This window comes from Apteryx mantelli, chromosome 15 (assembly GCF_036417845.1).
Source record: "Apteryx mantelli isolate bAptMan1 chromosome 15, bAptMan1.hap1, whole genome shotgun sequence".
Classification (NCBI taxonomy): domain Eukaryota; kingdom Metazoa; phylum Chordata; class Aves; order Apterygiformes; family Apterygidae; genus Apteryx; species Apteryx mantelli.
Window position 1 is genome coordinate 9802297 of NC_089992.1, and position 137989 is coordinate 9940285.

At 48.5% G+C, this 137989-nt stretch overlaps 7 protein-coding genes across 12 annotated transcripts in view; 3 read left to right on the plus strand and 4 right to left on the minus strand.

The window, feature by feature from the left end:
- RHCG (Rh family C glycoprotein) overlaps window positions 1-11613 on the minus strand; it is an 11811-nt gene extending 198 nt beyond the window's left edge. The window contains exons 1-9 of one of the 2 annotated variants that reach the window (XR_010885692.1): window positions 11403-11558; window positions 6890-7076; window positions 6173-6323; window positions 4286-4433; window positions 3724-3890; window positions 2881-3002; window positions 2383-2519; window positions 1699-1823; window positions 752-825 (exon numbers count right to left, since the gene is read on the minus strand). Coding sequence is in view for 1 of the 2 variants with exons in the window: in XM_067305437.1 (XP_067161538.1) it covers window positions 752-825; window positions 1699-1823; window positions 2383-2519; window positions 2865-3002; window positions 3724-3890; window positions 4286-4433; window positions 6173-6323; window positions 6890-7076; window positions 11403-11613 (1338 nt within the window). In the remaining variant the exon portion in view is untranslated. Of the gene's footprint in view, window positions 1-751; window positions 826-1698; window positions 1824-2382; window positions 2520-2864; window positions 3003-3723; window positions 3891-4285; window positions 4434-6172; window positions 6324-6889; window positions 7077-11402 lie in introns of both variants that reach the window. The other variant, XM_067305437.1, reaches the window with a different exon arrangement.
- Window positions 11614-23379: 11766 nt separating this feature from the next.
- Window positions 23380-41875, plus strand: TICRR (TOPBP1 interacting checkpoint and replication regulator). Of its 3 annotated transcripts, none has more exons than XM_067305559.1 (22): window positions 23380-24033; window positions 24613-24898; window positions 25499-25740; window positions 25995-26238; window positions 26757-26889; window positions 27664-27806; window positions 28594-28806; window positions 29766-29914; window positions 30743-30837; window positions 31185-31278; window positions 31448-31527; window positions 31843-32085; window positions 32701-32797; window positions 33052-33124; window positions 33978-34118; window positions 34657-34747; window positions 35264-35325; window positions 35874-36029; window positions 36775-36932; window positions 37168-39454; window positions 40964-41074; window positions 41434-41875. In XM_067305559.1, the coding sequence occupies exons 1-22, from the start codon at window positions 23380-23382 to the stop codon at window positions 41550-41552; spliced, it is 5871 nt and encodes a 1956-aa protein (XP_067161660.1). In that variant the 3' UTR covers window positions 41553-41875. The 3 variants fall into 3 exon arrangements, with proteins under 3 accessions (XP_067161660.1, XP_067161661.1, XP_067161662.1); XM_067305560.1 differs by having other exon boundaries at window positions 35877-36029; XM_067305561.1 differs by lacking the exon at window positions 40964-41074.
- A 1830-nt stretch (window positions 41876-43705) lies between these two features.
- KIF7 (kinesin family member 7) lies at window positions 43706-56588 on the minus strand. The gene is made up of 18 exons (XM_067305483.1): window positions 56285-56588; window positions 53610-53810; window positions 52787-53204; window positions 51449-51980; window positions 50726-50863; window positions 50345-50572; window positions 49727-49926; window positions 49273-49382; window positions 48817-48972; window positions 48018-48220; window positions 47706-47903; window positions 47303-47428; window positions 46612-46788; window positions 46056-46271; window positions 45562-45768; window positions 44998-45196; window positions 44719-44868; window positions 43706-44537 (listed from the first exon to the last, which is right to left on the minus strand). Exons 1-18 carry the CDS (start codon window positions 56586-56588, stop codon window positions 44152-44154), a joined length of 4149 nt encoding a protein of 1382 aa, XP_067161584.1. The 3' UTR covers window positions 43706-44151.
- Window positions 56589-58204: 1616 nt separating this feature from the next.
- LOC106497382 (ras-related and estrogen-regulated growth inhibitor-like protein) lies at window positions 58205-62301 on the plus strand. 2 transcript variants are annotated; one of them, XM_013958314.2, is made up of 4 exons: window positions 58205-58362; window positions 58845-58898; window positions 59422-59498; window positions 60532-62301. In XM_013958314.2, exons 1-4 carry the CDS (start codon window positions 58224-58226, stop codon window positions 60955-60957), a joined length of 696 nt encoding a protein of 231 aa, XP_013813768.2. In that variant the 5' UTR covers window positions 58205-58223; the 3' UTR covers window positions 60958-62301. The 2 variants fall into 2 exon arrangements, with proteins under 2 accessions (XP_013813768.2, XP_067161639.1); XM_067305538.1 differs by lacking the exon at window positions 58845-58898.
- Window positions 62302-62680: 379 nt separating this feature from the next.
- PLIN1 (perilipin 1) lies at window positions 62681-73272 on the minus strand. The gene is made up of 9 exons (XM_013958302.2): window positions 73265-73272; window positions 72324-72382; window positions 70592-70790; window positions 69573-69655; window positions 68894-69146; window positions 68091-68317; window positions 66495-66650; window positions 65127-65360; window positions 62681-64389 (listed from the first exon to the last, which is right to left on the minus strand). The coding sequence occupies exons 2-9, from the start codon at window positions 72366-72368 to the stop codon at window positions 64018-64020; spliced, it is 1569 nt and encodes a 522-aa protein (XP_013813756.2). The 5' UTR covers window positions 72369-72382; window positions 73265-73272; the 3' UTR covers window positions 62681-64017.
- A 3220-nt stretch (window positions 73273-76492) lies between these two features.
- PEX11A (peroxisomal biogenesis factor 11 alpha) lies at window positions 76493-83240 on the minus strand. Of its 2 annotated transcripts, XM_067305726.1 has the most exons (4): window positions 83102-83240; window positions 82091-82206; window positions 80071-80489; window positions 76493-76733 (listed from the first exon to the last, which is right to left on the minus strand). In XM_067305726.1, the coding sequence occupies exons 1-4, from the start codon at window positions 83155-83157 to the stop codon at window positions 76656-76658; spliced, it is 669 nt and encodes a 222-aa protein (XP_067161827.1). In that variant the 5' UTR covers window positions 83158-83240; the 3' UTR covers window positions 76493-76655. The 2 variants fall into 2 exon arrangements, with proteins under 2 accessions (XP_067161827.1, XP_067161826.1); XM_067305725.1 differs by lacking the exon at window positions 76493-76733 and having other exon boundaries at window positions 78759-80489.
- A 1060-nt stretch (window positions 83241-84300) lies between these two features.
- Window positions 84301-97661, plus strand: WDR93 (WD repeat domain 93). Its single transcript, XM_067305789.1, has 16 exons — window positions 84301-84564; window positions 85348-85543; window positions 86202-86266; window positions 87119-87197; window positions 88066-88193; window positions 88748-88786; window positions 89847-89934; window positions 90626-90803; window positions 91001-91071; window positions 91502-91588; window positions 92237-92368; window positions 93025-93241; window positions 93936-93996; window positions 94760-94916; window positions 95380-95560; window positions 97117-97661. Exons 1-16 carry the CDS (start codon window positions 84301-84303, stop codon window positions 97235-97237), a joined length of 2064 nt encoding a protein of 687 aa, XP_067161890.1. The 3' UTR covers window positions 97238-97661.
- The last annotated feature ends 40328 nt before the right edge of the window (window positions 97662-137989 follow it).

Sequence of the window (137989 nt, forward strand, 5' to 3'; positions counted from 1 at the left end):
GCGGCGGCGGCGCCCGCCGTGAGCCGCGCTGCCCCCCGCGCCACCCTGGGCTCAGCGCGGCCCTGCCCGGCCCTGCCCGCGCGCTCCCCTCGTGCCGCGGGCAACAGCGCCATCTTGTGCGCGCCCGCCGCTCCGGCGCGGCTCCGCGCCCGGCCTGGGGCGCCGCCGGCCCCGACCCACACCCCCGCCCCACCGATTCGGACCCGCCCCCTGCCTTGGCGCCGCCGACCCCGACCCACACCCCCGCCTCCACCCCACCGATTCTGACCCACACCCCCGCCTCCGCCCCACCGACCCCGACCCACATCCCTGCCTCAGGACCACCGACCCCCGCCCACACCTCCACCTCAGCCCCACCGATTCAGACCCACACCCCTGCCTCCACCCTGCCAACCCTGACCCACACCTCCGCCCCACCAATTCTGACCCTCACCCCCGCCTCCACCCCACCGATTCTGACCCACACCCCTGTCTCAGTGCCACCAACCCAACCCCACACCCCCACCTCAGCCCCACCGATTCTGACCCACACCCCCGCCTCCGCTGAACCCACCCCAACCCACTCCCCCACTGCAGCCCCACTGATTCCAACCCCATCCCCCACCTCAGCCCCACCAGCCCCAAGCCCTCCACCTCAGCCCCACCAGCCCTGACTCCAAGCCCTTTGCCTCAGCCCCGCCAACCACAACCCCAAACGCCTGGTCCCGCTTTGTCCCCGGGACCGGGAGGGTCCCTTATCCCCATGGCTCACCTCCCAGTAGATGTCATCCTCAAAGCAGGTCTCGTCTGCGGGATCGCCCCAGATCGGCAGCTTCAGGATGCCTCCTGGAAGCACCAAAGCAGGCCGTGAGGCAGGGGGGCATAAGCCCCCCGGGGGTGTGGGGCAGGGCTCCCTCCCCGTTGTAAGGAAGTGACCCTGAATTAGTATCCAGGACCCTTTGCTTGGGGCCTTCCCTGGTCTCCTCTCCCTGCCAGCCAGACGGGTCCAATTTCTCCATCTTGTTCTAGCAGGGGGACTCTCAAAGGAGCACGTCTGCATCATGCAGTACCAGGAGGACGACTGTGTGGGGGAGTAGGTGTTTCCTCTCCTATTAGCCATGAACTCCATGCGACTACTGACAGCGGGTGAGTGGGCCCTAAACAGAGACCTGCTGCTTGCTCACAACCCTGAGCTATCCCAGAAGAGGCCGTCCTGATCGGGAAGGTGGGAAGGAGGCAAGACAGGGTTTCTGCCATGCTCCAGCTGCCCACAAAGCGGCAGCAATGACATGTTGGATGGGAGAAGATGGCCAGAGTCCACCAGTCCAGACAGCAAAGGGAACAAAACGAGTGCTATCACGTTGCTTAGTACTGGACTAACGCAAGCTCCAACCCCATCTCCCTGCAAGCAGAAACCAAGGCTGTGATCTGACCCCCACTAATCCGCCTTTTCTCTAAACCCATGCGAGTTTCCTGGGATTCAAAAGTCCCCCTTTGCTGCCTAGTTCCCTCTACCCCTGTGGGCTTTGGGACAGTCCTATCTGCAGGTTATCACAAGTGATGTGAGCAAGCTTGGGGTTGCTGTTTCTGCCAGGAGGGTGCAGCCCTCACAGCATAAGTAGGAAGGATCCATCCGGTCAAAGGGAGGAGCACATGAATGCCCAATTCAGCCACAGGCTGAACTCAACCCTCCTCTCTCCATGCTCCCCTCCTGCTTACCCACAAGGGCCCCCCCAGCGAAAGCCATGACCAAAGATACAACAATGCCAGCTGCCTGGAAACCTCCTTGGACACTGGGTGACCAGGTCTTGTAGCTGCCAGTGAAGTCAAAGGCCTTGATAAACCTGCAGAGGACAGAAATGATGGGGATTGCTTCCGGCAGGAGACCTTCCCCAGATGGAGGAAAGCTATGCTGAGTCAGGCTGGAGAAGTGTGTGCCCTGCTCACTCAGAGCTCCCTCTTCTGCAGAGAACTAGAAGAATGTCGCAATGGCAGAAAACACTGCTCACTTCCTCCTCCTCTACTCCCCCCCCCCCCCCCGCATGAAGCTTTAACTAGGAGGAGCAGCCCAAAATATAAACATTTCAGACCTTCAGCCTTTACCTGACCCTCAAAACAATGCAGAGATAGAAAGAGGAACCTTTCTCCCATCCATTGTGCCCCAGAACAATGCCAAGGATTGGGATTATGGCTCATCTTTTGAAGACACCAGAGAAGTGTCAGCTACAAGAGATTAGTCTCTCACAATTCAGCAAGCCCAAATTAGCAAGTCCACTGCATGTTCTTGAGGGGAGAAAGGGACAATTCTGGACACAAAGCAAAAGCTATTAATTGATGCTGTCTTCCAGCCCAAGGAGCCCCAGGTAAAATCTATTGTTATGGAAGAGTCTCAAGCTGTCTTACCCTTCCTTTCCATACACATCCTCTGTGGCTGCAGCTGCAGTGATGGCTCCCACAATGCCCCCAATAAGGCCTGGCATGCCATGGAGGTTGTGGATGCCACATGTGTCCTGGATGTGCAACCTGGACTCCAAAACAGGCTGAGGGGAAGGGAAGTAGAGAGAGATCACGAACATGAGCACAGTCTGGAAAGGAATTAGTTCCTTCCATGGAGCACTGGGATCAGCAGGGAAGGAAGAGTGATATTATGGGTTCCATTCAAGAACTAAAGGCTTGCAGACAATGACTGAGCCAAGCTTAAGGTGAAATGAAAACATCCTCCAAACAGTCTCCTATTGGGGCCTTCCTGAGAATTTTGAGGCAGTAAATGGAGTCAAATGCGTCTCCATAAGGGACAGTGGAAAGCAGGAACCATCAAAGGGAAATGAATCCATTCCTGGTCTCCTTAGCAGGACCAGGGCTGCAATCCCCCACACAGCACTCACCGTGAGGTAGACATACCCCACTGTGGACACGATGCCACAGATGAACCCAACAATGAGGGAGCCATATGGAGTCAGCATCATCTCCGCACTTGTGCCCACAGCCACGCCACCAGCCAGTGTTGCATTCTGGATGTGAACCTGCAGAAGTAACCGTCCTGTCTTATTATCTCAGAGAGATCCCAATTGCTCAGGGATGGTGCAGATGGTAAAGCAGGAGAATCAGCTCTGAAAATACTTCCAGAGGAAATATCAGGGCCCATTTTCCTGCTTGCTGGAGAAAAACAAGAGAAGAAGAACAGGCAGCCTCTGTTGCAGCACAGCAGCACATAGACTCCCACTCCCCATACCACACACACTCCTTGCATCCACAAATCTGGGTGGGGAGTTGTGATGAGATGGAAATTGTCTCACCCGTGTGTCACGCAGGCTCTGCTGTCACACAGTTGCGCACCCACACACATAACATGTACAAGTCAGCCCCCTGATTGCTTACAAGCTGCCGCACAGGCCCTGCTTGGCTTGCTGGAGAATGCTGCCAAACACAGCTCTGCAACATGCCCATCAGAAGCTTTCTTGGCACAGCACGTTGATGTGTGTATGGCCCTGCTGTGCCTTAGGTCCACCATGTGCAGAGCATCACCCAGTTCTTTCCCCTGCATGCCTTGAGCACCACAGGATTCGCTACCTGCCTGCTTATTTCGAATAGCCTCTGGTTTTCTGGCTGGGGGCTGCTTGCACCATCATGCCCTGAAATGCAGTACCTTTTCAGCAAATCAAAAGTGTCAATCCCTTTCTGGTCCCTTGATCAACCTAGTGACAAGTCCTCTGGGCAGCACAAGGCTCTTTGCTCCCAGCTTACCATGTCAAGCTTGCCTTTCTTCTGCAGCATGCTGGAGAAGGCCATTGTAGTGAGGACACAAGCAGCCAGTGAGCAGTACGTGTTAATGGCAGCTCGGTGCTGGGCATCCCCATGTTCAGAAATGGCTGAGTTAAAACTTGGCCAGTACATCCACAGATACAGGGTACCTGATGCGATGGTGAGGTGGGGACAAAGAACAGAAAGGGAAAAGAAAGAATACAGGGATTGAAAAATCCCTAAAAGGAAGATCTTTCTTTGCACAGAGAAGTTAAATCCATGGGTTCACGAGTCTTGCTGCCCCAGCACTGTTCCCCCCGCAGCATCAGGAGATGCTGGCAGAGGAGGGAAACCAAAACGCTTACTTGTTTTCCCAGGCACCATCTCAACCCAAGCCCTGATGAAGGGCGCTGGGTAGCTCTGAATTGTCAAAAAGTGGGATATAGTGTTCCTCAGTACCAGGCCCTAGTTTCAGTCCGGTTTCCCCAGAGACATAGGAGGGACCAGCTCACTGTAGCTGAGCAGTACACAAATACCAACTCCACTGAGGCTGAGGTTGACTCACCGATCATAGCGAAGAGGTCGGAGTGGTACACAGAGCCCTGCTTGTCCTTACTCTGCTCCAGGTTGGGTCTGTACAGGATGCGTGTCACGGTCAGGCCAAAGTAGGCCCCAAAGGTGTGAATGGTCATGGAGCCACCTGCATCTTTAACCTACAGCCATGGAAAAACAGAAGTTCCCTTCTGGAATCTCCACTTATTCTGGAAAAGAGATCTGGTTTGCATCATGCCCAGCTTGTCTGCCCAATTTCCAGCCTGCACTTGGTCATGGGGAGAGAGGGACAAAAATGCTCCAGTCCTGCTGTTTATTCTGCTCTTTTGGTCCTGTGTATGGCCATGCCATTCCTCTCAGCTCCCCCTTGGAAGGCATCAAGGCAGAAGAGAATTTCTGACCTGTCCCAATGACAAGTGGGTTGCAACAATATCCTTAAAACAAACCAGGATTAACCTTCTTCCATCACCAGCGGATGAAATAGGCGCAGGACTGAGCATTAAATACAGAATAGTTTATCCCTTTCACCTCAGGATTCTTATACAAATATTAAAAAGCCACAAGTATTACAAGCAGAAACAGACAGGAGTAAGATCTAGTCCCTGAAGCACTTCCCCTTGAACACTGGTGGTGCTTGTTGTGAATGCAGACTTCCTGCTGGCTTGTGAGGGATTGAATCAAGAGTCCTTGCTGTCCCTGAGTGCTCTGGCAGTGGGGAATGGGCTCAGTATGGTGGCACTAGGCCATCTTTGATAAAGCACACCAATAACCTCTCTCCAAATCTTTGTCCTCCTCTCCTCCTCTGCCTTATTGCCTCAAACATTTGTGGTTGTGGTTGCATTACTTTTCTACTTTTCTATCTGCCTCAGGACTCCTGCAGCTGCTGCAGTTTTCTCTCGTTAGCTGCATTTGCCCAGAGCTGGTGTCAGAAGCATCACCTACAGAGACGGGGTAAGAAGCAGCCACACAAGACAGAAAGAGCCGAACCTCTGTGCATGGCTGCTGTCTGGACTCATTTACATGATGTAATGAGGCTGGAGGGAATCACAGAGGGTATTTCAAAGGCACACAGTCAAGATAATCATCATGCTGTCAGACGAGAATTCCCCTTTTCACATCACTGCTGATAAGCATCGGCGAAGGATCCCAGCCTCATGTTTCAAACTACCAGGCTAGTGGCTCCCCAAGAGTTCCTTTTCCCCAGTGTGAGAGTTACTCCAGGGTCCCCATTGCTCAGGCTCTCAGCTTTACCTCCTACTTTCTCTCTGGTTCTACAAGTGTGTTTTCATCCCTCACACCAGGAAAATGAAATTCCGACTGGCAGTTAGAAATAAATAAAGCTCTATTTCTTCCAAGGCTTCGCCATCATTTCCCTCATGCCAGGTTGGCTCCCACGTGTGCTCAGGTCTTCTGGGAGCCTCTTTGCTTTCCAGACCCCCAAATCCTCTCTCAGACCGCAGGAACCCTGCCTCTGTCAGCAGACATCCCATCCACTTTGTCATCTGGTTTCCTTCTACAAAGCCCATATTCCAGCAGGGGAAGCAGCCAAGAGGGAAATCTCTGACAGACATAAAGAGAATGACTGGCCCTTTGCGTCAAGACTCCTTGGCTGCCTTGGGAGCCTTAGTAGAGGGACCCAGGGCTCTTGACTCATCAGGCTTGTATGTAAAACCCTGGGAAATCTCCTTTCTCAGGGAAAGGAGGGGTCAGACCACAGGGGAGTGGCTCCTGCCATCCCCCTCCTTTCTAATGCTTTTACTTTTTCTGCCTAAATTATTGCATTTCAAATGCTTATGAAAGCAATGGCTTGGTGGAGCCATAGCAAAGGGAGACATTTTGAAGAAACATGCAGGGAGGAAGAAACAGAACCAAGTTGGTGCTGCCTAAAGGAAAGCCTTACATGAAGCAGGTTGAGGAGGATGTACTCATTCACTGCAAAGAGCGTGACTTGAAACAAAGTCATGACGAGGAGCTGTATGGGGCTAGTTTTGCCCAGGATGGCCCCAAAGGCAATGCACACAGAGCCCACACAGAAATCAGCATTGATCAGACTGAAAGAGAGAAAGGAAAATTATGGTTTAATAAGGAAGTACTATCCCATAACTCACCCTTACCCACCCCAGCTCTAGAGAATCCCAGCCCAGGACAAATAGGTGATTAGGAGCCAGCCCTGGATTTCCCACTGACCTTCCTCACATCCTGACATATTGTCCAATTAAGGTGCTTTCTCCCAAATTATTTGAACACTAAAATGCAGGATCATGTAAGTTCTTAGGACTGGGGTCCCTGGTGCTTGGCTTGGGGAGTAAGAGATGACTCTCATCTCACATTTTGAATTGAACAGTACCTCCATAATAGCAGCCACCTTTGGGGTAAAAGGTGGAAAGCGGCTGAAGGTATGCAGAACCCCACTCTGCTGCATTGGTGGAGGGAAATCGGGCCAAAGAGCTTTCCTTATGCAACATGCTCTTTAGGGTCCACGGAAGGAAGACAACAGTTTCAGGACTGTCTTTTGCATATAACACAGGGACAGGCGCTCCCAGCTGCTTGGCTCCCATCCCAGCTTGCCCACTGCCCAGCCCAGAGGTGGCACCCCAGAGCCCATGTCTCTCCTTACTTCTCCACTCCAATGAGGATCTTTCCAGTCTTGAAAGAGTGGAACCAGCCTTGCATCAGGAGAGCCCACTGGATCCCAAAGGCAGCGAGGAGGAAATTGAAACCCACAGCTCCGAATCCATAACGCTTGAGGAACATCATGAGGAAGCCAAAGCCCACAAAGATCATCACATGGACGTCCTGGAAAGCTGTGCCGAGGGAAGGAATCATCAGCTCTGCAGGGGAAGGTAGGGCCGCAAATGCCATTTGAATTCAGCAGTGCAGAGAAACTAAGTATGTCAATGACAGTGGGGAAGAAATTCAAGGGAAAAATATGTGTGTTTTTCACATGCCCCCTCATTTCTAAGTCTGAAGACTGCTCAGCTTTTGGAAACTGGCTTTTGGTTAAAAAGTTCAGTCTTGAAAGCCAAAAATGTTTACTAAAAGCAGTTTGCAAGGGAAGACTGGAGAGTCTAAAGGAGTGTGCAAAGGAAAATATTTTTCGATTCAAATTGTTTTTTTCCCCTGTTTTTTCAAAAACTGAGAAAATACAAGTAAAATGAATAGTGTCCTGGTTTTGTTAAAAGCACATGAATGGTCATTTTGAGTAGGCCCATCATGCCAAGCATCCTGGCCCTGTTGATAGCTTGGAGCAAATATTTAGGGAAGAGTATAGTAACAATGGAAACTTACTTTTTTTTTTTTTAAATTAAACAGTAAACTGTAATTTTTCTGACCATCAGCCTCTGCAGGCCAATCCACAGCACAGTGCTTGTAACCATTGCTTCTTCCAGCTGTCAGAGCTAACCTTACTGAGAGAAGTGGTGACTGTTGGAATTTATAGTGATAGCTATGCAACTGTTTCTGGCTTGTTCCCTTGAACTGATCTAAGGGGTCTCCCTTTGACATAGGAAGTAGCATGTGGAAAGATGAGCTCTGAGCGGTGCTGGAACAGAGGCGCGCTCTCCCTCTCCTGTTGTAGTGGAGACCCTCGCTTCACTGAAGTCAGTGGCAAAATATGCCTGACACCAGGATCTCACTTTCTGAGAGTTTCACTGCTTAATTGTTCCCTTCAGTCTGGAGCAAGAGTCAGCCCCACCAGAGATATCCAGTTCTTCCAAGAGTGCTCATACCTGCTAACTCTTGTCCCTGAGATGCCCTTCCCTGGGGGAAACTGTACCTGTGGGACTGTGAGCCTCTTGAGAGAAATTCTTGGTGCAATAAACCTGGTTTACTTTTTAATGTTGCATTGTTTCTTTCAGATAAGCATCACTTTGCAATTAAGTGAGCTGAAAAGCTGCATAATTACAAATTAAATCATGCATACCCTCACACTGGAGACTGCTCTGCCCATGAAAAGAGCAGGACACCCGAGACTGGGTTCCCCTGCCAGGAGACACCCACCAGCAAACCAACACTGTAGAAGAGGTGAACAAAGCACATACAGAGCTACATCAGCAATTTCTGCATTATGCAGTGCACAGAACACTATAGCCTCTATAGCCAGCAAAGACTGTGTGCCTCAGGTATAAGGTATAAGGTCAGAGCCAAAGAAATTTAGTAACTGAGAATCTGCTCTACCGCTAACCTGTGCTGGCCCTTTAGCGTGCAGGGAGCCCAGCAGGCCTGGATCAGCTCCTGCAGGGACAATGGGACTGTATCCATTGCTTCCACTGAGGGCTGGATGAGGATTTGGGTGAGATGTAACTCTGCAGAAGTCTTAGCTTCTGTCCATTGGTACTTTCCAAGATCTTGCAACTTGTATAAGGACAAGCATTTGGACAGGCTCCAGCAGTGTAGTGCCAAGTTGCAGAGACAGGTTAATTTTCTTGTTTCTAAAAATGCTCCCCACCCCTATGAAATTCCTTGCAAAAGAGCAAGGAGACAAGACCTGCAGCTGACACTGTTCAGCAGAGATCACTTCAAGTGCACTTCTCTGCATGTCCTAAGAACCAGTCTTCGTAACTCTGATTTTACCATGCAATCACACACACTTTCCCTTTGCAGCTGTATTTATTTTCACCACCTCTCTTCTCAAGGATAAGCAGCAAAATACACAGCTAGAATGATCTGCTGCCATTTGCATTATATATTCCTGCTGAATCCTTCTGAAAGCAGAAATATGTAGGTCAAAATTAAGGTTGCAGACTGTGCATCCTCCAAAAACACAGAGGATCCTGATTGTGTATTACACCCTGTACAAACACAGAAGGAAGAGCAGGTCTTTCCTCAAACTGCATGCAGTCTAAAGCCTTGCTTTTGTTTTCCCTTGAGAAGAATAACATGTTTTTGTGACTCACAAGTAGCCCAGGCGCTTCTAAGCCCTAAAGTTTTTGTGACCTTGCTTTTGAGGGAAGGCAATTGCCATTGCTATCAAGGAGAAGTGTTTGGGCTTTGGGAATACTACCTGTACCGAAGAATCTCATTTCTTTCCCCTAGAGAGCAGATGATTCACCCATTATGGAATATCAACACGTTATTCAAAACTAAAAGAAATTGTAGTGCTGACTGGAGGTGAACTGGCAGTCGTGGAAATGGGCGCCACTAATACAACTGCACGCAGGCTTCCTCCTGCTTGGATTTCCTAATCACCTCTGGGCTTGGAGGACTCTTCAGTTTGTCATGCCTTTCCCACTGCAACATCTTTGCCATTGCAAACAGATCCTGCAGTCACAGAAACATTAAGGCAAATGATCCGTATGTGTTTAACCATCTCAGTCTCTTCTAAGCAGAGCTGGAAGGACACAAAGATCAAAATGCCAGGGCTCTGTCATCTTGCCACATTTGACCATCTTTGCAGAGAAAGAGAGAGAGAGAGAGAGAGAATGAGAGACAGAAAGAGAGTATTTCTGATTAGATAATGGGGAAAAAACAGCTCTGCTTTTGGGCACATGAGCCCTTCCTCAGGTCTGAAATAGAAACAGAATTCAAAGTTAAACTGAGAACAGTTGCTCTGAAGTTGATTTAATTATGTGAATCTGTTAAGCCATTTGAGGGAGAATATTTAGTGCTGTGGAGCAAAGCTGGGTTATGAGCATAAGAGAGATATAACATTGCTAGCTCCTACAAGCTCCTTGGCCTAAAAACTCGCCTCCCTGATGTCCTCCCAGCATTACGATGACAACAGCACTTGTGCACCGCTGCTGCTTCACACAGACCTGTGTGGGGTTAGTCCAAAGGGCAGGATCTTGACAAAGAGCTCAGGGGAGTCATGGCCTTAGACTAACCAGAATGCCAGCTGAACGACTGAACGACTGGTTTTTGTAAGCAAATCCTTCTCTGAAATAGCTAATCCTCAGCAGGTACAGGTTTCTATAGCTCCTTTGATTTAGATGGTGTTTTTAATGTTTTAAATAGATCCATGACTCAGGCCTGTTGCTTCCTTGGAAACAATTGCCTACAGAAGCAGAGTGTTTCCAACAGTTGACAAAGAAGATGACCAACACTGGAGATCAAATCCAGCCAGACACACTGCCTGGTCAAAAAGGCTTTAAGCACCTGAAAAACCCCTACTGCAATATGATGCAGTGACTGAAGAGCCCTGGGAACCTGGCAGGTCAGGAGATCTCCAGCATCAAAATGGCAGTAACTAAAGGGTAATTTACTAGTGAGGGGGAGGACATAGGAAGGGGAGGAAGATGTCACAGAATTTAGACAGCCGTTCCTCTGTATGCACAGAAAAGCTTGCTCAGATCCAGAGCCAAGGGAGGAGGCAGCAAGCCGAAATTTGAAAGGTGCTGAGAACACGTCAGCCCTATTCCTGGAAAAAAGACGTCATTTACTGGTATCACAGTACCCTGTTGACAGTGCCCCAAGAGCACCAGGAAGCCACAAGGCTTTTCTCTTGCTCTTTGCTAAGTCTCAGACCAGCCCCAAGGCAAGAGCCTGATTCTCCAGGTGGAGACATCACCTCCGACAGGCTGTGTCCCAAGTCAGATATATCTGGGGAAGACAAAAGAAGCGCTTGGCAAGGGCTTGTCCTTCTAAAACTTCCCCTTCACCTTCTCCCAAATCCATACATAGAGCTGTGGGGCAATGAAGCCATTTTCTGGGTAGTGGATACATGCTGAGCTTGTTGTAGCAGAGGTCAGACAGCAACTCACAGTCCTGTAACATGGCCCAGGGCTCTTCCTTCCCTTTCTCCTCAAGAGTTCTGCTGAGAGCCATTCTAGGGGTGTTCATTCATGTAATATGGAAGATCTAAGCCCGTCTCTCACTGCCATTTCTGAGGCCTGCCCTTACTTCCCCTTCTTGCAGGGACGGCAGTCTCGGGAGCTTGTCGAGGAGCCCAGCTCCACCCCGGAGCTAGCAGGCACCTCTCCAAATTACAGCCCTCACCCGCAAAGAACAAGGTCCTGGGAAGACCTTAAGGACCACAGCCAAATAGCAGAGAGATGGGTTGGTCCAGCAGGAGGGACCCTGCAACTGGGGCTGGGATGGTGGGGAGGGTGGTGCTGGGAGCAGCATTTGCAGATACATGCAGTGTTGAGGGATGGGGCCAGCCAACACTCAGACTAGGGTTCCCAAATACTCACATGGGTATCGGAAGTAGAAATCATTCTCTATGTCACTGGTCACATTCATCTCTTGCTTCTCTTCCTCCCAGTGTGCATCAGCTTCAGGACCAAAGCGCACAAAGACCCCAAAAAGGATGATCATGGCCACCTCCCAGAGGAGGCAGACAAGCGGGAGGCGCCAGCGCATGTACGTGTTCTTTGCCATCCCCTGGTGCCTCGGCCGCTCCATCCACAGAGATCCCTGGGGGGCCGGCAGAACGTGTGAGCCCGCATCCCCCGCGCCCGCGGAAGGCAGGCGACATATATAAGTATGAGAGTGCAAGGTGGGGCCCAGGGAGGTGCCTCTAGCAGGATCACGTTTCAGAGTGCGGGAGGTTCAACAGACTTGCTCTCACCCTCCTTCCTCCCCAGGAGGAGGGACAGGTCTCCAGCACCTTTCCTCTGAGCTACTCCAAACACCTCTGAGCCCTGCCTCTGAGGGTGACTGCAAGAGGTGTGAGGCTGGTGCCCAGCAGGGAGTGGAGAGTCCAGGCATCCTGACTCCTGCTCTCCCCTGCCCCACACCCCTTCCTTTCCCCTTTCAGGATCAGGACTGGACCCAGGCGTCCTGACCCTCAGCACCTGCTGCCCTGAGCACCCTCCCTTCCTACAGGACACAGTGAGGCTGGTGGCCTGCTTCCCTCATCATGGGTCTGGCTCTGCATATGCCCTTTCCCAGCCAGTACCAAGGATGAAGGCAGAGCACCCCTCACCCTCGCCCAGGCATCAGCCGCCGCACTGTCCCCTCACAGGTCCCTCCTGTCTCGTGGAGCAGAACAGCAGCCCAAGGAGGCCTTTCTCCCTATGGGCAGGGAAGGGTGGTGAGACCTTCCTCCTTGCTTTCTGGCATGCATCTGGACAATCAATCACACCTTGTAAGCTAGGGAGAAGGTAAATGGGGCTGGGCCTGCCACCCCGTGCGGGGCAACTCCCAGAGCCTCTTGGGCAACACCAAACTATTACAGGGGCTCGTTTCCTCCAATGAGCCTCTGCCAGGCTCTGGGTGTGGAGTTGGGGAGATGCAGCCCTGACAGAGCTGGGGGCTGCCCAGGGGCTGCCCGCTCCCTTTTCACTGCCCTGTCGACAGCTCTGTCCGACCAAGGGCAAATCGGCTGAGCTCAGGGTCCAAATTCCCTTTAAATGATCAGGAGAAAATGAATTGTGGGGCCTCCCCATATCCTTGTCAAGGCAGCCTGAATCACTGGGGTGGGCATGGGTATTGCAGTATATGTTGGGGAAAGAAGTTTGCGGCACTGTTCCAGGAGGAAGAGGAATATAAATGCTTTAAACCAATGCCAGGATCAGGTAGACATGCAATGGCCCTGCCAAGGCTGCCATATATTTACAGGGATATAGAACTGACATATATCCCTTCATTTCCCAGATTGTTTTACCCAGCACATCATCCTGGCAAGACAAGCTGAACTGGGACTAGCACAAGCTCTATGAACCAGGGCAGTAGCTCTGGATGATGCCAGAGATGGGGTTGGAGACCTCAGTGCCCTGCAGCCTCCAGATGGCTCAGCTTCTCCAAGCACCCTTGGAGAAAGCACTGTTGCCCAGCAGGGCTCAGCTCAGCTTGGCCATGTCCCCTCCTCACAGCTGATATCTTTCGGCCCCTCCAGCATGTTCACTGCATCTGCACTGCACTCCAGTGCTGCATGGAAAAGAGGGGAAACACGAGGAAGGTGAATGGAAAAAGATAGATTTTTCCATTCCACGTGAAAGAGCACAAGACATTTCTGGTGTGGGACTTCCTTTAGTGTTACATTAATAAGCATAAACACAACACTCCATTTTTTCATTGTTTTGACAGTGCTTCAAGCCTCAGCAGAACCATGTGCTCTTTTCCCAAAGATTGAGGCAAGTCCTTCAAGCAGATCACAGTTCCTTCCTGCAGCTGAAGGTCCCAGAGGTGCCTGTCAGTAGATGAAAGACTGCAACCCAGGCAAGCTGCCCAAATTTGCTGATGGCATCTAACTGTGGCCTGCAGGCTCAGCAAACGGTATTGATTTCCATGTTAATAAGGCAATAATTTGAGTTTATCTTTATTTCTTGTTTGCTTTCTTCTCAAAATGACAGATGGCAGAAAAATGTGGTGGATAGTCTTGGAGACAGTGATGGCAACACAAAATCATTCTCAAATCTCATTTGAGAGGTTTGGGCCCCATGCAGGCAGCAGGGCAGAGGTATCTTTGGAAAGAGTTGAGGAAATGCAACTCAGAAGCAAAGAGCACCTCTTATTGGCAGAGGAATCAGCTAGCAAATTAAGATGCACCATGGAGGGTTAACTGGGAGTAAGACAGCAAGTAAGCCCTGATGCTGCCCAGCAGCTGAGCTATATGGCAAATTCATTACAGACCAAGGCAGCATCTGAAATGAACCTTCTTTGCAGGGGATGAGGGAAAATATGTTATACATTGAAAAGGACTAAGCAATATCTTGAAACATGATCTGCTGGGCCAACATCAGTCCCAATAACTCAGTCTGGTATGCCAGGCTGGTTCCTTTAGCCAGCCTGTGGGAGAGCACTGGGACACAGGCTCCTTCCTCCAGCCCCAGGGAACTGCTGAGAGGTTGGAGCCAGAATTCGGTACTGCACTTGTCTCTGCAAGGGACTGGACTGGCACTGCTCCCCTCCCATCTACAGAGAGGCTGAGAAAAAGGGAACCCATGGCTGAGGACTAGAGCTGGCCAGTTCAGCACTTCAGCACAGTGTTCCTGCAGCTTGAAAGGGCTGGCTGAACTCCCTTTTCCAGGCTCTGGCCCTGTGCTTGTCACCAGAACAGTGTTAGGGACATGGGTGCAGGCAGTAGCTCCAAACCCCAGTGTGTGACCTGACTCTTACGCTGTGTGTCTGCACACCATGTTCCTGCCTGTCTGTTAGGGCTCACTGTGCATTGGCTGTCTTTGATGATCTCCATAGGTCTCCATACCCTGAGGGTCCGTACCATCATGCCTATTATACTGAGGGACCTGCTGCTTCCTGCACCAACAGGCCTCTGTCTGCCCAGCCCTCTTTGGACCTGCACAAACAGAGCCTCAGTCTGCTTCAGCAGGACCTGGGTCACTTAGCGGGGACGCACTGCCCTCGCACACCCAAAGGGCGCCTGCCTCACCTGAAACAAGAGCAGAGTTCATTCTCCTGAGGATCAGCAGTCCCTCCGGGGATGCTGTTCAGAGGCCTCCCACTATGTTTTTGGGTCTCCCATTACACATGGATTCTGCAGGGCGTGCTCAGCCATACAGACCAGGAGGCCAGAAAGAAGCTGAAATCTCTAAACAATACCTGAGCCCTAATCACAAGAAGCACTGTTGACAGTTGTATGTTCTCCTGCCAGCTACGTGGGAGGACCAGTCTTCAGCCCTGGCCTAGAGCAACTCTTAGAAGTTTCAAGTGGAGGAAACACAGAGGCACAAAGGAGTATTTTATAACGTAAGGGAACTTTCTAATGCCTGGCAGCATAGCCATCAGTAATTACTCTGTGTGATTGCCCTTTAGCAGAAGAAACCAAACTGCAGTTCTTTCCAATCAGGGGTCTCATTGAACTAGCAGTAAACCCAGAAAAGCAGCTTGCTAAGCCCTCTCCCTGCAGAGACGGGACTGTGCTGCACAGTCTGGGAACGAGGGAGCTCCCGCAGTCCTGACGGTCCTGCGCATGGGCCTTCCCGTGCTGCAGCAGCTCTGTTCACTGACCTCCTTCCCACCTGCTCTACCCCCTGCCTCTCTCCCCTGTGTCTGAGCACAGCGCTCCCATTATGGAAGCAGAGGGCAAATGATAATAGCCTTTCCACTGGCCTGATAGTCTCACCTTGTTGCACTGCCTCGCATTGCCCCTCCTTATCAACCTGCAGATCGGCACTTTGCTGCTGCAGTCTGATCAGAGCCGGCATGCTCTGCTGGCTGCCCTGCATACAGGGGCTGAATCCTTATTCACTCTCACCTGCCAACAGTGTGACAGCCTGGACTGGCTTCTCGCAAGCCTCCTTTGCAGGGTCTGGTCAATACAAGAAAGGCTGAGGCAGACAGCACTCTTAGCCACCGGCTACTGGAGAGACTTGGGAATGCAACCCTGAAAGGGGACAGTGCAGGGTACATGCAGCATAGAGTCCTCTTGAACTTATATACCGCTTAAAGAGGCAAACTGATGGAGCTGGCCCCAGTGGGTTACTCTCATGATAACCTCTTGAGGAGAGGAACCTTACTGAGGTTCCTTTCTGCATGGCAGCCATACAGCTCGCCCTGCCTGACTGGCCGTCATTGGCAACAACTGCAGGAAGTGTTGCTTCCTTACGCTGCCCCAGGAGCAAAGCAAGTGAACAAGGGCTCCCCTAAGGTAGTGTGGTCACACTAGAGTCTGCGTTAGGCAGACCTAGGGGGCTATTAGGAGTGTTAAGCTCTACAGGGAGTCTCCTGCCAGCCCAGCAGTGCCTGGCCCCTGCCCAACCTGTGCGCCCTCTGATCACAGGTGCCTCTGCAGCTTTGCAGGTAGAGGGTTTCCTAGAGTGGGTTAGACCAAGTCCTTTGTGTCCATCCTGTAAGGTACCTAACTGCACCATATGATGTATGGGGTAGATTTCACACCCCAGTCACAAGTGCCAAGCTGCTTAAAAGTTCTGTTGGAAACTCCATGCCAGTGTGAGCCAGTGCATGGCCTAGCAGAGGGACTGCTTGCCTACATCACCACTGAATTTGGCCCATCATGTCCTGTGCCCATTAGTGTGGCAGCTAAGCACTAGATCCGTAGCAAGCTGTCCATCTACTTGTAATGCCAGATCTAGGTCCCCACTCTGCACCACTGGCTCCCAGTGGCAGAGGTGGCTGGAGCTGGGGCTGTGGAGGGAGAGCTACTGCTGCAGGCAATCCCCTGCTCTCTGGCAGGGCAGTGTGCCCAACACATACACTTTGCATCCTCTCTTAGAAATTAGGACCCTTGAGCCTCAGTGTGCACATCCCCACGAGTGTGTAGGTGTCAATAAACTTATATGGGAGGCAGCACTGCCTTCATTGTACCCTGCTAAGCCTGTAAGCAGATGGTTGCAGTTTAGTTTCAAAGTAATACCCCAGGTATGGTTATCAGAAATGACTCAGGGAGGCTCCTCCAGCCCCCACCTGCCCTAGGTCCCCTGAGAAAATCAGCTGGATGACTCAGGAAGGAGAGGGAAAGGTTTATTTGCCCTTCTGCTCTGGAGACATGGGACTGGGCTGGCACTGGTCAGGTCTTAGGTGCCTCGGGAGGGCTCTGGGTAAGAGTTGTACTGTACTGGCCCTAGCTGGGTCTCTCCCAGTTTCTCACTTTTACGAGCACTAAAAATATTTTAGAGATGCAATAACAAAATCCAAAGCGCTCAGAAATCCCTCCCTCTTGCCTGGAGGCTTCACCCTGGAAAGGAGGGAATGGGGGCTCCTTGGTTCACTGCGAACTGTCTCAGCAGATCTTATCACCATGAATGCTGGGGCAAAGGGACGTACTGGCTCCGAGAGGTGACCCCAGACAGACCATGCTTGCTGTGGAGGGAACATGGCAGGACATGTGCTGGTACGTCCTACAGGTATGCTGACAGATTGCAGGCTTTGTGGCCTTGCAAGCTCAAAGGAGATACCCAGGCATCTGAGCAGGGACAGAGGGATGTTATCTTTGGCTTGCAGTGTCTGGGGATAATTTTCTGCTTATAGAACTGACGTGGGGCTGTGTGGAGCAGTCAGCAAAGGAGAGCAAGCTGGGGCCTGGAGGCATACTGGGAAGGGCAGAGCTGGAAGTACAGTCTACAGGAAGGAAACCTGCTGCAGCATTGCAGGCCCTGGCCCTGACAGTCCCTACCTGCTTAACGTCACCTTTACCTGATTTATCTCCTGGCCACTCCAAGGATTCACTGGAATGAGGAGAATGGGGTGAAACCAGCCAGTATTGGAACTTCGCCAAGGGGGAACAAAAGAGCAAATGGGGAGGGACATGGGATTAGTCTAGCCCACATGCAGCAGTGGAGCACCCTGGATTTATACCAGAGCTTGCACTGGCCTGCCTAGCTCACTGGGAGCAGAACGGAAGCAGGTCAAATTCTCTTCTATTAAGATGGAACTGAAGGACAACCAAAGAATTTGCCTCATTTGCAGACAATCGCAATGTCTGACTGACTGCTTCATCCCTAAGAGGCATCAGTGACCTAGCAGGTCACGCTACAGCCAAGTCAAAGGCCTGGTTCTTGATGTTCGAGAAGCACAGACAACGTTCCCACCCTCGATCCACTTCCCTTCCTGCAGCTCTCTCCCTTTTCAGAGTACTGTTTGGAGAAATGTTAGAGTCCTTTGCGCAGTCTGGCTTGCTCTTCTGAGATTATGGGGCAAACCAGCAGCAGCCACTGCCACCAGCCATGGTGCATACAGCAGCACTGGAGGGAGATGATATGGGGAGACCCAGAAGGTTTCATGCTGCATAAGGAAGTCTCTGGGCCTTGTCCAGCTGTCAAAGGTGACTTGTTTCTTCCATAGGTCCTTGAGGAGTGTCCTGAAAGCAAAGTATCTGAGTCAACTCAAAACAAATTTTTTTTGCTGGCTCAGCAGAACAGAAAACAAACCTTCCACTGGAGCTGAACAAAGTGTTGGTACAATGAGAGATCAAGCGTTTCATTTAGGTTTGGGGTTTCTGAGCCCTTTTCTGAAATGAGAGCTTGCCACTAAATATCACTCAAAGAGAAATATTGGAAAAAGGTCAAAACAAAGCAAGACTTTTCTAAGTTCAGAAAAATATTTTGGGGGTCAAAGTGCCAACCAAATGTGAGCCCAATTTACAATTTTCTTTCTTCTGTGCCCTTCCCCTCCTCCCATGAAACTGCATTTACCAGCAAGTAAATGATTGTCCAAAGAGAACCTAGCTGCCTCTGTTTGAAAGAGGAAAAGTCAGTGTCCTTGGGGAGCAGGGTCAGAGAGGATGAATGTTGCAGTGTACAGCGCAAGCAGAAGACAGTGTGAAAAGTATGAGCAACTCAGGTTGACACACCAGAAAAACAAGCAGGTCACCAGGGCTCAGTCAATATCTTTGATGGCTTCCTGAGAGCTGGATCAGTTTTGAGAACAAATACACTGGAGCAGGCAGGACAGGACCAGGAGCTTGAACAGACAGAGTGGAGGAAGAGAGAGATCTCACACTCAGGATAGCAGTGAGGAGAGGAGAGGAGAGGAGAGGAGAGGAGAGGAGAGGAGAGGAGAGGAGAGGAGAGGAGAGGAGAGATTGCTAACAGCATTTTGAACAGAATGACAGGAGGAAAATGCCAGTCAGGAAAACCAGACAAGGGAAGGTGCAGGCACCAAGTATGCAAAGGTCCATCCCAGAGGTCTGCCAGAAGCAGCAGGAACTGGTGCCCCAGCTCCCGGGGCACGTCAGGCTGGGGCAGGTTTGGGAGAGCCTCAGCTGGGGCTCTGCCTTCCTCAGCAGAGAGCCCTGGTGCCAGCATGGCAGGGCAGTGGCATGAGCAGAGCTGTCGACTCCCACATTCCCAGGCAGTAATTCCCAGAGCTGGGCCAGAGGGTTGCAGAAAGAGCAGCTCCCAGTGACACTTTGCTGGGAAATTCCTCTGTGCCCTGAGTCTGTTTTCTGTTCCCAGGCAGTCCCTGATAAGGCAGGTTTTGGTTACACTCCGCTAAGTGTCCTCCACAGGCTGCTGGGACAGGGTGCAGGCTGCAAGCTGCTGGATGGATGCCAGCTGCAGGAGCACAAATGGCTTAGCTCTTCTTGAGGGCTTGTACACTTGAGGGATTTATTGACAAGGAGCAGGGGCTAGAGCAATACCTCAGCCAGGACAGAGGGGCCCAGGGCAGCTGAAGGACCTGTGGCTCAGCCTGCCAGAAGTGGTTGTCTTCAAGCCTCACTGAGAGCCCCCAGGCTGGGCTGAGCCAAGGCTCTGCCCCACACAGACCCTTTTGTGCAGTGCTACTGCATAGATGAGGCTGCTCCTGGAGTTTCTCCATGGCTCCTGGCTGGTGTGACATACCACCAGTGAAAGGAGCAGCATTTTGTCTGGAAAGACCAATAAATGGCTTCAGAGTGTGTGGTTGATGGCACCTGCCTGAGCTTTGATTCCTTCTAGCTGTCAACCCTACAGCCTCTATTCTTCCTCCAGCTCAGCAAGTCTTTGGCCAGGACCGAGCTCTCCATTGATATTCACCCCAACATGAAACGGGACTGGGGCTGCAGCACTGTCTCCAGCCACGACAAAGACTGGACACAGATGGGGTTTCATTTCTCTCTTATTCATAGATCAGGAGGGAAGAGGGCAAGTATACCCAGAGGGATCTCACCAGAATGACTTGAATGATATGATGTTGATTGTGACATGTTGTTTACCTGGGGGGACTATAGGAGCCAGGATCAGAAATCAGCACATGAGGAAAGTTAGCATATGCAGGAGTAGAGTCAGGACATGATCTTCTCCCCTTGTTGCTTCCTCCCATTTCCACCAAGGAGTAACCTGCAGCACAGAGAGAAGCAGTGATGCAATGAGAGCCCATTTTTTCAGGCCTAGCACCTCAGGCAGTTATTTACACCATAACAAAGTGTGCAAGGCACCAATCTGATTTGCAGTATTTTATACCCTCCTTGCAGGGTGTGGAGCACAAGGAAGAATCCGGTCCAGCAAAAGAGTGGCAGAAATGGGACTGAACTGAGATGCCTTCATTCATGGTCCTTTGCTGAGGTTGGGCCTTTTGCATTGACCCCACACCTACACATCCACACTGTGTAAGATCTAACAGTTTATAGTTTGGTTATAAACACAGTCCAGTCCCTCCTGTCATACCAGGGCTCCCTGAAGAGTCAGTGTCCTTCAGACCACAGACTCCCCACCACCCTTTTAGCCAGGGAGACCTGCTGTCCTTCTGTTGCTCTTGGGTGGCAAGTTTCTCCTACGCACTTGAGTGGATCAGCCCCTATTTCTAGCCCATTAAATCTGTTTGCGTTCACAGTCTCTAATAAATCTGAATGGCCACTTTATTACCTACTTGTCTTTGTTGCTTTATAAATACGACTGGCTGCTGGTGACACTAGTTTAAGCTGGGGCATTCAAGCTCGGGAGAGAAGGGTGGTGTAGGTTTCTGGGTGGCTCTGGTCTGCAGGGCTTCCTCCTCCCTGTCACATCTCCTGTTTTCTCAGTGTGATCCATCAACATTTGGTTCACGCCCCGACTGCTAAATACCCACATGGTAAGATGTGCTCTAAGACCTGCAAGTGGGCCATGCCTAGTAGGCAAGTTAGCTGCAGAAAACACATGTTTTTTCTGTCCTCACCCCGACTTCAGCCCCCTGTGCATGCACCCCAACCCTACACCTTTTCATCCAGCCCTGATTCCAGAAACTCTACCCTCTCCTTTGAGACTGATCTCCATTCCCTCCCCACACCCCCCAAGTGTCTCCATTCACCCAGCTTTTGGCTGGCCCAAGCTACCCCATCTGCTGAGTGTTTTGTTTCTTCCAGCTCCAGCTAGCACTGCCCCTGCTCTGGTTTCTTCAACTGGTAGCTGTGCTTCCCGCTCTGCTCTCTCTCCGACCCCCCTGAGAGCCCTGTTCTTCTGCTCTCTTGCCATGCTCCCTTCCTGGGTCCTGGCATCAAGGTCGCACTTTCTCTTACCTCATTTTCTCAGCTGCCTCAGGCCAGCAGGAGATGTGCTGAATTCAAAAGGAGGTTATGTAAAGAAAGGTCCATCAGGACATTACATGTAAGAAGGGGGCACAACATCTGGCTCAAGCAGTCCCTGAACAACAGACTGCTGGGGTGGGAAGCTAAACTTGGGCAAGCATCTCTTCTCAAGAACCGCAACTCTCAGAACTACGATCCTGAGCTAGACAGATGGTTGTGTTGCCCCATCATGGACCTCATGTTGGCCTCAGTATTCTCTGGGGTGACTCAAACATGAGGAAAAGTTCGGGAGTGGCATCTCTGCCCAGGAATGCCCTGTACCAGCCTAGGTCTGTAGGACTTTCAGGGTAGCTGGGCAGGGATCCTGCCATTCCCAGTCCCTTGTCCCCTCCGCTTGATGCCAGTGGGGAGGAGAGCTGCTCAGCCAGCCTACCAACAGTCAGCATCCTCTGTGCAGCTCCAGCTGGTAAACAGGATGGAAGCTGCAGAGGACCAGTTTTTGGACCAGTATTGACCTCTAGTGGCAAGCAGAACCTGAATTTGTGAGCTGTCGGCATATCTCAGCATCATGCTCCAGTTCCAGAGCACAGAGTCAGCTTGAGTCCAGCCTGGCCAGCACAAACCCAGAGCTACGGATCCCTCTCAGACCCACGGTGCCCACTGCTGGGCTGCTCCAGGCCTCTGTGCCTTGTGCCTTAACCTGCCTGTGGAGGAAGGGAATTGGTTCGGCCATATGATGATTTTTGGTACGTAACTCCTAGGACTGGGGCTGCTGGTCACCATGAATTGCATCATCTAGGAGAAGGTGACTGTTCTCAGCCCCTCAAGAGTGTCTACAGGAATACAGGCACATCTAAACAAAACGAGGAGAAGCTGCTTCTCTGTTATGTAAAGAAACCCAGAATCCTGCTGGCAGAAGAAACATACTGACATGAATGATATGTAATAAAGAGCAGCAGACACAAGGTATATGACTCTGCAATCAGATAAGCCCTGGCTTAAGGCATTGTTCTTAAAACAAGAAGCAGCCACAAGCTTCAAAAGCAACCTGAAACCAGAAGAGATAATTACTGAGAAACATCTAATAGGATGTCATATAGTAATCTCACCTGCTGGGGAATTGAGGTCACATCTCCCCAGACTTTCATTCCAGGGAGCGCATTTTAATATCTCATTATGGTAGCTTTGGTATGTTTTATTTGCTTTTATTTTTTAAAAAGGACATTGCCTCTGTCGCAAGATAGTTGTGACAGTCTTTGTATCCCTGCCTTGTTATCATCTGAACTGACTCCCAGCTTTAATCATCCAAAAAGCATGTACATGGTCCTCCCCCCAAATTCTTGTGACTTCAGAAAGTTTTCCAGTATCACTTCTTTTTATGTGGCTCCTAGAGGGTCACCTTTTTCAAGTCTGTCCACCAAAACCTGAAAGATGTGCAATAAAACCATGAGCAGTCACAGGATGCAGAAGCAAGGAACGTCCACACGCTGGAGCACTGTAAGGTCCAAGGAGCGTTTTCAAGGGGGTCCACGCCAGTGAGCAGAGGGGCATCTCAACGTCACTCGGAGGGGCAGGACCGGTACCAGCCACAGATCACTTACGGCTGAAAGAAGACGGCTTCTGACCGCTGTAGGTGTTTGATTCTGAAATGGGTTTTCATTGGAAATGAAAGTTTTAGGTAGTTCCAGGCCAGCGCTCAGCAAGGGGGCGATCAGGGTCGCACAGGCAGCGCCGGAGCCGCCATCGCCCTTCCTGGGCCTGCCCCACCACCGCGCTCGGAGACCCCAACTGACACGCTGATGTCACGGTGATGACATCAGCGCGGCATCACGCCCTCAAAGCCCAGGGAGGGCGAGGCAAGGAAATGACATCACTGCCACACTCACTCTCCCCCTTCCGCCTTTAAATTTTAAATTCGCAGCGGCGGCCAATCGGCTCGCTCCTGCCGATGGCCCCGCCCCCCGCGCGCGTCATGGCCGTTCGTCAATAGAATGACGCGCTCCCCTCCCACCGGGGGCCGACCAATTAGCGAAGAGCGCCTCCCCGAACGCCAGCGCCGCCCCGCCCTTTTGCCAGGGCTTTCCCCTCCGGGCGCCAGCGCGGGCGCCGCGGCGGGCCAATGGGGAGCGGCGCGGGAGGGGGCGGGCCGCGAGGCGCCAGCCAATGAGGGCGCGAGGAGGCGAGCGCGCCAGCAGTTGGACCGGGCGGGCGGCGATGGCAGCGGGCGCGCTCTGAGCGGCGCGCGGGGCCCACGGGCCGGGCGCGTGGCGGCGGCGGCGGCGGCGGGGCGCCGCGCCGCTGTGAGGCGGCCGTTGGCGGCGGGCGCCATGGCGTGCTCCCACAGCGTGGTGTTCCTGCTGGACACGGCCAGCCTGGCGCGGCGGGAGCGGCTGCAGCTCGGCGCCCTGCGGCTCCTCAACCACCTGGGCTGCCGCGTCGGCCTGCCCCGCCTCCGCTGGGCCTTCAGGTTCTTCGACTCGCTGGGGGGCCGCGGCGGGGCCTCGCGCGGCGGCGGCTTCCGCCCGCCGGGGCCCCGCGCCTGGGCCCGCTTCGAGGAGGAGCTGGCGGCGCGGCTCGGGGCGCGGGGGCCCGGCGCCGCCCTGCCCGGCCCGGCGCCCCGCGCCGCCCTCACCCACAGCGGCCTCAAGGAGACGCTCCTCGACTACCAGTGGGACCGCCCCGAGATCGCCTCCCCCGCCAAGCCCCTCCGCAGGAGCCGCAGGACGGGGCTGGCTGCCGCCGAGCCCCCCGAGAGCCTGCCGCCCCCCGAGGGCTTCGTGAACGCCATCTTCCTCTTCTCCCCCTGCCCTCACTCCCGGAGGGAGCTGCGGCAGTTCGTGTCCGGCAGCGACGCCCCTTCCCCTTGCGAGCCGCCCACGCCTCAGGAGCTGGCGGAGAAGCTCCTGCCCAAGGGAGTCCAGGAGCTGATTGCAGACCAGAAAATCACGCTGTACTGGGTGGACACTGCCGAGTGGTCTAAGGTAACTGGAGGATGCCGCATGCCTTTGTATTGCCAGTGATAATGGACCACCTTCCTCGATTGCTTCCCATTTAAGAAGGGAGAGCGTGCGGCTTTATGCTGTAATCTTTGAGTGGAAGGAAGAGAGGTCAGGTCTCTGATAACTGCCAAGTAATGCTGTTTAGCAAGAGGCCAAAAACCTGGTTAGTAGTTATCCCTGTGGAGATTAAGATACATCAGCAACTGAGTGGCTGCAAAGTGTTTATTGATGGGTTGTCTTGTGATTTCAGTTAGGTGGGAGTTATAGCTGTTCAGGACTGTGAATAAGCAGTCTGACAGTTCAGCTGTCTAGATACTAAATTCAGGAAACTCTGCTCGAAGATACTGCCTACCTCTTGATTCAATGGGCGTAGTATTTTCCTTCTTGTGTTCCTAGGAGGGCTAGTTTAGTCCATAAAAAAACTTGGAAAATGCTTTGAAATATAGTGTATGCATTTCTTATGCCAGTTACTATAAAAGCCTGTAATCTATATTAATTGTCTGGATAGACATCTTCTTGCTGCCAAAATTAACTTGACACCTGTCTGTTGCTTTATTGCAGCTGCTTGAATCTCCAGATCATGTTGGATACTGGACAATGTTTGAACTGATCCACCAGACGGGAGGCACCATTTTGTCATCTGAGATCTTAATGCAATGTTTGAGTCACCACAGAGCAGGTCTTGCTCATTGCTTTCTTGGAGATTCCAGTTCCTCTATGCCACAGTTCATGCCATGGACCACGCTTCTGCCCTTGGACTCCACCTTGAACTTCTTGTTTTCGAAGCCCTCTGCACTGCAAGCAGTATTCCCCCAGCAAGAAGGGATGTTGTTTCTCAGCGTTCACGGTAATAAAAAGGGGTACTTAGGCATGCCTAGAAATACCTCTGATCTCTCATGCAGGATCCTTGATGTGTTTTCCTTCTGAACAGTATGTATAGAGATAACTTGAGATATTTAAGAGCCTGAGTGTATATTTAAAAAAAAAAAAAAAAAGTCCTGAATGTGCTCCAGCGCCTTTTGATAGGACAGCTATTGGCCCATATTCCTGATTTGGTCTCTTCAGTTTTCCATTTTTCCCAGGAGCCTGGATGTATGAACAGTTCTTTGTTGGTCCCATCTTCGTGTACACTATTTTTCTCTACACGCTTTGTCTCAGCTACTTTAATTTGCTTAAATTAAGCAAGTAAATGAAAAGCACCTTCAAAAGAGATCAGATCATCTTTAAAGGAAGATGCAATGCATGTTGTCTCTTTCTTTAGTAGTCCCTTGATGCACTCAGCTCCTTTATGAGAGCTTGGGGAGGTCCATTATAGAATACATTTACTGTAGAGCTATTCCCAGTTTAATCTCAAATTTATTTTTCTTGCATTGAAGTTGTCTCTTCATCTGGATGAAAACTGTTTTGCACATAATAGAATTTTTGTTTTATTTTTGACCTTGCACAGGAGAAGAGAAGCAGGAAAGCTGTGTGGTGATCCTGGAACCCCTAGCCATGAGCCAAAGACAACCACAGCATCCAGTCAATATCTTCCTGAAAGGTACCTTGACAGGTTGGAATTTGATGCAAGCTGGCAACTTTCTAGCAGAGAGCTGGATATTGCGAAGCTCCCAGGTTGAACAAGCAGAACAAAACAGATCACTGTTTCATCAGCTTTTAAGGACTCTAGTGACTGAAGAACTACACATGGTAAATCTTTCTGTTTGCCCTGAACCAATACCTATTCTGAAATGGGCTGTTACCAAAAAAGATGACAGTCTTGTGTGTCATATTGTGAAGACAGTAATAGTGGTGTTTGTTGCACTGCAAATTGCTCATTTGGGTCTAAGTTCAGAACTGTTTTTAGAAAATCAAGTAAGTTTATAACCTATTTGTAAACTGTGTACTACCTGAGGCCTCTGGGTATTACTAGGTAATACAAACATCCCTTTCTTTTTATGTAGGTTGCTGAGGTGTCTCTATCCAAAACTTCGTGCCCCTGCACTGCTGTTTTATCACCACTTTCCGAGAGTACTGCAGTTCTGATTATATTCTGTTCTGAGAAGGCAGCTGAAGTTCAGCGATGCAACCTTGAAGGAACTGTAGTGCAGAGCTCTTCCCAAGACCACACCCTTCACCTCCCAGATATTGTTAATAGCGTGCTGAGCAAAACTGACACATCAGTGGAAGAGTCTCTGGCTAGTCCTGGTAGGCATTGGGAAATACAAAACATATCTCCTCTTAATTATCTGTAGATCTGATTTGGGGCAGAGGGCACTAAAGCTACTGATTTCTTCAGTGATGAGTGATCTTGGTGCTTGTTTGTTTTGTCTTCTATAGCTCAGACTTTGTTTTGTGATGCAGAGATCTGCAGTGGTGTATCTTTCTGTTTCAGTGACAGAGCATTGGTTTCCGTTAACCTTTTTAGGTAAAGCACAGCTACTTGTGCTTGGTGACCAGCTTTTAGAATGGGTTTTCCCAGAATGTGCCACACAGGCCATCCCTGGCCAGCAAGACTTTTGGGTGTGGCTGCAGAGACACTAATCTTTGCTGGCCTACTTTGCATTATAGAATCTTGCAAGTCTCCCAGCCTGATGTTTTGGCTATTAAATTGCCCTCTGTAACCATAGTTCTGGAGTTCTCTGCTTTAGAGTCTCAGTGAAGGCCAAAGCTTCTGCCATTTCATGTAGCTTCATTCCGATTTATTTATTTATTTCTCTGTTCAGGAGAAACTCCTGTGCCAGAGTGGGTCCAGCAGGAACTGTCCCGTACAGGATGCTGGCATCCTTCAGTACTTGAAGCATGGTATCCTTCGTCAAATATTTGTGGAGCAAGTTCCAATCTGATGGAGTCATTCAGGTATTTTTCTGAAACATGTCTCTGAGTAATTAATGGTCAGGGATTTCTGCTTCCTGTTTAGGGAGCCTGGCTGCATGTTACATAGAGTTATAGAACGGAATGGTTCTCTTTGTGCTTTTATTTCTGTGCTCAGCTTAATATATACACTGAGATATAATGAAGCAAAAGCATATGACCAGGAAAAAAAAAAAAAAAAAGGAAACAGGATGCCTAGGTAGCAGTCTGTTTGGACTGAAGTGTTGACCATTTCAGGAGTCGTATGTGGCCTAAAATTACCTAAGGTATTAAGACAAGTGGCAGACTTCGCCTCTTCTTGTTAGATAAGATCCACTGTGAGATGTCGAAGGTAGTTATCTCAGTTGGTACTTAGTGGGAACGAATTATCAAGCTCTTTGAAGAAAGCGGGCTTAGTGTCTAAAAACCCTAATGCAGGATAGCTTAGTCTGCATGAATTTGCTTGTGCACGTTCTTGGCATTGGTCAGCGGCATATCTGTTGTACATAAAGAACTCTTATACTTGTTTCTGATTTGATGATCATTGAGAGGTGTGTGTGTGTGTGGTGGTTTTTTTTTTTTTTTTGTGGGGGGGGGGGAAGGGGGTTTCTTGAGCAAGATTTTTGTGGAGCAGGGATCTGGAAGAATGCTAGCATGTGTTACTTTCCCTAAAGAGTTGGACTAGCAACTAGAAAAACCTGTTACTGTGCAGTGAGAACAGGGGATATGCCTCCTATTTCATCTTTTTTGGTATCTGTATTGAATTACTTTGTCATATAGGTTACTGCAAGTTAATTCTACTAATGAGAAGGATGATGCCTACCAATCTGAAGCGGAACTTTCAGAAAGTCTATCTGAGATGTACCAGAGGAAATCCAGTGAAGTATCTGCCACAGCTGGACCAGGAAATAACAAAAAAAGACGTATGTGTAATTTGGGAGTATGTGCACACTACCATTTAAAGATGATAGAGATTTCTCAACAAGTTGTGTTAACACACAAACCCTAAAGATCTGTCCTCTCTTGAACAATGGCATACTTCCATGTTTTTTGTTGGGGTGTGTGTGTGTGTGTGTGTGTGTGTGTGTTTTTGTTTTGTTTTTCTAATTTAGAGACCTCATAATTAACACATTAATCCTGTCCTTTGGTACAACACAAATTACTCCTTAAGCAATTCAAGGCTACAGAATGGTTAACAAAACTGTTAGAAAGCAGTGTGCAGAGCTCTGCAGTTTCATTAGTTATTGAAGTAGGGACCCCTACTTCAACTACTAAGTATTACAATGTCTCTGTTCTGTTCTAATTTGGAAAAATTGAACACCTTCTCTTTTTCTAGGAAGAGTTTCATCACTGCATTTCAGTACACTAACCAAAGTTGCATATATCCTGATCTAATGTATTGCTAAATTTTACTCTGAGTTTGTTATTTCTATTCCCGTGACACAAGATTATGTCCTGTTCATGCAACTTCCCTTCCTGTGCAGAACAAGGGTTATCACCCACCTTGTACTTAGAGAAGTACCTATGTGCTGTGCTCCCTGTACATCTATTTCACAGAGAAATAGAAGCCTTTCGACCATACTTCCAGCTAGAAGGTTACTGTCCTTACTTGCTAGCAACATAAGAATCAATCAGTATTATGTTCTCTCTCGGCTGGAGTTCTTGCTCCAGCGTGTCTGATAGTAGAAATCCCTTTTTGTGGCATTGCAGGTGGGCTTCCCCGAACTCCAGTCAGGCAGAAGATGAAGACCATGTCCCGCTCCCTGCAGATGCTGAATGTAGCAAGACTGAATGTAAAGGCTCAGAAGTTTCAACCTGATGGTGCGCCACCAACAGTGAATGAGAAGGTCCCACAGAAGCTTTCAGCCAAAAGATTGGATGAAAAGCTGGAAGAAAAGGAAAAGGCATTCAAAATATCAATAGGTTTGTGTTATCAGTTCTGATATCTGTAGGCAGTTATATGGGATCTTTATGGAAGGGAGAGTGAAGGAAAATAGTGGAGTACTAGGAGCTATGGAGCAAACAGATGTTTTGATTTCTGTGTCTTCAGGTTGGCACAGAATGATAATTACTTTTTTTTTTTTTTTCCCCCCTTCTGGTTAGTCTTTGTAAAGATTTAGTGTTATAATTGCTCAGGGGGTTAGTATTCGTGCCCCACTCCCATATGAAAGGAGCAATAAGGAACTGTTTTTTACTAAAGGAAATAAAGGGCAGCAGCCATCAAGGTGTAAGTGGAATGTAGTCCTCTTATTAATAGAACAAAAATAAAGGGACTTTCTTGACCATGTTTCTGAGCCAAACAATATCTGTGAAGATACTTCTGGTGCTGGTCTGTTTCTGTCCTCTGAGATTCTGGAGAAGATATGCTACTGCTGTAAGTGGGAGTGGTTATGGACTTCAGTCTCAGTGCCAGTATATAGGTTTTTATTTTCATGGTCTGGAAATGAAGTTTACCCATTGTTACACTATACAAGAGGTTAGACTTGTAGTCTAGACTTCATCAGAAATAAGACTCTGGCTATAGAAAGAAAATCTGTGGTAGAAAGTTTTCCTGTGCTAGCTGTTCTTTATTCTGACCTCTAGGGTCAGGAATTTCCTTGCTGCTTTCTGGGACTGGTGTGCCAAGGAGCAGGATGTTGCAGTAACCTGAAATCTTGCTCTGATCTGTTTAGGCCAAAGCTTATCACTTGCCATGGGTCTGCACCTGGGACTGCTCTTGTTAGTGTTCTGTGCTCTGGATGTCTCTCTGCTGTAGCAAAGTTGTGTTGCTTTTTTTCTTTCCTAATGACCTCCTTTTCCCCTGCTTTAGCTAGAATGAGTGTTGTTTCAGTAAGCTGTGGTGAACTGGCATTTAGTTAACTTGTAACGTTTCCCTGTTACAGACTTCAAAACTGAAGAGGAGCTGCTGTCCCATTTAATTGCAAGCTACCAGAAGGCTGTTGCGGAGGGAGTTATTTCATTTATGTGTGCCCAGAGTTTGATCACAGCCATTAAAAGGTTCCTGAAAATACAAGATGCCAAAGAGAGAGAGGTAGGGAAGAGCATGTGAGCATGAAAATCGTATGTACAGTATTTACACTTGTAGGGGTGTTCATGATCTGACTAAAACTGCATGGCAAGGTTACTACTGAACTGGAAGTCAAAACTCTTGCTATTTCAGATTACCTTTATTTCATCTTACTGTGAAGTTTTATACGAGATGTATATGACTAAAAACTTCTAAGCTATGTTATCAGAGCTCTCACAATAGTGAAGAACTTCAGATAGTTGTAAAGAATTTAAGAAAATGTGGTTCAATTATCAGTTTACGCCTTTGCTAAAAGCTGCAATAGATTTTTTTTTTTCTAATATCAGCCTCACTTTGAATTTGAATTTCACTTCTTTCAAAGCTAGTATTCTAAATAATGTGTTCTTAAAAAAACATATCTTAAAAAGCTGTGTTTCTGGCTTTGCTTTACATAGTTAGCCTACATCCATTACTTCCCCAGAAAAGAGAGAGAGCGCTGAAGGGTTTTCTTACTTTAAGTTAAGAAATAGTTTTAAGTATTGTAACTTGCTTACTTAAAAACCAAAATTGATTAACTAGTGACTAATTGAAGAAAATACTGTGCAAGACAGATCCATAGTTACTTAAAATGTCCTGAAGCTGCAAGCAGGCCTATGACCTTTTTTCTGATTTCAAGCTATACATTCTTCTGTTGTCTTGCCTCAACACAACTTTGCTACTGAAAGTAGAAGAGAGAATTTCTTTAAGAAGAGGGAAAAATGGAGCTATATCCAAGAGAACTGAGCAAGTGAGGAAAAGAACCTGCCCTGTGGAGAGGGAGCACACTTGAAGTCTTTGTGATTGTGTCTGCAGGTGGCCTGTGTGGAAAGAGTCAGAAGCCATCTCCTGAAGACCAGCAAAACTCTCAGACAACAGCATGGCTCAGAGAAGGAAACCAAAGTCAGAGAGTATGAGACACATTATCTACTGCAGCTTCTAAGATACCATGGAGTTGGTTAGCAATTTTTACTGGTGGATTTTGTACAAATGGAAAGGTATTTACATAGGTAAAACTTCCAGGGAGAATCTGTGGTCACAGTAAAAACATCTCTTTAAATGCACATATGCGCTATTTGAGAGACATCACAGTCTTTATCTGAAGTGAGATGTCTCCCCTGCCACCAAAAGCAAATACTAACCAAATCTATGCTATCAAAAGGAGCCATGCTTACTGCTTTTTGAGTAAGTCTTTTGAGGTAAATAAGCTGTTTCCACCACAAAAAAGGGTGACAAATGACTACTTGTTTTCACTTAGGTGCCGACTTCAGGTATTTTTGCGTTTAGAGTTGTGTCTTCAGTGCCCTTCACTACAAAGCAACACTGATGAAATGGAGCAGCTTTTAGAGGAGGCAAGTAAATTATAGACCTGGTTGTGTTTCTGGATGAGACCAAGAATGTAGACCTGGAACGTGTAGTTTTCCCTGCTTTTACTGTAACACTTTGTATTCTGTGCTAAAGAATCTGGTGTTGCGGCTGTCACAGCTTAATCCATTTTCCCACCTGATTTTTCTCTTCCAGATGACAGAGATGCTGCGTATTTTGTGCCTGACTGAAGACCCAGGATACCTTACAAAGTTTCTAGAGGAAATATTAGCATTGTAAGTTCTATAGGGTGACTAAGTATTATTGGGGACTGTAGTTGTGGCTGGATATCTTTTATGAATAAACAACAATCTACAGGTTTGACTTTGATTTTGACAAGTTTGGATGCATTTTGCTTGTTACGCTTTTATCTTGATTGAAGAGAAGGTGGCTGTTCAGCAAGTAAAGAAAAAACACAGTTAACTTTTTCAGTGTAGGGTTTTTTGTTTTTTTTGTTTTTGTTTGAAGCTTAGGAACAAAGATTTAGTTCAAAACTTTGACAGAGTTTTACGGTGGATTCTATTTGACGTGGGTTCTCTCTGATACTCTAGTTATATGGAGTCTATACCGAAGACCCTTGGAGATCTTTACTACAGTCTAGGTACTCAAATACCCCCAAAGCTGGCATCTGTTCTGCCTTCAGACTTCTTCAGTGATGACTCAGTGACTCTGGATAGCAAGTCTCCAGCCCTTCCACACTCTCTATCATCTGCCCTGACTCCCAGCACTGGTTGCCCACGCACTGAGAGTGATCAGTTGGAGGAGCTGCGCACCCGATCTGCCAAAAAAAGAAGGTAACAATTCCAAATAGAAAAGCAGCTTGTTGCAGCCTGATTTGGGGCTGAGGAGCTATCTAAACTATAGCCCCATCATTCTGGTATCTGTTTGTGGATAGCTAGGTGGGGCAAGCTGATATTTGCTGATAGCACTGTGTGTCTGAGGGAATGCTAAGGGCTCCCATTTTTCGTTTTAACTCCCTGTTGCTGATTATCTGCAAGTGTGACCTTGATTCTGTATGTGTATTTTCTGCACAAGTAGAGTTCATGATCACCTTCCGTAAGAGAAGGGTGTTGTACTGTGCAGTGAATGACCAGAAATCATTAAAGTTAAGACTGCAGTTAATTGTAGGACTCTATACTGAGAACCTATGTTCATTTTAACAAATTAACAAATAAGTCTTAATACCTGTCTTGAAGTTGTAGTTTCAGCTATTTATGTTACGACATTGAAAGATGGTTTGCAATATAAATAAGGTACCAACACAAAGAACTTGCAATCTGAATATGGGTAAAGACTTCCCATTTCTAGAGTCAAACCCCAGTTTAAGGTGTCATGTAAGTTAAAGTAAGAGTTGATAACTACACTTCTGGTTTTTTTTTGTTTGTTTTTTTTTTTTTTAATTTCTAAAGGAATAATGTATTAGCCAGGCACAGGAGCATGACAGAAGCACCGCAGAACTTGCGTCAAATTGAGATTCCCAAGATAGCCAAGAATCCCATCAGAAAGGTAAAGCTTTCCCAGAAGGATTGTGTGGGTTGCTCCCGCAGGGATGTAGCAACATTGAGACTTGAGTGTGAAATCTTGCTCTGTATTCACTCAGTAGGTATACCCTATATCAGCTGTATGGAGGCCAAAATCATTTTGGAAAACCTGAAAATTAACTAATGAGTAAATATGTGGTTTGGAGCTTACTGTTTGCATTCATTCATAGTTGTTGTAACCTTAAACTGCCAGTGAGTCTAACTTCTCTTTTGTTTCAGGAGAACTCTCGTTCTTGCCTTGCTACTGAGAAACCCCAACAAATGCCTTTGTTGCAGAAAGAAGCAGTGCAAGGTACATTGACTTCTAGCTTTTCCATGGAAAGGTGCGTCTTCAGCACATGTTGTTCTCTCTGTAAATTTTAGTAAGCCGTGATGAAATCACGCTGAGGCATGCTGGGAATCTGCAGGAAGCTTTGCAAAATTCTGCAAAAGCCTTGAGGGAGAAAAAATAAGAGTGGCAGTGCAGTGTGTGCACTCACACATGCAGAAAACTTAACTCACTTATCCTGAAGAGGAAACCTTTCAGTTCTTCCTTGAATCTTGGAATTATTTCCATCTTCTCTGTCCCAGGAAAAAAAAAATGAGGACAGGAGTTTACTCCTAAACAGGGCATCTTTTTGTGTTCAGTAGCCCCTAGAGCTGCCCACCCCTCTGAGAGAATCAGAAGCTAATACATTCTGCTTAGGCATCTGATAACCCTGCAGGCAGATTTAGGTGAACAGCCTTACGTCTGGAAACAGGATGTCTCTTTTCTTAAAACGCTTCATAAAATTCAATCTCACACCCATTCCCAGAGCCCACACGTGCTTCAGTTGAGGTTTTGTGGCCCATTCCATGTTGTTCTATCTTGCAAATTCACTGGCTGTTTTCTCCATCATAACATCTGTCAGTAGTCTGTTTCTGGAAAGTATGAAAAGTGCAAATTCATAAAACAAGTCCAGGATGGATTTTGAGGAGGGCATGGATGGTGATAGTATCCAGTAACAGAAAAACAAATTTATTTTTTTTTTCAATGCTTTTCTGGCCTCTGAAAAGTTGTTTCCTTATACTGGTACATGGTGTTCCTATCTCCTAGTGCCCTTTTTTTTTTTTTTTTTTAATTCTCCCTTTATATGATCACTTTTTTGCTTTGTCTCACCTCTTAGAGGTTACGAAGGTAAGGAGGAACCTTTTCAATGAAGATGTACTTTCACCAAGAAAAAGGTCCATGAAGAAGATGCCTAGAAGTCAGTCAGTATCTGCTGTGGAAGGCCTAAGATACAAATGCACTGATGAAGGTGCTAAAGGTAGGACATGGGTTGCACATGTAGAATTGCCAGGGAAGAGCTTTTGCCAAAATTCCCATTCTTGCATCCTCACTTCTGTGAAACAACTAATTGCACTGTGCTTTTAATGAAGGAGAAAATACTTCAGGTGAGTGCTGTAATGTTTGGATAGTGAATAGGATGGTATTGAAACCCAAACCTATCTTTTACTGAATTCTATACACCTCAAAAAAAAAAAAAAGGTTAAAATTCCTTGGTTTAAAGGATCTGTGAATGAAAGATGAAGAATGAAAGTTATCAGAGTAGGTTAACTACATCTGCCAATATTTATTAATAGTCCCTATTTTTATATTGGAGGGGTGGGGAGGAGTGTAGATATTAAACTCTTAAATGCCTATCAGATGGTAGCTTATGAGTGCAGGAAGACCAATGCACAATGGTTCTCTGTTGGCTGTCATTCTTAAACTGAAGCCTATAGGAAACTGTATTTCTTTATTCATCCTAACTGCTTTATAGTTGTGCTCTGGGTGTTGAATCTCTTGCTTGACTTGTTTTTCAGATCATCGCAAGCTATTGACCAAGAGAGTTGCAGAGACACCACTACATAAACAGATCTCCAGAAGACTACTACATAAACAGATCAAGGGCCGGTGAGTGAGCTGTTTCTGAATTTCTTCAGTAAGTGCTGCACATTTAACAAGTGGCTGTGAAGCAGGGTTCTGCTTTGTAGTCAAACGTCACCTTCACCTAACGTAGCAAGAGAACTGGTAGAGATTTTTAAGTTCCATTGTCTGAGTGGGGAGAAATACTGCTTGCTTCATCATGTAAGTTGGGGTACTCTCATTCCTGCAGCAAATTGCTATTTAGGTTTCGTTGTTGCTTTCAGGGCTTCCAGAGAAAAGGCCTGTGCTGTAACTTGTGGAGTCCAAGCTGAAATTTAGCATTTGCTTCCATGTGAGACTGTTGGCTATACTACAGCTAGAAAGGCTCCTATGCCTAATCAAGCATTAGTGGGTGGGGAAGTGCCTCCTAATTGCTCATTCCAAGTAGCCTGCAGAGCAATGTTCTGTTGTAGAATATAGCACTGCTTTTCAGTTTTCATGATAAGTTCTCTTTCCACAAATGTGAACAATGCGCTGAGTCTAAAACGTTTGCTGTTTCTCAAGGTCGTCTGATCCAGGTTCTGACACTGGTGTTGTAGAAGAATCTCCAGAGAAGACCATATGTGGTAAGTGCTGATTTTGATAACGGCTTTTGCTGTGATGTAGCTCTCAAGAGCATGCTTCAGCTAAGATAATCCATAAGTAGTCACTAGAAAAGTATTCTGCTATCTTATTGGTGGAGCACAGACACCTCTGGTAGAACCACTTTCTGCTCACTGCTTTTGCAACCCTTTATTGTAGAGTTTAAAAAAGAAAGGCAGTTAACTCCTGTAACTGAAAATGCACAAGGGACTTCAAGGGTGAACAAGTATCTTTTCTAGTATTCCTTTCCATCTAATTGCTAGAGGGATGAGAGTAATTGTGACTTAGAGGGGACCATGATTTTGAAAGAGATTTGCATGCATTAGCATTCCAAATCTCCAAGGAAGTTGAAGAGTTGTTGGGTTTTTTGTTCTTCTCCCTCCACCCTTCATATCTGCTTCTTTATGTGAGACTTAATTGTATTCACCAAAGTTTCTTCTTGGAGTGTGTGCTTGTCAGTTAAGAACCATTTCTGAAGATATCCTTGTTGAGGGAGAAAGAAGGCCCAGTCTCTGATATTCTTACCTTACAGAAGCAGGCTTAAGAAGAAGTCCACGCATCAAACAACTGTTGTTGAATAGGACCCACTCTGGCATTTTCTATTCCGCTGCACAGCCCTGCTCACAAAATAAGCAGCAAGTCCATCCAGGACAAGAAGAGGAGAGCCGTACTCAGAAAGATGTAGCAGGTACTGAATGGGATTTGAGCAGGCTAATATTGTTGATCTGAAAAGCTGGCATGGATACCTCTAAGTTTGATTTGATTTGGCTCTGCAAGAAACTCTTAAGAGGCTTAGAGCTGTCAGGTAATGTCTTCTGTAGACAGAGAATTGTCCCAGTTAATTATTTTTGAATTGGGAATTTGAATATAAGAGAAAGAAACAGCTGCTGTTCTATGATGTATATACACTGCCAACTTCAAAACCAGTCAGGCCCATCAAACAGAATACCACTGATTGTCAGTCTGCATTCCCTAAATGCGGTGAAGTGCCTGTTAGAATATAGGAGAGAAATCCTAAAGCTACTTTCAGCCTCCTCTGTGGCAGCATAAAGCAAAGACTGATGGGATCGTCTTTGTTGGCTTTCTCTCAGTAGGGTTATCAGCTATAAAAGGTGACACTTAGTTCTTTATGTTATACCTACTAGGATCCTTAGTCATGAACCAGAACTCTTATGCTGTGAGCTATAAATAGAATAAGGCTGGGCTATTTTTATACCTTTTCTTTTTCTCTAGAGCACTCTGTCTACAGACTATATTAGTTTTTAGATTGAGAAATAACAATAATTCTGGTGCAGCTTTAAAATTTGGCTAGAAAAGAACATGCTAGGACTATAGGTTTTGTACATTACCTGTCCATACATCTGAAGTGATTGAGACAATTGTTTGTGTCGGGTTACTTGGTGTTAGTTCAATTGTACTGTTCCATTTTATAGGCATTAAGGTGCATTCTGAAAGTCCCACTGTCCAGACTCCCAAGAGGTTTTTCTTTGGAGCAGTCATTGACACGTGTAGTCCTGTAATGAAGCATTCACCTGGGAGGAGGAGAACAAGAAAAGATTCCTTAAACTTAGAGGAGCCGATTGCCTGTCAGGTAGAAACACTTGCTTCCTCTTTTTTTTTCCTTTTTTTCCTTCTTCCCACACCCTTTTTCTATTCATGCTTAATCAGATCTATACATCATAAACTTAGGGTTAAATTATGTAGAATCTCTAACCAAACAGTTACTGTGTTTTTTAAATCTCAAGAAAAAAATATCAAGAGGGATAGATAAATAGTGCTGGAACAGAACAAGCATGATTTTTCTCTCACTGTTTTTTCCCCTGCAGACTCCTAAAAAAACACCTCATAAGGCTGCCCAGAAACCATTGAATTCTGCCAGTAAACTACCAAGGAGATCACCTCGCAATCTCCACAGGACACCAGAGAAGTCGGAGAGGACTCCTGGCAAAAGTCCAGCTGCTAGGCAAACTGCAGCTAAGTGCTTGGGAAAGTACTTTTCTCATCCTAAACAAAGGGTCATGTCACCATCTGTGTTAATGGAAAGTAAGAGGGTTCACTTACTGCAAGTAACTTGTGAGGATTTTTCTCCAATAAAAAGATTTTCCCCTTCTCACAAAGAGGTTGGCTTACAAACACCAGAAAAGGAGGGGTTGAAAATGCTCAGTGCTTCATCATTGCCTCTGAAAGATTCAAATCAAAATGCTTCTTCCACATCTGCCTTCCAAGAAAGATCTTTTACAGACCTTCAAACTCCAGGATGCTCCTTTAGATCCATCTCAAAATCAGCATCTCCAGTTGGTGCTCGGAGGCAAATCCTCCCAGAGGAAAAACAGATGCAGTCAGAATCGGCTCCTCTAGCAATGGAAAGTACTCCCAGAAAACTTGAAGACTCAGGCTCAAAACTACATACCAGCCCCTTGAGGGCAGAAATTTCACAGGTCACTGTGAGGGCAGACCCTCCCTTCAATTCTCCTCTCTGTGCAAATTCCACAAACACTCTGGCAAACAGCTCTCCTTCCCACACACAAACTGGGGAGTTTGACTGGGAACTTAACACACCTAAAGCATCTCTTCTGAAATTGCCTGGCATCACTGGCACTTCCTTGAGGTCCCCACTCCACGCACCTGAGCAGTCCAAATGTGAACCAAATTTTGGAGGAGAGAACCTCATCTTCATGTGTGCAACACCTTCCAGAAATAAGGATAATCAATATGATAATGACAGTGGTAGCTCTTCTGTAGAAAGTGTCCAGCTTTGTAATACCCAAATTCCTGAAAATACCTCTGTATCAGAGAAAAATAAACAAATGCATATATTACCTCAAAATCCTTCTCCAAGAAAGGACCAGAAAAGCTTGGAAAAGCATTTCTCTCCTAAGCCCTGTGCTGGAGGGCAGGTACATGTATTGAATGCTGAGATAGAGCGTGAGCAGTTGGTTAAGGAGGGTAACACCTGTGAATCCTTCCTTAGTGATTCTCAAACAAGCAATGATGACTTGGAACCAAGAACTGTAAGAGAAGGATATACAGGACTGAAAGCTCCAAGTCTTAAGAGACGCTCCAGATCAGTCCTGAATGCTTTGCCTGCCGTGCCGAAGTCTGCTTCTGCCTATTCTTTGCGCTGCACTGCAGACAGGAGGCAGCGGGAGGCTGCAGCACGCCTGGGAAATCCTGAAATTCCAGCCAAGTTCTCTACTCCTAAAAGCCATTGCAAACTGCCTTCTGAGAGCCCTCCAACTTACGAAGTTGAACTTGAAATGCAAGCCTCAGGACTGCCCAAGCTTCGCTTTAAGAAAATCGGGTCTTGCTCAGCACTGGAAGTTCAGTCTGAAGCAAATGCCAGCAAACCCAAGGGAGGAGAAAGTCCCTTTGGTGATCTTGCTGTGACCTGGTGTAGCAAACACCCAGAAAAGCTAGCAGCTGCCTGTGTTTCACCCTCTTGCTTTCGCTCTTTCCATAGTACGCCTGGGAAAGGTGGAGGACAGACCTACATATGCCAGTCGTACACCCCAACAAATTGTGCCTCTAACACCACATCCCCATCCCCCTTGGAAGCAGGAGTTCCCTGTACACCGTCTCCAAAGCAGAAAGGGAAGACTACCCCCGATGCTATCAAGGATTGGCCTCGGAGGAAGAGAGCAGCCAGCAGTACTGCTAATGCTAGCTGTGCTCAAAGTGAGAAAAATGCAGATGAAACAAAGAGAACGTCAACAGATGGAGAGGGGGAGATGAAGATCTTGGAGCATTGCAGCAGCAAAGTGACAAATACCCTTGGGGAATTTGAACTGGAAGGGGTTTGCAGGCTCCAGGATCAGCCATCTCCTAGTGACTCTGAACCCAGAACTGATGAGAATACTGCCTTCGGCACTTTTGACCTGAAATCTCGGAAGCGGGTCTTTACATATCTATCGCCAGAAAAGGAGGAGAAGCGTGAGGCTAAGAGATCTTGTACTAGTATGTTCAACTTGGATCTCATTGGCTCTTCTCAAGACAAGAGCAAGGAAAGCAAATCAAGGGCAGACATTGAGCTTCCTGACAAACCCAGAGCATGTTCACTTATAACTCCTGTGCGACGTGGTTGCGTAGGGGATGATAACGTCTTCCTTTTGTCAGGTAATTAAGTGGCATGAGTGACATTCCATTGAAATTCAGAGATGCCTTAAAAATGTGGGATAGGCAGGAAACAAGAACGCAACTGGTTTTTGTCTGACTATCTGAGGGAGAAAGAGATGGAGGGGAAGAGTGGGCTGTAAATGACATGCAAGGTAATTCTGCCCTATTATAGTGGAGAAGTAGGCAGGTTACAGATCACATATGAGGAATTCAGCTATTGGCATGTTAACAATTGTGGGGTGATCAGAGAAAAATGAAAGAGCAGGAGCTGGGAGAAATTTTCTTTAAGAGTTTGGGCTTGGTTGAGAAAGGATCACTGTTGCATCCAATGGCTAACTTGAAGCGAATGGATATGAAAAATCAAGTGGGAAAAAAAGTGCTGCAAGGCAACTAGGATGCATGGGCTGGAATGCGAACTGTTGCTTGAGGGAAGCTTCTATCACAATACATTTTGAGATTAGACTAGGCAATGAATCTGCATTTGTCTGATGCTGTTAACTATTTCTGCCCAGTGTCTGTTCAATGCTATACCCAACTGTATGAAGTTTAGAGCTTGGTGCTCTCAGGCTGGAACTTCATCCATAGGATCAACTCCTGTAGTTTGTATATATTGGTGTTCCAGTCCTCTTATTTGCCAACACAGTAGTGCCAATTCAACATGTAAATCAGAAGTGCAACAGTACAGAAGTGTTTGCCTTGCTAGCCATGATGTTGTATCAGTAGGCATTGAAGTTTAAATCTTTTTTTTTTTTTTTTTTTTTTCCTCTCTCTGCGGGTGCTGACAGTTCAGTTGGCCCCTGGTGAAACAGGCTGTCTCAGCTCTGTAAGCAAGGCCTTGTTGATTCCAAATACTTAATTCAGTCTTGTTTTAGAAACAAAAATTTACAGCAGAGTAGTTCTAGCCTATAAGGTGTAAAAATAACTATGAGGGTAAAGGCAGATGCTGCTGTCTTATGAGTAGCACACGGCCTGAAGCATTAAGTTTCAAAGTGTCTGTATCTTCTTACATGCCAAGGTTCATCTACAGAGGCAGTGTCCTACTAGAACAACTGGTGTCACTGGAGAAAAATGGGCAAACTTTCAAGCAACATCAGTCCATATTCAGGATGTGAAATAGTAGTAGTGTTTAGCTGTAAACTGGTCTTGTAAGAGACTTCTGCACCTACAAACCTTGGGTTTTTTGTATTTCTATACCATCATGGTTATAACAATGATTTTCCTCCTAGACACTGAGTTCACTGAAAAGTAATGATATATTTATTAAAAAATGAAGTGTTTTTCTGCTAAACCTCTTAGTAAAATTAAATGTGCTGAGAGCTAATTCCAGACTGCCATTTACATCCCTTGGTGCCAAAAAAGCCACTATACCAGCTTGGATTTTGTTTCAGATAAATTCAGAGTATCATTTGTGTTAATGGAAGCTTAAAGGTAGAATAAGGGCTGTGTATGAGACTTACCTGAAAGCAATGAGTTGTCAGTTTGCTGCAGTATCTTACTGTGCTTCTCCAGGCTCAACTCCACCAGTGAAAAGTGCGCTCTCTGCCAGCAGCCTTCTAGCACTGACCCAGTCTCCACTGCTGTGCCAGGGGCAGACACCGTCTTGGAGAAAATGTGCTCAAGGTAACCACCTGCGCTGTGAGGAAAGGCTGGGCTCGAGCAGACTACCTCGGTTTGCTTTCTGTATGCCTGTATCTAAATGAGAATGAAAGAGCACTGTCCTAGGCATCGGCCTTTGTGCAGAAAGGCCCTGCGTGTATTTGCAGCTTTCATATTCAGTGTCACTATCTCGCATGCCTTCAGGATACTTGGTCTGCACTGGGAAGTTCAGAAGGGAGGAGAGGTAACGCTGAAGAGTAGAATAGGCTACCATGTAGTGCAGTTTACAACTTCTGTTGCTTCCAGTTGATATTGGATTTCTTAGAGTCACTAAGCAGTACATTTGGCAAATCATGGCTTTAATTTATTCTTTGTGTTTGTAGAAGAGGAATCGGATGCCTTCCAAGATATTCCCAGCCAGGAGTTGTCTCCATTCAACAGTGTGGCTTCTAAGAGGCGTCCCCTTAGCAGGACTTACTCACGGAAAAAGCTGCTTAGCTGAGGCTGGAAGCCAGGACGGAATACTATGGGAAGCTTCCTATCATTTCAGCTGTACAACATGACTTTTAACAAGGACAAGGATATTTGATGCTGTCCTGGAGCTGTCTGCATTGGTGAGAAGCAGGAGGCAAGCATGTGACAGTGGGTATAGGGACCACTCTAAAAGTTTTTAACTTCAGTTGGAGCGTCTCTCCATCCATTCAAAACCTAGCTCAGTCTCCTGCATGTGATAGCTAGGTTTTGCAGTGAAGGTTCAGCTCCACTAGGTAAGGAGAACTGTCATGTTCTACACCTGTCTTGTAAAATAAAATGACCTGAATTTTGTTTTGTGTCACTTGGTCAGAAATCTGGCTCCAGCCCAAGTAGTGGGCCAGGGATTATGGCTGCAGGAAGGGTGCTGAAGGTGAATGCGTACAAAACTGGCTGCATGTTCCTGCTGTTTATCTTGCTCTGACACTAACTGGATCCCTCTGTGAGCTGTATCCAGCTTGGCAGCTTAGCAGAAAAATAACAAAAAAAGCAGACTAATTCTTTGACAGGTTAATGAGCTCAAATTGCTGAGAAATAGCTGTCAAATGCCAGAAAAGATTACGGAGAAGCGGAGAGACCACCTAGCTGGCAACAGGGAAGATGTGGAGGGGGAGGCTGACCTCCTTTCCCTCTCTCACTCCTTTTTTTAAGATGGACCAATCTAACCATTTACAGATACTCCTGCCCTGCCCACTGGAAGCAGAACTGGATCTGGAACTGCTGGCTGAGTAGATCCAGTACCAGTGCAACTGTGGCTGGTAGAGTAACTTTGTTGCCCTTCTCTTCTGCAAGCTTGTAATGAGCCAGAGAGGACTCTGGGGAAATTTCCTTGAGAGGTAAAAATTCTTATGGAATAACTGGAGATGACAGTTCAAAGACTTCTCTCCCTTCCCCAGCTTCATCACTGGTGAGATAGTGACTAATCATCTGTGAGATGTGGGGTTAGAATGAGAGCACCTGAAGACAGCAGGAGCTGTGATTCAGTGACTAAAATGTAGCCTACGAAGGGCTGAAAGCATGTGATATCTTGCAGCCCAAAGCTCTCGCAGAGGGCTGGGTTTTTCCTTTAGGAGAGATCTGTCTGTGCACAGCAGGGAAGTCATCCCACTGTGTCCACTGAACATACACAAAGTGAAGAGCTACAAAGATAGCGTGAGGTCCTCCTAAAGCCAGGCATAACAGTTCAAAAGTAGCTCATTAAATGATTTTAAGGCTTTTCTGCAGAGAGGTGTAGCAAAAGTAGGCTTCAGCACTGTTGAAGCCATTCCACACAGTGTTGAATGGAACTTGTTTCCTGGAAACTCTAGTTTTCAAGAAGACTGCCCAATACCTTTGGCCAAGAAAGGATGTATGGTGTGCTTAGGGTTGTTTTGCTGGGGGGAGAGCTGCACCTTTTGGAAGGATGGGGATTGATAGACAAGCATGGGGCTCAAAGATGACTATTTCTGAGAGAGTAGGAGGGATTCCTTTTTTTTTTTTTTTCTGCTGCTGAAGGTCTTCATTTTCAACAATAAAAAATAAAGGCCCCTAGCTTAAATATCTTGCACCTTAAACACACCTAGAGCCTGCAGTAATGTGACTAAGTTCCCTTTTAAAAGAAGAGGACAAGAAATACCCCTACAGGTAAGATTAGGTAGGAATCACCTTCCAATTTTCCTCCTACTGCAGCTATTGGCTTTTAAGGTAGCATGTGTTACTGTTGAAATAGTAGTTGTGGTAGCTGTGTTCCTCACTTCAGGCTGAAGTAGTGGCTGACTGGAAGTACTCCTAAGGCTAAGAAAACACTGCTCCAGAGCAGCTCATTGCTTGGAGCAGAAGATGGTACTGAACTAGGCTTGTTTTTATCTGGGATATTTCAGATAATTATGCCGTTGTCTAGAGGTGTTTTTGCTGAAGCACCTTACATGGCGTTTGACTCTGCAGGTAAACAGAGAAATGCTTAATTCATGAATCCTAAAGGTATTTGTCAAGACAATTACTCTGGGCACTTCTAAAACACATGTATTTAGACATTAAGGCAACAAAGTAACTGTGAACAGCTGGGTTCACCTACAATGAGGTTTAGATAAATGTCTTTCCTGAAGTGTTGAATTAGTGACCGCAGGAGCCTCTGACAAGTGCCTGCTTTGTAAAATTCCTTCTGCTTTATTAGAAAAGTTACAGTAGAAGTGTTTTTAAAAAAGTTGCTATAAAAATCTATTTACAAGTTCTCCAGAACTGCAGAGTGTCTCCCTCTGAGTCTGCTAGGGATGAGCAATCTCCACAAGCAGAGGTTTCCAAACTGTAAACAGGTTTTGAGTGTTAGCTCCAAAGCTGGCCTCTATCTCCCACTTCCCAGTGTTTAAGCTGCTGAAGAGGCAGGAGGAAAGATGGCCAGTCAGCACTCTGGAGTCTGTCCCACACCTTATTTCCCTTATGGTGAAAAGCCCTACTTTTTTTTTTTCTCAGGCCTCTGAAATACAACAGGTTTGTGGCCGGGTTGGCTCAGGGGAGTAGAAAGGCACTTAAGCCCACATCAGCAGTATCTACTCCTTCCTGCCCTGTGCCACAGAAGTGTTCCAGGCTTATGTCTAGAGGGGATTTTTCCTAACGTCTATCATTGCTGGGTGGTAAGGCACGGGGGTGGCATTCAGGCTGGCTCTGCGCAGCTCCCTGCGGGACTTGGAGGCAGAAGTGAGGTTCCGTGGCAGGTGCACCTCATGGGACTGCCCCCCTCTGAGCAAGTGCTCTGCGTCCCTCTGCCGAAGGTCCATGGGGTTGTCGTTGGGCAGGGAAGAACGCCGCCATGTCGATGGCAAAGGGGCATGGACCAGATCTCTGCTGTCATCCCTGACCCGATGGCTTTCTTCAGCAACAGCTTGGGGCAAGTGCTGTTCCCCAAGGCTGGATTCTTCACAGATGCCAAGTGCAGGAGGAGGTCTCTCCCCAGCCCCGTGAATGTTTCTCTCCATCCCTGCTGGGAAAGATGCTGCAGTGAGCTGAACATCAGGATCACTTTAGTTTTCTCATCAAAATCAATACCTGTAAAGCGCTTGCTCAGTGCCAGCACTGAACCACTCCAGCACTGCTCCTGGGTGCTGGCAGCTTGCCTCTAATTCGCTAGGAATGGCAAAGCCCAAGACTGGGGCCTCCCTTACCTTTGGTTTGTCCTGGATGGAGGTTCATGTTACTCAGCCTCTGGTTTAGCTCCTGGTTTGCCCACATATATCGGCTCAGCTCCTTTTCCAGCACCTGAATCCTCCCCTCATACTGCATCTTGCTGCTGGCCAGCTCCTCATCCATGTGCTCTACAAGGAGAAACAGTGCTATTTCAAGCCACAGAGCCCTACAAAAGCTGAAGAAGAGCTAGCATGGGCCCAAGAACATGCTAGGCAGCAGCTGATGAAAGCAGTGCTGCAGCTGCTTGTTGCTGTTACCGCGGCTCTGCTGGAGCAGTAATTGCATGTTCTGCTCATGCTCCTTCTGCTGCAGGGTGAGCTGGCGGTCCATCTCCAGGCGCTGGCGCTCCACGGCCACCTCCAGCCAGTACACCAGCTGCTGCTGCTCTTCCAGCTGCATCTCCAGCTCTGAAAAGGCGATATGCTGCCTGTGCTGATCCTCACGCAGTGTCACCACCTGTCCAGGGCCCAAGAACAAAGATCTCTCAACCCCTTCAGAGCCTGAGGAGCCTTCCTGCCCCACCCAGCCTGACCAAGTTAGGTTTTTTTGGTACCATGTGTGAAGAAGGGTAGTATTTCTAGGCTGTCACAGCTACCTCAAGGAAGCAAACAATACATGGCTGCACTGCTGTGGCAGAGCCACCACAGGGATCAGTGCATCCTGGTACCAGCACCTAAGCCCTATTCCAGGTGTTGGGACAGGTGGGCTAGCTTTGCAGGGCAGAAGCACAGTGGGAGGGAGACAGAAGGCCCAAGACTGAGGAAAACGGTTTGGTCAGATGCAACAGCTCCCTCCAGCGCCAAATGCAGTCTGATTCCCACCTTGTCGAAGTACTTGCAAAGCAGAGCTCGGGTCTCAGAGGAGGAGAGGTAGCTCAGCTTGGCCATGAGGTTCATCTCACACTGCGACAGCAGGCTGGCTGAGGCCCGCAGGACTCGCTGCCTGCACGTGATGGACTCATTCTTGTACTCAATGGCAGCATCCAGAGCCTCAATAGCCTCATCCAGCTGGAACAAGATCCGTTCTTCCTGCCAAGGCAGAACTGCAATTACCATCTGAGGTTGGGGTTAGTGTGCAGGATAGGGAACAGCATCCATGTGGGACCAAAGTGTTCACGCCCTCCCTACCCCACTCTCACCTAGCATCCCACCTCCTTTTTCAACGTGTAGCCCCAACATTACCAGCAGAAAGCTGGGATATGCACAGTTGAGGGACCTGTGGGAGCATCTGCTAATGGCCCCATGACCAAATCTTTACCCTACTTCTCCTATTTTGCACTCTTGCAAGCAGAGCAGCCCTGCCAAAGAATGGGTACCTCTGGGGACAGCAGGGTGCCCTGGCGCAGCTTGTTGTCTAGCTCCAACCTCTGTTTGAGCAGCTGGTCCTTCTCCTGGCGCAGGCTGTTTATCTCCTGGCGGATCTGTTGCTGGTCGTGGGCACTGCCATGGCGCAGCAGTCCGTTCTTCTCTGTCAGCTCCTTTTCCAAGTGCTCCAGGCGGCTGGACATGCGTACTATGTCATCTGTCAGGGCCTGCAGCAGAAGATGCTTGAGAGAACCTGCTCTAAAGGAAAGCCAGGCCTCCCAACCCCTTTCCTCCCCCTTCACAGGTCAAGTCATAACCCTCCACTGCCACACACAGAGAGGCCTTGGCTTATCAAACCACTAGCTCAGAGGCACAGCACAAGCAGGTTCTCTGGTGGTAGAGGCAGATGGATTTCCTACCTACTTCCCAATGACACTACCTCATCCTGGCCTGCAGCTCTCTGCCAGACCCAGAATGGCACCTAGTCATCCCCTCACAGGCCCTTTCCTCTCCCACCTCTCTGCTGGGAGTCAAGCAAGGGGCAGAGGTGTCACACTCTCCTCCCACCTGGCTGGAACGCAGGCGTTTGCTCTCCAGGCCATTCTTCTCCTGCAGCAAGGCCTCCTTTTTGGCCACAATAGCTTCCCGTTTCCTCAGCTCATCCTCCAGCTCATCCAGGGCCCGGCGCTGCTCAAGGACTTTATCCATTTCCATGTCCAGCCACTTTTTCTGTTCCTCAATTTTCTGATGGAGGAGAGGAAAAGGGCATGTGCATGTGAGCGGACAGCACTAGCAATCTGAGAACTACTAGACTAGGGAGCAAGGGGGCTGAGCTCAGACCTAGAATCTTGGTTCCATCTCTGCCAACCTATATGGCCCAGTCTCCATTGGTTTTATCCTCCCAGCTCCTCCAAGAGGCAGAGCTGAGCTGGATCCCCAGCTGTCAAGGAGGCCTAGGGAGCCATATCTCCCACAATCCCTGTACCAACAGACAAGATTGCACAGGTTCTCTACTAATGCTTAGACTTAAGAAGGATCCTGGCCATGGAGGTAAGGGATGATCTCTAAGTACTTTGCTGCCGGACACAAATGACATTAGGCACTGTCCTCCTTAAGGACAGGACAGGCTAGGGACTGAGCATGCCACAGCACATCTCAAGCTAAGGCACCCACTTCCAGGTGTCCCTTGTCAGCCTGTAGCATGGCACAGCAGTCCCCTTTGAAGGGGAAGGGCAAGCCAGGCCTACTGTGCCTGTACCTGCTGCTGCTCCAGGCTGATCACAGAGCCGTTGCTGCCGCTTCGCCGCTTCCTCTGGAAAGCTGCGATTTCCTCGGTTTTGATGCGCAGAATCTTCTGGTGCTGCTCATGCTTCAGTTCCAGTTCCTGCATGGAGAGGAGCAACTGTCAGCCTTTGAGAGACTGGAAGCTGTTTGCTCCAGAGCCAGGGACTGCGGGCTGGTGGACAGGTTATGCTCCCAAGCTAGCTCTTTAAATACTCTTAAAAACTGTAGTACCCACCATACTCTCCCCAGCCTGATGCTCTCTTGGACAGTTGGAGGCACCATCAGAACTACCCTTGCCTGTCCAGTGGCTTGCAGAGCCCACCCGTCATCTTCATCTCAAATACAGTTCTATCAAAACTGCTCCTGCCAGCTCCTACCTTGACTCGGTGCTGCCGTTTATTCATCTCCGTCTCCAGCCGCCGTTTCTGCTCGCTCTCTTCTCGCAGCCGTTTCTGCAGCTGGCCCTGCTGCCGCCGCATCAGCTGAATGTTCCTCTCCAGCTCCTGCACTCGCTTCTCACTCTGGGTTGAAAGTGACACCAGCCTCTCCGTTGCCTGCTTCTTCTTGCTTAGAACCTGCCAGGTGAGAGCTACCCTTAGGCTCGGCAGCTTGCCCACACCCTTTGTGGAGAGTGCCCCAACCCACCAGGCCCTGGTGGGCAAAGCCAGACGGCCTCTGTTCACACTGACCTGTGCCTTGCTCTGGGCAGCTGCCAGGCGTGTGCGATACTCTTCCAGTTTGCGCTTCTCCCCAGGGTCCCATGGCTCTTTGCCCTCCAACTCCTGGAGGTGCTTCTGGCTGTCGCTCAGCTCTGCCCGCACCTGCTCTGCCTCCTGCTCCAGCTCGCTGATCTTCTGGCAGTACTGCTTGTTCAGAGTCTGGGCGTCCTTGCCTGCAACATACACGTCTCCACGCTGACACCCAGGCCGTTCTCTGGCCGCCAGGGTCCCATGGAAGGGCTGCATCTGCCCCTGGCTGCGGCATCGCTGCCCTGCGATCTGGCTGGCACAGCTGCCATATGGGTGTGAGCTGGTGCAGCCTGCGTGCACAGGCGAGGAACTGCTTCCCTTCCTGACTGACTGAATGGGTGAACTTCTTCCCTGAAGAAGTTCCTCATTAGTGCCCCAGACACAGCACCAGACCTTTACTTCCTTGGCCTTGCAGGTCTGCTCTGTCTCATCAAACTTTTTTGGCAGGTGGCTATAGAGACTGGGTGCAGAGACTTCTAGCCCTCCCTCTCTCAGCTCCCCAGTGCTCTCCTTGCCCTCAGCTACTCTGGGGAAGGCATTTGGGGAGAAACTACTATGAAAGGTCCCAGTCAGCCAGAGGACAGAGAAACAGCACTTCGCTGCCTACAGGAGAACAACTGAACACAGACAACATGGAGACAAAGGTGAGTGTGGGAATGGAGACCAAGGATCCCAACCAGGAGGAGATTCACAGGGAACAGGTGCATATTCCCCAACTGCCTCGCCAGCAGCTCTGCACCTGTCTTAATGAGCTCCGTGATCAGCTCCTCCTTCATACGGATGTTGATTGCCAGCTCTCGTATCTTCTGCTGTGCTTGCACCAGCCTCCACTCAGAGTCCTTCCCTGGAAGGCGTTCCCGCAGACTGACCAACTGCTCCCGCCTCCTGCAGGCCTCTGCAACACAGATCCCCAGGTAAGGATGCTCCCCTCTTAGCAGCCATGTGACAGAAGGACAATCAGAACTCAGATCTGTAACTAAAACTGGCACAGCATCGCCCAGTCACCTCCAGCTTCCACCAAACCATGCAGCTCTTGCGAGATCCCAGCAGGCTAACTTTCTCCACAAGCAAAGCAGCTGGACTCTCATCTGCTCCATTTTGTCCTCTGGTTCAGCCAGGCCCTCCTATCAAAAGTACTTAGCAAAACACTGCCAGCCCTAGGAAGCCTGCCCAACAACCTACAGTTTCTACTTGCCTTTGGGCAGCTCTGACTGCTCCTCCTGAATCAGCTGGGTATTGCCTCCACTCGGCTCCTCGCCCAACTTGATGCAGATCTCCTTCTTGCTCCAGCTTTGGATCCCATTTCTAGAAAGAGCAGCAAATTAATCATTTGGGTCTGAGCACTACTAGAGCTGTTTCCAGTAAGGACTCTCATGATCCACAGAGTAAGACAGGGCTTCAGAGGGAGATGGAAACAGCAGGAATGAAGTTCAGGAATGAAGCTAACTAGCTCCTTGGTAAGCAGTCAGCTGTCTCAACAGAATTACTGACCCCAGAGATGGCATTTGCTTCAACATCCTACATGAGGGCTGAGATGCAGAGGTGGGAGACTGAGCTCAGCTCTGCAGCACAGCCATCTCCAAACAGTGCTGGGCCAGGGCCTTATGACTGCAGTGGCAACGCACAGTGCTGCAACAGCCTCAACTCACCGACGCCGATACAGGGACCGTTTCTGTTCCCACTCTTCCTCCTCTTCTGAGGACAGCTGTGCCAGGTTCTCTGAGGCCTGGCTGAACTCCCTCCTCAGCACCACATCTTTGATCTCTGGGTTGCCAGTCAGATGCTGCACGGGGCTCGGACAACAGACTGCTAGGTCCTCTTCCTGGCAGGAGGGATTGCTGTCAAGCTGCTGGGGTAGAGAATCAGACAGAGATGAAACATGCTGCATGAGAGCCCATGTTAGAAGCTGACTCTCAGCTGGGCATTGCAACCAAGAGCAACAAAGCAGAGTTCAGTGTATTTTCAGGGGAACTGCAGTGTTCCCACACCTAGCTGGAAGTCCTCCTGTCTTCTGCTGCTCAGAAGCTGAGCAAAAGTCTGGAACTAGCTGGTAGGATTAAAGTAAAGGCCTCAGTTTCAAAGCTGGCTGCTTTTGCCAGAGATGTGAATCTTTCCTGATGTGAACTGAGCATAGTCCTCTGGACTACACTTTTGACAAGGTTAATGTGCAGGGGTGGGAAAAGCCAGCTCCTAAGGTGAAGGGACTCAGAGTGAAAAGGCAGCACCTGCTAAATGGAGGCATTCACAGCAAAGATTTGCACTCTCACCTTCCTACAAAGGCCTCTTCCACTCTGCTCAGCAAGAAGGAGACCGGAGGGAACCATGCTGAGGCCATGGGACTGTGCAGCATCCAGAGGGGCCGTGTGAGGTCTCTGGGTGACAGTCACCAAATGGAGGTTTTCCAGCAGTTCTGGCACACACAGACTTGGCATTGCCATCTCCAAGCGCACATGCAGCTCTGAGATCTTATCCTGCTGTTCCTGCAGTTTGTCACTCTAGGAGGCAACAAGAAAAATGGGATCACAAACATGTCAATCCCAAATCTGCTGCACAGGAGCCCAGAGGCCAGGCTGTAGTCACCCCTGTTGTCTGAGGCAAAGGGGAAGAGTGGGGCAGGTCTCTTCTAAGAAAGTAGAGCCCAGAAATACCTGTCGTTTATACTGCTCCATGGCATCCTCCAGGGCAGCCAGGAAATCACGGTTCTCCTCCTCCAGGCGCTCCACTTGCTTCTGCAGTTTGGCCACATGCTCATCTTTGACGGACTCACACCCCTTCTCAGTGTTCACCTGCCCCCAAAATACAAGAAATTAGTATCTGCCTTTGTCCTTCCCTCCCTGCCCTGGTCTCTACAGAGGCACGGCAGCTCTGCAGACACAGCTCTGCAAAGATTTTGCTTCTGAAATAAACATCAGAGTGAAAGCTGAATCCATCCTGTCTCTGCTTTCCAGGAGGATCGTGTCTTTCTGCCTCCCTTTGGCCTCTGGACCAGGTTGCCCTGAGCCAGGTTTTCCTCCACTCCCTCTCCTGACCCTTCCACAGTGCCAGGCAGTGGCTGTTGCTCTCTGCTCCAAGGCTGCTGTATTCAGTGGCAGGTCAGGTGAACACCACCTCCTCCCCTCCTCAGAGCTACTGCAGCCTCTTCATTTTCCCCAAATGGCTATAGGGGCTCATGCCAGACCACTGGAGTGCTTCATGGAAAAAATCTTCTGTCTTTTCCTATACTAATATAGGGCCTCCTTTGCTGTCCTCACTGGGCACCTCCGTAACTCTGCTCTCCCTCTCAGGCAACAAACAGACTTTGGCGGTTGTGCTGTGCTTTATCAGGAGGCTATGCCCACACCCAAGCACAGAGCTAACACCCCAATCGTTACCTGGGCTTTTGCCAGCTTTGAGCCTTGTCCCTCAAGGCTCTGGTCCTCCGCAGAGGTGCTCTCGATGCCGCTATCCAGCCCAGCTGAGGTGAGCTCGCTCCTCTCACTTTCCACGGCACACAGCCACTCCTTAACCCGCAGGATCTGTTCCATGGTGAGGTTGCTGTCCTCCTGCAGCTCCATCAGCAGCCGATATGCAGCATCCGTGCACGTCCGGTAGTGAGCACACTCTGCCAGCAGGCGAGCCGTGGGGTCTTGCGAGCCCTGTTTGGTGGTGTCCGAGCGGTTGATGATGCGGGTCTCTGAGCGGTGCCGTTGCTCCAGTGCCTTCTGCAAGTTCTTTATCTGCAGATGAAGCTCTTCGACATGCTCCGTTTCCTTGCGGCAGTTCACCACGGCCTTGTTCTGGATGTTCTGAGCTCGGCTGGCATAATTCAGTGTGTTGAGGCTCTCATCAAAGTCAGAGGAGGAAGGGCTGACACAGGCTATCATGACAGTCTGGGCATTCCCCCCCAGGGAATCTTTTAGGATCCTAAGCAGAAGCACAGACACAGGCAATTAAAAGGGTTGAAATGCAGAATAATGCAGGAAACAGAGGGGTATCACCTACCTATCCATTTACAAGGTTAAACGCAATGAAAATGATATTGTCTCTCTCTAATCAGTTCAGCACCAGTGAAGTGATCCGAATGATTAAGCAGAGGAATAACATTTGCACCATGGCACATTTCCTTCTGGGAAATTCCCGAGGCTCTGGGCTACCTGATTCTGCGATCACTGCTAGGTGCATGCCACAAGGCAGCCTACTGTAGATTGCAAAGGACATCTGTTTAAGCTAAAAACTAACTGCAGGCCAGCTCATTATAAGCAAACCATCCAAGAAGTCTACTGGAAGCACTTTCTAGTCACTGCTAAGCAGGAATGGGCAGAATAACCCACACTGACATGCAATCTCAGCTTCAGTAGCATGAATCATCCAAGCCTTGTCTTCTGCAGCACTGGAACAAGCTAGTCTTCATTTTTATCCTGGCCTCATTGTTTCTCCAGCTTCTCTACAGAAAAACCCACATATAGGGTGGACTTTTAAGATGCTGTGAGGCACAGGGGGTCAACTGACCTCTTGCAATCAAGCAGACAGTCCGAGAGCCCCGGTGTGAGAGCACAAGGGACAACTCACCCACCAGACTTCTCTCAGGTAGATTAGGGGACTGCCAGGCTGAGCATGGGAGAAGACTTTCAGCAGGCCAGAAAGGCAGAGAGAAGCCTCATGTCCCTCCTGTTGGGCCATGCACCCACGAGAGGTGTGCAGAGCGTTGGGGTCCCGGTCCCATCCTGTACCTGGTAATTTTGGAGTCCCTGTAAGGAATATGGCTGCACTTCCTCCGAGGGTCTCCCAAGGCACTGATCACGTTGCCCAAGGCCAGCAGACCACTGTTGATCTGGATGCTCTCTTTCAGCCTCTCCCCCGTGTTTCCAGTCTTCACAATTCGCTCTGAGCCCGCAAGGTCCACAAAGTGAAACTTGGAGACCAGCACTTGGCCCGAGGCAGGGACTGAGGCGCGATCATGGAGGGTGAGGCGAGTAAGGCGGCCAGCCCCACGCCGCTGCTCCATGGTCACCGTGAAGATGGTGTGCGAGCGGCTTGACTGTGCGTTGATGTGGGTAGCTCCCGTGTGCTTGGCTGTGTTACCCATCTCCAGCAGGCTCAAGACCTCGTCCAGCCCTTCCACTTCTGACTCTTTCACACCGCAGAGCACTGCAATGGCAAACGCAGCTGTCACTGCAAGGGATGGGCTGCCCAAGGAAATCCGCACAAAGGAGCAGCAGAGCCTGCGGTCTGGAACAGCCCCAGAGCGCACTGAAGCAGCTCGCTCCTGCGAACCTTCTCGCACCATAAACCACAGTTCTCAGCAGCACACAAAGGCTGAGGCTCGGAGTCTGAGGGGGTCCCTTGCAGCCCCTCTCGTGCAGCCTGGTGCCACTGCTCTATTCATATTGTGCCGTGCAAATACAGGCTCTTCAGACAGAGCAGGGCTATGCATAGCAAGCTGCTGCAGGAGAGATGTGGAGGAGAAGACCTGGCTCCACCTTACAGGGAAACATATGCCAAAATGGCCTTGCAAATGGGAAGAAAAGGGAGTCCAAGAACAGACACACATACCAATGTTCCCCTTGTCATCCTCCCGGATCTGGATGTCTTTGCTGGCTGTATCCACCTGCAGCAAGTCCCGAAACTCCTCCTTATACACTTCCAGGTAGGACACTCTGACCGTGTAGTCAATCAGGTCATTCTCATCGATGAGCCTGAAGGTCTCAGCCATGGCTCGTGGGATGATGCCCTGCTCATCTTCATTGATGGAGGCTGGCAAAGAGATACGTGTACACAGTCACTGGATGCACTGAGGGCCAGTGCCAGATGGGGACCAAGTCACAACGCAGGAGCCAGGCTGCAGGACACACTTCGTGTAGACAGGAGCAGCCTCACAGCTTCCCCACAGCTCAGCACTAGAAGCCCGGATTAAACTTCCCTGTGAATGTTTTTAAGCCACAGGGCCTTGGGGCAAATCCTATCCCACTGCTCCCTTCCACAGCAGTGGTGCATTCAAGCAACACTGCATGTCTACAGTGCTCCTTGAGAAGAAAAAGGTGTATTAAGGGATCAGCAGGTAACAAACACCATGCCTGAAGCTAGAACATGCTTTCCTTTGAAGCCAGCACTACTCCACAAACTCTCCTAGCACAGACAATTTTTTTGTGCTTGTGGACTGTCTTTATCTGGCCACAGCACTCTGGAACTTGAGTTTAAAATTGTTTTATTTTTTTCATTAACAACCATGTAAAAGGACAATCCCCAAATCTGGTGCAATGATAACCCTAACTGGGAAACTAAAAATAGAGATAAATTTGAAAGTATGGAAACAATTCAGGATTTTCAAATTATGCAGTTAACTAAGGCTGACCAAAACATTTACAGTACGTGCTCAGTAAGATATCTACACAGTCAATAATAACATTAAAATGGCACTTAGAGGAGAAAGCATTTCCTCTTTCCTCCCTTCCTTCATGTAACCAAGTGGGATTAAACCCCCAAGCCTCTTTCTCCTGTTAAAGAATTTTAAAAATCAAAGCTGAAAGAAAGAAGCCAGTCAAAGGCAGCGGTGCTCTAGGGAAATCATCGCCACTGTTTCCAGACCAAACTCAGTCTTCTCGCTTGTCTTTCAGTGGTAAAGAACAAGACTCATATGCTGTGCCTCTCAAGCAAGGTGTTCTCCCTGGGGGGCAGGAACATGCGAGACAGGATCCCCAACGGACACCAACACAGGGGGCCTACAGTGCTTGTGGCTTTGCTGTTCAGGTGTTGAGGGGTGTCTCACCACCGCTTTGCCCAAGGTGTGGTTACAGCCACATGACTGGTGGGGCTGGTGGCGCTGGTGAGGTTGGTGACATTGGCGGGGGGTGAGGTGCTAGGTGGATGGAAGGGGACGGTGAGGTTGGCAGGGATTGGGGAGTGGTAGGGGATGGCGACATTGGCAGGGATGGTGGTGTTGGTGGGGATGGCAGCACTGGTGAGGATGGTGACACTGGCAGGGTTGGTGATGGTGGCAGGGATGGGATGGCAGGGATTGGGGGGATGGTCAGGGATGGTGGCATTGGCGAAGATGGCGGCATGTGTGGGGATGGGGACAGCAGGGGTCGGAAGATGGTAGGGGGTGACAGAGTTGGCAGAGATGGTGACGGCAGGGATTGGGGGATGGCAGCACTGGCAGGGAGGGAGATGGCAGGGGCTGGGGGACAACAGGGGATGGTGGCATTAGTGGGGACGAGGACGGCAGGAGCTGGGGGACACCAGGGGACGGTGGCGTTGGCAGGGGTGGAGATGGCAGAGCTTGGGAGATGCCAGGGGATGGTGGCGTTGGTGGGGACGATGGCGGGGGCCGGGGGCCGGTGGCATTGGCGGGGTGGAGATGGCAGGGGCCAGGGGACGGCAGCGTTGGCGGGGACGAGGACAGCGGGGGCTGGGGGACACCAGGGGACAGCAGCGTTGGCAGGGACGAGGACGGCAGGGGTCGGGGGATGCCAGGGCACAGTGGCGTTGGTGGGGATGAGGATGGCAGGGGTTGAGGGACACCAGGGGATGGTGGCGTTGGCAGAAGCAGAGATGGCAGGGGTCGGGGGATGCCGGGGGCTGGCAGCGTTGGCGGGGACAAGGACGGCGGGGGCCGGGGGACACCAGGGGATGGTGGCATTGGTGGGGACGAGGATGGCGGGGGCCGGGGGACACCGGAGGATGGTGGCATTGGCAGGGACAGAGATGGCAGGGGCCGGGGGACACCAGGGGACAGCGGTGTTGGCAAGGACGCGGGGGCCGGGGAACACCAGGGGATGGTGGCGTTGGCGGGGACGAGGACGGCAGGGGTTGGGGGCCGGTGGCGTTGGCGGGGACGAGGACACGGGGGCCAGGGGAGGCCGGGGGCGGCGGCGTTGGCGGGGACGAGGACGGCAGGGGTTGGGGGCCGGCGGCGTTGGCGGGGACGAGGACGCGGGGGCCGGGGGACACCAGGGGACGGCGGCGTTGGCGGGGACGAGGACGCGGTGGCCGGGGGAGGCCGGGGGATGGTGGCGTTGGCGGGGACGAGGACGCGGGGGCCGGGGGAGGCCGGGGGCGGCGGCGTTGGCGGGGACGAGGACGCGGGGGCCGGGGGACACCAGGGGACGGCGGCGTTGGCGGGGACGAGGACGCGGGGGCCGGGGGAGGCCGGGGGCGGCGGCGCTGGCGGGCGCGGCGGCGGCGGCGGCGGCGGCGGCAGGGGCCGGGCGCGGGGCGGCGGCGCTCACCGACGCTGGCCTCGCCGATGGTGTAGGTCTTGCCGGAGCCGGTCTGGCCGTAGGCGAAGACGGTGGCGTTGAAGCCGCGGAAGAAGGCGCGCAGCAGCGGCTGCACGCAGGCCCGGTACACGGCCGCCTGCCCCGCGCCCTCGGGCAGCACCGCGGCGAAGCGGAAGCGGCGGCGGTGGCCCAGCGCCACCTCGCCCGTGGCGGCGTCGCCGCGCAGGCAGGGCCGGTGCCCGCGCAGCACCTCCTTGGGCAGCAGCGGCCGCACGCGCACCGCCACGCGCACCGCCGCCCCCTCCGGGCCCATGGCGGCCCCGGCCCCCACAGACACGGCCGCGGCCCCGGCCCCGGCCCCGGCGCGCCGCGATGGCGTCAGGCGGCTCCGCCCCGGCCCGGCTCGGCCCGGCCCCGCCGCCCCGGCCCGGCCCGGCCCGGCCCGGGCGCGGCCCCGCCGTTGCTGGGGAACGGCCCGTGCGGCCCGCGGCTGCCTCCACCCGGCCGGGCCCCCGGGGGGAACAGCACGGCCCGGCCCGGCCCCCCGGGGCATCAGGGGACCCCCAGCCCCGTCACCCCCGAGTGTCAGGGGACCCCCAGCCCCGTCACCCCCGGGTGTCAGGGGATGCACCGGGCCCCGTCACCCCCGGGGCATCAGGGGACCCCCAGCCCCGTCACCCCCGGGTGTCAGGGGATGCACCGGGCCCCGTCACCCCCGGGTGTCAGGGGACCCCCAGCCCCGTCACCCCCAAGTGTCAGGGGATGCACCGGGCCCCGTCACCCCCGGGTGTCAGGGGACCCCCAACCCCATCACCCCCGGGTGTCAGGGGATGCACCGGGCCCCGTCACCCCTGGGTGTCAGGGGACCCCCAGCCCCGTCACCCCCGAGTGTCAGGGGATGCACCGGGCCCCGTCACCCCTGGGTGTCAGGGGACCCCCAGCCCCGTCACCCCCGGGTGTCAGGGGATGCACCGGGCCCCGTCACCCCCGGGGCATCAGGGGACCCCCAGCCCTGTCACCCTCGGGTGCCAGGGGACCCCCAGCCCCGCCGTGCCACCCTCTGAGGCTTTAGGGGACCGCAGCCAGCCCTGCCACCGCGGGGCCTCGAGGACACAGCCGTTCCCGCCTCCAGCTGGGCAGGGAGCAGCGCGGAGGCCGAGCCGGCACCCGTGTCCCCAGGGCACCCTGCGGGATCCCCTGCCGGCACGAGGGAACCTCTCCGGCTGCTCCTGGCTGGGCTCCGAGGCCTGCTTTGGTGACACAAGCTGCCTCCTTCAGAGCATGCTGCAGTCCCAGTGCTGGGGCAGCCGTGGCCAAGTGACTGGATCACAAGTGAAATGAGCGTGATGGTCTCAACTTGCAGGTCTTGGTCTCCCTTGCAGAACCATTGGGCATGATGGCCAAAATCAGGGGCCCTGCCCACAGGAGAGAGCGGCTGGGGAGTAAGGAAGGACACAACTCGTGGGATGGGAGAGCAGGGTGGACTAGTGAGACCATGCTGCAAATCAGGGCCAAGGTGTGCGGAGAGGAGAAGACAACCCATGCATTTCTCATTCGATGCTCCATCGCGCAGAGGCAGCTGTGCGGTGGCTCCGGGGACAGGACAGGGGCTGCACGGTCCCGCCGAGGGACAATGTGCCTCACATGCAGGCGCTGGCTGCCTTCGGGGACAGGCTTTGCAGAGCAGCTGCTGCCGACAGCCCGTCCCTCCCAAGCTGCCCCCGCCCGTGCTCGGGGTGGCAGGGCCGGGGCCGGGGGCTGACGTTTGGGCTGATCTGATTGATAACAAAGTTTTTAATCTTCCAGCCTGCAGCTCCTGCTGCGTCACCCCTGCGGCTGCCGGGAATGGTATGGTCCTCACGGATCCCCCGGGCAGCGTGGGAAGCGGTCGCTCCACTGCTCCGCGGAGGGCCGCTGGGACCGCCAGCGAGGGACAGCCCCGCTAGACATGGGCCTGCGGCTCCCGCTGCGCAGGAGTGCCAGCTTCACCCCAGACCACCCTGCCCTCCTGGAGGTGCCTGGCCCCGCTGCCCTGAAAATGGAAGCAAACGTGCTCGTGATGGGAGCGGACAACGTGGGGAAGTCAGGTAAGAAGCAAGCGGTAGCCGAGAGCGGAAAGTTTGCAGGCAGGAACTTTCCATTTCACCCGCAGAAAAAGACTTGAAAACGCCATAGCAGAGTTTGGAGTGAGCTGCAGAGAGCGATGCTGCTGCGATCTGAGCACACGGGTGAGGTAGAGCTGGGTTTGTCGGGCGCAGCTGGGATTCGAGGTGGGGAAGCTGAGCACAGCCTTTCGGGCAGCAGGATGGTGTCTGGGGAAAGGGTTTTCCAGCGAGACGCAGTCCGCTGATGTGCTGGTCTGTGCTCTGCCCCTGCTCTGTTTGCAGAGCTGCTGATGTCTGGAAGGAAACGTGAGGGAGAAAATCCAGAGGTCATTCCTGTCAGTGGGAGTCTACAGGGGACATGATGCCCGACTGCAGTCAGGGTCTGAGCTAACTTTGCTCGGGACCAAAATAAAGGTCCTTAATGCTTAGGGTTGTTTTTATGACTCTTATTCTCCTTTTTGCAGCTTTGACTGTGCGTTTCCTCACCAGGCGTTTTATCGGGGAATACGGAGACATGGGTGAGTGCCAGACCGAGGGCAGTCCTGTTAGCTTACCGCTAGGGACTGGGAAGTCAGCAAGTAAGCCTGATTCTGGCTACAGGATTTGGTTGTTTCCCATCCACCCCTCTGTTTCCCTAGGGCCTTCACCGGCCCCCAGGAGGTTTCATGGTTGTGTTTGTTCCAAGGCCTATTTTTTGACCTCAGAAATGTTTCTTTACGGTGCAAAACGTTCAGGTTGGGGGGAACTGATGGCACAGTTGTGCATGGACTGAATGCTGGGGCAGAGATGAATATCTGGGCAGTTTGGGATGCTTACGGTAGAGGTAATTCTGCCCTGGAGACCAACACACTTTGCATGGTTGTTACTCTGCATAAGGAGCCCTTAGACCTTGCCTGTGGAGTGCAATCTCCACATAGACAGGACAGGCAATGTCATCAGAGTGGACGTGACAGGCTTGTCCCCTGGAGAAAAAGGCCTGGCTTGAGGGAACTGTCTCTTGAGCCTATGAAGACAACATCCTTCATTCTCGTTTTTTGGCAGAATTCATCTACAGCCACAACCTGACCGTGGACGGCCGAGAGATTCTCTTCCACATCTGGGACGTCCCGTGTTCACAGGTGAGAGGGCTCCCCTCGTGTTACATGGTTCCACCCCAAGGAGAAAAGCCCACCCTTTACTAAAAAAATACAAATGGAGTCATGGACTGGAAGCACCAGCTGAGCAAAGCTCTTGCTTCAGACTCACTCAGCAGATGATTTGTAGGCAACTGAACCCTTCTTGCCTGCGGAGTAAAGGGCAGCGACGTTGTTCGCAATCTAGCAAGAGTCATCATAGCCTGCAGTTTTCTGACTGAGAAGGACAGTGGGGGCTGAAGCAGTAATTTTGTCTGCCTGGATTGAGCTCAAGACTTCCTTAACAAAGTGGAAGCGCCGCACTGAGAACCTCACACTATTATCACCTACAGCCTGCAGCACTTCCACACCTGTGTGATAGTGTGAGGACAATAACTCTGACTCCAGTGCCCCCAATCTTGTCACCTTGATGAGGTCTGTTAGGTATTGCTCTGCCTTCCTCTGTGCTCCTGGTTCTCGTTGTCCTGTGTTGCTGCTGCTCACCAGCCATTCCTGTCCTGATAGGCTCCCTCTTCTTTTTCCCGTCTGTTTAATAACATGGGGGTGCTGGACCTGCACCAGCGAAAGGGGTTAGAGCCCTATAGCTGTTCCTGGACCTGCTTGCTGAGCTGGAGAGCAGGAGTTGCTGTTTGGTGCCTCCTTGAACTTGGGACTGTAGAGCACTGCAAGATCCCTGCATCCTGCCTGCTTGCAGGCGGGCTTGGGAGGAGGGCGCTGGATAAATAAACCTTTCCTTTTGCATTTCCTTGCAGTCTGACCTGTGGTGCTGGCTCAGTCTCTGGCAAGCAAGTCTGCCCTGTGGTGATAGAAACTGGACTGTATGCCCTCCATTTGCTGGTTCTTGTAGTTCCGGCTGGTAAACCCTGAACTTGGCTGAGAAGGGCAGTATTTTTGTTTCTATCCTAGCCCTGTGGGCCAGGGAACTTTTCCAGCACTAACATCCTCTTTGGCAATTCACTGGGAGTTGTTTCTGTGTTTAACCCCACTGTTTTGCTCCTGTCCCTTTTCTTTTCCCCAGGACCAGGCAGATCAGGGCTCCTCAGAAGAAAAGCGAATCCAGTGGGCAGACAGCTTTGTCCTGGTCTACAGCATCTGTGACCGTGCCAGCTTCAACATCCTGCCCCTCAAAGTCCAGTTCATCAAGGCGGCCAAGGAGGGTCTGAGCCAGGAGAAGGTGCCCATCGTCATCGTGGGCAACAAACGGGACCTGCACCACCAAAGGGTGGTGTCCAGCGAGGAGGGCCGGCTCCTGGCCCTCTCTTTGGACTGTGGTTTCTATGAGGTCTCGGCTGCCGAGGCCTATCATGGGGCCCTCATGGTCTTCCACGGACTGGCTGAGCGTATCCCTGACACCAGACTGGCACTGAAAAAGGGTACCAGGATCCGTGGCATTGTCAAGAGCATGTCGGCTGTGTTTGCCCGTAAAAGAACAGACTCTCTCTGAGCTACAGCAAGTGCGTTGCTTCTCTGTGTGCTGCCAGCTGGACTTACGCAGTATCTGGCTGGATTGAGCCTCCTCCCTGGGTGCCTGTGGAGACGGGTGTACCTTTGATAAGTACGAAGCTTTCCTTGATTACATACCAACATCAGGATCTAGGTTTGCAGCCATATATGGCCAGTGCAGCCGAGGGCTATAGGGCCTTTCTGTAGCAATGGGGATAAGACCCCCCCAGTAGGCCTGGGCTCCGTTGTATGTCATGGGAAGCTATGAATCCCCCAGCCCTGCCCCTGTGCTCACTGTTGAGGTGCCTCCTTGGTCAGGATTCAGCTGCGTTTTCCTAGTCATGTCTGACATGTCATTATTTAGCACATGGTCTCTGCAGGCCCCCATGAGGCTCTTGGCTCAATGGTGGGAAACACTTTGGGGCAGAATCTCTCCTCTTTGCTATACAAGGTTTTTAGGTGCTTCATACTTTCTCCTTTATTCCTCCAGCGCTGGAAATCAGGTCATTTTGCTGCTACTCCAGGCAGCATTGGAGCTTCCTCAGTGTCTTCTATGGGAAGCTGCCTCGACTGTTGGTGAGCACAGAGGATGCACCACTTCTGTCTGGTAGCACTGCCTTGTTCCCCTGCTCTTATGCTGGGTCCTGGCAGTGCTCCTTCTGCAGGATTCCTGTTACTTCTATCTGTGATACTCGTCAGGGTCCCCTAGTCTGTAATCCTTGATCTGTTCTCACTTTTCCGTTGATTCTCACACCAAACTAGCTGGCAAGATGGGGATTTCTCCGTAGAACGCCTGCCGGTGCTGAGCTGGCTGTGGAATAACCAGCAGTTCCCACGTGTGCGTAGCAGTGTCCGAGTCTCTCCAATCCTGCGTTATCGACTGACCCTGAAGGACCTCAGCAAGGATCCATTGGTCTCCGGTCCCGTCTGCCTTTTCTCCGGGATTCCAAGCAGTGCTGTGCTTTTGAACTGTGAGTCCCCCTGCCAACGGTCCTCCCTCCCACAGCCTTTCAGTGATTGCAGATGTTTCCCTTGTTCAAATGGTTTATAGACTGTGCATGGGAAAATCAGTTCTGTGGCTCATTCCCAGGATGTGGTATTGTGTAGTGCATCTTATAAACCCAGTCCTTCTGTAAAAGCCATGCCTGTCCATCCCTGGAGATGAAAGGAGGCTGGGAGAAGGGACATTGGGCTCAACCCTGAACCTGCCACTGCAGGAAGGCATTTCCCTGCCTCTCCCCCAAACCCTTCACCACTGCCTTGCAAGGCCCCTGGTGTGCCTGGGAATGCTGCCTGTAGGAAGAGGGTTTGTGTGTGTGTGATGAAGACAGTGATTTCTCTATTAATGTCCCACTGTAAATAGAATAAATCTTTTGGGGCAGAAAGCCCCTGGCTCTTCATGGCTGTGAATTTGCGCTCAAGGCATGGGAAGACATCTGTGTTGTGTTGGGCACTACCTGAGCACCACAAACAGCAGAGACTTCTGTACCTGGCTCTCTTCTCTAGGTGTTTCCAGCCCCTTTAGGGCTCCCGGTGTAGACCCAGCTAACAGACCTCTGCAGGGACATTCAGGATCCCACTGTCCCAGCGTTAACAACTTGACAGTGAGGTTTCCTATCCCCCCTCCCTCAGCCCTGGCTCTCACTCTGCTCTGCTCTTGCCTTTTAGTGCCCATGCAGCCACCCAGGCTCATTCACACAAAGAAAATGAGCAAACTGCACAAATGGCAAATAGAGAAGGTTTATTACTGCAGCAAATAGAACAACATGTTGCAGGAAATCAGGCAGTCCTACAGGAGAGGGGGGCTCCAAGAGCTCCACCCGTTGTCACGGGTCTTGTTCCTGATCCCAAAGGCCCTGCCATCAGTCCCTCGTTGGGGGATGAGGAGCCTGATCCCCGGGCATTCCTATTTGTGAATCCTGCCAGACACTGGGGACTTTCAAGCACAGCTCCCAGATAAGCTTGGGAAGAGCAAAGTGGGGCCAGAGACATACTCTGCAAAGTGGGATGGAAGGAAGAGGGATGAGGAACCAGGCTGTTTATGTTGGCATTTGATGGCTTTGCTGTCCTCACTGGTCTGTCTCACAATGCTGTTCTCTGTGTGTAGCTCATAAGGCTACTCTGTCTGGTCACCAAGGACCAGGGTGGCCTGGTGCCAGCCCTGACTGGTGCCCTTTCTTTTTTCTGGTCTCTCCAGTCTTTCTACATCTCCTTCCCATCTCTGGTATCCTCTCCACCTACTTTCTTCCTTTCACAACAGAGCTTCTTGCTGCCTTTAGTTTCCTCCTTCTGGTCCCACTGCACTCCATGAAGAAACAAATTCCCATTGCACAACTATTACTTAGCCCCATCACAGTCCTGAGGTAACAGAAGACAGAGTCTCCTCCTATGTCTGTTGGTACCTGTGAAGAGAGGGTAGTTTCAGGGCAAAGTGCCCCCCAGGTTTTGTTATAATATCCTGTAAGCCCCATGGGTAACTTGGTGGAAGGCTGCCTTTTTAAAGACTCAGTATTTGTTCACTTGAACCGAGGCTAGAGAAAGCTTACAGTATATGCTGGAGAGCCCTAATGGCTCTTCTAGCAGAAGCAGGACAGGCTAGCCTTTACGTTTCTGATTTGGCTACTGTTAAGTTATTAGCAGAACTAGCTAGTTTGGTGCCTTTCCTTTGTCTGGAAGAGAGGACACGACCATTTATTTCCAACTTTTGACAGGCAGGGACGGAGAGGCACCCACACACAGCTGTCCCTGCACAGATGCCATCCTGCAGCACCCCAGGCCTCCCCACCCTGCTAACTGGAGCTCGCCACCCCAGCGTCACTCGCTGTGGGGCAGGTCCCCAGGAACACCTACCGCTGAGCCCCTGCAGCCCATTTCCCTCCAGTCTCAAGCCTGGTTCCACCATCCTCTCTTCCCTGTGTCCGTGCTGGGCTGGGGGGGACAGAGGGCTGTGCCGTGCGGGGAGCTGGCGAGGGCGGATGCTGAACGCAGCATTGTGCCGCTGGCAAAGCGTGAAGAGGAGCGAGCTGGCGTGGGCGAGGGAGCTCTGGTCTTCCCAGCCAGCTCAGTCCTTTTTGAAGGTGCTGCCGTAGAGGTTGGCGTAATAGGCCCGGGTATACATCGCCTCGGGGTTAAAGCGGTATGAGCCTTCGCTCACCCGCCTGTTGTAGGGGGCGAAGGCTGATTTACGAGGGAGAGGGCACTCGGGCTCGAAGTTGGGGCTCCGATACAGGTTGTGGCGTAGGAAGAGGGGGTCTTCGAGGCCCAGGAAGGAGAGGGGGTGGTGGCCTCGGTACATTCGCCAGTCTCCTTTCAGCTGGGATTTCTCCTCGGAGGAGGGAGCAGCAGGCTTGGGATCCTCCTCCTTCTGGTCTGTCTCAGCACTGGGTTTGCTCCCGCGAGGGGTCTCCTCTTCCTTCACTGACTGCCTGCGGAGCTAAAAGCCAGGGAGAGCCCAGGTGAGCACCTCACCACACTGCATCCCCCTCTCTGAGTTGGTGGCTGCCGGTGGAGGAGATGCCCCTGTTCCTCCATCAGGAGATGCAAAACAACTTAGACTCTCAAAACAGCACAGCCCCAAACCAACTGCTCCTGAATCACCAAAGTCTCCAAGCCAAAAATCCAAACTTTAAGTTCAGTCCCACAAAACCTATAAGACCCAAGGGAGGAGGAAGAGGGGGACATGGACTCAGCCTGAACTTTCGCCTTTGCAGGAATTCGTGGACAAAGCCAGGCTTGAGCACAAACTGTTTCTCACAGCTGCAACTGCCTGTGTGAAAGGCACCGAGTGGCCCCTCGGCGTCTGCTGGGGACAGACGGATGCACGTGACGTGTGGTGTTAGGGTCAGCAGTATGAGGTATCACTGCCGGCTGACCTGTGCTTCCTGCCATGGGGCCGGCAAGGACTCTCTGTCACTGCTTTGGGGACTGAGGAGGGTGGGACTTGGGAGGAGGTCGGGACTGAGGTGTCCCAACAGCATCCCATATGCCCTGCTCCGGGTAATCCACTGCTCCCTGGCACTGCCCAGTGCTAAGGGGTGTGAACAGGAAGAAGCTGGCCAAAAAGGGTCAGAGCTGGGGATTTTGCTGGAGATGAACAAGATCTGGCCTGGGCCTGGGCCCCTCACGCACCCTTCTCTGAGGGTCTCTCTGAGGTCTGGGGGATAAACTCACCGGCACGTAGCTGTACAGGGTGCCCAGCAGATGCTTGGGGGCACTGACAAGGGTTCCCCCAAGAGCATCCACCGTCTCCATGGCCTTGGAAAGCCTGCGGGGGGTGAACAGGATCAAGCCCTCCGCTGCATCCCAGGCCACGGCAGGGACCTTCTTCACGCTGGAGATGCCAGAAGTGTAGGCGGTTTGCAGGTTTTGAGCCACGCTGCCCACCAGCCCAGGGCCTTCCCCTGCCTGCAAAGAGAAATGACCTCAGAAATTCTGCTTAGTGCCAGTCACGGCCCAGACAGGACAAATGTAGCCCCGGGCTCTCCTTGTCCCCTCCAGCCTCTCAGCACCTCACAGCCTGAGCTGATGATATAGGATCACTGTCCTTGGCTTTGCAAGAGCCATTGCAGCCCTTTGCACTGGGGTCGTTCCCTGTCCCCATCCTGGCTCCCCCCACTCCCAGGCCTCCAGGGACAGGGCTGCCCTTCCCCGAGCTGCATTTCCGCTTGTCTGACTCTCCCAGCCGCACAGGGCCTGGAGCAGAGGTGAAGGGCCCCGACCCCCGGCCCGCAGCTTCCTGTCTCCGTGTCCCAGCAGAGCCGCTGTGAAGGGAAAGTTCCCACCTCTGCCTCCCCGACCAGGCTCTCGGTCCTGTTCTGGCAGGAACAGGACTGTTCTTTCTGTCTTTTCTGCCTTGTCCTTTCTGCCACAAAGCCTCTTGCCACCCCCAGGCTCCTCCTGCCTTTCCCACACGGCAGAGCACTGTGCCACTCGCTGCTGTGACCATGGGGTATTTTTCAGGAGCGTGGAGGTGCTCGGTGAGCAACAACACAAAATGAACTGACGGTTCGGTGCAGCACCAAGCACTGCAGATTTAGGCAGTCTGGGCATCTCCACCCTGCCTAGCACAGAAGCTGCCGACAGCCTCCAGCTGTGGAACAGGATTTTTTTCCAGCTCCTCTGTCCAGTGACTTAGCCCGAGATGCTGGAGGCTGCCAGCCTGCCAAGGAAACTCAGTCCTCCGGCTCGCACTCAGCCCCGGAGGAGTGCCAGATGGGGAGTGAAGTTGTTTGGCTTCTCCCTTGGATAACAGAGTGAGAGCATGCGACTGGCTCTTGGGGGGAGCCGTGCACACTGGACAGCTGTCACACAGCCAGGAGTGGTCCCGGCTGGGAATGGGGCTGCAGGCTGTGTCCAAGCGCCCTCTCGCTGCCTCCGAGCCTCAGCTCCCCGCAGCGTGCAGCAGCAGCGGTGAGCCTGGTCCCCAAGGGGACGTGGGGTAGCAGCCCCCGTTATGAGCTTGGGAGGGTGGTTTGGAGCAACCTCTGCAGCCCAGCAGAGCTGGGATGGCCAGGCAGGCTTGCTGCTTTGCCTCCATACCTCATTTGTGTTGTTTTCCTCTTCCTTCCCCTCTGCTTTCTCCCGCTTCTGCTCTGGCACCTTGCTCTGCCTCCTGCTCAGCCAGCCAGCTGGAGCACTTTGCCCCTCGCTCCGGGTGTGCTGTGCTGGGGGCGTGCTTGGCTTCACCATGCTGCCCTGAAATAAGAGCAAAAAGCCACTGCCGGGGAGAGCTGACAGCCCCCAGCCACGCTGCTTACCCCTAGGCCGAGCGCAGCGCCTCGGGACCATCCTGGCACTGCCTCCAAGTGCCTCTGCAGCCACCAAGTGAGCCCACACCATGCCAACACCCAAAGCGCAGGGCTGTGGCAGGAGACCAGACTCAGAGCCACCCTTGGCCTCCTCCAGCACGCTGTGACGGAGCCCAACAGGCGGATGCATGTTGCCTCGCAGCCCATCTGCCCTGTCCTCCTTAGTGTGTGAAGGCAAGGATTTCACGGCCCCAAGGCATCCCCTGGCATGGGCCATGGGATCTCAAGGGACTCAGAGGGGACTGATATGCACATGGGAAGAAGTCCTGATGGCAGCAGGGAGGTCTGGGATTCTGGCAAAGGTCAGGGAAAGGAGCTCCCATCCCAGCAAGCTTGGTGGGAAAGGCAAGGCAAGGGGCATCTCCTGATTCTATCTGGGCCGCTGGCAGGGCTTTTTGCTTTGGGGAGGATATTATGGCAAGGTCATAAATCAGCCATATACATTTGGAGACAGCTAAAAATAGCTCATCCTGCTAACATGGTACAAGCTTGTGCGTGAGCATGCCGATGGCACGGAGATTGCAGGGACTGGCTCCTCCCTGGAGCCCAGGACCCTGCCTGCAAGCACAAGCCAGAAGCAATGGGAACTGCAGGCCCACTCAGTTCTTCCTACTGAGCAAGGAAGGAATACATTCAAAACAGCAAAGACCACTGCTCTGCTCACTGATGTGCTCTAGGGAGCCTGTCATTTTAAAGCAAAATCAGTCAAAAACATGATATTGGGAAGCAGGACACCTGTGTTCATGTTTCCTACACAAATTGTTTATGTTATCAGCATGCAGCACTTAGATCCTTGGGCCCCCAAGGTGCTGGCGCTGTGCAAAAAAAGAACAAGAAAGAAACTTATGACCTTGTGAAACTTGCAGTGACTCAGAGAACATGGAAAAGGTCTCTCAGATCCTACACTGTGAAAGGATGAAAAAACCCTTTCTCATCTTTCAGCGGGAATCACAGCATTTCATGATTGATTAGATATCTGGAGGTAAATCCATGGAGATCAAATGGACAGAGATCTGAGAAGGGCTAAACAAGGCAAAACTACCCCATTACACCATTATTATTATCTAAGTGAGCGGCTATCTTGGAGTGGCATCCTTCTCTGTGGGCTGGGGAAGGGCAGTGCAGGCAGAGCCAGCTTCTGCTGCGGGCGCACTGGGTGGCCTGGGACCATGTGAATGGGGTCGAGGCGTGCATGTAGCTCAGGATGCTGCAGCAAGTGGGTGTTTCAATAAATCCCTGTAGCAATCAGGTCCCATCTTAAACAGCAGACTGCTTGCTGCTGCACGGCATTACTGAGGAGTCTTGGCAGCTGATTTTTCACACTCACCAGGCCAGGAATCCAGGTGGCCAGCTCCCGCCCTTTGGCTTTGGCACTCTGGAGGCTTTGGGCCGTTTGCTGGTAAGCATGGTGGGTGATGGTACTAACCAAGGCTCCAATCCGGCACAGGGTGCTGGGGTTGCTGGGAGTGCTGGGAGCACTGGGAGCCTTGGGAGCACTGTGCTGCTGCTGGGAGGCCTTTGCCACTGATCCACGAACCTCTGTGGGCTTCTGATCTAAAAGCAGAACGACACAGGGCCAGTGGAGGGCACTTACATCCTGGCAGGACAGACCTGCTAACAGCCCTGCACCACCTTCCTGCCAGCTTTGACCTCCCACTGCTTCCCTTGGGGCCACCCTGCTCCCACGTCCCCAGCCCCGTGCAGGGGGCCCGAGGCACCGCCTTGCAGGGAGGAGAGTCCGGCACAGCGGCTGCTCCTGGGCGAGACCGTGGTTCTCAGCTCCCGCCTGCTCCGGGGTCTGTGCTCGTCCAGCCCCACGGCTCCCTGCTCCTAGTGCTGCGCGAGGATGTGGCTGCCCAAGGGACATTGCCACCTCATGGAAACACCCGCAATTGCATCTTAGCGGCAAGAGATGGGAACCCATGTGTTTGCACAGTCTCATTCCCTCCATTTCCTTTTATCCGCACAAGTGTGTTTTCCTGTTAATTCCCAAGAGATGAAGAGGCAGTAAATTGTCCAAAGCAGATTCACAGCCCCCCCCTCCACATTTCCCATGCACTTGTTGGAGTCAGAAGCCTTGCCACCCCTTTCTCCAGCCACCCTCAGAGGTGATGTGGGAGGCAGGACTACCTGCTTCTTCGTCCTCTTCTGGGAGGAGATACTCCATCAGCTTCTCAAGCCCTCCCAGGGCTGTGTCAACCCCTGCGGCTGCCATCTGGCTCACAGAGTTGCTCCTTGTATACCTTGCTGTGGTTTCAACTGTGCTCCTGGTCTTCTCATAACCCTCCACCGCCATCCCCATGACCTTGTCCACGGTGTTGGAAACAGAGTTTTTGGCAATTTGGAGGGGGAAGGAGATGGTGTCCTTCAGATCAGACGCAAGCTGCAGGCAGAGAGATGGAGAACAGCCCTGCCAGGGTGCTCCAGGCAGTGTGGGAGAGTTAGAGGGACCCGTGGGGACCACAGGCACGGCTGTGTGTGCAAACAGCTTTGAGGCAGCCACAAGAGGGGGATGACAGCTCTCTACAGCCCGGGCTGGAGGCAACTGGCTGGGATGGGTCACAGGATGCTGTTGGACTGTACTAGTTTGTGAGTGACTCCAGCCATCCTTCTGACTGGAGGTGCCTCTACAGTAGTCCTTGCTTCGAGGTGATGCCCTGTTCACCCCTGAACAGCCTGTCATCATTGAGTTATAATCAGATGAAGGAGGCAGGAGAAAAAGCAGAGCATGCCCTGGAAGACAAGCAATGCTGGCTCTGCAGAGGGACTGGTGGGTCACAGAGGCAGTGGGGTCTGGTCTGTGACTCACCTTATCGACCGGGTATTGGAGAGCTGGGATCTTATCCTCCAGGTGGTCCAAGCCCCTGCAGGCCAGGTTGTTGGCCACAGCGACTGCCTTGGGCAAAAGCATGAAGATCGGGTTGGTGAGAAAGTGTTTGGAGAGGTGCATAGGATGCAGAGGTGGGATATCTGCCTGCCTGACCAGGGCTGTGCTGAGGGGTCATGCATGCTAATGCAAGCAATGTCTTCAGCATGGGACATTGTGCAAAGACCCAGCTCTTCCGCAGGCTCAATGAGGTCCCATGCTTCCTGGGAGCCTTGTTCTGTTTGACTTCTCCTCCTGTGGCTGCCTGAACTGAGGCCAGCACCACTCATACCTTACAACACCTGCTCTTGCAATACTTGGAGATGGGAGCCAGGCAGGCCTGGGGCAGGGAGACCTGTCTGTTATCTCTGTCCACAGATAAGTGTGAACCAGAGGCCAGTGCAGGCAGGGTGCTGGGAAAGGCACCTGGCCAGGAGCTGGCACGCAGCTGGCAGCTTAGGGCTGCTTCACTGCTGCCTGGCCATGGCATCACAGGTCACTGGGGGTTTCATGTTGGGAAACAGCAGGAAGGTGCCTGCTGGGCATTGCACTTCTCACCTGGGGACCTTTCCCTCGGGTGCACGGACTGGGGGGGGGGGATTTGGAGGCTCTGGGTGAGAGTGGGCTTGCCCCAGAGATAAAGGGGAATGAGGGGTACAGGCAGTTTGTCCTGGAGCAGGGCGTCCCCAGAGCAGGGCTGGGGGGATGACCCTGTGCTGGCTGAGGGCGCACTGGTACTGTTCTGGCCATATGCACAGGTCTCAAGTACCACGAACCAGCGCAGCCCCAGCAAGGTACAGCATTCATCACCCGGAAGGGCTTCAACCCAGCTCCAATCACTTGCTGCAGGGCATGAAGGAGGCAAGCAAAGAATGGGGCCCTCTCCTCCCTCAGCTTTGGCCATGAGGCAGCTGCTGTCCCCTGCCACATCCCCTCCAAGCAGAAGCACTCAACAGACTCACACTGCGGCTCCAGCCTGCGCACCACCGGCTTCATGCTCCACATGGCCAGGGCGCCAGCCCCTTGCACGCCTCTCTCGTAGACCTCACACACAGAGGCCATGAGCGGATGGGCCTCCTTGGTGCTGGCGTATGTCCGCTGCAGGCTTTCGCAGGTTGAACTCACCACCGGCAGCTGCAGGACCCTCTGCAGCACGTTCTCCTGTGCACCACAGGCAGGGGATCAGTTAGGAGACAGCCAACAACTGTTATTCCCTGAGAAATGCCCAATCACTTGGACATTGGTGGCATTTGGCATGTTGCAATTACCATGGAGGGCCTAAGCTCGCTCTGGAGGAAGAGGGCATTTCTTGAACCCCAACTACCATCCAACGGCTCCCCAGATTTCCTGTATCAGCTCTAAGCTTCACTTGAATGAGCAGCTGCTCAGGGAAGCAGAGGGCTGGAAGATGGCACCAGAGAGGGTCTCCCATCTACTTTGCCTACCGCATAGCCATGGAAAACCAGGTTGGGTGCTGCTGCTGAAGGAGCAGGGGTGCCATAGGCAGTGTTGGAGGGGGTGACGGTCCCCACTCCTCCCATCTCCCCAAAACAGCAAGCTTGACTGTCCAGGCTCTCCCTCCAGCTTTCCACCCTGCTCTGCTTCTTCTCCCATCTGACCCAGCCATTGCTCCTGTGCCTGGATCAGCAAAGTCCATTTTGCCTATGTGGCTGAGAATTGTCACCTGTCTTGTCCATGCTGTCACCAGAGTGACAGGAAAGGCATACAAACCTCACACAGTAGAAAGGGAGAGGAGTGGGTCTACCTGTGATGGTACAAAGGGGCTTTGGTAAGAGTCGTGGCTAGAAGAAGAGCTCATCAGAGATCTCTAAGACAGCAAGACATTGTGTCTGCCAGCCCTGATGATAGTGTGGGCTACACAGGACACCAGTATAAACCTGCACAACAAACTTATGCACCTTACCAGTGTTGGATCATTGCTGAAAGTAGGTGCCTCAAAGATGGGTGAGCAGGATAAACCTGCAGCTCTAATCCTCTGTTCCTGTGCTCACCCTGTGCTCACCAGCTTACAGAGCAGATCAGCTTAGCACAACCAAGCGGGGTGTTTCAGACTGATGGGAAGAATGGGGCATACATTGACCCATCACAGCAGCTATGAGGCAAGTGCTGTTTCTGGGTAGCATATGACAGAATGAAAGAAAATGTTGAGATATTCTGATTATGAATAGGTGAGAGGCTGAGTTTGGCTTGATGTCCCACTTGGGACTGCAGTGGGACTGTGAATCTCCACATTCAGTAATAACGATATCTGCTGCTACTTTTGGCTTGAACTGGAGCCAGCACTCTCACAAATCCCATACTTAAGCAATTGCAGTGACTCTAGTTGTTTAGAGCTGTGTTGCATTCACAGCAGCACAACTGCTGGAGGTTTGCGGTCCATAAAGGAGAAGAAGGTAAGGGACGGGCACTGCTGATAGATATTGCTGTGGGTTCCTGTCAGGTCAGAGTTAACTTCCTTCATTCTGAACTGTTTAATTTCAATCTTCCTAAAGATTATCCTGTTTTCCTTTGATGGATGCTCTATATTATTACAAGTACAGATCTGTAAAGACAACACAGCAACACAAGAGACAGCACCAGATGTGACTCATTCATCTAGCACAGCCAGTATGAAGTAGCTGGCACTTTTCACACACTTCTGCCCTTTCCTCTCTCCCTCCTTTTCACGCTTACCTTGGCACTTCCATTCTGCAAAGTCTGATTCTTCTTTGCTGTCATTGTGACACATCCACCTGCAAAGCAAAGTTCAGCGTTGCAGATCGCGCTGCAAAGGCAGGGCTGGACTTGGTCTCACAGCGCTCGTTCCTGCTGCCTGACCTGCACCCCAGACTGCAATGGGCCAGGAGCTGGGCTGAGACATGCAGCTCCCATGGGTGCAATGGTTGTGGCATTGCCTAATGCTCGACTCTACCAGTTAAACTGTAGAACTGATGAAGCCACATAAACCTCTCCTAGTAGTGTGTCTTAACACTCGATACAAAGAAGGGGCTGAGAGGCATCTAGTTTGGAGGTGCTAAAGCTCCTGCTCTAACAGGGCAGAATAAAATGCATTGGCAGAGCTGTAGGGAAAACTCAGTGTAACCAGGATTGGGGAATACTAATGGATTTGCATGAAAGATATAGGGATAAAGAGCCAGGATGACAGATGCAGGTGAAAACTGAAAAAGGTTAAGAAGTCAGGACAGAAGCAGAGAGAGCTGCTGCAGGTAAGGATGAGGTGAGCTGACAAGCTGGAGTCAGGATGTAGGGCTGTGCGAGGGCTCAGGACCAAGGCAGCGTGACCCCCCCCACCCCACCTCTGTGTCTGCTCTGCAGCTCCCACACTTGGGCTGCTCTGTGGCTGCAGCACAGCAGTGTCAGTGACTCTCCTATGTGCCCAGTGCAACCCCAGCTCAACGTGCCTTTCTGCAAAGCACCACAAAACACCCATCTCCATCGTTCCTAGCCCGATGCCACCCAGAAGCGCTCCTCTAGCTCCTACCTCCAGCACAGACTTTCTTTTCTCAGCTATAGACTAAATGCAGGCGATTTAGGCAGAGCAGGTAATCCTTGCCCTCATCCCCCTGTCCCATTGAAGCTTTCCCTGGAGCGCGTGGTGGCGACAGACTACTCACTGAGCGGTGGCCTGCCTCACAGCGGAGCGTGGCAGTTGCGCTGCCCTTCGCGCGGCTCCTCTGACACAGATGTGCCGTGTCCCAGGCAGGACCATCACGAAGCCCCACCTCCCAGTTGCACGGGTTTGGGAGCTGGTGGGTTGCTGTGGTAACTGGACAAACAGCTCCCTCGAGTCATCCTCAATTCAGAACAGCTGACTGCAAAAAAATCTCCTTCGTCTTGTTCACTGAGGAGCCCAGAAGCTTAGGCACAGCTGGGATGCATGTGAGTTTAATCCTACCCTACCAAATAACATGAAAAGAAGTCATTCTTGGACTTTACCATCTCACAAGCAACAGACCACGAGCAACAGGCAGCCAGAGAGAAGCAAAAGCAATCAGACAACAGCAGATTCTCCCACAGACCTGACTCTAAGTAGCAGTGCAAATGGGTGCAGAAGAGATAATAATCTTTTTGTATTTCTGTAGCACCTACGATCCCCAGTAATGGACCAGGAACCTGTTGCATTGGGAAATGCAACACAGAAAGAATGTAGTTCCTACCCAGAAGAGTTTAAGCACAAGGAACAGGAGACAGACATGGAGGAAAGACACGGGGACACTGAGACCATGCACTTGGCAGTTGTCCCACCTCTTCAACAGCTTAACCCTCGCCAGGGTCACATAGACACACCTGCAAAAGAGTGCTGTAAGAGAGGCTGGAACAAGGAGGGTGATGTAGGGAGCATATGAGGAAGGGCATTACAAATGCAGACATGTAGCTCATGTTTGTTGCAATACAGAAGAGGGAGTTGAGGGTGGGATGGAAAGATGGATGTGATATAGTGAAGCAGCAGGACAGGAAAATAGAAATATTCTGAATGGGTATAAACAAGGCCAAATTCTTTTTGCCAGGAACAAAGAAAGAGATTATCAAAACAGGAGATACAAACCTGGGTGGGAATTTTACCTATGCGATCTGATAGGACAGGCAAATTGGAAGCGTTATGTGGAAGGAACCTGCATGACTTGGACACATCCTGCACAAAACAATGTAGTTTGGACAGATCTGCAATAGATGGCAGGCCTTGAGCTGCCACGTGGCACTGACAAATGAACTTATAGGAGCATGTGCATGAGGTTAGATATAAGCAAAAATGAAGATTTCCAAGTATGGCCAACTATACACAAGGCAGTTGCAGGTCAAGGAAGAGGTGATAGAAAATGGGTTCTCACACCAGTCTAAAAGAATTCACTGAGGATTTTGGTGAGGAGGCTTTAGCTGATTATTGGGGCAGACACTGTATGAGGAAAGCTCCAGGCATTTGGAATAGGTAGAATCAGAGAAAAAAAAAAGTTGGAAGGAGCCTCTGGAGGTCACCTAGTCCAAGTCTTGCTCAAAGCAGGGCTAACTTTGAAGCTACATCAGGCTGCTCAGGGCCTTGTCCAGTCGAGCCTTGAAAATCTCCAAGGATGGAGATCCTTCACCTCTCTGGGCCCCAGTTCACTGCTAAGCCACACTCATGTTAAAGGATTTTTTCCTGATGTCCAACTGGAATTTCCTCTGTTGAAACTTGTGCCTACTATCTCTTGTCCCTCTTCTGTCCACCTCTGAGAGGAGTTTGTGTTCCAACCTGTACTTGTATGGCAGGTGCTCTGTGCCCCTAAACATTTTACCCCCTAGTAATCCTCTGCTGGACTATCTCTGGATTGTCAACATCTCTCCTCTACTGGGGTGTGAGGGGGAGACAAAACAGGACACAGTGCTCTTGATGTGGTCTCACAAGTACATAAAGAGGATGAATCACTTCCCTTGACCTGCCAATGCTCTTGCTAATGCTACTCCTTATGCCATTAGCCTTCCTTGCTGCAAGGGCACCCTGCTGACTCAGATCACACTTTACAAAACAGTGTGTCATATTGACTGAAAAGAAGGAAGAAGAAAACTGTGCTGAGCTGTGATGAGTTTGGTTATTGACTACAGAGATCAAGGTCACTTTTAGTCCACACTGTACTAGGAAGAGCTGCACTGATATGACTTGGACAGCATGCTGGAAAGAGCAGTGATGCCAAAGAACAAAGAAATAACCCAAAGGGATCTGTGAAGATGAGAGATCCAGGCAGCAATAACGTTGCCTCTTGACACAAGACTGCTGAGTGTCCCCAACCACTCAGCACAACAGGAGTAAGGGAGACCCCTGGCATGCAGCTGCCCACTTCAGCCTCAGGGAAGGACCAAGCAGGACCCAGTCCTTGAACACCCCAGCTGCCCAGCGTCCTCACGCAGGATAATGCGGTGTGCACCCACACCACCCAGCACTCCTGCATGGGCTCCCTGCTGGCAGCACTGCTTGTAGGTGGAGGTGGGAAACTTCCCAAGGAAGTAGGAAAGCCGTGCAAGGGAGGAAAATACCTCTTTTCCTCCCCAAAAGTCTGGAGTTCATTTCCAGCCTGGGGCTGTGCAAAACTTGCAGGCCTGCAAGCTGGGCTCACTCCCCTCTGAAACAGAGGCATTAAAGGTCAGGCAGGGGAATAGCATGGACTGTCTCCAGCTCAGTGGCGGCATGAGTCACTGCTCTCCAGACAGCAGGACAAAGGGCAGCAGCCTGCTCAAAAGTTTACTGCATGCTCTTTTTGCACTGAGGCTTGTGCCAGCTTTGCTGGCCTTGGTAAAAATGTCATTTATTTCACTTCTCTCTGCCTTAGCTTTAGTCGGAATTAGCAAACACAGCCTTTGACTTACTAATGCTTTTGCTCATCCCCTCCCCTTCCTCCAGGGCAAAGGGTGTGCCAGCCCCACACTCTGCAGTGCAAAGGTATCCACCCAGCTCCAGCACTCTGCTCCGCTGCACACCAGAAACTGCTTCTGCATTCCTGCAGGCAATATTCAGGGCTCACTGGATTAGGTAGGCGCAGGGAAGCAGAACTTTTACATGCTTATCTCTGCAGTCTGCTCCATACCCAGTAATATACTATGGTGAGGGGACAAGCCAGATCCCCAAAGACATGCAAGGTATCTTTATACTTAGGTCTGGAAGGGGCCCGGGGAGGTAACTAATCCATTCCCATGCCCTATGGCAGGATCAGCACCCCCCAAACCACTGCTAATAAGTGTCTGTTCAGTTTGTTTTTAAAAGACTGCCTTCCTAGGTGATCCATTTAGTGTTTCATTTTACTTACACTTCAAAAAAAAATGTCTCCTGTGTGATTTAATTCTCCTTTAATGCAATATATAACTATTACCTCATGGATGGATTTAGAGATCAATTTATTATCTTCCTCTTGGCAGACAACCTTTTAGATATTTCAAGACTTTGCACGCCTTCCCTCTGTCACCTTTCCTCTGCAAAGCTGGTTCATTGGATTCCTCTTCAGAGACATTGGTTTTCAGACCTTTGACTGTTCTTGCTGCTCACCTGTGAGTCCTGAATGGTTCACATATTTCTTTAAATGTTATGCCAGGTTCAGTAATAACATTAGTAGGCCTCGCCTGTAAGTAGAGTAGAAGGATTACTTTATACATCTCACATGCCACTCTCCTGCTTATTGTTTCCATTATGAAACGTGTATGAGACCAGTAATTCAGAAGGAGAAACTCTTGCTGGATCATCGCAGAACACAATACCTTACATATTTTTCAGGAAGTGACATTTTAGAGCTCCCGAGCTCTCAAAACTCTTACTGCAAAGGATGGAAGTTAGCAGTAAGCTACCAGCAAGAGCCCAGTTTCAATGGTTATCCCCGTTCCATCCCTCCCCCTCTCTACTGGAGACATTATCCTTCATTCCCTGCCCTAAACAGACATTCATTGTTAAACAGCTGTAGCGATTCACCCTTCAGCCGTGAGACCCATCCAAATAAAAGGCTGTTTATAAGATGCTAAAATGCAGGTGCACCAGTTCATTTCATGGTAGCTGTGCCTATACTGGGCGGAAGGCTCCAGCTCTCCTTACTTGCACTCAAGGACAGCTCGTGCCAATGCCCAAAACGTCACTTTCCTTCAGTGTATTTCATATGCAGTGTTACCAGATACTCACATATTACATTCTCAATGTTTTTGTAACTGAAATTGAGATTGTAAATGAATCTCACTGACTGAGACCTTGCTACTGTGAAAGGAAAGCTCTGTGACCCTGCTGCAAATACAGCCAATGTCTCTTTAGCAATATGATCCTTCATAAAATTCAGAGATGTGAGGGAGGATTCCACATTCATCATCTCTTTTCCACACCCTCTAAGTCACACACACACACACACACACAGAGTGCCATACTCATCTAAGTTTATTGCTTGCACTCAAACAGCCATCATTATTCCAACTGTTGTATTAGAAGGAGATGCAAAGAAAAGGCACTAAACAGATTCTCTCCATTTGATTGTGATTCTATGGCTTCAGTTACATAACATTAAGGTACATTAAATTGCTAGCCACCAGCTGGGGAGCAGAAAGGCAAGTATTAGTGCCTAACACCCAGTAAAAAGAGCTACTCTTGTATGTTCCAACCTGCGTAATATAGAATGGGACAGACAAGGCTGAGAGAGGCTGAAAATTCACTGCCCCATCTCCAAAGTTAAGTCTGTAATTGCTAATCCACCCCAGTCTCTACAGGAGAAACATCAAAGGCTGGCTCATGGCTTTGCACAGTGTTTGCCCAACACAAGGGAAAAACAGCACACTTCTCCCTCCATGGGGCACAGGGAGGAGTATCTAGCTAGGGGCCACATCAGTATTTTAATCCATTTCCCTTTATCTACAAGCTACAATGGAAAAAGAGAAATCAGTTGGCAAACCAATGAAGGATATATTTTATATGCAAGAGCTCCCCTGTAAAGAATTCATAATATAGTTTCCTGCAAGAAGACAAAATTCTGTACACAGAGAGTGGCCAAACCTCCATTGCTTGATCATCAAGACTCCTCTTACTCCCTTCACAGCAGCTACTGCACACTGGGCTAATGATCAAACTCTGACCAAGGGGGGGATGGATGGTCCACACATTGCCAGGAGCTCAAAGGCAAACGGAGTAAAGAAAAAAATTCTACTGTTAAAAAGGAGAGGAAGCCCTTGAAGACAACATAGCCCATCACATAATGCTCCATTATGGTCTGAACAGCCAGTACACTCTACTTTTGATGGCACTCATTTCCATATTAAAAAGCAGAGCTGCTGCAGGCCACATTTGGTTTTCAAGCACACTTAATTATCCTGCCCAGCAAGCTCTTTTTTCAAACACTTCATTGGCTGGCTAACACTTCAAATTCAAAGTGGAAGTAATTCCAGGCATGACCACAATGATTTAAGGCAAACTGGAGCACTGTATTACCATGTCTGCTAAATTCCACAGCCTTTTCCTTTTAATAAAGGAGACTGGCATCCTTTAATTTCTGTTTACAGAAAGAGTCAGAAATAATAAGAGAGTACCTTGGTCTTGGTTAGAGTAATCTCTGTTCACATCTCCTGACAAATTAAACAAGGAGTCCTTGCATCAGAAAGCAGCAGAACACACAGGCCTAGCTCTGATGAAGAAAAGTGATAATTTTGTCTCCTACATGCTGAGCAGATTTTTCTCAGATGTTTTTGGAACTGGTACTCTGCAAAGTCAGGAAAACAAGGACTGGATGTCATGCAACTGTTAGACAACTGGACACAGCATTTCTCCTTTAACCTAGACCACACTGCCAGGCCATCATTCCCAGATAGGTAAGTGATGAGTAATAATGCAGTTGCAGGGCAAATGTAAGGCATTTTCAAATGGTAGAACCCATTCAGACAGTGAATCACTGGGGCCTGGGAGCTAAGATGTGTGTTTAATGGAAAATTCAGTGCTGGTGAGTGGTTCTAGATTCACAGCTTTGCAAACCCAGTTCCCTGCAAATCACAGTGTTATCAGCACCAAGACAAGCTTTTCCCACACACTGTCCTTCACCAAAATCCTCACCCATGGCCTGCTGGAAAATTCAGAGTCCGTGGCTAACAATCCTTGGCTCACACTGTCAAAGGAAAAGAAGGTGGTGCTGGTTTCCTGAGACATAAATTGGCACTCACTAGACTATGCATCCAGTACCACCATTGCATGTTACACAGAGATCATTGAAAGGTTAGACAATATCACTTTTCAGTTACCATCACACTGGATTCAAACCACTGCCTACAGATGACAGGATCCACCAATCCAAGCCAATCAGAGTGCTCACATCTTACTTCAAGCCATTTTAATCACAGTTCCTAACTTGCCTGAACACACTAAAAAATTTGACTGTAGGAACCTTTGATTGGTGAATTCTACCTTTCCAGTGTAAACATGATTAGTTATGAGTCATACACCTATTATAGTTGTCTATGCTGCTATTTCACAACCCTACGTTAAAATATGGAAACATTAATATTTCCTTATCTGGCAGCTATGTTCCTCTAGCAGCCACGTTCCAAGGCCTGTTTCTGTTTGTGAAATATTATTCTGTCTTCTCCCATTTCCACTCCATCAGGGAGCGTGTCATATCACCCAACTCATCTGCAAAGACACAGGGAAGGACAAAGGGTAGAATTCACTTATTCAGATGGCAAACCTCATCTTGAGGTTACTGTGAGAAAACTTCATTTTTAAAGTGCCACATGGGAATAAAACCTGACTGAGAATCAAAGCTATTGGCTCATTGCACACTATGTGGCTCCTGTTGCATCACTGTTTCAGTTTCAGATGTGGGCTTGCTAACATGAGGATCCCCACCAGAGAGGAGATGAGGCCACAGAAACCAATCACTCCTGGATTGGTCTTGTAGATTCCTAGTGTATCCAAAGGACTAGAGAGATCACACAGATTCTTCACCATGTCTAGCAGCAAAGGAGGATGTCTTTTCAATATCTGAAACAGCAGGAGGAGAAAAGACGGCAAGCTATCACATTTCAAGCAGTTTAGTTCCTGATCTTCTTTGTCCCAGGAAGAATTTTCTTTCGTCTTTTTTTTCTGTACTGCTTGCTCCAACCTCCAGGAGATCTCATACCAGTCTCTGGCTAGATTCATCAGCAGTGAAGAGTAGTAACACTTGGTAGCCCAGTTCCGCCACTTCTCCTTATCGATGTCAGGTTGGAGACCAACACTCCTCAACCACAAGACTGCGTCGCAGATGAAGTACAGGGCACGGGTCAGGTTGGAAGTAGTAAGGCAGAAGCGAGGAACCACATCTGGCAACTGTGTAGTTCTCCTGGCTGCTACCAAGGCATGTACCGTGTTGCCCAGTCTGAACACTGCAAGAAACCCCACAAATGTTAGCATGACCTGCTCTTTACCACAAACAGAGACAGAGCCCTATGTAGGACAACTCTGCATGTCACTGCCCACATATGCTTTTCAAAAACTTGGCAGTCTTCGGGCGTTTGTATGTTCAAGTGTCTTCTCTTCTCTTAGGGAAAACTGTGAGTTCACAATGTGAGAAGCTAGTATTTGTCAGGAAAGGGATGTAAATACCTCAGTACTGTTCTGCAGCAGCCCAGGACCTATATACAACTCTCTCAATAGCCAAGACTTGCAACCTTCTGCCACTCCATTCCCAGGGCCTGGGTGCTCTCTGGACCAACATGACCAACTGCCCTTTACAAGGCAGCATCAGCAAAAAAGTGACACAAACAGTCTCCAATTTCAGCTCTACACTGGACCAAACTTCTCCTAACTCTGTGGACAGGATATGTTACTGCACTAATCCCATTGCAACCACGAGCTGTCATTTCTAAGCTTCTCTGAAGGCTGGTGATTCACATGTGGATCAAACTGAGACCAAAGTCTTTCCTTAGCTACGAATTTTTCAGAGATACACATAGTTCTCTGCAAACAAGAACAGTATATTCTGTACCATATATATATGTGGTACACTATACAACAAGCCTGATTTCATCCTCTACGTTGTTTGGATTTCACTCCATGAATGTTAATGCAACATCAGATAAAATATGTTTCATAAGCTGCTGCATTGTAACAATGAGAGATGTGGCAGTATCCAAGTTTTGTGGAAATACAAGTGGCCTGAATTTAGGCCTGAAATCTATTAGAGATTTGTTTAGCATAAGCAAGAGAATTACAGGTATGCTGATAAACCAGCTGGCCTCTGTCCTAGAAATTATCATACTCCAGATCTAATTGGAATAATAAAGCAAATATATGGTAACATATTAAATTAGAATATATGCCTTTTATACTAAAATTGTCTTAGAATTGATTAATTGATAGGCAGGTGTAAGATTAAACTAAGAGCAAGCAGTATAACCACAGCAACAGCATAACAATAATTGATGCAATTGTGACACAGAATGAAATGATGCATATGGTCAGATCATAAGAAAAGTACAGAAGGGCATACAATTTGGTAGAGTATAAGTGCCGAAGAAAAAAAATATGTGAAGTAGGATATAAAAATCCATATTGAAGAACAGTCCCTCAGAGGTGATTTTCTTGGGATGACAATCCTTAACATTTGACTGCCTCATCACATTAGCTGGAAGGACTCATCAGCAGGCAGTAAGCCAGCCTTGTATCGTAACTGTGTTCTGTCCTTTATCAGAGACGACAACTTGATTCCTGCAGCCACAGCTGACTGTTAACTCACTTCTCTAGTTCTTTCAGCAATACTTTCAGATTGACTCATCAGAGAAGAGGCTAATGAAGTGATAAACGTCTAAATGGCCGTACCTATTCTGGCAAGCCAGCACAGGAATAAGGTCTATTGACAATTCAGTGAGTATACTAAATGAGGTTGTGTGGCTGGAGGTAATTTAAATACCCAAAACACTGGTTTAGTAGTTACTTTGATGGAAGAAACAAGTGAAGAACTATCCCTTTAGCACCAGGTACTTACTTTTACGGCCAGAGCTCATGCTAGATTCCAACTGCTTGAGTTTCATTACCAGCTTCTCTTTATCAGCCTTATGCTCTAACAAATAGCTAAGCAACATGCATGTGTACTGAGTGGCTCTGGAATGGAAAAAATGAGGAAAATGGTTCACAGGTGAAACATGGACAATTCATAGGAACAGCAGAAGCAGGGCGAAATTTCTTTCCAAGCCGAAGGTCACCCGTCTCGTCTTTCCTGGCACCTTACGCATGCAGCAGCGCCCGGATTAGCTAGATGCAGCGCAAAGGGCGCGCTTGCAGGTGCAGCAGCTGGACACACGCGAAGCAGCAAGCAAAGAAAATGCGGCAGGGCTGCGGCAATGACAAGCAGCTCGGGGGCCTGCAGGTGAAACACTGCCTGGACGGGCAAGACTGAACATGGCAAGAGAAGGGCCGTGCTCGAGGCCTGGCGCCCGCTTCCCGCAGGGATCGGGTCGGAGCAGCTCTCCTGGGCGGCCCCAAACCAGCAGGTGACTGCGCAAGGGGCCTGCTGAGCACCCCACAACCACGGCCATCCCACAGGGCATGTTTGGGGGTGCCGGGGGGGGGCTCCGTCCCATGGTGGCACTTTTGGAGGTGCTGGAGGGGGGAGCTCCGACCCATGGTGGCACATTTGGGGGTGCCGGGGGGGGAGCTCCGACCCATGGTGGCACATTTGGGGGTGCCGGGGGGGGGAGCTCCGACCCACGGTGGCACATTTGGGGGTGCCGGGGGGGGGAGCTCCGTCCCACGGTGGCACATTTGGGGGTGCCGGGGGGGGGAGCTCCGACCCATGGTGGCACATTTGGGGGTGCCGGGGGGGGCTCCGTCCCACGGCGGCACGTCTGGCGGTGCTCCCTCAGGGAGGCTGGCAGCACGACCAGGGGCACAGGGCCCCGAAGAGGCCGCCCGCAGCCCGGCTCCGCCGGGGAGGGGAGGGGAGGGGGGGCCCCGGCCCGGCCCCCCCCCGCCGCCCGGCACCGCGGCCCGCACTCACCGGAAGAGCTGGTCCCGGCCCTGGCTGCGGTTGGTGAAGTCCACGAAGGCCTCCATGGCCGCGGCGGCGGAGGGGCAGCCCCGGCAGGAGTCTGGCGGCCGCCGCGGCTCCGCCTCGGCACCGGGACCCGCCGCCTCCCCGCCCCGCCGGGCGCGGCGAGCCGCGGCACCGGAGACGGCGGGAACCCTCCGCCGCGGCGCTCGTTTCCGGCCGGGCGGCGCGGCGCGGCGCTCCGACCGCCGTTGCCATGGCGACCGACAACATTCGGGGGGCAGGTGAGGGGCGGGCAGCGCGGTGTCCCCTTTAAAGCCTTCCCCCGGCGCGGGCCGCTGCCCCCAGGGGGCGCCCTCGGGGCCGGGGGCGGTTGGGGCCCCGCAGCCGCCGGGCAGGGGGCCGGGGGGGCCCTTGGCGTTTGGGCCGTGCTGGGAAGCTCCATCCCACGGGGCCCGGTTGGCTTTTTTTGCTGTTGTTAATTTTTAGCTCTAGCTCTTAGGTCGAGGGGTCGATGGCTTTGTTCCTCCTGTTCTGAGTTAGAGTCAAAGCGGTTTGTTTCCCAGTCCTAGATTAAACTTTGTGTCAGGATAACGGCCGTGAGCCCAAAGCCTGTGGTAACCCAGGCCTTAGTGTGCTGCCTGGCCCCTAAGGATGGGGGAGCCTGTAGTTGACCTAACAACTTCCAGTGGGGTCTGAGTTTATAATTCATGGTCACGGGCACACAGTAAAAATTGAAGTTTAGAAATAAATGAAGGGCCCAATGGCTTGAAAATGCAGCCTAACTTATGGTGAAATTGCCTGTTTTCAAAATTAATTTTTTTGATTTTAATCCAGGCTGAATAAGCCTTTTAATGAAGAGCAAGCCCATGCTTACAAATATTTTGTCCTAAATTGTATACAAACTTGCACCTGAACTTTTACACTTACCTTTTCACCTGGGTGTTTAGCCTACAGGTATCTGGGTAGCAATATTCCCAGAGCAGGGCAAAAACATGAGTAATAGAAGTGGAAGTAGAAAAGAGCTATATAAAACAGGTTTGCTCTGACTGCATATACAGAAAGGAAACCTGCTTCCCTTTTAGAAATCATTAACCGTTTTTTTTTCCATTACCTCATGAATGTAGATATTGCTCGATTCCTTGGTCTTCTGCATCTACTGTGATTACTGCATCTGTGGTGTGTTCTGCATCTGGAAAGGCAGAAAGATGCCAGTGTATATCCGGAAGCATCCTTTGGAGATTCCTCCACCATCTGAAAAGGACTGGTTAAAGGATGATGAGGAAAACTTCTTCCTGCAGGATCCCGATCAAATGCTTGATGTGTTGCCTCAGCCTTTCAGGATGATCAACAAACTGGTGATGCTGGTGTTTGAGAATGCTATGGAAATCATTGAAAGAAGAGAGACACTCCAAGAAGCGCAAAAAGTGAAAGTCCAGGCCACAAAATGCTTTCCCACAGCTGAATTCCAGGTAAAGAGTCCCTCGCAGCAGAGACGGCACTAATTACCTTAGCAGTTTTTCTTGAGAATATCCATTCAGTTGATTTTTACATCCTTCCCTTCATCACCTTCCTCAGTATCCACTGCCGTCTCACCTGATTCATTTCAAAAGGCTGCAGCTTCCAAGCTCGTTTGACAGGTTTTGCTTCCCACCCATCTATCACACCTCTCTGAAAAGAGAGAAGCAGATATTAAACAGTACTAAATTCGCCTTCTGCTTCTCAGGCTAGCTCCACCCTTGTTTGCTGAGGAGAAGGTAATTAATCAGTAGCATGTAAATGGACAAGCTCAGCTTTGTGTCATGATGATACCTGGCAGCAGAAAGCGGCTACTTTGGGGTCTTGTGGGGGTCTTCCGGGCAGAAGGGCTGCACTGCCTTCTCCATCTGTCTGCAGAGGTATCTGGAAGGCAGGTATCCAGGAGGCAGAGCATGTCTGCTAGCATTCTGCATTTGCCTCAAATGCTCAGCATCCTCTTGCACGTTGTTGGCCCTTGAAGCCCCTTCTGTTTATCAGAAGGGGAAGGGTGGGAGCAGACTTTCTCATTCCTGACACAGACCAATCTCTGTGATGGGAGATGAGACACCTTCACCCTCAACCACTTCCCCAGTGCTCTTCTGATGAAAGTTTATGCAAAATTTTTTCCCTTGTAGAGTAAATCACTGTTTACTGTTAGTGAAAGGTTAGGAGTGTGGCTGATGCATCCCCCACTGGGGAAGTGGCTAGGTACACTCATCTCTTCCTTTTCTTGGTAGGTGACAGGAAGAGCCAACTGCCTTGCAATCTCTGGAAAATACATCTTTGTTGGGCTGTCTGTGGGTCTGGCTGTCTTCCAGGTGCCTGACTGTAAGCAGATCTGTGCTTGGGATGCAGCCAGGACAGAGGTTTGTGCCATCCGTGCCTCGGACTTAGGGAATGAGCACCATGCCCTGCTTGCTGTGGATGAAATGGGTTAGTGTGACTTTGATTTCCTTGAGCTACCTAGGGGACAGCTGTGCTTTGGGGCAGAAGAGTTGGCAGCTACTTTACCGAAAAGTACTAAATTAGGAGGAATGTAAGTGTGACTGACAGGTTTCTTAGAAGGCTTTATGAGGAAGGGCATTAGATAATAGGTTGTAGGGTGATCCCATGACCCTAGGGCCTTGGGATTAGTGAAGGGTGTGGGCTTGCTGTCCTTCTCTCTGGAACAGCAGGGGCGGGTGCAGAGCTGAAGCTGAGGTGCAGTAAACTTTAGCAATACCTTGGACCAGACAAAGTATTTCTAGCCATGGGTTGCTGCTTGCTCTTTGTTTCAGCATCTGTACTTGCACAGCCCTATGATAAATCAGGTTAGTTTGTTGATTCATCTGAAAGCTATCATTTTTTGGTGGAAATACTTTTCAAACTGGCTGGTCTGTCTCTGTGTATGGCCAACTGTTTGCCAATGCTGATATAAGGAAGGCAGTGGAAGTTCAGTGCTGGAAGCAAGGGGACATTCCTCCTTGAGCCCAGGAAAATATGTAGTCCTGTTCACTCTCCTGTACACATTGTCACGGCCATCTCCCAAGAGCTTGGCTACTGTCTGTTCACTTTCCTTTTACTACTGCTTATCTCTGTATTTCTCTTTCAGGGCTTGTCTGGCTCTTCTGCTTTCACAAGGACAGCTTCCTACTCATTAAAAACTTAAATGAGGAGGTAAGTAGTGAGTTAATTCCATAGACACTGGGCAAAAACTGCTGAGTAGCCAGTCATGATGAGTACTAATTGCCCTCCAGAAATACTCTGGTATGGGCACAGCAGCACTACAATACCAGAGAGCCATTCACTGAGCCAGGAGAGCACAGGCAGTGTGACTATGTGACATACACCCCATGTTATTGCCAAAGTCGTCTCTGAATGCAGGCATCCTAGAGTTATATTGCAGCAAAAGTACCTCCTGGAGGTCCCTGAGTGCTGTCGTTTGTGACCCAATGGAATGAGTCTTCCTTTATTCAGGGAAGTGATTTCCAGAGCTGATGGCACTCCTCTAAGAACACAAAGTGTAAATCAAAAAGTGTAAAGTAAGTAAGTATAAATCAAAGTGTAAATCCCTTTCCCAGTCTCCAAGGCCTTGTCTGGTGTTAAATTCTTCTGGTGTCTGCTTTTTCTTTGCCCTTTTCTGGGATCAAGCCAGAGCACTAAATACTTCCCACTTATCTTTCTCCATTATGCAGTTCTGCATCTGCTGAAGCTTCCATGCCCTTTTGAAGGACAACCTGAGGCAGGACCTGCACTAAGCACCTCTGAGACACTTGCATAGGGCACACAAGTAGCATTGCTGGCCACTAGACTTTCCTGCCAACTCAGGGCAAACTTGAAAAACAAAACCCTAGGCACAGGGCACTTTCCTTATCTCCCTGCTCCCATGCCTATGTACTGCACACGGGATAGTTAGTCCTGTTCTCCCAGCAGTCTGTCTTGCCTTCACCCATCTGAGAACTGTTTAAAGTCATGCAGCTCTCTAAATCAGTAACCCTGCTCTGATGCCAGCCCTCTTTTCTTTGGCAGGAGGATATCAGCAAGCGAAGTACTTGTGTGGAGGTGGTGCTTTCTCAGGGAGGTGATTACGCAGGAGTCCTGCTGCAAGGCAAGTGCAGGAGCCTGGTGTATTGGATCACAGCTGTTGCATTCTAGCGGAGGGGCCAGCAGCTGACGTTTTAAAAATATTGTGTGTGTTCTGGGTTCCCAGGGATCCTATTCCTAAACCACCTAATCCTTTCCTCCAGCTTAGAGGGCGACTGCTGCCACTCCCTGTCCTTTCCAAAACACCTGGTATGGATCAGCACTGATCCCAAGTCAGCTGACTGGAACTGGACAGTGCAATTCTCAAGGCTCCCAGAAGGCTCAGTGAAAGCAGGTTTTCCTCTTTCTAGAAGTACCAGCCTCAGTTCTTCATCTGATTCACAAGGACTCACTTTTACACTGGAAATATACAGACCTGAGGAACTTTCTCTGCAGACACAAGCCAGAGAGCATAGACACAGTCTCTAAAAACACAGCAACAAACTCTCCTTGCTGTAGTACTCTTCTGTTTCAGGGCAGCTGCCTTTGTCAGCCCGTTTGCTGCTAGTAGATTTTCTAGACCCCACGTTTGTTGGAACCTGCCTGGCCATGCGCTGAGACTGAGATATGTAGCATCCACAGAGAGTAAGTGTGAGGTCACTTTCTACCTTACATCAGTGTCTATAGGTCAAATTCTCTGACAAAGTCACTCCATGGAATTTATTTGAGGTCCATGGATATTGGACTGCAAGCGGCTGAGCTGGAGGCTGTGATGTCAGTCTTGGATTCTAGCATGTGAAACCTTAAGTGGGAGGAGATGTGGGCTGCATGGAGAGCAAAGGGATTTTATATTTCAAAAGGAACACAAATCTTGTCTTAAGGATGCAAGAGCTGCTTGCCTGAAAGACCTTTCCTCCTTATTTCCAATTACTCAACACAGTTTCCAAATGCAGGCAAAACAGAAGCTTGGCTGGAGATCTACCGATTGCCTAAGGATTCCTGGCTGAAGGAGAGAGAAAATAGCCCAGGAGCTGCAGCAGGTTTGGCTTTCAGGGAGAGGAGGTCAAGCCAGGCATCTATGGTACAAAATAGTTCTGTTTTCCACTGTGCTGTTTTCTCTTGTACCCTTTTGCTTACAGGTCTTTCTTCATCCCTTGCTCCTGCAGACAGTGACAGCAAGATTCAGGCTGAACAAGTCTGTCAGCCCAGGGGGGTAGCGTGTGTTTCTGCAGTTTCTACAGCTGCCCATCCCACATTTCACAAGGGCTTCATGTTTATTGGGACATGTTGCCTCTCCCAAGACAGGCTTTCCAAGGAGGTTCCTTTGGTCCTGGGGCTAGCTCTTCTGCTGTCCCTCCCTGAAACAGCCAGCTCCTTTCCCAGCAGTATTGCCCCATCTGAGGCCCTCTCTGCGGGTATTCCCACAGGGCTTCTGCCTTCCTTCTTATGTTACTAGGGGAGGGTGAAAGAGCCGAGTTGAGAATCAGGCCTGATATCTCCACTCGGGAGTCTGGTCCTGGCACAAGAGGAGCCTGTTGTGGTTGTAGCTGAATCCACTTGAGCAGGGTAGGGTCTCTGCCCACCCTCAGTCAGCCTGTTAGAATTAACCACTGCCCTCTTCTGTTTTTTTGGCAGAAAAGTCTGGAGCTGTATGGAGAGCGTTCTGCAGAGATGGTAACTGGCCTCAATGAATGTCCTGAGCTGCTATGGGGAATTTTAAATACTGAATCAGTACTTAACCCTCTCCCCCATCACTTTCACCCGGCCAGATCATCTCTCAACACACAGGCACTGTCTGTCTTGCACCTCCAGTTAACCCTCTATAACATCTGTCTCAGTTCTTCCTTTCTTTAGCAGACTTTCCTGGGAATTTAAGAGGGAGTTGCTACTCAGCCCTGTCTCTGTGCCAGTCAAATCCCCCTTAAATTGGCCAAGCCAAAAGTAAACAAACACCCAGGCCTTCCCTCTTTGCTGATCTCCTGTGCTCATATAAAGTATCCAAGTTCCTGCCTCTTCCTTCTCAGCCATGCTGCACTGCTTAGCCTGACCCTTCTCGTTTAGCCAAGTCCCTGGTGTCAGTGTGTGGGTGTGGGGAGGGGACACCAGTACAGGTCCCCTGGTAGGATTATCCAGTCCCGGCCAGGCACACAAGTGATCTACTGCCCTGGACCCTTTGAAGTCAAATCTGGTTCATGTATTCTACAACACTCTGCAACCCTTAGTCCTCCCCTGCCCCTGCCCAAGGACTAAAGCCTTCCTGTGCCCCACCCAGGCCTGTGCTACAACAAGAGGCATTTGGGAGATCAGGGAGATCTGAAGTGGAGCATATGTAGAGCACAAAGTGTGTGAGAAGGGGAGCCTTTGTAGTTTTGTTGGGGAAGTAGTGACTTCCCTCAAGCTTCTGTGTTTTGGCCTGAAGAATGAGACTAAAACCAGTATCTCCTAGGCAGTGTAAGCCAAGCTTTGCATTGTCCCATGTTATTGGGACACATTGCCTCTCCCAAGACAGGCTTTCAAGGAAGTTCCTTTGGTCCCAGGACTAGCATTTCTGCTGCTTCTCCCTGAAACTGCCAGCTCCTTTTCCAGCAGTATTGCCCCATCTGAGGAGATGGGAACATCCTACTTCAGGAAACATTTGATTCACAGGAACTTCTGACAGGTGAAAACTTTCAGCATAGGGCACAACACAGCTACTGGAAAGCCAGTTCTCAGGCTGACTCTTTCTCTATTGCAGGAGTCTCCTGTGTCTGCAAATAAAGCTGATGCAAAGCTGAGTTCCCCGGTATTGCTGCTGAAAGTCAAGCCACCGAAACCTATTACAGGTCAGGGACTGTTTCTGCATGCTCACCCTGCAGCCTCTTTCAGGTGGCAAAGGAATCATGCCCTTTACATCTATAAAACAGAATAGTTCAGAAAGTTTCAGTAATGTGCTTCCTGGCCCTTTTCTGCCCCGTCTCTGTAGTTACCTATAATCCTGTAGTGGGAATTGTTTGTTACCCAGCCACCACATGATGTGCCATCCCTGTTAGCCCAAAATACTTTAGTGTGCCTGGCAGTGGATTTCATACAGCCTCGGCTTCATTGCCACCAGAGAGGGAGCGGACTGTTTGTCTCCTAGATCCTAGCAGTCTGACAGCAATACCAGTTCTTCTCTCAGACTCCTGGATTCCTGGAACATGCTGACGCTTTAGAGAGGAAAATGGGGAGGGAGTAGACCTTGTGCTGAGGATGCTGTCAGGGAGAATGCCACAGAAAGGCAAGGTGAGCTGGATCCTCAGGTGATTTGCCCTAATCCCTGCCTTCAAATAACTGGAAAATGGGCTAGTGATACAGAAGGTTCCACAGAACGTTGTTAATGTTGAAACATTTCTACCAGTAAAATGAAATGTGGCCCTCTTCAAGACAATGCCACCCTGAAGCTGAGATAGTAGAATTGCCTCTGGGCTCTCCCATGTCTCCGTGGTGTCTGCTTCTCCCCAGGCTGTGCCTCTTTCATTTGTGTTCTCAATTCAGGAAGTATTTTTAAAAGCCCTTTGGATGCCTTGATGAAAGTGGATGATGGCAGCGTATTTGGCTTGGGGCACAATCATCTGATCAAGGATTCCCAGTGGGAGCAGCAGGAGGCAATCTTCTGCAGCACTTATCAGGAGTATCTGGAGGCAGAGGGTGAGAGCAAGGATGAGATCACCAGGTGAGTGGGAGCCCCAACCAGCATTTTAATCTATGAGATTTCAACACAGGGCACTTTCCAAGTGTAAATTCAAACCTCTGTCTTAGATCTCCCTCCTTCATCCCAAGGCTTCAGGGCAGGGCCAGAGCCATTCCAGGTCCTGCTGGTCTAGTTATGAAGGCCTTTCTTTTGCATATATTTCTTATTTCTCTTTTCAGACATGCTACCTTTCATTTTCTCCCACCTAGCCGGATCCTACAGGTGGGACCTGAAATAAAACTACAGCCAGGTAATCCAAATGGGTAGGAAGAAGGTGTTAACCTGTGAAACTCGTTGCTGCATAGCACTGAGCTTCAGTTATAGCTTAATGGCTCTGGCTTGGTTTGGCTAAATATATTCTATCTTCAAGGACATAAGCCTGGATAAAAATGCCAGCCCTCATATGCAAGTCAGTCACCAGTGTGCAGTCAAACAAACTTAGCTCCATAGTAAAAAGAGGAGGGGGCACATAGGCAAGGAAAAAGTCACTAACAAAGGGGGGGGTTGTTCGTATTTTAGGTTCTGTGTGAGCAGAGTTCAGATAAGTCCTGTCAGGGAAACCTTGAGAGCTCCCATACGCTGAGATCTCCTCCCAGTATTTCCTAATGGGGTTTTGGAGTTGCTGGATTGCTGCCTGTGTCCCCTGATCTCCTTTTTTGTTATGCCCTCCCCATTTCCAGCTGTTCCAGCTGGCATCAGTGTGCACTGGGATGGAAGTCACAATCTCTGCTTGTATTCGCTTAACCGTCCACTCAAGGAGAAAGTAGGTAAGCAGAAGGAACCAAACAGGGCTTGTTTTGCAAACTTGTGACCAGAGGCTTCCACGTTAACCAGTGTGGCAGGGAAGTTCCCAGCTGCTCACAAAGGTCTCACCCAGCATCACCTGCTACTGTTAATCTGCCCTTTTCATAGCTGTGTGTATAGGAGGGGATCTTCCTTTTTCCCCGGCAGGCTTTTGTGAATTTTCCTTAGCTTTTAGATTTAGTCATTCACTGCAACACAGTGCCCACAAGCTGGTGGGAGGGAGGGGAACCAGGCCCAGACTAGAGGGGGCTATTACCTTAAGTAGATATAGTGTAGAGGCTGGAAGGGGTTGGCCATAAGTTTAACAGTGTAGGTGGAGTCTTGCTTTCCCTAGCAGGGCACTCTGTGGGGATACTCAGAGGCCAGTAATTGTCAGTCAGACAGATCTTAATGATTCAAGGAATCAGGGAGGAGAGCTGCCCTGTATCTTGTGGGTTAGGCTTGCATTCTGACTGCAGGGCTCCATGCTTTGTGTGCTGGCACTATCTTCAATGAAGCCAGCCTAGTAGGAGACCCCAGGATGGTGTGTGCTGTACTGGGAAACAGGAAGCTGCCACAATGAGAGAACACTGTCTTCTTACAGTCAAGCCTTCTCCTGTCCTGCTGTTTAGATGCTGATCTGAAGCCTGATGTTGTATGGCCGTGTGCAGCTCCAGTTGCATGCTCAGCTGTCAGTTCCTGCTGCAGGTACCTGGCACTGGCATGTGAAGATGCAACAATAACTATTTGGGATCAACACCTAGGTGAGCTTGTGCTTTGGTCCTGTCCATTGGGATCACAGTAGATTGCTCCCTTCTCTAGGAGTTTGAGGCTATGAGTGAGTGTGAACAGGGGATTGCCAATCAGTTTACAAACAAATCTTCCAAGTCTTCAGACTTATTTGTTCACAGGATGCTTGGCCAGCTGTTGCCATCATGGCAACATGACTGTCCTAGCCCTGACAGAACCATTCCCATTCACAGCAGTGCAGGACCTATGAACTGCTGTTCAGTGAGGACTGACTCCTGTCTCATCCTGAGGCTGTGGGACAGTTACTTCTTTCCAACTGCAGCCTCAGGTCATCTTTGAGATATGGCGTCACAGTCCACGCTGCCATCAATGCTAGTGTCACCCTGCCCATGCAGGGGTTCTCCTGGCAGAAGAATCTTCCCTTTCCATCAGGACTGAGCAGGCCATAGACCAAATCAAATCCCCTGAGGTTCCTGGGAGGAAGCTGAGAAGGCTTCTAACTGCACTGTAGCCAGAGAAGTGCAGGACCTTTCTGGGTCCTGGCTAAGCCTATAAAGGTTCCACATCCCTGGTGAAGCTTTCCTTGGATAAACTGCCTGTTCTTTTCTTCCCAAACTACTGCCTTGGGTTTTTTTTGTTTTTTTTTTTATTCTTTCTTCTGCATCCTCAGGATACCCACTGACTGTGACTGCCCTTCCAGAGGAACATGTCATCCGTAGTGTGCACTTCCTGCAGAGTGCTGCAGCTGCCAGTGACCAGACACCTTACCTTGGTACAGATCCTGCCTATCCCATTGTGCAGCTTCTAGTGCTGTGTACGGATGGGTCTCTCTACCTGGTGAGAGCACCCAGGGCTGGGAAGTCCAGCATCATGCTCCTGGCAGACAGGTGAGGTTGACTCTCGTAGCCCTCACTCCAGCCAAAGAAACTGTGTAGTATAGTGGTCAGGGCCAGCAAGGATCCCCAAATCTCCATGGGGTGGAAAACTCCCCTGCTACATTTGCCCAGGTATCTCTGCCATGCAGCAACAAGCATGGCTTTACTAGTGGTCAGTCCTAGTGCTGAAATCTAATGGCTGTGCCAAAGTTAAGGGTGTTCCTGGGTTCTCCTATGCATTAGGACACAGGCTCATACCACTGCTCTGGACCCCTGCCAGACCCCTACCAGCTATCCAGGACACCTTTTTGTTCTCTCTTCTCTTCTTGCCAGAATAGCTTGCACCTGCAAGTCAGAATAGGCTTTTCCTGTCATCTTTCTATCAAATTTCTGTTCACTCATCCCCTTGCTTTGAGAAGGGCCGGCTCTGGGGAATCTGCTGCTGCTCTGGGAACTATGGCTTTATGCCTCTATGGCAGACAGGGGATTTGCACCTCCTATCTAGTTCCTAGGCAGTTATGCACAGGGACAGGCTTTGGGGGTCACTGCTTCTGAGGGGGAGCAGGCCCTGTCTCCATAAGGAAGTGGCTTGGTTGAACCTCGTGCCAGCCCCTGTGCCAGACACTGCCATTGTCATTATTACAGTGTCTCAGTGACATGCCAGGTCTACATGAAACAGTGCCATTAGCTTGAGTCTCTTTTACAGACCTGAGGATCCAAAACTTGCCATCAGTACAGTGGCACCTGTCCTGGCCTTCCCCAGCACAGTAAGTATTGCTGCCAGCCTCCCTTAAGAGCATAAGAAGAGCTAAACTGGGTGAGAGCATGGGTCCATCTGGCCCAGGGTCCTATTTCCAGTAATGACTGTAACTGAGTGTCTAGAAGATTAAGAACAGGGCAAGCAGATATAGTACAGCCCCCACGTCCTTTTCCAGCCTCCATTTTCTCCTCAAGGGCTTCCAGCCACAGTTACGAGTCTGTTTGCATGTGGTAACTCCCAAAGGATTTCTCTTCTATGATCTAATTCAGTCTCCACTTGCATCGGTGTCCTCTAATGGTTGCTGAGGTGGGAGACACTGGAGGCCCTCCTGCAGGTGGATAGGTCCAAGTGCAAAGATGAGGGTCCAGTAATGAAACTTCAGGTGTCAGGGTCAAATATGAGAGAGCTTCATGGTGAAGAGAAGCTGAAAACTCAACTCCAGTCAGACGTTTCAAATGGCTTCAGAAAATTTTCTGGCATGGGAGGAAAAGGACTAAAACCCCCTTGCCAGAGCCAGTCAGTGCAGAAGGCTGGATCTAGTTCAGCTATAACTTGCCCATCCCAATCCCAACCACAACCTGCAGCAATTCCAGGTCAAGTTTCCTGCGCAACCTGTTCTTGATCTTCTGTGGCCCTACAGCTACAGAGCAGGCAAAGGAAACAACATCACAGTCAGGGACATCAAGTTCTGGATACCATTCCCTGCCCTTTTGAGGAAATGCTGTTCACCCTTCTTATATCCCCCTCTAAGTGTCAACTTGCTGTTTCAGGCCCTGGTCTTCTCCTGGGATGGCACAGTGTCCCTGATGGACACTGCCACATCACACATTATTTGCTACTTCAAGACCCCACCCTCTCATGCTGTTGCATCCCCCTGGCAACCAGTGTTCACTGTGGATACTGCAGATCAGTGCCTGATCCTTCGAGGTGGGTAGTAAGATGCAAAGTGGGATTGTGCAGTCAAGTGGCAGTGAGAGGGCAGAGGGGACTGGGCTGTGTTTCTTGGCAAGTGTGTTCCGCAGGCAAGTTTCTAGGAAGGGGAAGTGCCAGTTTATGCAGCATGACTGGTGAGTTAATTGGGAGGCTACAGGAACTGCTCAGGCCTGATTTGCCTTTATATATTGGTACATTTCTGCTCACAGCCCTGTTGTGATCTCCAGGGAACTGCTCAAGGCAGCCTGCTGGTCATCCTTGCCTGAGACAGGATTCATATAGGGGAGCAGGACTGGGAAAGATCCCCAACTTGGGGACTGCTCTTTTCCCTCCTGGTGAGCTTGGAATAATTTTGGATACAAGGTCGTTGAGTTCAGCTCTGCACTGATCCTTGATTGTTCTTTTCATTGGATGACTCCTGATGAAATAGCCCACTGTTCTTGTCTCTTCTGTCCAGGAGATAAGCAGCAACAGGCAGATGTGTTGGCACAGAGCAGAGCAAGTCACAGCTCCATCTTCTTTTTTGACTTCAACTCTTACCTGCTGAAGGAGTCTTTCCCAAAGGAAATGGATTTGCCTCTCAAATCCTTACAGGACCTGCCATGGTTTGAGAGATGTAATATTTTCTTACATGATTGGTAAGATTTTCCTGCTGGTGCATCAGGATAGTTATAAGTTGAGATGTTGCTCAGGTTCATGCAAGGTCTTACCCTGGAGCCCTAGGTTCTTCTATGCACTGACACAGATATGTATGTCTGGGTAAGGCTGATATTCAGCTAGCTGGATCCCTGCTAGCTGCCCACAATACTTGGTCCTTCTTCCTCCCCCTTCTGTCTGTCCCAGAATAAGTTGCAGCTTCAGGTCAGGATGCATGGGGCAAGCCTGTTGTTCCAGGTAGCGAGAGCCTGCTAGTTCTCATATGCTTTTGTGCAACCCAGATTGTGCAAGGCCATCAGGGAATATAATCTTCACTTAAGTGCCTCCTTTCTTTTGGGCCCATAGACAGACAGAGCTGGGATCTCTTTGCACCTTGTTCCTCCTTTCTATTACAGGCATACCTCAGAGATATTGTGGGTTTGGTTCCATACCACCACCATAAAGCGAATATCGCAAAAAAGCAAGTCACATGAATTTTTTGGTTTCTCAGTGCATATAAAAGTTATGTTTACACTATACTGTAGTCTATTAAGTGTACAATAGCATTATGTCTAAAAAAAAAATGTACAAAACGTTACAAAGACACGAAGTGAGCACATGCTGTTGGAAAAATGGTACCAACAGACTTGCTCAACGCAGGGTTGCCACAAACCTTCAATTTGTAAAAAACGCAATATCTGCAAAGCGCAATAAAGTGAAGCACAATAAAACGAGGTATGCCTGTACTAGATTTGCTTGATTTATAAGTAGACTTGTGCTGGTGATTTCTCAGTTTAAGAAGGCCCCTGGCACCCTCCTGCCGAGGTTGCAGTGTGATCTGTGCCTAGCTGATGCTTTGAGTTCATGCTGTCACTAGATGGCAATGTGGCATCTCTTATTAGGTGACTTTTTCCTTGAAGTACTTCTTTTGGCAACCTGAAGCCAGATCCATGTCAATGACGTTCTGTTCAGTCTTATCCCTAGGCTTTAATTCTTCGATTTGAAGTGGAGCAGGTAGATGCAGGAATGACCAAAGTGTCATATTACCCACTAGCCTTCACCAACCCCTTGTTTCTAGGGCAAATCCTGTGGTGCTGGCTAGTTAAGGGCAGAAAAGCTTCATCCTATGCCATTCTGTCCTTTCTTCTCATAAAGCTGGGGACAAGACTGTTGTCAACCTCATAACAGCAAAACTGTGGAGACATCACCTCCAGGGGTACCTTGCTCCCTGGCTACTGAAAGCTAAAAGCAGAGAAGGGAGTTACTAGCAATCCATAGCACGTGCCCTACTTCTGACCAGACAACAGCAGTGAGACCTGTGTCTACAGAGGCTAACAGGCAAGGAGAAATATGGAGGTCACCATTGACAAGAGCACATTAGTGCTGAGTAGCATGGAATAAATTGCTGGACCTTTCAGACACAAGAAATTGGAACCGCTTAATTTGCGGTGAGCCCCAGGGACCCTTGGGGAGCCAGGCTAGGGCTGCTTGAGCATTAAGGGGGATGGCAGAGGCAATGGCAGAGACTGTTCTAACACCTTCTTTTTCCCCTTATTAGGCAGCAGAGCCTGCTGGGATTCGGGGATCAGATGCCTGAGTGCTGGAGCCGGCTTCAGGCACATGCAGCTGCCATGGACAAAGAGAGAGAGGAAAAAGTGAGGGGACAGCAGAAGCCATAGACAACCTTACATCCTGAGGGCTAGGCTCTTTGCTATTACAGTACTGCAGACCAATGGCCCAGGACTGACACCTGAACACCAACTCTGTGCAAGTCCTGCTGTTTTCCAGCCTGGAGCAATTTGTCGTCTGGACTAGCTCCCTGCCTGCTACTCACACCTGCTGCTCTGCGATAGGATCTGCACCCTGCTTTTCTTACCTAACCCTCAGCCTGTTCCAGCAGGGATCAGCTCCTCCTCATCAGAAACAAACACAACATATGGGACAGTCTTGAGGTAGGAAAGGCTTCTCGCCAAGGTGGCAGGCCCAACACTTATGTGGTTCAGTTAAGGATTTGCACTGGATTTTTGAGTCTTCCCAAAAACCTGGAGCATCAGAGCAACACGGTATGTTACAATGTCCCTCCTTAATAAAACTTTTTGTCTAGTGCGTCTCCTGCGCTTCACAGGACTGGCACTTTACCAGACTTGGATGCCCTGTCTTTGTCTTTGCATTCACCAGTGTGTCTCATCTTCTGCTCTGACCCAGATGGGCAGGCAGCAGCATACTTGTGTTTAGCCAGAGACCTGGTCCTTTTAAACCAGGCAGCAAGTCAGTCATGAGGCTGGCATCACCCAGAGCATAGCAGGGCCAAGCAGCAGTGATGCTGCAAAGTATGTCAGGACCCATCCAACCTATTCCTCAGTCTAGCTGTTTCTTTTGACTTCAAAGTAGGAAGCTTTGGGGCAAGACTATGTAGGAATTATAGTCTGGACACAGGCAGTCAGTCTCACTGATTAAGGTTAGGCTAGAACCAGTGTCAGAGCCAAGTATTGATGTCACTGAGGAGCTGGGCAGAAACTTGGGTGCCCAGAGAAGTCATGGGCTGTGCTGAGCCAAGACAGTCCAGAAGCATGACCAGCACACTGGTCAAAGGCCAAAAAGCTACAGACAGCACAGGAGAAGGAACAGACAGGGGTAATGTAAGGCCAAGCGTCCATGTCTGGAAGAAGAACCAAATACAATGCCACTGAACTGGTGTTGACTGCTTCCATCTATGGGCAAGGGTGAGCTGTATTTGTCTCAGTTCTCCCTCTGGTGAGTCCTCCCAATGGTTCAGCAAAGCATCACTACAGAGTGCAGGCATTCAGCACAGTTTGAGCTATGTAGACTCTCCTATGCCAATGTCCCATTTCATTTTTTTCATAGGAAATTGTCTTGCTCTGGATCGAGATTTGATGAGAGGTCTCAGCTCATCTTCTGGAAAGTGAAGGCAACCTAGTCTGTTGTAGAGGTAGGAAACAAGAGAAACATTACACTTGTTTCATAGTTTCAGATGCTTGGATTTCTTCTGGAGAAGTACAAGCTATTTGAATTTAAACCCTCCACTTGCTACCTTTGTGAAGGGCTCTGTGGGCCATGGCAGTCCTTTGTGCTATCACTTTTCATCTGCCACAGATTACAACTCCATAGCTCATCTAATTGTTCTGTACATTGATAGTGGGTTGTATGAGCACTCACCATCTGCTTCAGTGCAAAGTCAGGCTGGCTAACTCAAACCACCTTTAATGCCTATTTAAACTGAGCCACCTGGTTTAGCACTAACTGTGGTGATTTAAGAAACAATGGACCTTCTGCCATAACTGGACACAAGGGATTACTCTGGGCAGGAATTCCTATTCCTGCATTGCTTCCCATGCTGCAGAGAGTTAACACAACAAATATACAGCCCCTTGAATGGCACTTGGTATAATCCTTGCTGTTTGTCTAAATGTAAAGATCTGGGAGAACTATGTGCTTTGATCTTAACCTATCTGCTTTCCATCCAGAAGAGGAGTAGGGCTTGTCCAGCAACTGAAGAAGAGGCAGGATGGGATCTGCTCACAGAATCACAGAATTGTTGAGGCTGGAAGGGACCTTTGGAGATCATCTAGTCCAACCCCCCCTACTCAAGCAAGGTTACTAAGGGTGGGTTGTCCAGGACCATGTCCAGACAGCTTTTGAATATCTCCAAAGATGGAGATGCTCTAACTGCTAGAGCAGCTACATGTACTGTGGATCCACCAGTTTGTGTATTCATCTCAAGATGTGCTTGTTTGTTTGCAGTTTGAATTTGCTGTAAAAACCTAATCATGTGCTTGGCCAAGATAACCAGAAGCTGACAGGCTCCACAGGGAAAGGAAAACAACAAGCAGCTGCAGGAGGCTGATGAAGGGCCTTTGCTTTTACTCATGACTTCAGCAGGGGACCGTTTGTCTCCTGCTTCTTTGAAGGACTACAGAAAAATTGGTATGATCAGCATGTTGACATGTGCATTGGTGATGGAGCTGTGTGCTGAGCTTCACAGCCCATTCTGGAGAGGATCAGAGGCTTATTGCTTATTCCAAAGATGATACCCTTTCCAGCCATTTTTTTCCTTCCTAGTCACTCAGTGAGCCCTAGGCAGCCATAGGCCTAAGCCAGTTTGAGCTAATGCTGCTGCTGGAAATTATAGAAAGACCTTGAGAGGTATCATAATATCACCATCAAAAGGTGAAACTGTTAGTTTCAGCGGGGCCAAGTTCTGGCTCAGTGACAAGTTCAGTGAACTCAAAGGTGCTACCTGGATATAATAAGAGCAATTTGGCTCTGTAATTGAGAGGAACAACAACAAAATAGTAGTGAATTAAAAAGGATTGTGTGAGTGCAGGAACAGGAGCTCAAAAATCCACAGAGAGGCGCTCGAGCAGCATCATTCCAGTGGAGCCAGGTTACTGCCCAGCCATGCAGAGATGGTTTCTGTGGGAGAGGAGGCTGGTTTTTAATCTCACTAAATTATCTGCTATTCTTTGCAAGAAGCCAAATGTCATCCTACCTCTTTGTGTGCTTGCTTGTGCTTTGGAAGTAGGGGAAGTCAGAAGCTGATCTGATAACATTCCCCTACTGAGGGCCAGCAAAGGTTAGGGCTGTTTGGGTAAGCCATATCCTTACTGTTGGAAGGAGCATGGACCTTTGAACAGCTGAAGCATGGTGTGCTCTGTGGGCTGCACTCCTTGCCTCTGTATTGCCAATCTTGGAACAGCTGTATCCCATAGTGCCTCACTACATACCCCTTGCACCCATCCTGAGGAGGACTCTGCAAAGACCTGCGTGTCCTATTTGGTCCATGTAATGTCACTGCAAGGCACTCTGGGGGACACAGTAGTGACCAGGGCAGGATGATTCCAGCAAGCGTGCTTGTTCTGTTTGCCCTGAGAGTAGGGGCACACTGTTGTGAAGGGGCAACCCAGGGCCAAGCTTCCTCCCCTGCTGTGCTTTAAAGGTTGTCCCTGAGCACAAACTTGTATCTAGATCTACGGGAACCAGCTACTGCATCCCATTCCTAATGGTTCAGATGGCTCTCACTGTCCAGTCTAATGTCATCTCATTACCTCTAAAGCCAGTTCCCTGTACCAGGCTACAGTTTCTCTTCCCTCAGGTCCAGGCTATAGCTGAAGAGTTGTGCTGTTCAGTCAAGCTATACTGTAACTCTTTTAATCTCCCCTAATGCTTGTGCCAGACATCTCAGTCTAGTTTAAGTTTGGGTTTCTGCAAACCCCTTTGAGTTCGTCCTTGTTCTTGGAGTTGCTCTGCCTAGAACCTGACATGGTATTTTATGTGCAGCCTCTCCTGGGGCATGGGGAGCCTGGTTCAGCTTTTATATCTGATCTTACAAGAGAAGGACCATTGGCTTGAACAGGAAATTGGCCATGTTTTTGAGGCCAAAATACAGAAAAATTACTTGAGCCTCACTGATGATGTTAGATCATCAGAGGTGAGAGATTTGCATCATTACTAGTGTGATGCTATGTGTGTTTTGGCTGCAGATTTACAGGCACTCTGCATAGCTGAAGGCAGCAGAACTTGGGCTGTGAAAACCTACATCCTTCATAGGTCAAGCAACAGGGCTGTGCTGTAGCCCAGCAGACTGGTAGTGCAGCAGGGGAGGATTTGTCATTACAAGAGCCAGGCCTTCACAGGCGCACACCTCCATGCAGTGGCATGCATTGGCTCGGCCCCAGGGGAGTCCATCCTTTAAGAGGAGGGGAAGGGGAATGACTCGTGTCACTGCAGGGCTGCTGATTGTGCAGGAGGGAACGTATAGTATCTGAATGGCAAACTGGCCTGGGCTGCCGAGTGTGAAACGCTTGTATGGAGTTGAGCTGGTCAGACTGAATAGCTCAGATGCACAGATGTTAGAAAGTTTGCATCAGCCCAACTGAGCAAACAACAATTCTCCCGTGTGCAAAGGATCTAACTATTGTTGCCCTGGGATTGGGGGGAGAGGGGATAAGTATGTTGTGTAGGGGGTTTGCACAGGAAATGGCGCTCTGTGTAGGGGGAAACCCCACATAGAAGCATGAGGAAGAAACAATAATTAAGCAAGGAAGAAGAACTTGCCAGGTTACAATCCTGACCTTACAACCTGTTATAGTATAATACTGCACAACGTTGCAGAGTAAACACGGGTAGAGGATGTTTCTGAATTAGTCCTTTTTAAAACACAATGATCTTCTAGAAACATCTGGTATCCTAATTTTAAATTGCCCGTCATACTTCATCACAGCCTGTGGTAAATTGTTCCAGTTGTTAAACTACTTGTGTTGTTCAAATTTGCACCCTGTTTCTAACCTGAATAGTTCAAGTTCCAGCTTCCAGTCATCAGATCTTGTTAGATCTTTGGGAGGTAGAAGAGCCTACCTGATTCATGGGCAAGGATTTTCAAGTTATGTATGTGTGCAAAGAAGACACAGGGATACTAAGCAGTTCTTAGTCCCCATGATGGAGCAGACAAAGTAGTGGGTCTAAACTGCAGTAAAGAGGTTTAGGTTAGGAGTGAGGGAAAAACTTATGGTGGTTCTGAGGAAGCATTAGCATAGTTGTCTGGGGAGCTGTGTGAAGCCTCCATCCATGGAAGTAATCTTGATCAAACAAACATCCATCAGGAAAGACATAGAATAGATGCTGCCTTGGCCAGGGAGATTCACTTAATATGCAGAGATCTCTTGAGCTTTTTCTAGCCTACATTTCCTGTGCTTCTAAATTTCTAGAAGTAAAATGGTCTGGGTTCCTGAAGCCTTCCCCAAATGTTCTACGTTTGGATCTTGTGAGTCTCCATGAAGGCTATAGCATACTTTTGGTGTGGTGGAGGAAATTCCTGCACAATTCCTGGTGCAGTGTAGAGAGGCAACAGGACAGTGGGTGGGACAGAGAGACTAACAGATTCGCAGTGGTCCAGATGATAGGAATTAAATGCTCAGTTCCATTACCAGTAGCTTTTGCTCTTTATGGATCTTCCATTTGACAGGCTCCTGGCAGAGACTGCTGCGGTGATGGTGGATTAGACAGGATTAAACAGATCTGCCACTTCAGTAGCTCGCACCCTTCACATTACTTCCGTGCAGTGAGTAGGTCGGGGATACTATGGTTTTGTCTTTTTTTCCCCTCTCCTGGTGCTGCTTCTGTGGAAGTTCATATTTCAACAATTCATTTTCTTAAAAATATTTTCTGCTAAAAGCAGTACTAGAGATACCTTGGCATGGGTATCTGTTTGTAAAGGCTGAATCGTGTTGATCAGCATTGCAGACAAGCACCCTTCCTGCAGGTCAAATCAGGCCTAGTGCTGCTGAGTGGAGTAACAAAGGGTCTAGCAGGTGTGAGTGATAAAAGAAGGAAGCTCAGAGTTATTTTGCTGTGCTATGATCACTTCAATAAGTGGCTGTATTTTTCTTCAAGTGCACATTACCACTGTTGTAAATCATGTTGTAAATCATCATTCCTCAGGGATCAGAGGGACTGAGGTTATTTACTTGTAGGAACCCGAGTGAACAGATAGACTTGCGCGTTTCCTCTACAAAATGAGTCTGAATCAAAAGCTTTCCTCTGTATGTATTCCACCTCTTGAAAACCCACATCACATCTTCATCTGGGTTTTTACCCTTAGATGTCTCTATGACCATGCTGGTTCTAACCTGATAGATTTGGGAGGGAAATGTGAAGCCTAACTCATTTTGGCTACCCATTCAGCTTGTGCGCTTTCATTTGAGTCAATCTTAACAACAGTTTCTTCTACTGAATACATTAGGGCAGTCTCATTACAACATAATTATTTTGTTGAAAGACACATGCATCTTGTTCCCTCATTCCGTAGCTTCCTGAGGAAAAACGCTAATATAGTTTGCAGTTTGATTATCATTGTGGTGACAATGGTTTTCCCATTTAACTTTGAATTTGCTTTCATTCTTTAGGCACAAAGCAACTGTTAGAGCCTCTCTTCCTCTTTCAGAGATGGCATCCTGCAGTTATGACATATTAGCAAGACACTGGGGTAACAAAACAGGCACAAAAGGTATATACTGAAATGTAGTGGATTGTTGGTAAAAGATAAGACAATTAATGCTTTCAGCTGTTGCAGCTCAAAAAAAGGACATACCCCCTCACCCAAAGGTAGATCAAGCACTGTTATGAATTCTTAAAGCCTCTTTAGAGAATTTAAATGCATCTTCTAGCTTTAGACTGTGGACTCACATAGCATTCCAGCAATAATATTTTCCCAAGGATGAACTGTTCCTGAACAGAATGCTCACTGAAGTAAGTGCATTTCATATGAGAGGAATTTCAAATTAGCAGGAGCTTATGGTTAGATAGGTAAGTAAATCTGATGGAAAGTTGACTTTTTTTTTTTCTCCAGACTTCTTGTAGAAATGCTCATGTAAAGATATCTTCAAATTTTGAATACAAGCCCAAGATGTTTCACTTTCCTTCATACCCTAATCAGAGGGGTCAAGTGAAAGAATAAGAATTCCAAAGAAGCAGTATTTATTTATGTTTTTGTTTTTCCTCAAAGGGATAAAGCAAAATGGAAATGTATCTTGGTATATATATATATAGTTTTTTCACTGTGATAGTCTCCCAACAAAAACTTGTCTCGGCTGGCTCCATACGCATGCTCAGTGTTTCAGGAAAGAGTAGAGGTGTGGTTTTCAAAAGGAATGATTGATCTTGGATTCCTTTACATTGGGGTACTCAACTGGGGTTCCTTCAGATAGATTGTTTTCACTGTCCCAACAGGCCTTCCTCAAATTAGATCCTGTTAAGATTTTTCAGATGGGCATAAGATATTGGCCCTACAAAATATGTTGAAGTTGTAGATCTCATTCGCTGATGGCTTGATAACAACTAAATTTTCCATTGCCCCATGATGCAATAAAATTGCACTGGGCTAATGCTGCAAGGGTCATTTGACTTGTACAGTTTCAACATTCACCTAAGAGTGTGAAATGCACTTTCCTAGGTCAAACTTGTTCCTAATGTGGCTTTCCTGAGTGCTTTGACTTCAGTGGATTTAAATTGGAGAAAGACCATTTCCCACTTAAAACAATAGGAGGAAACTCTAGTTACCTGCAGCCACTCAAGTTATCAGAAGTTGAGATTTGCCAGTGTCATATTTGCAGAGCACTTCCCTAGCCATTGAGCTTTATGGCTTCAGACCATCGGTCACTGACCCAGAGATCTCTGGGCCAAGGCAGAACCTTATGGGCTTCTGACCAAAGCCTTTCTGCTTCAGTGGCATGATCAGCCCTCCCCAACTCCAAAGTGCAGCAGATCGAGGATTATGATTATCAGCCTACCCAAGCTATAAGTTTTTTTTGTGAATCTTGAGCTGAGCCCTGCATTTGCCGCAATCCCTTGAGCAGAGCCAAGGGCCTGGAATCAGAAAACCTAAACAGGGCTGAACTTGTGGACACATCTGCAATTGCTCTGCCTGCAGCCTTCCCTGACAGGTCTGTGGTTGTGAGATGCACCACTGTCGACTGGCTCAGCAGAATTTGGTGACAAATGGCTCCTGTGAATGAGATCATTCATAAGAGATGATGCAGCCAGCACCCAGGCAGGGGCAGAAACCTAGAAACCTGGAAACCTGCCTCCCACTGGCACCACTTTGCTGAGAGAGTGAGGGAGGTTTTTGGACTAAAGCTGCAGGACACTCAGGAGTCTTCCAAGGAAGCATGCTGCAGGGGTCAGGGACCTATAGGATAGTCTCTTTTCATGAAACAAATACCTTTTGTGCAATTACGTTAGACCCTGTCTTGGCTGCAGCACCCTCCCCATCACAGCAAGGCTGATTGTTTGTGCTAATGTCCTCATCTCTGGTGAACAATACTGCTGCTATATTTAATATGAGAGAGGGTTATTACAACATTATCTAGAATGAGCCATAACCATTATAGGTTGCTCTGTATCTCAAAGCTAGTTTTAATTAAAACTGCCAATAACTTTTGAGGTTTTTGACTTCTGGAGTTGAAGCAAAGCAACAAGATGCTCGGGTGGTTTTATTTGATTGTACAACTAATTATGAGAAGGGTGGAATCAGGTTTCCTGGCAGCTGAGCCCTGCAGTTTGTCTGGTAGCTGTAAGAGTATCAGCATCACCTATGCTAGGCTTCCAAACACACTTGTATTTGGGAGCAAGGTATCATTTTCCACAGGTCCATGGAAGGAGATGTTATCCCCCACTCCACTCTTGTGTCATCAACTTGAATTTTATTATGAGCCAAAACTTCTGTGGGAATTCATCTTGCCTGGCGTGCCATTTGATCAAACATCCCGTTAGCTAGAAATAAAGAACTGGCTCATTAACAGTTGCTCAGTTTGGAGTAAATGCAGAGAGCTTTCCTTCGCTGAGCAGCACAGGATGTGTTCGCATTGAATCCATCCCTGAACACACACATGGAGCAGGCATGTGAGAAATGAGGAGGGAGATCCAAATGTTCCCCTGTCTGTTGCCTCCTGAGCTTCAGCAAACCTGAATGTCACATCTCCAGGATGTGTGACGTGTGTCAGGATACAAGGTCATACCTCCATTTACCTGAAGAAAGTAGAAAAGAGCCTCGCAAAGTGCAATATTAAAAGACTAAAATGAACATGCAATTAGAGATCAGAGAAGCCTTCATATAGGAAAGTGCTAATTAGCCCAGTCAGAGTTTTACATGTCTCCTTCCCTGTGCACATCAGAGTTCAAGCTGTTGATAGTCACAGTAAGTTTGGAAAATCCATTTTTATCCAACACCTGACGGTTGGTATAAGCTAGGTAATCGATCTTCTTTACTTGGACCCTTGCCTTGTGACCTACACACAATCAATATGAGAAGGTAGCAGAGGTGAACTCAGGGCTTTAGCTGACTCTGAAGGCAGTTTGTAGTCAGATACACTGCTTGGCCTGAGACGATTCCCCATTTTATTGCGGCCTCTCTCAACTCTGTCCCTCTGTCAGACGTATTTGAGCAGTTCCATATACGGGGCAGATTCCCAGCAGAGACAAGAGAAACGGACTGTGATTTCATGCACATTAATGCATCTTTGTGGTGAGGGAACCACTTTAATCCCAGAATCAAAGGGACATACAAAGGAATTAAGCTGCCTTTTCCCTCCTGCTTCCTCTGTGTGTGCTTTGTCTCCTGAATCTCCACCACTCAGTAATACCTGGTATGTGGCAAGACTTCTTCACTGACATGAGCTGATGGGCAATTGCTTTCCCCCACCTCAAGTAGTGCTGGGTTTCCACTATTTGCTAGCACCTCTCATGTGCCAGTATGTTTAGTATTGTAATCATTACTTCCAGGAGAAAATCATCCCAGATTTTACCTTATGGAGATTTACACTAAAGTTTATGGTCTGTCCCTTTCCTCAGGGTGGAGAGACAATCCTACACTACTGTATGTTTCAAATAATCTGGAACACTACCAAGTCACCCACCCATTGCTGCAGTGATATGATTAGATGCCTTTGTAAGCGTGCATGTGTACTTTGGCTTTATTTTGGTATCTAATCAGTTCATATTGAATCAGAATTAGCACCATAATACGAGGAAAAAGGCATCATGTTTGTTTGGGAAAATAAAAGCAGGCGATGATGGTATGAATGAATGATATTCCTCTTAACTGTGCCATGAAACCATATTTTCCCAGTCTGGAACTTCAGACTTGATTTCCTTAATAGCCAGTTCTTTCATTCTGTTCTCCTTGTTTGGCCTTAGAAGTTATTTACAAGGCACTTCTAAAAGTGGGTGATTTAGGCTGCTCTAATGCTTGGTTTGTTTTTGTCTCATCAAATTGCCTGCTGACCTGCAAGCAGCGGCCAAATCAGACTGAAATTAAAAAGGTGGTGGAATATGCCCCAGTCTCTCCTCAATCAATACCAGCCTAAATTACTGCAAACCTGGAGCCATGGTGCATGTAATACATCATTTTGTAACCCCATAAATTGCTTTTAGCCAGTCTCTTCTGATTTCTTTTTAATGGCCTCTCAGCTAAGATCAAGTGTAGCATCAGTTTCGCATCAGCTGTGTACCCTACCAGGGGACAGTCTCATGCTGGCATGGGGATGATCTCAGCCAAATTTTTGTAACTCCTAGATGCTAGTTATTTTTACATTGCTCTGAGATGCCTCCTCTTCGTGAATTGCATTCAAAGAGGCAGTACTGGCCTGCCATAGACCTTAAAATCCTTCCCAGGTCTGGATTCTTATCTCATCCTTGTCTTAAGAAAGGAAGCAAGAGAGGTGGGGAGAGGAATATTGGAATTTGGGATTTAATCCCTTCTAGGTTATGTAACTCCCAGTCACTGGCACTTCCTACCTTCTTTTGGCCAAGTGGAGCAGTTTCAATCCCCACTCTTTCTCGGGGACTGAACTCCTACCTCCATAATCTGTGGTCCTGCAGATCTCTTCCCGTGGCCTGCAGCAACCACAGCTGGGGGAGCGCACCCTGGGCAGTGCTTCTCTCACTCCTGGATTATCCCTTTGCTTGCACGGAGCCATGTGAAACTCCAAGAGCAGGTGTCGTGCCCGCCCTCCTCCGGAGACGGCTCAGTGACTTGTGCTGTGATGGAAGATCTTCACCATCTGCTAGCCTCGCTAGACCGGCTTGGGCACTCTGCTCCCAGCAGGTGCGTGCCTGGATTGCAAAACCCACTGGAAGAGAGGCCACTGACCTGCCTTCAGATCAGCCGTTTCTGCAGCTGAACTAGAAATACAATGGACACTGAGACAGGGACTTGACACCCTCCACTGATCCTTTCCAGAGGCTGCATCTGCAGAGTTATTTTAAAATAACAACTTTTTCTTTTCAAGAGAGACAAGTTAGCCCAGCGTAACAAGACACAGGACCAACAGACACAGTCTCCTCAATGCATCATATCCCTCTTTTTGGCATCTTTCGCCATCCTTGGTCCTCTTTTCTGGGTCTGTTTGCACAATGCTCCTAGTTTCAGGAGCCACCTTCTCAGTTCCTGTAGATCCCATATAAGTAGTATGTGCAACACTGAGACCTCTACCCTGGGTGCAGCCCCTTTCATCTGCTCCTTTCCAAGAATTACAGTTAGGAAACCAAGTCTTCTGTAAAATAAAACACTCCCCTGTGCTTAATTTCAAGGAAGGTATTGGGGGCCCACAGGAGTAAGAAATAGCATCTCTTTGGTTTATGCAAGTGTCATTATCCCAGGTCTTCCTGGACATAACTAATTGAGAAGGGAGCTCACCTGGAAGCTGGCTACTCTTTCTGCTCCAACCAATATCGGCTGAAAATGAACAAAAGTTTTCTGCTAATTTCAGTGACATTTATCTCAGACTTAACCTGAGGGAGAGGTGCAAGGCAATGAGCAAGCATTTTGTTGTGAGTTTTCTTTCCAGGATATTTGCCTGGAAAGCATCCATCCATCTTCTCTAGCAAGATGTACTTCTGCTGCCTAACAACAGCAAGCTGTGGATGGGAACACCAGGGAGAGCTTTCCCCTCGGGTCATTCTCCATCCCCAGATCTGTTCTGCAATCAGAGCATATCCTTTATGCAAAGAGAGAAGGGAGGTGGTGGGTCCCCTGTTGTTGTCTGGGGACGTTCTCTCCTGGCATTATAATTACACACGCTTCAAGTTTCTTCCATCATGCAGTGCTTCAGCCAGCTGTTAAAATAGTCCTATTTCTGCAGTTCCCTACTCATTTTTTCCTGCCCCCTCGGCGCTGTCTGGCTGAGTCAAGGATCCTTCCCTAACATGTGTAAATGTGGGAGACCTGGAGCAGAGCTGGTCAGAGGGGTCAGGGCAGGATGCCCCAGCAATCACACAGGTCAGGTAGCAGAAGTCAACTACCTTCCCACATTTTATCTTTACTGAGAGTGAACTAACAGCCTGTAGGTTATGGACACTGTGAGGGATCTCTACAGGTACCTGTTACCTCTCCCAGCTTAGTGCAAATATACCCTCCCCAGGATCTGGCCCTGATGGAGTCTCATGACAGAAAATGAACCCTGCTGAGAACCCACCCAAATATTCATGCCAGTAACTCAGGTACATGCTGGGAACGTCTCTGTATCTTCACAAGGAAAGATTTTGCACGGCCTGTCCTGTAAAGCTGCACTGAGCCTGTCAATTTAGCCATTCCACCGCTATCGCAAATGCCACACAAAAAACCAAACTGCAGTCAAGAGCAGAAGAAAACAGATTGTGACAGGTGGGCAAAGGAATGACAAACTCATTCGGGGCTGGAGCTTTAAGGCTCACACTCACCCATGGTATGATCTGGTTGTGGGTTACGTTCTGGGCATGTGTGGACTGGCAGGCTCCTTTCTTGAGCAACTACAATATACAGAAATTTAAAACATTATATAGAGCTCCACAGAGAGGGGAGATTTTTACAACAAAGTACTAAGAACTTTTTGGAAGAAAAGGACTAACCACAAGGACGGTGATTACTCATCTGTGGATGCTTGCTGAACTGTCTGCAGTGCACGGCTGCTACTCTGACAGCGGCCCCTTTTGTGTTTTCTGTTCCTCTTTTCTCCAGCTATTGTCTTAAAGAGCTATTAGGAAATCTTAGAAGGACTCTGGAAGGAGCTGTAATGAAAATACATCCTTGGTCTGTGTTGGTGCAATGTGCAAGGGAAGTAACTCCCTTGTCTGGGAGACATGTAGTGAACTGAACTAGCCTGGACAGCATAAGATGCTTAAAATTTGTTCACTGATCTGGGCAACTTACAGCATCCCAGAACGAGAATGTAGGCTGTATTGCAAACAGCTTGAACACTCTCAGGCATCTTCTCTAGAAATGGTCAGCAATCATATTTTCTTATCGGAAGTATCAAACACCCCCTTCTTCAACCAAAACACAACCCTGTTTTAAACATCTTAATAGGAAAAATATGCCTGCTCTTGGAGGACAGAAATGCAAATGCCTATTTCAAGTTGGCATTTTAAAATTAAAATTTCCATTCTGGTTTGTTTCCAGGTTTCCCATTGGCGAATATCAATATTTTCCCACTGGAACTGACGGCTTCCTTTGAAACAATTTGAGTCAGGAAGAAAATTAATTTTTCTCTTGGGAAAGTTACAGGGTCAATTTCAAAGGAAATAAAACACTTCTGCTACTCAGGGAGAACATGCCATATTTCCTCCTGCATTCTAACACCCCCTTTACTGCTCAGCCCTGGAATAAGCCTCTTGCGTCCTTTTACACAAAATAAAGATGCAAAGGGCAGTGGGTGCATTTTCAGAGAAGCACATGGCAGCAGTGGCAGCCGATGAGTAATTCCCTGCCCTTGCCCAATCTTCTCCAGACATCTTGCAGTTGCAGTCAAGCATCCACAGATGTCCCAAGACAGGACTTCAGCTAAAAAACATGTTTTCAAGGGGGTATTTTGTTGTTGCAGGTCCTGTACATTTTGTGCATCAGCAGCATGAAGTGAAAAAACATTAGGCTCTAGAAGTGAGAACTGAGGCATTGGAAACAGCGCTTGATGTTGCTTCTTTAATCAATGATCTCCCCAAGCAGCTCCTCCCCGAGGGCCAGATCCTGCTGCCCTGATCCCTGCTGAATAACACTTGCTCCATGGAGAGCAGCCTGGAAGTCAGCGGGGCTACCAGGGGAATAACTGTTCTCCTGGCCTTTATTCCTCTATGATCTTAAAGAGAAAATTAGATGCTGCTCAGGACATGCCAAAGACTCTGAAAACAATACGGCAAATTGGCAGGGGCTGCAGGGAGGCAGCCCGCCTGGGGCTTCCCGGGGGGGTCGGACATTGGGTAAGATTTCCCAGCTCTGGCTGTGAAAGGAGAAAGTTGGGTAAGCGCTTTGTGATTACTTTGAGGTTTGCCGTATTTCTGCTCCTTTTCATCAGAAGTCGACAGAAGTTGCAAGGTGACACGGAGAGGCCATTCCCATGGCCCCTCTGGCTTGATGAGTTTCGAGTGGATTAGCAACTACGCACAAGTCACCTCGCTTTACAAGCGAGTCAGTCCTGTCTGCCCAGCAAAGCTTCGGAGGAGGGTGCCGCTTATCACTGCTATTCTCAACAAGGATTCTTAGGGCTCTTCAGACCTCCTGCAATGAAATAAAAGGCGCATCCAGCTGCAAACTTCCTACTGTTCCCCTTCTCTCTGAACGGCAGGAGCAGTGTAGTGTAGGTAGGCAAGCCCCGATGCCTTTTTACGTATGTTTATGTGAGATTGCAATATTTTAAACCTTCAGTTAATAATAATAAAAAGCCCTCTTAATTAATAGAGCTTGTAATAGCTACGCTGGCATACAGAGCAAAATTTGACAAGAGAAATTACTTCTGCAGAAACATAATAATGAACTTGTGTGCAGATCACAATACTGATAGGCATAATGTACTGCATCTGGTTTCAACTTGCAGTTTTGACCTTTCACTAAAAATGAATTTTAATAGGCAATTGACTTAAATAATTGGTATGTGTTCAAATCAATACTGGAACGTGATGGCTAAGTGGTTAAAATAATTGAAGTGTATGAAAGGGTTTTAAAAAGATTTTTAGATTCAAGTCAGAACTGCAGTATTCACAGAGATCCAAATTCAGCTCCATGATTGCACTATCACTAAAGCACCATGTATGTCCATCACTTTGGCAAAACTACTTTTTTATCTCCTGGAGTCTTCTCAGCAGAGCATTGCAGGATGAATGTTTCTCTTAACTGCATAAAAACAGGCTTCAGTACTCACTTCTGCTCTTGGCCTGGGCTTATGGAGACGAGGATGCTGTGCTGTCCGGAGTGCCCATGGGAGGAAGAATTCAGGTGCACATCTGGCCCACGATGCACGTTAGAGCTGCCTCGGGGCTGTCATCACCTGTGGGATACTCTATTAGTAAAGTTCAGCAAATGAACGACTGTTAGCTGGACTGGGAGCAAGCACAGGACCAGGTCTGTAATTTAGACCACAGCAGCTGGAGTGAGAAGCACCCAGGATGGAAAGTCCAGGACATTAAACCGCAGCTCCAGCCCCTGCATCGGTCTCCTTTGGTGTGCAGGACAGAGCAGTGTCCCTCGCACACATGTCAAACACTGTTGTCCATTAGAGTGAACTGAAAAACAAAAGCTACTAAATATATTAGCAGTCTGCTGCAACCGAAAACACCTCCATCTGTTTTCCCCTCCATACGACCTCAGTGCAAACACATTTTGCAGAGCATCATTTTTTGCAGTGGTCCCTGGGAAAGTTGCCTTTGATCGCAAAGAATGGTTGTTACTTTGGCTTTCATTTATAATGTGCGGAAAAAAATAAGGGATGTCTCATAGCACCCCAATATTAAGCAGTGATGGGTTTATAGCATTGGAGACAACTAAGGACAGGCTGTCTCTTCTGAAATTTATGCAAACAGATTTAACCCTGCACATTAAAAACAAGCTCTGAAAAGCAAATGTCAAGCCAGCGCTGAGCTTCGGTGTGCTCTGACAGATTACTGCTGCTAACCAGCGGCGCTCAGCACCGCGGCCCGGCTTTGCACAACCAAACTGCCTTCTTTCTGCCTCATCCACCCTGGCTGTAATGAGGGCTCTCTACACATGACAATTTTGTTGGTGATTTATGAGGCAGAATAGACTCCAGATTGTTCTTCCATAGCTGAACTGGCTCTGCAGATCCAGCAGTGGTGTTGCTTTTTCGTCAGTAGTATAAGCAGATGCGACTCAGTGACACATTGGCGCTGAAGTGCAGAGCAAGATGCGGCTGCTTTTATTACATCTGTACGCATGTATTATTTTTTTAGTGGAAGATGTGTGCTTTGCTGCTGACTCTGCCCCTAATGTCTTTATTTTTTACCACATAGAAAAGTTGGTTTCTTTGTCCAAAAAAAGAAGACAAAAGAAAAAAAAAAACACCTCAAGTATTTTCATTTGGAAATGGTGTCAGTGTCTTCCTCTAGGCTGGCTTCCCTTCTCCCTCCCATGAAGCAACACAAATGATTTGTCATAAAAATCACAGATTTCCACCCTGGGAAATGCACCTGGATGGTGAAATCCAGCTGGAGAATCTGTTTTATAGGGGATAAAGTAATATGGACAAAACCAGGCTTCAGACTTGCATAGAGCTCAACAAAAGCATTTCCACATCAAAAAAACCCTGAGGTTTTGAGCCTTGTTTTTTCCATAAAAGAAGAAAAATGTACATTAAAAAAAAGGAAGTTTCGCAAAACCATCCACCTTGCTTTGCTGAAAATTTAAGTTTTCCTTTGAGAAAAATGTTTATATGGAAAAGTACCTAGAGCTCCTCATAAGGACCAGGCACTCTTGCCTGCGTAGGCATCTGGCTAGTACAAGAGCTAGCACCTTCATTAAAAACCTTGTGGTTTGCCAGCTCTGGCAGACCGGATTAAAGACAGTCATCTCGTCTGGAATTTCAGCATGCTGCTTTACATGCCAGTTATTACCACGCCATGATACTCCCTACTCCACAACAAACACTGTGTTCTCCTGCCTGTACAGCTTGGAGGAGCTGGGGGTAAGAGCTGTGATTTGGGAAAGCACCTCACCTGCCAGGCAGATTAACCCCTTGAAGCACAGCAGTCAAGGAGAGTTTGTAAAAGCTTGTTTTTAATGAATCCTCTTCTAGCAGTATTCCTTTCAAAGCTCTCTTTTCAAACTTAGCCCCAAACTGCTGCTTCTCTTCTCCCCAGTGAAACCATGGCAGGGATCTGGGGTAAGAGCTTTCAGGTGGAGAAGGCAGGCTTTTTGATACATTGACCACCTGAAAATCGTTAAGGACCATCAGTTTACAAAAGACTCTGCTCCCCTTCTGATGAGGGCTAGTGCTGGGTGAGGAGCTTTGGTCTGAGGCTTGCATGATGATGGGCCCTTCTGGAGAAGGGGGGCAACAGCTTTTGCAGATGACTGTGTCTGCTCCTGGTGGCAGGTAGCAGCTGCAGGAGAAGAGCTGCTCATGGAGCTTGGATGTGGGTCACTGGGGTAAGTGCTCAGGTTTTGTTTGTGTTTAAAGCAGCTGCTTCACTTTGAGACTAAATCTCTAATTGTGGGATGCTGAGGAGCAAGAGGGAATGTGTGCTCAGGCAGACTGAATGAGAAAGCAAAGCTACTTAAATACAGTGAAGTGCCCTGGTACTTCCAGGAGAAAAATCTGGGGAGTGAGGGCCTTGGCTGGTGCAAACCCTTGCAGTTCAAACAGCTTCTAGTGGAGCTGTTCCAGTCTATGCCAGGGAGGTCAGATGTTGATCTGTATTTTTGATGAACACCTGGGAAAGAAGGTGCAAAGGCTGAAGGTGCTGTGTTGGCTCTGTGTCATGGGTAGGCAGCAGGTTGATCTGTGCTCTGGTACAGCTTTTCTGCAATAGGTGCTTATCCTGGGGAGATGAAGCTAAGGTTTGGAGCTGGTTAAACTGCATGACTGCTTGGGGCAAGCTGAAATGGGAAGGGCTGTGGGCTCAAAAGGTGCAGGGTCTGTTCAGCCTTTGGTTTGGTCTGGTATGGGGGCTGCCTGAGGAAGGACCCCAGTGGTGTTGGGAGCTGTGGTGCCCTGCTCTGTGCATGCTGCCGGCAAGTGTGGGGCTGCCCTCTGGCTTGCCACCTGCTGGTAGGCATCTCACGAGGCCCTGCTCCCAGTGGACCAGCCTTCTTTGAGCATGGTTTTGCTGTGTCTTGTTTTGTCTAAATTTAAGATGCTGTTTACTAAGAGTAGCCCCTATTTTTAGTCCTGATCAGTTCCTCAATCTGGTTTGCAATACAGCTGTACAAACAGCTGTACTGCTGGTACAGAGGGAGCAACACAGGGTCAAGGATGGGGAGGAGGTTACTGATTTCAGTAAAGGAGGTGGACACTGAAGGATTCAGCCTGACTCACAGCTCCAGGACAGGAAGGACCTGGGAGCTCTTATCCCTCCCTATTTTGAGCATTTGAAGTGTTTGTGGGGGAAGCAGGTAGGGTAAGCAATTTGGGCTCTGGGGCTGGTCTTGTCTGAAGAGTCGGTCTCTGGAACATGGGCTACCTGCTGCAGCTTGGCCATGCCCCTCCTGCTGTCCCCCGAAGGTGGGCACTGTGGCCACCACCAGCAGCTCTGCACCCTCTTGGAGGGCACTAAACTGGGCAAGGCTCAGTCCTGTACTGGAAACCACTGGTCGAAGTGCAGACTGATCTCAGTGTGTGATCGGGCTCTGTCACAGACGTAAATCCAGAAAACAGCTTCTGACTTAACTGGGCTTACAGCAAGCTGAGGCTGAGCAGCATTTGGCTCCAGATATGGTTTTCCCTCTCTTTCACCTACTCTTGGTCCCAGAGTTGATTCCCACAAGTAGGCTGCATAATGGCATCAACATTGCCTCTCTGTATTTTAGCAAGTCCTTTCTGCTTGGAAGAATTTGTCCCTTGTTTAAACAACTCAGACAGGAGCTGAAGGGATGTGAAGAGAGACCACTTTTGCTCATACTTTAGAGTTGTAAATTCTGCAGGTCAGAAAACATTTTTAGCTATATTTGCTCTCAAAATGGAACAGCTGCCAGCTCAAATATTTTGCGGTGCTTCTGCAAATAAGGTTCACAGGTATGACTGATACAGCAATCTATCATCATGCCAAGTGGCTGCTCCATGCCATGACTGCAATTTGATCCTGATGCAGAATAACCTCTTTAATATATAGAGGAAATAATCATAGTTTGTTTTCCCAGGATATCCCTCCTCTAGAAAGATAAAGAACTTAAATCCTGCCATCAAAAATGTGGCTTCTGCCTAATTAATGTCTGTCACGAACCCTCCGGTTGTCTCATTTCCCAAACGTGACAGAGATGAACACAGCAGTGGACAGCAGACGGATCTGACACTGATAGAAAAGCATAAGGGAAATGAATTTACCCTCTTCTCTTTGAGTAACTGGACATCCTCGTGTATCTGTCATAATGCTGCTTCAATAACTTGTCTTCTACAGTCTGAAATCTGATAGGATTTAAGACTGACAGCGTGGAAAATAGAAAATGCCTTGGCATTGTTGAGCAGGCTAGCAATGAAGTCTTTTCCCAGGGGTGGGACTGACAACATGGTAAAAGCAATTATTATGGTCTCTGGGCCCAGGCTTGCAACTGATGCACTTAGGCAAACAGCTCCGCTGACTGCAATGACTCTGCTTGCGTTCAGGTGAGCAATCGCCATGTATGTGGTACATTACGTTTGCAGTATTGCAGCAGGGTTGCAGCTTTCAGATCTTTTGTGTTTGCCCTGGCAGTATTAGTTGAACTACTACATGGATGTCTAATTTTATAAAAAATATTTTCTGCAACTATACATTATGTAGTAGAATTGTTCTCTAGCTCTGGTGTTAAAGCAATGCCCACAGGAACAGTGTCTTCTGGAGACTTCATTTCATTCCAATATCTTCTGGAAAGTTCATTGCTGCCTTGACAAAATTCAGTTTTTATTAAAAATGATTAATGTCTATGAATTTAATCAATGTGTATTCTCACAGCAGCAGCTTTACTATAATAGTTTGATTTTAAACAGCTTGTGTCCTGATGCGTGAGGTGTGTTATATTATTTGACAGCGGTGACATTTATATTTGTAATTACTAAATGGTGACAATCCATTGGAAAGCCTGTCCCACTTTAGGGGACAAAATGGATGTAAATGCACCACACCGAAAAGCATCAAGTGTCACAACGCATCAGTGGATCCTAAGATTAAAGAGCAGGGTATGACATTCTCCTACCAACAAAAGCATATATGTGTTCCAAAATAAATTGCTCAGTTTTAATTATTTCTTTTGTATTTATGAGGTATTTTCTTCCTGCCTACAGCCTGACACAGTTACCTCTTTATTTCATAATACAGGAACATCTTGAGAGCAGAAAACAGTGCTCAGAAGAAGTCATGGGCCTCTAGGGACTTGATTATAGAATTCTGAAAAATTGTGCAAGTCAAGCTAGAATAGAGAACCCAAATTTGATATAAATCTTGATAAATTGGTCAGGGAAAAGTGTGTTTGGAGTTGCTGTTCTTAAAGTGCCAAGATGTAGGATAAACTTATCAGCCAGTACAAGCTATTTTGAATATGGCTTAGACTATTAACATTTTGCAGATACAATCCCTTCCTTGGCAAGAGGAAGCTTTTATATCAAAGTGCCAGAAAGGAACTAGGGTAGCAGGAAAAAAGAAGATATCCTCAGGCCTGTTGGTAATTAATAGTGCTTGTCTTCTAGTTAAGAAAACTGTCAGATGAGATTTGCTGCCCAGGCTGTGCAGATGTAGTACACACATGGAGCTTTAAGTGAAATTCATAATTAGCATCCCTTTATATTGATTTACATCATCGGCTGGGAGGCCCAGTGACACTGGGCTAGGGCTGTCCTTCACACCTCTCTCCTGCCCACCTGTGTGGTCTGAGAGCCATCAGGCATGAGGGGAGGGAGCATTTTCCATAGCCTGTTTGGGCTCTGTCCTGTCCACACAGCAGCCAACAGAAGAAAAATGGAACCTGCACAAAAAGCTGAAACCTCCCAGAGAACCACTCCTTTAGAAAAGCCTGCAACTTTTTTTTTCCCCCCCTGCTTCGTAGAGCACTAAGATGAGAGTTGCAAGAAGCCCAAACCAGGGGCCTTTAGAAAAGCCAGGTCAGAACCGTCCTACGCTGGAGGAAGGGGTTCACCAAGGCAAGCAGGAGATGTCTCCTAGGCTGTTCCCAACAGCTCATGTTGTCTGGGGCTTTCTGGGAGTTCTTGTACTCTAGCTAGCACACCTGAGAAGGACAGTTCTCCTGTCCAGCAGGAGACCGGATAGATGGGCTGTGTGAGAAGGATGCAGCAATAGGTTTGTTACTCCCATCAGTTTTCTATCCTTGCAGGGCTTCAGTGGAGTGGCAGCCATGGGAGGAGGCCCACTGCTGTGGGTGCTGCAGCCTGGCTGGGGGCAGGAATGAGCTTGGGGTAGGTAGGATTTGCCCCCCAGGTGAAGGAGAGGAGCAGTTCCAATGGGGTAGGCTATGTATCCTATATAAGGACAGCTGGCAGAGGATTTCTTAAAGAGGGATGTTGGGGAAGGTGGGTTTGGGGTCTCTGTGCAGGCAACGGTTGCAGTGGTGGGACAAGCCTGACTGTGGTGGGTGGTAGATCGGGGCTCTGTGCAAGGAGGAGGCATTTGGTCCTTCTGTGCTGTTACTACTTTGCAGGATGGAGCAAATCCTGTGTCAGGCAAGTGACAGCCCAGTGAGCAAACCATCGATCTGCTGCTCCAGTGCAGACAGAAGAGCTGTGTGTCCTCCTTGCTCTCCAGCTTCCCAGAGGAGTGGTGCCTGTGTGCAGGTCCCAACCCTGGTCTACCTTGGGAAGGGGAGGTACCCAGTTACTTGGGTTACTGGAGAGTTGTGGTCTGGGGCTGCCTGCCCCATTTCAGCCTCAGCTCTTCAGCTGTCTGCGTGGTGCTGGAAGAGCAGAGCTGCCATCCTTGATGTTTGGTTTAGTGTTATTGTTACTCAGGACTTGGATAAATCCACTCCTTGCTGATATGCAATCATGTCAAGAAGAAAACCTGTAAATGTAGATTAAAGCTGCCTTGGTTCACAGCGGGTCTGGGATTGCCTAGCTGTGGTGTTGTACACCCTGCTTTCTTCATTGTATGTAAATAGAAATTAGCAGCTTTTCTTGCGAAGCTCTGACTGCTGACCAGGTCTTGCTGAGACCCCTTTGCCATGAGCTGCAAATAACAATCTTGCAACTTCCTCAAGCTTGTTTTGCACCTGGATTTTCAGATAGTCATAATAGATATTTTCTCTTTTCTTGGGTATTGGATTTATCCTTTACAGACACTAATTTATACCGATTGCAGCTCATCAGTCTTGCATCTTGTCTGCCACAGGGTTTCTTATGCTTCCTAATCTTCTGAGGCAAATGTGTATTGACAGCTCTCAATGAATTGCACAGTATGTGGTACGTGCAGTGCCGAATCTTTGCAGAATGGCTTATCTCACATAGCCGCTCACTGTGCCTAATGTCTCTGTTCCCAAGTAAATGTGTTTTTTGCATAAATCCAGCAATGGCAAACAGAACAAGACTTGCATGATAGCCCTCTTAGGTCATGCTTATTTTTGATATCTTTATTTGGACTATCTATCATCTTGCCATGGGTTCTTCAGTAGACAGCAAAATGTCTCTTAGATAAGACTGAAGTCCTCTTGCCCCAGTGGTTTTCTAGGGGTTTTAATCAAACTTTGCTTTCAGGAGTGATCTATAAACTCTACCAGTATTATGTAAAAGGAGGGTCATAATTCAAAATGAAGAAATGAAATATATAGGTAAGATTAATCCTGAAAACACCACTACTTTAGCTGTATAATCATTCATCTTATGACATGGGCATATTAGGCTACTAACTTTTCCTTTGAAAATATTCTACTACCAGTGCAGCTCAAAATTTGAAAGGTGGGTGTGAGGGGGGAAGAGAACAAGTATAGGAGAAGGGGAAAATAGCATGTGAATGGAAGCTGATGACATTTAAAGCAAAGGGTAAAATGCCATGTTTCTGATGCAGAAACAAAATTGATTAAAGTGGCTGTGTTTTGAGCAGTGAAGTCCCAGACTATATGTATGTGTTTAACCTGGTTCTGCAGGTGCATGTTGGGGTAGCCTGTGGAGGTGGTGGGACAACAAGGGAGCATCATCTTGTAGTTTGGGGGAGACACTCTGGTTCTTTTCATCCTGGCATCAACAAACTTTTAAGAGAAGAACTACCTAAATAGCCTCTTTCTTGCAAAGGAAGTACTCTTTGGGGTGGGAGTAAAGGGGGTGAGCAGAGATACAGGCATATTTGCATTTATGGCTACAAAGACAGATGTCCTAATTTAGAGCTAGGTGCCCCACTGCTGCTTATACCTCAAAACTGAAAAATCTAAAAGCTATTACAGGTCAAGTTCATCTCAAATTACTATTATAGAAAACAATCTGGCTTTTTACTGTCTGCAACCCTCCATAGCTGAAAATCTCCTCACCAGAGCACAGCTGCTTCTGCAAGCTGGGAAAAACCTACCTTAAAAACAAGAGGTGCCTGCTCTGCCTTTACCAAAGCACTGTTACCTGCTCTGTGTCCATCCTTGCCAGGTGCCCTGTCAGCCCCATCATCCCTGTGGTGTTGCATTCATCGGAGCAGCTGCGTTCAGGAGGACATGGTGTGTTGTCAATAATGCTGTGCATTGTGTGGTATTGAGCACGACTGGCTTTATTAAATGAAATAGAATCTTGAATGTCCTGAGGCTGAGAGATGGTTTGCTTTCTTGCCTATAGTATTTCCAGGTCTGAAGCCTGATTGCTGTTGTGGCAACCTTGCAGCTAAAATGATTGTCTGGCAGGAGGCTAGCAAGGTGCTGAGCTGCTTACAAATACATAGATTGCATCAATAAAACTAAATAATTTCTCAAAACCACAGAACATATCAGTTTTGCCATAGTTTAGTCAATTGTTCATTTTCTTGTTAGCTTTTTATACTTAAAGCACATTGTAGAAATGATAGTGTGCCTAGTTTGGGGGCCACTGATAGTGCCCTGGCTAAGCTTGAGTTTTATGAATGGGGTGACTGACTGTCAGGGCCTCCTTCAAGCACAAGGTCCTGTGAATCCTGCTGCAAAATAGATAGGATATAGAAAGGTTTCACTGAGAAATTTGATGTGTGAAATCTAAATCCGTGTAGATCTCAGCCAGGTGGAGCCATATGGATGTTCCAGAATGCACTGAATTTCCATCTCTGGCAATCATCTCTCAACATAGCCCCAAAGGAACATAGGGACACAGTTAACAGTAGTCAACTGGATCACTGAACTTGGGTAATTGCAATAAATCTTTAGTCCAGAAGACACACAGAACGGCTATTTCACACATCCTCACAGGTTTAGGGACTAAATAAGCAGAGAATATCTTATGAGTTACGCATACTACAGCACTAGCTGCCCTGTCTCCTTGGTTCAGAGGTGCTGCTAAGAAGTACTGAGAACTTCTCAAGAATAAACTTTCACATGTAAACGGGAAAGAACTGAGATGTTTGTCTTCATAATATTGGATCTCTTGCAGTTTCTCACAAAGAGGAGACCAATTCTGGTTTTGCCAGCTGGAGCTCTGGTGAATTTGAGAGGACTGGATGTGCTGCAGTAACAAGATATCTGATCTGATTGCTAAACAGAAGCACTTGGGCTCCAGCACATAATGCATGCTCAGGTCTGACATGTGAGAATGCTCTTGAGAATATTCTCCTTGTTCTTTGTAATCTGGCTAATGCTAATTAGACTGTGGCCCACAAATGCATTAGCACGGCTGGGGATCAGAAAGCCTGGCAACTGTCTGGTAAACAGTCCTGCCCTTGTACAGGAGATGTGGGACTGGCCTATGGATGCTGGGTAAATCCCAAAGATGACAGTTTACCTAAGTTAAATGTCCTGCAGTGCTTGAGTAGAGCTCATCTGCCTGTGGTCTATGGGAGGTCCTGCAAGTACAGGCTGCCAAAAGGAAATGTTAATGCAGTAATTAGTTCCAACTAACTTGATGTGTGACTTGTCTCTATGCTGTACTTACTACTGCCCCAGAAAATATGCAACTTGGACTTACACAGCACAGTAAGATTTAAATTACAGCAATGTCACTGCACTCCAGCCAGGTTCATAAAGCAAGATCTAAAGCCTCCTATTCTTCTCTGCATGACCCATAGCCATCTGTTAAAGTGCTTGTGAAACTGAGCCAATGTATGTGAAACTAAAGTTATCTATGTCCCCAGAGCCTTTTAAGACTTTAGCTGTTGGGGATAATGGTAGCAGAAGCATCTTATGCACAACTTTTTTTTCCTCCCCGTCTCTTCTGCCTTGTGCTGCCTGCTCTCCTCACTGTTGTGGTTTCACCTCCTTCCACCCCCTGCTTCCCCAAAAACCTGTATGGTAGGTCTGAGGGTGGGGTGGTGATTAGCTGAGTTTTACTGTACTCAGAATAACTTAAAGTAGAGAGATTGTAAATCTTCAAAGCTGTTAATGCTACTGGGATCCATCAGAGGGTGGGTGGCAGGGATGGAGGTGTTGAGATATGGCAATGAGGTCATCAGACCTGGTGGGGAGGGTGTGATGCTGCCCTGAACATCAGGTGTGGACCACATGCCTGGGAGCCCCAGATGTACAGAAGAAGGAAATTAAGATGATAACAGAAGAGTGGAAGCACGGAGGGAAGGATTCATCACAGCTGGGACTAATCACTGAAGTTTTGTAATGTGGAGAGGAGTGAGGCAATGGACAGGACACTGGAAGCACGAAGGAAGATATTCAGGTCCTTTGGAGACCAGCAACTGCAGGAACCCCTAATTTTACACTGTGCCAAATGCACAAGAAACAGCTGAGATCTTCCCTTTCTAGTTTTGGGTGTTTTTGTGCCTGCTTTGAAGAGCTAAGTGGTTATACAGAACATGAAAGCAAACGGGTTGTCAGGTGTTGTGCTTCTCCATGATTTATGTCATTAGAAAAGAGCATCCTGATGTCAGTCCTGTAGGGGAAGCAGCTGAAACCAGTCAACCATATTTACAGCTTGTGGTGCTCTGCATTCACCCTGACCTCTGCTCAGTGGCAAAACCCTCTCATGATGCAGGATTCTAGCAAAGTGGAGATAAATTAAAGGCCTGAGGGTTTTAGTGGACTAAGTATGAATAATAAAATTGCACTGGCATTCTTGCAGTTGTATAATTTAACATAAGATTCAATTAGTTTTATCCTGTCCCTAAATTTTTAATTTTTCAATATATTGAAAATGTAACCCCCTTCCTCCCCTCTGCCCTCCCCCTTCAGAAAAGCTCATAACCATTCCAAGGAAATATGCAGTGGGGAAGAAACTGAAAAATATGAACAGTTTGGCAGATGCTGCTGGGGCTTTTGGTATCCAAGCAAATGGCCCTTTGGGACTGTAGAATAAGCAAAGTGGCTAAAAGTGTAAATAAATGTCTCGGTTCAAGAAAGAATCTGAGTCCTGTTAAGTGAACTTCTAAGTATTATTTGCTGTAAGGATGTGTTCAAACAATTTCTCAAATGAAGAATGCCTTGAATCTGGACCAAAAATAGTCATCAATGGTTAAACAATGTTGACATGGATGTTGTCATCAGAACAAGAGCAAATTAAGCCCAGACCAAGCTACTACTGGCCATGCCACTGTATAGCCCTCTTCATAAAATAAGATTCCCTTTAATGAATGGTGCTTATTTCACCTTTTCCTCCTATGGGAAAGTTTTTTCCAAGCTTGCACTCATTTAAAGCTTTTTTTTTTAAAAAAAAGACAACTGACCAACAAGTTTATGCTGGAAATCATATGCAAACACCTCTTGTGCCAAAGCTGGCTTTTGTCTCCACTTTGCCAGTGGAGATGGATCACTTCAACTCTCAGGGCCCAAAGTACTTGCGGTTGTGCTCTAGATGCAAAAATTCTCAATGTAAAAATAGACAGTCTGATGTTAGTAATCTCCCTGATCTATTTATAGACTCTAATTGTACCCTCCCCAGTCTTTCATTTGCAAGCTAAAATGAGCTATTAATCTCCTTTTTTAAGATCAGCTAAACATCTAAGGTTCTTTGTACCTGTTTCAGTCTGAATTAAGTCTGTCTTGAATTTGGATGATTGAGCTTGTCCTATTTTTTCAGATCCCTTACCTGTACAATGACACTAATATCTCCAGCTTCTCCTGGTGAGGCCACATCTGGAGTACTGCGTCCAGTTCTGGGCTCCCCAGTACAAGAGGGATGTGGCACTACTGGAGCAAGTCCAGCGAAGGGCCACAAAGATGATTAGGGGACTGGAGCATCTCTCTTATGAGGAAAGGCTGAGAGAGCTGGGCCTGTTTAGCTTGGAGAAGAGAAGGCTGAGAGGGGATCTTATCAACGTGTACAAGTATCTTAAGGGAGGGTGTCGAGAGGATGGAGCCAGACTCTTTTCAGCGGTGTCCAGCGACAGGACGCGAGGCAACGGGCACAAACTGAAACACAGACACTTCCATCTTAACATGAGGAAAAACTTTTTCACTGTGAGGGTGACAGAGCACTGGAACAGGTTGCCCCGAGAGGTGGTGGAGTCTCCTTCTCTGGAGATATTCAAAACATGCCTGGATGCAATCCTGTGCAACGTGCTCTAGGTGACCCTGCTTGAGCAGGGGGGTTGGACTAGATGATCTCCAGAGGTCCCTTCCAACCTCAGTGATTCTGTGATTCTGTGAAGAGATCTTCTGTAATAACTGCGGAAACTCATTAGCTTCTCTTGTGGCCCAGTCATATCATTGGCTCATTCTCCTATCAACAAATACACACAGGTTGTCATCTTCCTGGAGGTTATTCACTACACACTCATCAAATAGAAATTATTATTATTTTTTCTGAAAGTTGTAACTTCTCCTGTCTGTGTTGCACTTTCCCTGAGATGAATGCACAGTTGTTTCAGGATTTCTGCAGATGCCTAGGGAACCTGCAGCCATCAGTACTATGCCTTTGAAAAGCATCTTTTGCAACTAAGAGGGTGAAGGATATCAGGCCAAACTCGCCAATAGTGTCTAGTAGTTCTACAAGGATATTTGATGCGTGAGGTTGAGTCTGGGTTTTACCGCTATTACCTACCCTTGGAGACTGTGCCATTAAACTGTTATGTTGTGAAGAACGCAGGTCAGAATGTGTTTCTCCCCTTGCCAGGAAGGTCTTGGGGGAAATATTTTCATGACCTTAAAGGGTCTCGTGGAGCTGCTTGATCTGTGTGATCCAGTTTGCCCCTTTGTGCTTTAAGCTGCCGCAATTCAAAGCTATTTAAACACGTTTTACAGTTCTCAGCAAAGTCAAATGAAAAGCAAATACACTTTAGAGTCGGTTAGTCAGCTGCAGTAGCTAGTGAATTTTAATGGGTCAGGTTGTCTCAAGCACCCCAAATTGGCCATTAATAGCAAGGCAGTGTTTTTTTTCTTGCACTGGGTGCAATAATGCACAAGGCATTGTCTCTAATCATCAGGTCAACTTTCATAAAAAGAACATCTGATCAACCCCCTAATTTAGCTTCAATTGATTAGATAGCAACAGCATATTGGGAAGATACTTATAAAGACCACTTCAACCTTAATAAATCTCAGAGAAAAAGAGACAGTTCTTAATTTTCCAGTTGGCTACATAGAATTTGTTAAAGCCATATTCTGTGAAAATTGGCTCACCCTAGAGAGCTTCCAGTCAATCACATTGTGCATTAACAAAGGGCCTCAGCAAAGCAGTAGACGAGCACTGAAGACCTGAATGGCTGTGTGGTAGGTGGTTTAAACATTACTTGTTAAAGGAATTGTTAGTGCTTGTGTGAGACTGAGTGATACAGCTGCTTTGAAGCGTTCAGTACTCAAGAAAAGAGATTTCAGTATCATTGGCAGGAAACACTAACTGATTCAGCCAAGATGGGCATGTTTTGAATCTGCAAAGTACCTGCTCTAATTTTATTCAGTACCTGCTTTAATTTTAATCAGGGTCTTAAGAGAAACTTGCTGCCCTTGTTTTTTGTGTTGGCAGTAACTCTTGATTGTGGGCATCTTGCCACCCAAAGCACAGCAGGGGGCCATGTGAAGTGAGCTGCTCCTCTTCAGCGTCGTGAAGACCCACAGATGTCTGAGTCTGCTTGCAAGCTGGGAGGCTGTGTCCTGCTACAACATGCATGAGGGGAGTAAGTGCATATGCAAAAGGCAGTGGGAACACCCATGGCCTAAGTTAATGTGCAGTGTTTATTGTTTGTCCAACAGAAATGGATTTATTGGGCTGGCTTTCCCCTATAATAAAAGGATTATGTTTCACTGCGTCCTTATTTCACTTTAACAGGAGACTAGCGAGGGGGCGTTTTTGGTGGAGAGCTTCCAGCCAGCCAATTCATGTGAGATGGAGCCACTCAGGCTATGGAACAAGGTATTGCTGTTTCTGTAGGCTCTCATTTATAAATAAAGAGCCTTTCCATTGATTTCAATAAACTGTCTTGTTCCTTAATGAAGCAATTACCTTACTAGGTTTGTGAATGCATGAGTTCCTCACGACTTTCTTTTGTGGATGTCTTGCTATGAGTCTGCTTTCTGCTGCTATTGACTAAGCTGATACCAATATAGAAGGGAATATTGCATAGCAAGGATGGATATTTTGAAAGGAGAGTCGGATGCTTTGTGTGTGGGTATGATCCCCTTTTTGGCTGGCTGTTGTTCTTGAACTCCAGAGCTACATGGGACTGCAGTACTTGTACAGCAATTATTTCAGTGTTTGTTAAAGCTATCTACAGTATTGGATAGGACTTCCATTTTGTTGAAATAGTTACTGAATGTATGCACAGAGATGTTTTCAATAGGATTATTTTATAAAGCAAAAAATAAACTGGAGAGCTGCCCAGCCTGAAAAGCATATTAGATTTTTCTTTAATTCCTACTGACTCTAAAAAATAAGGCCATTCGTAAAGTAAGAGATATACACCCCTACTCCCCTGCCCCTTGCAGGGCCCAGTCTCATGTTCTCAGAGCCAGTTTTTCCACTGATTTTGAGGAGCACTGGGTCCCAACTTGTAACTAGAAACTTTCTATTATATGAGGTAATTAAAATCTAAATAAGCAATTTATGACTGGAGACTATGGACTTCAGGCAGTGTTGCTGCTGAAGGGAACATCTTTTAACCAGCTGTAGTTTAGCTTCATTGCTGTTTGGAACTTGGGGGAAATGGGAGTCTGGTAAAGAGGAAAATGCTGAATTTCAGAAGTCTTAGTATTTAGGACAAATGCTCTCTTCTCTTCCCTACTTTTGTTAGTATTAATATTGGTCTTGGTGAAAGCAGACAAAGGAAAACTGCTCTCTGAGGAGTGGGGTGAATCCATCAGAGCAAAACAGGAAACTCGGACCATGGTCTCCTGCATTCCTATCCCCTTTTGGTGTCTTGAAAATGATTTCTAGCGGAAGTTAAGGTAACGTGAATTCCTTTGATCTAATGATTTAAAATAAAAAATGAGGAGTGCAAGTGAATACCTAAAATGTGAAGAAACCTAATCCCAGGAAAGTCACTGTCTTGACATGAACTGTGGCATGGCCTCACTTTTGTCTCCAAAAGGTCTATGGAAACAAACAACATGAGCCAGGACAAGAGAGAGATGAGCTCTGACCAGATCCTGTATTTTAATCCTTTACCTACCATAAATAGTCATTTCCAAGGGCTAGATGGGCTGGGAGCAGTAGAGCATTTTGCCTATATTGCAAGTATTGCACTGATGAAAACTTTCATTCAAATCATTGCATAACTCCAGGGGAATTGGAATCTTTTCATTAGGAGCAAGTACATTTCTAGCTCTTGTGGTGGAAAAACCTTGAGCTAAGTATAGCCTAAAGCATGGAAACAGACGGCAGATGAAAATAATGCAATGGCTGGAGCTTTTTTTAATAATGACTTTTAGGATGTAATTCATGACTTCTGAGCTCTTGGGGTAGGAAGTCTGAGGGCTCCTGGAGTCTGAGGCACATCAATAACAGTAATAGCTTTTCTGTGGATTGAGCTTAACTGAGAAATGAAAGAAACCAGCTGTGTTCAGTAACGATGGCAGATAAGTCAAAGCTTCTAAGCAATGCTCTATCTGCATGTACCTGGGATGTTTTTACCTAGCAAATACAAAGCTGAGCAATTCAGAGGTGTGTCCTGACTCCTGAGGTGCAGGTAGGCTGCAATTCTTAATTGAGTTGGAGACTTCATCTTGAGTGAGTGTGTGCGTGTTCTGAAGGAAAGCAGGTGTTGGAAGAGGGTGTCCAGACCCTTCAGAGCTCCCTCCCTCAGAGGTCATGGTCCTTTGTCTTGGCAGAAATGCATGTGGTCCTGGTTTGTGCTCTCAGACCCCGGTATCAGAACCATCACCTGAGGTTTAAGATGTCTATTGCATTTCAAGGGACTGTGTCAGAGATGCATGCAAGTCAAATCTCTGGACCTAAGTGATTAATGACAGGGATTGCTGCAGCAAATTCATTAATTTTCTTCTGAAAAAGAAAGTAAGGCAATATATCCTGACTGTCAGGATAGTGGTAATTCAGGCAGGGCTGCTATCACTAGGCTAGAAAGCTGTTCCTTTTCAGCAAACAGCTGTATGAGATTCCTACTCCCTACTCTGCATCTGAACGGAGGGGGGGAGGAAACCCACCCTGTTTAGCAGGCAAGTCAGCTTTCCTGCAGTCTGATAAATACTCCAGGCTTGATAGTCTTGCTTCCTCCACGGAAATGCTGGTAGCCATTTGCCAGCTGTTTTCTCTGACCTAGAGTCATCAGTGTCTATCAACGCACCGTCTTCAGAGATGACAACTTGAGGTCTAGCAACAATCAAGTAATCAGCAGCATTGCCTGAAGATCTATTAGATAAACTGAGCGAGGCAAGAGGCAGAGCTGGAAATTACCTTATGCTTCTGGTCTTAACTGCAAGAGAGGTGTTTAAAAAAAGGCTTAAAAGTCAGATAAAACAGTGCTTGTAAGCCAAGCTGCCTAGAAAATGCATATACTAGAGTATCTATTTGGACTAATGTTTGGATTTAAATTAAAATATGGGAAGGAAATGGAGATGTAAGTGGGCTTTTATGTGCCATGCAAATAAAAGTGGGACGACTGTGCATTTCTGTGGCTAAATTGAATCTCAGCTCAGTTCCCCAGGTCAGGTTTGTTCAGCGAAGGGTTTGCCATGTGTCAGACCAAGTAACGCTGTTGCCGGGGGGCTCTGGTGCTTGTTGGCAGCTAGCACCAGTGTGGCAAGGCCTGAGGCTCTGCAGTGGCTGGGAAGCTCAAAGCGACAGCAGCCCTGTTAGCAGAGCAGCAGGTTCTGAGGTCCTTTGGCACCTCACACGGGGCTAGTCATCATGGGCATCCCTGTGGTGACGCTTGGCCCGTTGCCTTTTCCACTGGAGCCCAGCTGTCCCTATCTACCAGTCTTTGTGCCCTTATTTTCATGCCTCTATCCTGGAAAGGACAAGGTTTGCACTGCCCTCTGCACTCCTGAGTCAAGCCTGTGTGGGGTAGCAACTCTGTGAAGCCCAGCCAGCAGGACTTCCCGAGCAGGACCAAGTGCATCCCTTGTGCAGCTCACACTAGCCCAGTGTGATGCTTCTGGGCAGTTCTGGTCCTACTGTGGAAGTGGTGACCTGCCCATGTGTGTGTAGCAGAAGTGTCCATTTGTTGGGCCTCCAGGGCAAATGTATTATCATCCTTACTTTGTCCAGACAACACCTCTGATTGGAAAAAGAGGACCTGTCCAGAGGAAAGAAATCTTGGAGCTGTGCTGAGTGTGTAGATTTTTTTTGCGCATCCCATAAATATCCCGCAGCAAATAGCAGGGGCTATAAAACAGAAAACGTATGATTTTTGTTATCAGCAGAACACTCATGCTGTCACTTGAATTCTTCTTGATCAGAAACTTCGCCAAACCAGCAATTTTTTTTATTGTTGCAGCCAACAAAGTTTATTGGAAACAAAATCACACTCCAGAATTAATAAGTGCTAATCTAAAAGGTCCCTTTCAAGGGGATGATGTGTTGGGCAGGAATTCAAGTTCTCCTGTTAGTCCGAGGCAGTTTGCTCTCTTCTGAAGCACTAAGCACATCCCTGTGCTGTTGTGGTGCAGTACCTGTGTGATCTGCACGTGGCTCCCACCAGCTGCCTGGGACACAGGTAGTACCATGATGGGGAGGGTTATATATGGATCTGTGTTAGCTGGTGTCCGAATTCTGCAAAGCATCTCATGCCTTCGGCAGCTTTGTTCAGCATCTCCTGTAGCAAGAAGGCTCAGGTTCTCCCATCGCCTTTGCCAACAGCTTTGATATAACCTGGGAAAGTGGCTTTTCCTCCCTTCCTGCAATGTCTCTTTTCTTTAGATGAAGGTGTTGAAAATACCGTGATGTACCAGTATCAGCCTCTCAGAATACTTTGACGTACTACATATACCTCTCAAAATACTATTATGTACCAGTATTGGCCGAGGCCTCCAACTGATACTAGGCCCTAGGGCAGTGCAATAGGATTCTCAATAAAGAGAAAGAGTAGCCAAAATGTTGCCCTAGAATAAAAACTGGGTAAACGCTATGTTACACTGACTCCTCTCAGATCTTTTTCTGAATTAATTTTCACTTTGGACCTCTATTGCTTTTGAACAGTAGTGGAGACCTTCATACAACAGGAAGGGGTGCCCTAATGAATAGGTGTTCAGATCTAGTCAGGGTATTTTTAGACTTCTGAGTGTCTGTTTTTTTTGTACTTGCCAAGTAATGCTATAAAAGCTAATAAGAGCAAACCTATAATAGCTGTCAACAGTGCTTTGTTGGAGGGGAGAGGAAAGAACTGGTCTTGGGATGTGTTCACTGAGTTAACTTCTCACCTTTCCATTAATGACTTGAAAAATGAAAGATGTTTTTGGTGACTAAAAATAGATAAAACCAGAATTCAAAAGTGGCTGTCCTAGAGATATAAAGTGCCAAGTTTTTTGGTGTCCCCCTGCCAAGTTTCCAGTTTTATAAATTGTCTTATAAACCTTAATCTCTCCTCCTTTTCCTCTTACTTTTATCAATTCCAGCCCAGCTTGAGGAGTTTGGAATACTGAAGAAACTTAATCCAGGATAGCAAATGAAAAAGCACCATTGGATTAAATGAGTTAAACTTCCAAGGTGGATTTCAGTTGGGTATCTAAAGAAAAGATTTGCTATTGCAAAGAGCAGAGGCCTTGCTGATGCAGTTAAGGCATGACTGAGTTAGTGGACAATGTTTGTAGGCGATTTGAGGAAGAATCATCAGGGAAGATGCAGCACTGTGCAAAGCTTGCACCATAAGCCAGAGCTGCTGCATAGAGAGAGAGAGAGAACAGGAGACTCCCAATCGATGCAAAACTAAGAGGTTTGTTACCACAAGTCCTGGTTGTGAATGCCTTGGCTGATCACCTGGTTTTCCCTGTTCTCCCCATGATCACATGCATCACCCTTTCCGGATCAGTTTTCAGGAAAATCTGTCCTATTCACTTCCCATTCCCAGTTGTGCCCAGCTTCTCTACTGGCATCCTGATCTGTGAAACAAAATGTGGTGCTGAACTCAAAGAGCTAATTTCCTACTTTCTATTTAGTGCTGACTCTTGAGGTCATCAGTTCTCTTGTGTTAGACCCTTAATGAACTTACGTTCAATTACCTCCCACCTTAAGCCAGCTAGTTGTTGGCTCCTGTAACTACAAGGTCTTCATCCCTAGAGCACTTGCTCTCCTTACTCATTTAATCAGCTGCCTTCAGCCCTTTTGCTCCGTGCTTTCCCAGAGACCCTGAGTCAGACCACTAGTCTCTACAACTCAAGCGTCCCCTCTGCATGGTTGTAGACTGGCTGTTCCCTCCCTGGGTGCACACTGGAGGTACCCTATGGTCATGCCAAACCTATCTGCCACATAGAGGCCTTTTAACTCTTCCTGCTTCCACTCTCCCAGCTTGCTTCAGAGCCCACCTGCCTCTCCTGTGGCACATGTTCAGTCTGGCAAGGGTGGACAAGGCAGTCCAGCCCCTTCGTCCTTCTGCTGCAAGGTGCTGACTGCCAGCTGGAGTCACTCAAATCCATGCAAAATTAAGCTTTCATCCAGCTTGTCAGGTATAAAATGAGAAAATATTGAGGCCTATTAGCATAACTGTCCCCCAAACACCCATCCCAGGTGTTTCTGTCTCATAGGAGGAGTAGAGGGTAGGTGTAAAATGTTCATACTAGCCCAAAGATGTGAGCCTCCATCCTTGTGGCCAGTTTGCCACAGCATGAAGAGACAGCACAATGAGAGGAAATGAAAGCTGCTCAGCAATGCACCAGTATGTTATCTTTTGAGCTGCAAGAGCTTGTTCAACAGCCATGGGCAATTTCTTTGGCTTCAGCATGCACTGTTACTCATTTTCGTGAGTATCAGTTGGAGAGCTCTTGAGGTTATGGACTTACCTCAATAATTCTCATACTCTGAAGTGCATAAAAAACATCTTTGATTTCCTGTTTTTCATGATGCCTTCTGCTCCCCTCTTGCTTTCCCCACCAGTTAGCAGCATTGATTGAAATTAGGCTGGTAGGATCAAAGTAAACACCTGACAGGCTGTATGATGGAAAAGTCTGTTTTTGTACTGACTGCTGAGGCTCTTCACCCCGATGGGCTGGTGCACTCCATACAGTAGGGAGGTGGCTCACCCTGGGGCTTTGATTTGTACTTTCAAGGTTGCTGAGGGGCAAGGGGCGTGCAGGGACTGGGGCAGCTCTGTGGCCAACTCCTGGCGGCTGTGTCCTCACTGGTACTCTTACCTGTGCTAGTGGCAGAAGCATCATGCCTTTGCAATTGCACCTTTGTCCAGCAGACAACAGACTCTTGCAAATACTCCATGCGGCAGAAATGCTTAACGGCTCCTGAAATACTTGTTCTCTATCAACTATTTACCAAAAAACCTCTACTAGCATGCAGAGAAGGGAAATCTAGGCCAAAAGTGCATCATTTCATGGGACAGTACAGCAAAAGCCTCACTGAACAGCCATTGCCATCTGATTTTTGGCTGATGAATGAACCACCAGTTTCCTTGAGAGTAGGACTAGGTTTTTTATTTCCTTTGTGTTATCCTCATTTATCCTTCTCTTCTGTTGTATTTCTTCTAGACCCATAGCCTACAGCAGTAGGTTAAGAAAGCAACCCAACTTGGTGAGGTGCAGCAGATCATCTGGAAAACACAGCACGTGAAAATGGTAAGCTGACGTCTGTGTTTTGCAGAGTAATCTGAGAGTCGTGTTTTGGGAGTGCTCTTGGCACTGGCTGTTTGTGTTAATTTGGCATCTCTGCTGGAGCCCTAAAATGCCTCAAAGACAGTCTGGCCTTGTAGCTTTCTGCTGCTTCCTTCTCAACACCCTGAGTGAAATATCAGTAACTGGTAACAGTGTTGTGTTTTACAGGTGAGGTTTGCTCAAGCTGTATTGCAAAACCTTTAGCAGTGCGTGTCAAGTCATCAGCACTGAATAAGGGCCTGTCCTCAGGGTGCTCAAGCTGGTATATTCCACATCCCCATCCAACTAAAATATGCTGCTGAAGCATGAATAAAGAGCCCTGGGGAGCTGGGAGGTCTAGAGGACATCCTTAAGCTTCTGCTGCTTCTTGGAGCCACTTTTCCTGCTGTTGCAGTCTTCTCCCTACCTTAAGTAATGGGAAAAGACTGATAAACTGAAGTAACTTAATCTGAGCTTTGGTTGTTGTTAGCCTTTCTCTGCCTTTCACGGGGCCTCCTTCAGTGACACTTTTAGGGCAATATTGCTCCATGTCAAGCCCTTTTGTTCTTGTGGATGGCACCCACCCTCGGTCCCTTGCTGTCAAGCTTAGTGACTCAGGCAACCTGTGCCAGTGCGACAGCTCAGCAATAGCAGACAGACTTCTGCACTTTGGTACTAACTCTCAACGAGGCAGGTGGAATAGATGTTTCTTAACAGTTGGGTGTCAGGACGCTTTCATTCACGTGCATGTGTCAATAGCCTGGGCGACTAAGCACCAAGGCGCAAACTTTGGTCAATGACAACCCAGCGCTGAAGTGCAACTCAGCCAGCGACAGTGTGTAACAGGGCCCGCGGAGGCAGACTGAACAAGCAGGCCTTGGCTTGGTCCAGCGAGCCCTGTCCCGCAGCAGCGCGACCGTGCAGGGCAAACCCAGACCTGCGCGTGTCCCCAGTGTGCATGGGCCAGGTGGGCTGGTCAGGGACTCCTTCAGGTACCCTGCAGGGGAAGATAAACCTTGAACCTCTGTGCATGTAACTAATTTTCCATCCCTTATTTTAAGAGCTCTTTTTGTCCTGTTTAGAATAGTAATGTTGCTCAAGAGGTGTTTTTGCGAATATTGCCATTGCTCTGAAGGAAATGCTAGATACACCTCCCAACAGAGGCTTTTAATTTTAAGAAATACAGTACTTACTCCAAACTATCAAAAGAGCTGTTTGGATATAAAACAAAAATTAACAGTCCAGTGGAACTTACTGAATAAGCATTACTTATTTTATGTTCATTACCTGTGATACAGATTATATTCAAGACAGCCTTAATTGAAAAAGGAGCTGGAGACTTTTAACTGCTCATCTGCCAACCTTGGCCAATTGTTTGCTGTAGCCAGAGTTAAAAGGGATTAGGTTAAATATCTTTCCACTGAAAGAGAAAGAACATGTCAAAAATGAAAAGCTGGGAATATACCCTTGCCTAAGATTTCACTTCTGGTCTGATAAGATAGAGCCGGATATATGCCTGGAGTATGATAGTCTGATCGAAAGTCTTTGAAATCAGGAGGACTAGGGGCTGGGCTGGGTGTGAGAACACCCATTAAATGACAGGGTCTGTCCCACTCGCCTGGAGGATTTGCTTGAGCACCAAAGTCTATATTTTATCAAGTAAGAGTTTTGTCATCTTGTGTTTTATACAATAGCTCGTCTAAGGCTAAATGCCTTTGCACCTCCCTGCCAGTAGGTTGAAACAGAAAGGGCGTTTTGCTGCTCTTAGACTGAGCCTGGCAAATCAGCTGGACTTGAGAGCACCTAATAATACTGACTTGTTTCAAACTAATCTCCAAGGCTTCTGGAAAGATTTCCAAAAGCAATTCTCCTCAAATCCATTAAACGCTTTCTGAAAATTCTTTTCCCAGTTTAAAGATCTAAGGCATTAAGAGCATTTTAAGGATAAATACCTCTTATTTTCAACTATTTAGAGGTTTAAAGCCCCCTCATGCCCTGTGCTGTATTTTCTTCAAAGCATTGATCAGCCTTTGCTAATTCTGATCAGCAGCTAATGTTTCTGTGGCTCAAAGTCTTGTTTTAAGTATGTCTTACTTTCACCTGACTGGGCGCTCTACTCTTAAGGCCTAAACTGTCTATCAGTTTTAAACGTTGTTCCCATTTTACACTCGGAGCACGTATGTCTTCCCTTGATTGCAGACTTTAAGAATGATTTACTGATACCTCCACAGCCATCTCAGCCAGGCTCTTCTGTAGAGCTATGGAGACCCAGCCGTTATCGTTGTCACAGGCTTTCTCCAAAACTTCCAGTGACTCTCCGCAGTGCTGATGGCAGGCAGCAAAAACCACTGTAGCCAACTGACCTGCTCCGATTGCAAAGTATGTGCAACTCCTGCTCTCCAAACTGATTTTGTCATAAATGTTTTGCCTGCAATTGCCAGGCTTCTCATCAGCACTATATGCTGAGTAAGAGAAATGTAATTCACCATATATTAGGAAGAATAAGCAATTATCCCTTGTCAATTAAGCCTTCAATCAGTGCATATAAACAGCTGGTGATGCAGAACCATCTTCATTTAAAATTAGAGAACCTTTTTGGAGAGCTTGTTAATTTCCATATATTTACCAAATTTTCTTCATATAAAAATATCATGTCTTCTTTAAAAATCTGTGGCTTAATCCTCTTGGTCTCCAGGGCAAATGATGTATTTTTAGGAGTGACTAATTAGCAAATGTGTATGGGGGGGGGGATTTTAAAGCTGGTCTGAAATGAGTGCCATCACTTGAACCATTGGGGTGGTTGCTGGTTATTTTGCATCACCAGTTGTTTCTCCTTTAGCCTGGCCAGGCAAAGTCCCAGGGCTGCTGAGTGCTGGCCTGCTGGTTTTGCTGGGAGCCCAGTGGGACTACCCGGAGGCAAGATCCAGAGACAGAGCAGAGATTTGTGCTGCCTGGGGAGTGGTGCTCCTCAGCGAGCGTTGCTAATAAGCCATTATAAGGAGAAGTGTAGAACGCTTGGCAGTTAATTTTGGCTTTAATTTTATTTAATAGTTCATAACATTTAATCTCACTATTTAACTAGCTTAAATAGAATGAACATCTTGTGCACTTTTTCCTGTTAATTGGCAATATTTTGCTGCTGACTGCTCCTGTGCACTTAGTCCTACTGAATCTTTCCCTTGACCTTAATTGATGCTCTCCATGCCTTCTGCTGTGACAACCAAAACAGGTTATTTCTTTTCACTGTTTCTCACTGCCTCTGGATGGACAATACTCACCAAAGAGTGGGGACACTTGACGGGGGAAAAAAAAGTTTCTTGCCAGAAAATCTTCAGCATTCTTTGAGTGCAGAAAAGCAACTTTGTATTTAAAAAACAAGTGGGCTACACTAACCAGGTCCACTCGTAGGGAAAGAAATGTCCAGGGGTCTCTGCCACTCTTGGCAGCCCATACACTGTCCCTGGAACCAGACACAAGGGCTCTGCCTGCCTCTTCCCTCCTCGGCTGTCTTCCTTTCCCCAGAGCTGCCCTGGGTATCGTATCTGTGTCCTCTTATCAAGGATTGCTCTCTAGAGCAGGACTTTTACTCTTTTAGACCTGCTCTTCCTACCCCACAGTTTCTTGCATCTTATTGCGAGTGTGCCCAGGCTCTCGGTGCCAGGTCCTGGCTGCACGTGCATTTGCATGGCAGTCTGACAGCCCTCTGTGGACATTATTTATTCTAGGTGCTGTGAAATGACTTCCAGGCTCAGACCTACATCGCTTTTGCATTGTACAAGGCAACAACCTGTATTTCCACCCGTGGCTGCTTTGAAACACCTGCACACACTCAGGCCATGCACAGCCTGCAGTCCAAAGAGGAGGGGAAGAAACCACAAGTCTTTCCCATGACTGATCACTTCATCTACCAAAGGAAGCTGAATTTATCTTGCTTTGCTAGATTGCTGCTGTTTTAGGCCAAGGAGGGAAAAAAATAATACCATTTTGAGGGGCGTATACAATGGATGGCTTGGGAAACAATTGTTTTTTGGGGGAAGAGGCAAGAATGAATGAGCTGAGTCAGTTATTGGAGTCTATTTTGTGGAGGAAAAAGCCCTCGCCCCCTGCAAGGCAGTAATTCCTCTCCACCAGCACAACTCAGCAAAGATCATTTTTCTACTCTTGAGGGATGATGAGTGGAACAGCAACAAAAGGCCCTTGCAACGTCTCCTGTCTGATTAAATTCTAGTCAAGGAACTTTCTTCTGTCTACATCCTCTCTCGCCTAGTGCTCATAAAATGAATGGAGTACAGTAATTCATCCAGGCTGTGTTCCCCTTAATAGACTAGATCGTATTAGAGGGTCTAATAAGTACTGGGAACTCTTCTGTATAACTCATCAGTATGCTTATGGAGTGTATTTTGCTCTCACCTTTCTCCAGGGTATCTATAAAAGTACGGACACGCAGTCTGTGCTCATCGTTAAACTGAAGATAGGTATTATTGCTTCTCGTGGGATTGCCCAAGTACAGGCTGTGTAAACTCATTTGCACCAGCAAGAGGTTAGAGGCCTATATCTAAACTTACTTCTGTCACTAGAGTTTGTATGTGGTGATGGATGCTGATAGCAGACTGACTGATTGACTGAGGCTAATTTGTGTCCTGACTGAAGGAGGATATGGGTAGACTAGAAGGAAGATGTCCATCTCACATGAATATGTGTTCTTTTTATATGTATTGGGATCAATTGCTTC

What these genes read in the sequence shown, in the direction of transcription:
- TICRR (XM_067305559.1), top strand. Translation starts at nt 23,380, where the DNA reads ATGGCGTGCTCCCACAGCGTGGTGTTCCTGCTGGACACGGCCAGCCTG. An exon ending in TGGAGCAGCTTTTAGAGGAG is followed by an intron (nt 31,279 to 31,447) that starts GCAAGTAAATTA and finishes TTTCTCTTCCAG; the next exon opens with ATGACAGAGATGCTGCGTAT. An exon ending in AGGAGCCGATTGCCTGTCAG is followed by an intron (nt 36,933 to 37,167) that starts GTAGAAACACTT and finishes TTTCCCCTGCAG; the next exon opens with ACTCCTAAAAAAACACCTCA.
- PLIN1 (XM_013958302.2), bottom strand. Translation starts at nt 72,368, where the DNA reads ATGACAGCAAAGAAGAATCAGACTTTGCAGAATGGAAGTGCCAAG. An exon ending in AGAAGAGGACGAAGAAGCAG is followed by an intron (nt 68,318 to 68,893) that starts GTAGTCCTGCCT and finishes TTCTGCTTTTAG; the next exon opens with ATCAGAAGCCCACAGAGGTT. An exon ending in CCACCTGGATTCCTGGCCTG is followed by an intron (nt 66,651 to 68,090) that starts GTGAGTGTGAAA and finishes CTCTTATTTCAG; the next exon opens with GGCAGCATGGTGAAGCCAAG.
- KIF7 (XM_067305483.1), bottom strand. Translation starts at nt 56,588, where the DNA reads ATGGGCCCGGAGGGGGCGGCGGTGCGCGTGGCGGTGCGCGTGCGGCCG. An exon ending in GCAGTCAGAGCTGCCCAAAG is followed by an intron (nt 48,973 to 49,272) that starts GCAAGTAGAAAC and finishes TCTGTGTTGCAG; the next exon opens with AGGCCTGCAGGAGGCGGGAG. An exon ending in TTTGCAAGTACTTCGACAAG is followed by an intron (nt 45,197 to 45,561) that starts GTGGGAATCAGA and finishes GGCCCTGGACAG; the next exon opens with GTGGTGACACTGCGTGAGGA.
- WDR93 (XM_067305789.1), top strand. Translation starts at nt 84,301, where the DNA reads ATGCCAGTGTATATCCGGAAGCATCCTTTGGAGATTCCTCCACCATCT. An exon ending in TATTTGGGATCAACACCTAG is followed by an intron (nt 92,369 to 93,024) that starts GTGAGCTTGTGC and finishes CTGCATCCTCAG; the next exon opens with GATACCCACTGACTGTGACT. An exon ending in TCCTGGCCTTCCCCAGCACA is followed by an intron (nt 93,997 to 94,759) that starts GTAAGTATTGCT and finishes TTGCTGTTTCAG; the next exon opens with GCCCTGGTCTTCTCCTGGGA.
- PEX11A (XM_067305725.1), bottom strand. Translation starts at nt 83,157, where the DNA reads ATGGAGGCCTTCGTGGACTTCACCAACCGCAGCCAGGGCCGGGACCAG. An exon ending in GGCCGGGACCAGCTCTTCCG is followed by an intron (nt 82,207 to 83,101) that starts GTGAGTGCGGGC and finishes TTTCCATTCCAG; the next exon opens with AGCCACTCAGTACACATGCA. An exon ending in CATGAGCTCTGGCCGTAAAA is followed by an intron (nt 80,490 to 82,090) that starts GTAAGTACCTGG and finishes GGTTTCTTGCAG; the next exon opens with TGTTCAGACTGGGCAACACG.
- LOC106497382 (XM_013958314.2), top strand. Translation starts at nt 58,224, where the DNA reads ATGGGCCTGCGGCTCCCGCTGCGCAGGAGTGCCAGCTTCACCCCAGAC. An exon ending in GGACAACGTGGGGAAGTCAG is followed by an intron (nt 58,363 to 58,844) that starts GTAAGAAGCAAG and finishes TCCTTTTTGCAG; the next exon opens with CTTTGACTGTGCGTTTCCTC. An exon ending in CGGGGAATACGGAGACATGG is followed by an intron (nt 58,899 to 59,421) that starts GTGAGTGCCAGA and finishes GTTTTTTGGCAG; the next exon opens with AATTCATCTACAGCCACAAC.